General features: G+C 40.8%; 3 protein-coding genes across 13 annotated transcripts; 1 reads left to right on the forward strand and 2 right to left on the reverse strand.

Annotated features, from left to right (window-relative positions):
- The first annotated feature begins 22,140 nt into the window (after positions 1-22,140).
- On the forward strand, positions 22,141-31,203 carry LOC128686869 (aminopeptidase O). 2 transcript variants are annotated; one of them, XM_053774054.2, is made up of 3 exons: positions 22,141-22,224; positions 24,806-26,388; positions 27,130-31,203. In XM_053774054.2, the coding sequence occupies exons 2-3, from the start codon at positions 24,971-24,973 to the stop codon at positions 28,559-28,561; spliced, it is 2,850 nt and encodes a 949-aa protein (XP_053630029.1). In that variant the 5' UTR covers positions 22,141-22,224; positions 24,806-24,970; the 3' UTR covers positions 28,562-31,203. The 2 variants fall into 2 exon arrangements, with proteins under 2 accessions (XP_053630029.1, XP_053630030.1); XM_053774055.2 differs by lacking the exon at positions 22,141-22,224 and adding an exon at positions 22,247-22,357.
- Positions 31,204-51,119: 19,916 nt separating this feature from the next.
- LOC128686870 (aurora kinase) lies at positions 51,120-75,021 on the reverse strand. 6 transcript variants are annotated; one of them, XM_053774056.2, is made up of 7 exons: positions 74,893-75,021; positions 70,042-70,223; positions 69,678-69,878; positions 67,649-67,822; positions 65,224-65,343; positions 58,711-58,942; positions 51,120-54,061 (listed from the first exon to the last, which is right to left on the reverse strand). In XM_053774056.2, exons 2-7 carry the CDS (start codon positions 70,170-70,172, stop codon positions 53,951-53,953), a joined length of 969 nt encoding a protein of 322 aa, XP_053630031.1. In that variant the 5' UTR covers positions 70,173-70,223; positions 74,893-75,021; the 3' UTR covers positions 51,120-53,950. The 6 variants fall into 6 exon arrangements, with proteins under 6 accessions (XP_053630031.1, XP_053630037.1, XP_053630032.1 ...); XM_053774062.2 differs by having other exon boundaries at positions 70,042-70,192; positions 74,893-74,910; XM_053774057.2 differs by lacking the exon at positions 74,893-75,021 and adding an exon at positions 74,757-74,892.
- Positions 75,022-86,080: 11,059 nt separating this feature from the next.
- Positions 86,081-121,037, reverse strand: LOC128686871 (dCTP pyrophosphatase 1). 5 transcript variants are annotated; one of them, XM_070082521.1, is made up of 4 exons: positions 120,922-121,037; positions 115,577-115,668; positions 97,076-97,232; positions 86,081-91,782 (listed from the first exon to the last, which is right to left on the reverse strand). In XM_070082521.1, the coding sequence occupies exons 2-4, from the start codon at positions 115,627-115,629 to the stop codon at positions 91,504-91,506; spliced, it is 489 nt and encodes a 162-aa protein (XP_069938622.1). In that variant the 5' UTR covers positions 115,630-115,668; positions 120,922-121,037; the 3' UTR covers positions 86,081-91,503. The 5 variants fall into 5 exon arrangements, with proteins under 5 accessions (XP_069938622.1, XP_053630039.1, XP_053630038.1 ...); XM_053774064.2 differs by lacking the exon at positions 120,922-121,037 and adding an exon at positions 118,842-118,897; XM_053774063.2 differs by lacking the exon at positions 120,922-121,037 and adding an exon at positions 118,663-118,782.
- Positions 121,038-144,179: the final 23,142 nt, after the last annotated feature.

The following is a 144,179-nucleotide window of genomic DNA, read 5'->3' on the forward strand; positions in this document are numbered from 1 at the left end:
CCATTCATTACCAACACCTCTTCTTGGCAAAATGCCACATATAACAGGGCGCCCCCCCTTCTTCCTAATCATGTCTATAGCTGTCCTGAACTTTCTAACTAAATCCTCACTTCTACGCTTGCCTACATCATTGCCTCCAGCACTGAGGCAAATAATAGGATTGATCCCATTACCGTTCATGATGTTGTCAAGCCGGCTAACAATGTCCTCCATCCCAGCCCCAGGAAAGCATACCCTTTGTCTCCTACTCCTGTCCTTCAAGCAGAATGCCCTATCCATGTATCTAACCTGGCTATCCCCAACAACAACAATATTCTTACCTTCCTTGTTGTCGTTCGTCGTGACGATCCCAGTAGTAGACTCACATTCGTCGGGTAGCACCGAGAATGCGTTGGAGGTTTCCACGGGAGTTTCCACAGCAGTCTCTTTCTTCTTCATCGTTTCTGGCTTTCCATTCGTCTTCTTGATCGTCAACTTCGTCGTCCCCTGCTGTCCAGCCACTGACCACGATCCCTTCTTGACCTGAGGACTCGAAACAGGAGGACTACTACGAATCCTCTTGTTTTCCTCGGTCAATCGCCGTATCTCCATCTTCGCTGCCCTCAATTCTTCCTTAAGTTGCTGGTAAAGTTGCTCGATGGAGGGCATCTTGGTTCAGTCCACGGGAGCAAACAAGACACTTCTTCACAGAGTTAAGTATAGGTCAGCACTCAAAGTACAGGTCACCACTCAAGAGCACACAAACAGGTCTTCACAGAGCTAAGTACACGTCACCGCAATTGCAACTTGTATATCTATTACCGATTCAGAGCCATGCACCTATATATCGTTATATCTATGTGACTCTGATGGGTAAGTGTTATACCCCTTCCAATAATTTTCTGTAATTACACACACACTTTTTATATTGCACCAAAGTGGTTGGGTCACTTCCCTTTTATATCCTACCTCATTCCCCCTCCCATCCTTTTTTCCATATTTCTATCCTTACCCATCCTTCTTCCTTACCCTTCTTACCAAAGCTCCGATCGTAAGTTAAGTCATCCCCTCTTTCTTTGAATAACTTGTCTTGACTTAAATATTTCTGGTTAGCATTAGTTTAGAGGTAAATGACCAGACCATGAGGTCATAGGTGACCAGGGTGCACATGCATGTGTACTCACCTATTTGTGGTTGCAGGGGTTGATCACAGCTCTTAGCCCTGCCTTTTCACTGATTGCTACAAGGTTCTCTCTCTCCCTGCTCCATGAGCTTTATCAAACCTCGTCTTAAAACTATGTATGGTTCCTGCCTCCACTACGTCACTTTCTAGGCTATTCCACTTCCTGACAACTCAGTGACTGAAGAAATACTTCCTAACATTCCTTTGACTCATAAGAGTCTTCAGCTTCCAATTGTGACCCCTTGTTTCTGTGTCCCATCTCTGGAACATCCTGTCTTTGTCCACCTAGTCAATTCCTCGCAGTATTTATATGTCGTTATCATGTCTCTCCTGACCCTCCTGTCCTAGTGTTGTCAGGCCGATTTCTCTTAGTCTTTCTTCATAGGACAATCCCCTTAGCTCTGGGACTAGTCTTCTTGCAAACCTTTGCACTTTCTCTAATTTCTGGACGTGCTTTTCAATCTGGTGCTGGATTTCAGTCTGGTACTGCATACTCCAGTATGGGCCTGACGTATATAAGAACATATGAACATAAGAACGAAGGAACACTGCAGAAGGCCTACTGGCCCATGCGAGGCAGGTCCAAGTCTCCTACCGGCTTAAGCCAATGCACCCAACCTAGTCAGGTCAGGTCACATTGACTTAAGGGAGGAACACGGCAACCGACCTGGTAGCACAAGCTATCAGGTCCAACTCACACCCACCCACATCCACTCATGTATTTATCCAACCTATTTTTAAAGCTACACAACGTTCTGGCCTCTATAACTGTACTCGGGAGTTTGTTCCACTCATCCACAACTCTATTACCAAACCAGTACTTTCCTATATCCTTCCTGAATCTCAATTTTTCCAACTTAAAACCATTGCTGCGAGTCCTGTCTAGGCTATATATTTTCAGCACACTATTTACATCCCCTTTATTTATTCCTGTCTTCCATTTATACACCTCAATCATATCCCCCCTAATTCTACGTCTTTCTAGAGAGTGCAGATTCAGGGCCCTTAGTCTATCCTCATAGGGAAGGTTTCTGATACATGGGATCAACTTTGTCATCCTCCTTTGTACATTTTCCAGAGAATTTATATCCATTCTGTAATACAGTGACCAAAACTGTGCAGCATAATCTAAATGAGGCCTAACCAAGGATGTATAGAGTTGAAGAACAACCTGAGGACTCCTATTATTTATGCTTCTTGATATGAAGCCAAGGATTCTATTAGCTTTATTGCGAACACTTATGCACTGTTGTCTTGGTTTCAGATTACTGCTAACCAGAACTCCTAAATCTTTTTCGCAATCCGTAATATTAAGATCTACATTATTTAGTTTATATGTGGCATGGTTATTGTCCTGTCCAACATTTAGAACTTTGCATTTGTCTATATTAAACTGCATCTGCCACTTCTCCGACCACTGCATCAGTCTATTCAAATCTTCCTGGAGTGCTCGAATGTCCTCGTCAGAATGAATTCGACGGCCTATTTTGGTGTCATCGGCAAACTTGCCGATGTCGCTCTTTATGCCCTCATCTATGTCGTTTATGTAGATTGTGAACAGCAGGGGGCCCAACACTGACCCCTGTGGAACACCGCTCGTGACGCTTCCCCACTCTGATTTCTCCCCATTTATGCAAACTCTCTGCTGCCTATTTGTCAACCATGCCTCTATCCAGGAAAAAATTTCTCCTCCTATTCCATGTGCCTTAATTTTCCTCAATAGTCTCTGATGTGGGACCCTGTCAAAAGCCTTACTGAAGTCCATATACACAATATCATATTCATTACCATGATCTACCTCCTCAAATACCTTAGTGAAAAAAGTTAATAAATTCGTAAGGCAGGAACGCCCCTTTGCAAACCATGCTGAGATTCGTTGATTAATTTATGCTTTTCAAGGTGGCTACGAACTGCCTCGGCAATTATTGATTCCATAAATTTTCCCACTATGGAGGTTAGGCTTATTGGTCTATAGTTCGAAGCTAAGGACCTGTCACCTGCGTTGAAAATAGGTATCACATTTGCCATTTTCCACTTATCTGGCACCATGCCAGTTTGTAGTGATATGTTGAAAAGATTAGCCAAAGGTGTGCTAAGCTCCTCTTTACATTCCTTTAGAACCCTTGCATACAGTTCATCAGGGCCTGGGGATTTGTTAGGTTTTAATTTATCTATTTGCCTAAGGACCATGTCACTTGTGACCCTAATCGTGCACAGTTTATTATCGTCCTGTTCTACATAATTTATCATTACTGGAATATCGCTGGTATCCTCCTGTGTAAAAACTGAGAGGAAGTATGTGTTAAAAATTCTACACATTTCCTTATCACTGTCAGTGAGCTGACCCGAGGAACTTTTGAGTGGGCCCATCTTGTCCCTGATCTTACTTCTGTATACCTGAAAGAATCCTTTTGGGTTAGTCTTCGATTCTCTTGCAACTTTGACCTCATAATCTCTTTTTGCTTTTCTAATTCCCTTTTTTATTTCTCTCTTTAACTGAATATATCGATTTCTTAATTGCCCCTCTCCTCTTTTGATTTGCCTATATATGCCTCTCTTTTGACCAATCAGATATTTTAATCTATTGTTCATCCATTTAGGATCATTTTTGTTTGATCTGATTTCCCTATTTGGAACATAATTTGACTGAGCAGCTAGAACTATGCCCTGGAAAGCATCATATCGGCAAGCCCTGGAAAGCATCATATCAGCAACCATCACCACCTACCTGACCCTTAGTCAGGTCATTCCAGTTCAGCCCACCTAAGTAATTTTTCAGTCCTATGAAATCAGCCAAGCGAAAGTCAGGGATGGAGACTTGATTGCCATTATTAGGGGAATTCAATGATATATTAAAACTGAGTGATTTGTGATCACTTTCCCCAAGCCCATCATTAACCTCAAGATTATTAATTAGTGTTTCCCTACTGGCAAGAACCAAGTCAAGGAGGTTATTTCCTCTAGTTGGCTCAGTCACAAACTGTTTTAAAAAACAATCCTGGATCGTATCAAGAAAGTCACCTGGCTCTAAATTTCCTGTCAAATTGATCCAGTCAGTCTGTCTATAGTTGAAATCTCCCATTACCACAACATTTTCGTATGTAGATGCCTTACGAATTTCGTCCCATAGAAGTTTACTGCACTCCCTTTCAAGATTTGGGGCCCTGTAAATCACACCCAAAATTAGTTTTTCTCGGCCCTCGAGAAGCTGTAACCAAACAGATTCAGTGGCTGACGCTTCTACTTTTATATCTTGTCTAACACAACAATTTAAATTGTCTCTGACATACATCGCTACTCCACCACCCTTCCTGTTGACCCTGTCAGTGTGGAACAATTTATAGCCTTGTATGTGACATTCAGAGGGCATCTCTCTATCTTTCAGATTGAGCCAGGTCTCTGTTATAGCAATAATATCTATGTTTCCTGCACTTGCAATTAATCTTAGCTCATCTATCTTATTTCTTACACTCCTGCTATTAGTATAGTAAACCTTAAGGGAGCTAGTCCCTTGCTGTCCTCTGCTGTCCCCCTTTGTTTGCTGACCTGATCTATTGTCTTTATTTATAACTTCATGCTGAATGCCTTTTATACATTTACTGATTCCTACCCTAGTGTTGCAACCTGATTGTTTCCCACACACACCCATACCTCTATCTTCTATCAGTTTAAAATCATAGGCATTTCACCAATGGCCTTCTCAATTGAGTTTGCAAGTGCTACCACCCCAGCCCCAGAGAGATGTACCCCATCCCTTGCATACATATCATGTTTGCCATAAAAGTTGTTCCAGTTGTCAATGAATGGGATTGCAAGTTCCTTGCAGTATCTGTCTAGCCAGCAATTTACACCAATTGCCCTAGACAACCATTCATTTCCTACTCTCCTTCTAGGCAAGATGCTACATATGATTGGGACCCCTCCCTTAGACTAAATGAAATCTATAGCTGACCTGTACTTACCTAGCAGCTCTTCTCTCCTACCCTTCCCAACATCATTTCCACCAGCACTGAGACAAATAATGGGCTCGTTCCCATTACCTGACATGATATTATCCAGCCTGTCAACTATGTCCCCAACACCAGCTCCAGGGAAGCACACTCTATCTCTCATCTTCTTATTCCTATTACAAAAAGCACAGTCAATATATCTTACCTGAGAGTCACCAACCACAAGAATGCACTTACCTCTGTTAGCAGGGGCAGTAGTACCCTTACCTTCACTGGCCACTGAAGTACATTCATCCTGAAGAACAGAGAAGCGATTTCCTACCTTCAGATCTTCACTCTTAACTTTCCTTATTCTGATTCTCCTCCCATTACTTGTAGCAGGTGCTGGACTGCACCTCACTGCTGGTAGCCGTTGCTACCTCCCCACCTACAGCCTCCTCACAGCGAGAGACAGACTGCACATCACTGCTAGAAGCCTCATTCCCCACAACTCCAGCCACCTCACACTCTCTCCCAGACCCACTGAGGTGGACCTTCAGCCTCCTAATCTCCTCCTGGAGAAGCAAGACCTCCTCCTTCAATTCTCCAACCTCAATTTTTAAAACACTGCAGAAGCAAGCCATGCTTTGTAACCGTCCACGCTAATCCCCAAAGCAGCTCAGGGTCTGTGACCTCACATGACGACTGACCACTGAACACTGGTGTACAGAGTCTTGAACGATTCCTTACTGAGGTATCAGAATGCTATTCTTAGGTTTGCCAGATGCCCGTATGCTGCAGCAGTTATCTGATTGATGTGTGCCTCAGGAGATGTGCTCGGTATTATACTCACCCCAAGATCTTTTTCCTTGAGTGAGTTTTGCAGTCTTTGGCCACCTCTGTACTCACCTAGTCGTACTCACCTAGTTGAGGTTGCATGGGTCGAGTCCAATCTCCTGGCCCCGCCTCTTCACTGGTCGCTACTAGGTCACTCTCCCTGAACCGTGAGCTTTATCATACCTCTGCTTAAAGCTATGTATGGATCCTGCCTCCACTACATCGCTTCCCAAACCATTCCACTTCCTGACTACTCTGTGGCTGAAGAAATACTTCCTAACATCCCTGTGATTCATCTGTGTCTTCAACTTCCAACTGTGTCCCATCTCTGGAACATCCTGTTTTGTGTGTTAGTTACCATTTCCTAGGCACATGTCGATTAGACACTAGGCCTGTTGTTTTTGCGTGTGTGTGTGTGTGTGTGTGTGTGTGTGTGTGGTTGGTTACCATTTTGTCCTAGGCACATGTCGATTAGACACTAGGCCTGTTGTTTTTGCGTGTGTGTGTGTGTGTGTGTGTGTGTGTGTGTGTGTGTGTGTGTGTGTGTGTGTGTGTGTGTGTGTGTGTGTGTGTGTGTGTGTGTGTATGTGTGTTTGTGAGTGTTTGTGTGTGTGTGGTGTGTGTGTGTGTGTGTGTGTGTGTGTGTGTGTGTGTGTGTGTGTGTGTGTGTGTACGTGTGTGTGTGTGTGTGTGTGTGTGTGTGTGTGTTTGTGTGTTTGTGAGTGTTTGTGTGGGTGGGGTGTGTGTGTGTGTGTGTGTGTGTCTTTCCGTGTGTGTGTTTGTCTGTGTGTGTGTGTGTGTTTGTGTGTGTGTGTGTGTGTGTGTGTGTGTGTGTGTGTGTGTGTGTGTGTGTGTGTGTGTGTGTGTGTGTGTGTTTGTGTGTGTGTGTATGTGTATGTGTGTGTATCTGTATGTGTGTGTATGTGTGTGTGTGTGTGTGTGTGTGTGTGTGTGTGTGTGTGTGTGTGTGTGTGTGTGTGCTCACCTAATTGTAGTTGCAGGGGTCGAGACTCAGCTCCTGGCCCCGCCTCTCAACTGAACTCTACTAGGTCCTCTCTCTCCCTGCTCCATGAGCTTTATCATACCTCGTCTTAAAGCTATGTATGGTTCCTGCCTCCACTACATCGCTCGCCAGACTGTTCCACTTCCTGATCACTCTATGACTGAAGAAATGCTTCCTAACATCCCTGTGGCTCATCTGATTCATCAACTTCCAATTGTGACCCCTTGTTTCTGTGTCCCCTCTCTGGAACATCTTGTCTCTGTCCACCTTGTCTATTCCATGCAGTATTTTGTATGTCGTTATCATGTCTCCCCTATCCCTCCTGTCCTCCAGTGTCGTCAGGCCGATTTCCCTCAACCTTTCTTCATAGGACATTCCCCTAAGCTCTGGAACTAAACTTGTCGCAAACCTTTGCACTTTCTCTAATTTCTTAACGTGCTTGTCCCGGTGCGGGTTCCAAACTGGTGCTGCATACTCCAGTATGGGCCTGACATACACGGTGTACAGTGTCTTGAAAGATTCCTTACTTAGGTATCGGAATGCTAATCTCAGGTTTGCCAGGCGCCCATATGCTGCAGCAGTTATCTGGTTGATGTGTGCTTCGGGAGACGTGTTCGGTGTTATACTCACGCCAAGATCTTTCTCCTTGAACGAGGATTGCAGTCGTTGGCCACCTAGCCTATACTCTGCGGTCTTCTTTGCCCTTCTCCGATCTTCATGGCTTTGCATTTGGCAGGGTTGAATTCGAGAAGCCAGTTGCTGGACCAGGTGTCCAGCCTGTCCAGGTCTCTTTGAAGGCCTGCCTGATTCTTATCTGATTTAATTCTGTGTGTGTATTTGTGTACTCACCTATATGTGGTTGCAGGGGTCGATCAATAGCTCATGTCCCCGCCTCTTCACTGGTCGACACTAAATCACTCTCTCCCTCCTCCATGAGCTTTATCATATCTCTTCTTAAAGTTATGTATGGAATTTGCTTCCACTACTTCACTCTCCGGATTATTCCACTTCCTGACAATTCTAAGGGTAAAGAAATATTTCCTAACATCCCTATGACTCATCTGGGTTTTCAGGTTCCAATTGTGGCCCCTTGTTCCTGAATCCCATCTCTGAAACATTCGAGCCCTGTCCACCTTGTCAATTCTTCTTAGTATTTTATACGTCGTTATCATGTTCCCCCTATCCCTCCTATCCTCTAGTGTCATCAGGTTGAGTTCCCTTAACCTCTCCTCATAAGACATACCCCTCAGTTCCCGGACTAATCTTGTTGCAAATTTTTGCACTTTGTCCAATTTCGTGACGTGTTTCACTAGGTGAAGGTTCCACACTGGTGCTGCATTCTCCAGTATAGGCCTGACGTACTTGGTGTACAATGTCGTGAATGCCTCCTTATTTAGATGTCTAAATGCTAATCTCAGGTTTGTCAAGCGTCCATATGCTGCAGCAGTTATTTGACTGATGTGTGCCTCATGAGACATGTTCGTTATAATGCTTACCCCAAGATCCTTTTCTTAAAATGACGCTTGCTGCCTTTGATCCCCTAACCTGTACTCCGTCTGCGGTCTTCTATGTCCTTCCCCAATATTCATGACTTTACACTTACTGGTATTAAACTCCAGGAGCTATTTGTAGGACCAGACTTGTTGCCTGTCCAGATCCCCTTGTAATCTTAACTGATCCTCGCTCGCTTGTATTCTCCTCATTAGTTTCACATCACTACTTTTTGTGATAAATGGTTTAAAAAACCGACAAGTTGACGACTGAGACATACAACATATGGGAATCTTTATTGAGGAAACGCCTCTCCACACAGTGGCCCCACCAGCCCAACACAAATCAGAAGGGCGCAAGGAGAGGAGGAGCCCGAGGCAACCAGTCCCTCAGCCCGGAGTCGATGTGTTCAGTCCATCAATCTTGTAGGACTAAACACATCGACTCCAGGCTGAGGGACCGATCACCCCAAACTCCTCCCCTCCGATCTGCATCGCACTGATAAAGCCAAGGTGCGGCGAAATGTTTCCTCACTAAAGATTCCCATATACTACTTTTTGTGTTGTGTGTGTTAGGAAGCCGAAAACCCATCTGCCGACCTTCCTCGTAATGCCCATGGCCTTCATTTTGTGCGCTATCACTCCATGATCGCATTTGTCAAACACCTTTGTAAAATCTGTGTAAATCACATCTGCGTTTTCGTCGTCTTCCAGTGCCTCCGTAATTCTGTCATAATGGTTCAGCAGCTGTGACAGACATGATCGTCCTCCTCTAAAACCATACTGGTTCGGGTTATGTTGGTATTATGGTAGTATCACACCTCACTCTAAGCCTATATATACCCTCTGTGTCCATGTATTATTTGTAACGGCTTGCCAAAGCTCCTGGAGAGCGAAACGTTGCCACAATAAAATGTCACATTGTGTCCTTTTACTTAACATTATATTCTTATGTTCTACTCCTAGGCCCATCTGGTACTTGCCTGGTCAACCAGGCTGTTGCTAGCGACCAGCAGCTTAACATAACACAACCCGGTTGACCAGGCACTTGCAGCACGAAGTTTTGCACCTTCTAATGTAGCTTTACCTTTGATGAGTTTCAAGAGACTCTCGGAGCCCTGCCAGGGGCCAGGCTCGTCTGATGCTACCCTGATCAACCAGGCTGTTGCTGCAGGCCCGTGTATATGTGTGTGTGTGTGTATGTGTGTGTGTGTATGTGTGTGTGTATGTGTGTGTGTGTGTGTGTGTGTGTGTGTGTGTGTGTGTGTGTGTGTGTGTGTGTGTGTGTGTGTACTCACCTATTTGTGGTTGCAGGGGTCGAGTCTTAGCTCCTGGCCCCGCCTCTTCACCGGTTGCTAGTGAGCCCTCTCTCTCCCCGCTCCATGAGCTTTATCAAACCTCGTCTTAAAACTGTGTATGGTTCCTGCCTCCACTACGTCATTTTCTAGGCTATTCCACTGCCTGACAACTCTATGACTGAAGAAATACTTCCTAATATCTCTCTGACTCATTTGTGTCTTCAACTTCCAATTGTGGCCTCTTGTTTCTGTGTCCCCTCCCTGGAACATCCTGTCCTTGTCCACCTTGTCTATTCCACGCAGTATTTTATATGTCGTTATCATGTCTCCCCTGACCCTCCTGTCCTCCAGTGTCGTCAGGCCGATTTCCCTTAATCTTTCTTCATAGGACATTCCCCTTAGCTCTGGAACTAACCTTGTCGCAAACCTTTGTACTTTCTCTTTCTCTAGTTTCTTGACGTGCTTTATCAAGTGCGGGTTTAAAAACAGGTGCTGCATACTCCAGTATGGGCCTGACATACACGGTGTACAGTGTCTTGAACGATTCCTTACTAAGGTATCGGAATGCTGTTCTCAGGTTTGCCAGGCGCCCATATGCTGCAGCAGTTATCTGATTGATGTGTGCTTCCGGAGACATGCTCTGTGTGTGTGTACTCACCTATTTGTACTCACCTATTTGTGGTTGCAGGGGTCGAGTCTTAGCTCCTGGCCCCGCCTCTTCACCGGTTGCTACTGGGCTCTCTCTCTCCCTGCTCCATGAGCTTTATCAAACCTCGTCTTAAAACTGTGTATGGTTCCTGCCTCCACTACATCACTTTCTAGGCTATTCCACTGCCTGACAACCCTATGACTGAAGAAATACTTCCTAATATCTCTCTGACTCATCTGTGTCTTCAGCTTCAAATTGTGACCTCTTGTTTCTGTGTCCCCTCCCTGGACACCTTGTCTATTCCGCGCAGTATTTTATATGTCGTTATCATGTCTCCCCTGACCCTCCTGTCCTCTAGTGTCGTCAGGCCGATTTCCCTTAACCTTTCTTCGTAGTACATTCCCCTTAGCTCTTGAACTAACCTTGTCGCAAACCTTTCCACTTTCTCTAGTTCCTTGACGTGCTTTATCAAGTGCGGGTTCCAAACAGGTGCTGCATACTCCAGTATGGGCCTGACATACACGGTGTACAGTGTCTTGAACGATTCCTTATTAAGGTATCGGAACGCTGTTCTCAGGTTTGCCAGGCGCCCATATGCTGCAGCAGTTACCTGGTTGATGTTTGCTTCCGGACACATGCTCGGTGTTATACTCACTCCAAGATCTTTCTCCTTGAGCGAGGTTTGCAGTCTTTGTCCACCTAGCCTATACTCTGTCTGTGGTCTTCTGTGCCCTTCCCCTATCTTCATGACTTTGCATTTGGCGGGATTAAATTCGAGAAGCCAGTTGCTGGACCAGGTGTCCCGTCTGTCCAGGTCTTTTTGACGTCCTGCCCGGTCCTCATCTGATTTAATTCTCCTCATTAACTTCACATCATCTGTGAACAGGGACACTTCTGAGTCTAACCCTTCCATCATGTCATTCACATATACCAAAAATAGCACTGGTCCTAGGACCGACCCCTGTGGGACCCCGCTCGTCACAGGTGCCCACTGTGATACATCATTACGTACCATGACTCGTTGTTGCCTCCCTGTCAGGTATTCTCTGATCCATTGCAGTGCCCTTCCTGTTATATGAGCCTGATCCTCTAGCTTCTGCACTAATCTCTTGTGAGGAACTGTGTCAAAGGCCTTCTTGCAGTCCAAGAAGATGCAATCAACCCACCCCTCTCTCTCGTGTCTTACTTCTGTTACTTTATCATAAAACTCCAGAAGGTTTGTGACACAGGATTTTCCTTCCATGAGTGCATGCTGGTTGGCGTTTATAATCTTGTTCCGTTCCAGGTTGAAGATTGAGACACTTATGCAGCATATGGGAATCTTTATTCAGGAAACGTTTCGCCACACAGTGGCTTCATCAGTCCAATACAAAGAGGAAGGCGTAAGGAGAGGAGGAGTATGAGGTAATCAGACCCTCAACCTGGAGTCGATGTGTTCAGTCCATCAATCTACAAGATTGATGGATTGATAATCTTCTCCAAAACTTTGCATACTATACACGTGTGAGTGTGTGAGTGTGTGTGAGTGTGTGTGTACTCACCTATTTGTACTCACCTATTTGTGGTTGCAGGGGTCGAGTCCTAGCTCCTGGCCCCGCCTCTTCACCGGTTGCTACTAGGCCCTCTCTCTCCCCGCTCCATGAGCTTTATCAAACCTCGTCTTAAAACTGTGTATGGTTCCTGCCTCCACTACGTCATTTTCTAGGCTATTCCACTGCCTTACAACTCTATGACTGAAGAAATACTTCCTACTATCTCTCTGACTCATTTGTGTCTTCAACTTCCAATTGTGGCCTCTTGTTTCTGTGTCCCCTCCCTGGAACATCCTGTCCTTGTCCACCTTGTCTATTCCACGCAGTATTTTATATGTCGTTATCATGTCTCCCCTGACCCTCCTGTCCTCCAGTGTCGTCAGGCCGATTTCCCTTAATCTTTCTTCATAGGACATTCCCCTTAGCTCTGGAACTAACCTTGTTGCAAACCTTTGTACTTTCTCTAGTTTCTTGACGTGCTTTATCAAGTGCGGGTTCCAAACAGGTGCTGCATACTCCAGTATGGGCCTGACATACACGGTGTACAGTGTCTTGAATGATTCCTTACTAAGGTATCGGAATGCTGTTCTCAGGTTTGCCAGGCGCCCATATGCTGCAGCAGTTATCTGATTGATGTGTGCTTCCGGAGACATGCTCGGTGTTATACTCACCCCAAGATCTTTCTCCTTGAGTGAGGTTTGCAGTCTTTGGCCACCTAGCCTATACTCTGTCTGTGGTCTTCTGTGCCCTTCCCCTATCTTCATGACTTTGCATTTGGCAGGATTAAATTCGAGAAGCCATTTGCTGGACCAGGTGTCCAGTCTGTTCAGGTCTCTTTGAAGTCCTGCCTGGTCCTCATCAGATTTAATTCTCCTCATTAACTTCACATCATCTGCAAACAGGGACACTTCTGAGTCTAACCCTTCCGTCATGTCGTTCACATATACCAAAAATAGCACTGGTCCTAGGACCGACCCCTGTGGGACCCCGCTCGTCACAGGTGCCCACTGTGATACATCATTACGTACCATGACTCGTTGTTGCCTCCCTGTCAGGTATTCTCTGATCCATTGCAGTGCCCTTCCTGTTATATGCGCCTGATGCTCTAGCTTCTGCACTAATCTCTTGTGAGGAACTGTGTCAAAGGCCTTCTTGCAGTCCAAGAAGATGCAATCAACCCACCCCTCTCTCTCTTGTCTTACTTCTGTTATTTTATCATAAAACTCCAGAAGGTTTGTGACACAGGATTTGCCTTCCGTGAATCCGTGCTGGTTGGCATTTATACTCCTGTTCTGTTCCAGGTGCTGTGTGTGTGTATGTGTGTGTGTGTGTGTGTGTGTGTGTGTGTGTGTGTGTGTGTGTGTGTGTGTGTGTGTATGTGTGTGTGTGTGTGTATGTGTGTGTGTGTGTGTGTGTGTGTGTGTGTGTGTGTGTGTGTGTGTGTGTGTGTGTGTGTGTGTGTGTGTGTGTGTGTGTGTGTGTGTGTGTGTTCATGTGTGTGTGTGTGTGTGTCTGTGTGTGTGTGTGTGTGTGTGTGTGCGTGTGTATGCGTGTGCATGTGTGTGTGTGTGTTTGTATGTGTATGTATGTGTATGTGTGTGCATGTGTGTGCATGTACTCACCTAGTTGTACTCACCTAGTTGAGGTTGCAGGGGTCGAGTCCAAGCTCCTGGCCCCGCCTCTTCACTGGTCGCTACTAGGTCACTCTCCCTGAACCATGAGCTTTATCGTACCTCTGCTTAAAGCTATGTATGGATCCTGCCTCCACTACATCGCTTCCCAAACTATTCCACTTCCTGACTACTCTGTGGCTGAAGAAATACTTCCTAACATCCCTTTGATTCATCTGTGTCTTCAGCTTCCAACTGTGTCCCGTTGTTGCTGTGTCCAGTCTCTGGAACATCCTGTCTTTGTCCACCTTGTCAATTCCTCTCAGTATTTTGTAAGTCGTTATCATGTCCCCCCTATCTCTCCTGTCCTCCAGTGTCGTCAGGTTGATTTCCCTTAACCTCTCCTCATAGGACATACCTCTTAACTCTGGGACTAGTCTTGTTGCAAACCTTTGCACTTTCTCTAGTTTCTTTACATGCTTGGCTAGGTGTGGGTTCCAAACTGGTGCCGCATACTCTAATATGGGCCTAACGTACACGGTGTACAGGGTCCTGAACGATTCCTTATTAAGATGTCGGAATGCTGTTCTGAGGTTTGCCAGGCGTCCATATGCTGCGGCAGTTATTTGGTTGATGTGCGCTTCAGGAGATGTGCCTGGTGTTATACTCACCCCAAGACCTTTTTCCTTGAGTGATGTTTGTAGTCTCTGGCCCCCTAGACTGTACTCCGTCTGCGGTCTTCTTTGCCCTTCCCCAATCCTCATGACTTTGCACTTGGTGGGATTGAATTCCAGGAGCCAGTTGCTGGACCAGGTCTGCAGCCTGTCCAGATCCCTTTGTAGTTCTGCCTGGTCTTCGATCGAATGAACACTTCTCATCAACTTCACGTCATCTGCAAACAGGGACACCTCGGAGTTTATTCCTTCCGTCATGTCGTTCACAAATTCCAGAAACAGCACTGGTCCTAGGACTGACCCCTGTGGGACCCCGCTGGTCACAGGTGCCCACTCTGACACCTCGCCACGTACCATTACTCGCTGCTGTCTTCCTGACAAGTATTCCCTGATCCATTGCAGTGCCTTCCCTGTTATCCCTGCTTGGTCCTCCAGTTTTTGCACTAATCTCTTGTGTGTTACTGTGTCAAACGCCTTCTTGTAGTCCAAGAAAATGCAATCCACCCACCCCTCTCTCTCTTGTCTTACTGCTGTCACCATGTCATAGAACTCCAGCAGGTTTGTGACACAGGATTTCCCGTCTCTGAAACCATGTTGGCTGCTGGTGATGAGATCATTCCTTTCTAGATGTTCCACCACTCTTCTCCTGACAATCTTTTCTATGATTTTGCATGCTATACATGTCAGCGACACTGGTCTGTAGTTTAGTGCTTCATGTCTGTCTCCTTTTTTAAAGATTGGGACCACATTTGCTGTCTTCCATGCCTCAGGCAATCTCCCTGTTTCGATAGATGTATTGAATATTGTTGTTAGGGGTACACATAGCGCCTCTGCTTCCTCTCTCAGGACCCATGGAGAGGTGTTATCTGGCTCCATTGCCTTTGAGGTATCTAGCTCACTCAGAAGCCTCTTCACTTCTTCCTCGGTTGTGTGTACTGTGTCCAGCACATGGTGGTGTACCCCACCTCTCCGTCTTTCTGGAGCCCCTTCTGTCTCCTCTGTGAATACTTCTTTGAATCTCTTGTTGAGTTCCTCACATACTTCACTGTCATTTCTTGTTGTCTCTCCTCCTTCCTTCCTTAGCCTGATTACCTGGTCCTTGACAGTTGTTTTCTTCCTGATGTGGCTGTATAACAGCTTCGGGTCAGATTTGGCTTTTGCTGTTATGTCATTTTCATATTGACGTTGGGCCTCCCTTCTTCTCTGTGCATATTCGTTTCTGGCTCTACGACTGCTCTCCTTATTCTCCTGGGTCCTTTGCCTTCTATATTTCTTCCATTCCCTAGCACACTTGGTTTTTGCCTCCTTGCATCTTTGGGTGAACCATGGGCTCATCCTGTATGTGCACATGTGTGTCTGTGTCTGTGTGTGCGAGATAGCTATTGTGTGTATGGCTTTGACTGGCTATATCGACCTCAGAAGGGCTATTTCTTGTTAGTGTCAGTGTAGAGGTCAATGACCAGTGAGTCACTTGGTGGCCTGGGGCTATATATGTGTCTGTGTGTGTTTGTCAACTGCTTTTAATGCTAGGCAATGGTGTGGGGCAGTGGTATCCATGTTTTAGATCTGTGTGCTGCTCACAAAGGTTTGCGATATATCATCGTTTTGCAGTTACATCTTACACACACATTCACATCCACACATCCACACACACACACACACACACACACACACACACACACACACACACACACACACACACACACACACACACACATGCACACACACACATGCACACACACACACACACACACACACACACACACACACACACACACACACACACACACACACAAAGGCAATGGGGCCAGATAACATCTCTCCATGGGTCCTGAGAGAGGGAGCAGAGGCACTATGTGTACCCCTAACAACAATATTCAATACATCTATCGAAATAGGGAGATTGCCTGAGGAATGGAAGACAGCAAATGTAGTCCCAGTCTTTAAAAAAGGAGACAGACATGAAGCACTAAACTACAGACCAGTGTCACTGACATGTATAGTATGCAAAGTCATGGAGAAGATTATCAGGAGAAGAGTGGTGGAACACCTAGAAAGGAATGATCTTATCAACAGCAGCCAACATGGTTTCAAGGTAGGGAAATCCTGAGTCACAAACCTGGAGTTTACCTGGAGTTCCGGGGGTCAACGCCCCCGCGGCCCGGTCTGTGACCAGGCCTCCTGGTGGATCAGAGCCTGATCAACCAGGCTGTTGCTACTGGCTGCACACAAACCAACGTACGAGCCGACTTTAAGTGCTTGTCCAGTGCCAGCTTGAAGACTGCCAGGGGTCTGTTGGTAATCCCCCTTATGTATGCTGGGAGGCAGTTGAACAGTCTCGGGCCGCTGACACTTATTGTATGATCTCTTAACGTGCTAGTGACACCCCTGCTTTTCATTGGGGGGATGTTACATCGTCTGCCAAGTCTTTTGCTTTCGTAGTGAGTGATTTTCGTGTGCAAGTTCGGTACTAGTTCCTCTAGGATTTTCCAGGTGTATATAATCATGTATCTCTCCCGCCTGCGTTCCAGGGAATACAGTTTTAGGAACCTTAAGCGCTCCCAGTAATTGAGATGTTTTATCTCCATTATGCGCGCCGTGAAGGTTCGCTGTACATTTTCTAGGTCAGCATTTTCACCTGCCTTGAAAGGGGCTGTTAGTGTGCAGCAATATTCCAGCCTAGATAGAACAAGTGATCTAAATAGTGTCATCATGGGCTTGGCCTCCCTAGTTTTGAAGGTTCTCATTATCCATCCTGTCATTTTTCTAGCAGATGCGATTGATACAATGTTATGGTCCTTGAAGGTGAGATCCTCCGACATGATCACTCCCAGGTCTTTGACGTTGGTGTTTCGCTCTATTTTGTGGCCAGAATTTGTTTTGTACTCTGATGAAAATTTAATTTCCTCGTGTTTACCATATCTCCATATCTGAGTAATTGAAATTTCTCATCGTTGAACTTCATATTGTTTTCTGCAGCCCACTGAAAGATTTGGTTGATGTCCGCCTGGAGCCTTGCAGTGTCTGCAATGGAAGACACTGTCATGCAGATTCGGGTGTCATCTGCAAAGGAAGACACGGTGCTGTGGTTGACATCCTTGTCTATGTCGGATATGAGGATGAGGAACAAGATGGGAGCGAGTACTGTGCCTTGTGGAACAGAGCTTTTCACCGTAGCTGCCTCGGACTTTACTCTGTTGACGACTACTCTCTGTGTTCTGTTAGTGAGGAAATTATAGATCCATCGACCGACTTTTCCTGTTATTCCTTTAGCACGCATTTTGTGTGTTATTACGCCATGGTCACACTTGTCGAAGGCTTTTGCAAAGTCTGTATATATTACATCTGCATTCTTTTTGTCTTCTAGTGCATTTAGGACCTTGTCGTAGGACCTGCTGGAGTTCTATGACATGGTGACAGCAGTAAGACAAGAGAGAGAGGGGTGAGTGGACTGCATTTTCCTGGACTGCAAGAAGGCGTTTGACACAGTTTCACACAAGAGATTAGTGCAAAAACTTGAGGACCAAGCAGGGATAACAGGGAAGGCACTACAATGGATCAGTGAATACTTGTCAGGAAGACAGCAGCGAGTCATGGTACGTGGCGAGGTGTCAGAGTGGGCGCCTGTGACCAGTGGGGTCCCACAGGGGTCAGTCCTAGGACCAGTGTTGTTTCTGGTATTTGTGAACGACATGACGGAAGGAATAGTCTCCGAAGTGTCTCTGTTTGCAGATGACGTGAAGTTGATGAGAAGAATTCATTGGATCGAAGACCAGGCAGAACTACAAAGGGATCTGGACAGGCTGCAGACCTGGTCCAGCAATTGGCTCCTGGAGTTCAACCCCACCAAGTGCAAAGTCATGAAGATTGGGGAAGGGCAAAGAAGACTGCAGATCGAGTACAGTCTAGGGGGCCAGAGACTACAAACCTCGCTCAAGGAAAAAGATCTTGGAGTGAGTATAACACCAGGCACATCTCCTGAAGCGCACATCAACCAAATAGCGGCTGCAGCATATGGGCGCCTAGCAAACCTCAGAACAGCATTCCGACATCTTAATAAGGAAGCGTTCAGGACCCTGTACACTGTGTACGTTAGGCCCATATTGGAGTATGCGGCACCAGTTTGAAACCCACACCTAGCCAAGCATGTAAAGAAACTAGAGAACGTGCAAAGGTTTGCAACAAGACTAGTCCCAGAGCTAAGGGGTATGTCCTACGAGGAGAAGTTAAGGGAAATCGACCTGACGACACTGAAGGACAGGAGAGAAGGGGGGACATGATAACGACATACAAAATACTGAGAGGAATTGACAAGGTGGACAAAGACAGAATGTTCCAGAGATGGGACACAGCAACAAGGGGACACAGTTGGAAGTTGAAGACACAGATGAATCACAGGGATGTTAGGAAGTATTTCTTCAGCCACAGAGTAGTCAGGAAGTGGAATAGTTTGGGAAGCGATGCAGTGGAGGCAGGATCCATACATAACTTTAAGCAGAGGTATGATAAAGCTCACGGTTCAGGGAGAGTGACCTAGTAGCGACCAGTGAAGAGGCGGGGCCAGGAGTTAAGACTCGACCCCTGCAGCCTCAACTAGGTGAGCACACACACTCACACACACACACACACACACAGGGCCAGGAGCTGAGTCTCGACCCCTGCAACCACAATTAGGTGAGTACACACACACACACACACTGTGGATGTGTGTGTGTGTGTTTCTGTGTGTACTCACCTAATTGTGTTTGCAGGGGTCGAGACTGAGCTCCTGGCCCCTTCTCTTCACTGACCGCTACTGGGTCCTCTCTCTCCCTGCTCCATGAGCTTTATCGTACTTCGTCTTAAAACTATATATGGTTCCTGCCTCCACTACATCACTTGCCAGATTATTCCACTTCCTAACAACTCTGTGGCTGAAGAAATACTTCCTAACATCCCTTTGGCTCATCTGAGTCTTCAACTTCCAATTGTGACCCCTTGTTTCTGTGTCCCATCTCTGGAACATCCCGTCTCTGTCCACCTTATCTATTCCACGCAGTATTTTGTATGTCATTATCATATCACCCCTGACCCTCCTGTCCTCCAGTGTCGTCAGACCAATTTCCCTTAACCTTTCTTCGTAGGACATTACCCTCAGCTCTGGAACCAGCCTTGTTGCAAGCCTTTGCACTTCTCTAATTTCTTGACGTACATGACCAGGTGTTAGTTCCAAACTGGTTCTGTGTGTGTGTGTGTGTGTGTGTGTGTGTGTGTGTGTGTGTGTGTGTGTGTGTGTGTGTGTGTGTGTGTGTGTGTGTGTCACTAACTACATTGTCATTTAATGTCAAAAAATCGGAATATTTTTTTTCAGAAGACCCAGTATGCCACGGAAAATTCAGTTGTCAGGAGCTCAGAAAAAAAAAAGATTTCCAAAGAATCGAGTGAAAGAAATGCTACAGTCTTGGCAAAGACAAAACGCATTAGAGAATTTTTCTCTGCTTCCATAGTGGAAAACATAGAAGCTACTAATGAAGAACCAGTACCACTACCAGATGATGTTTCTTCTGAGGACTCACCCACATTCTCAAGTACATCTGCAGTAAATAAAAGGAACATCCCAAATCAGGATAGTAAAGGTGATGAATCACCACAACCACATTCTACAGATACTTGTGTTGACATGGACAGTGAAGCACCACTATGTGATTCAGACCCAGCCATGTGGTTTCCTGTCAGAGAAAACCATGTGTAGACATGGACAGTGAAGCACCACTATGTGATTCAGACCCAGCCATGTGGTTTCCTGTCAGAGAAAACCATGTGTAGACATGGACAGTGAAGCACCACTATGTGATTCAGACCCAGCCATGTGGTTTCCTGTCAGAGAAAACCATGTGTAGACATGGACAGTGAAGCACCACTATGTGATTCAGACCCAACCATGTGGTTTCCTGTCAGAGACAAGTTTGTGTCCTTTTGGTCAACTGCCACCATATAGATAGACACAAAGTGTGACACCAAAGATATAAATAAATACACATCGGTAATTATTATATATTGTAGATGGAATATATTACAAACTGAAAATTATAGTCAGTTATTTTTAAAGTCAATAAAATTGAGAAAAATATAATCAGACGTCTTCTTCGAAACGTATTTTTTATTTGAAAACTGCTGTTTAGCATTCATTTTAGTTCATTTCTTATTTGTAATTCAATTTATTTTCCATGTTGAGGGCCCTCCAATCCTAAAGTGTCCCCCCCCCCATGGTCTAAATCCGGTCCTGCTTCTACCCGGCGATCACTTTCTCAAACTGCCTGGCAGATATTCTTATTACGGCCGGTCACTTCCCAATGTGCCTCGCAGGATATAAATAACTTTATATAAGACTTGCGCACTTTGTACCTCCTTATTTAAATATATATTTGCTTTTTGTTAGATCTTACTAATACTAATGGAGTCTATGTACTTCTACTCGTGTTAAAGAGAGTTACATTACACCCTTGTTTTAAATATATATATATATATATATATATATATATATATATATATATATATATATATATATATATATATATATATATATATATATATATATATATATATATATATATATATATATATATTTAAAATAAAGATGTAATGTAACTCTCTTTAACACGAGTAGAAGTAAGTACATAGACTCCACGGGGAGTAGAATGATAGTTATAGGCCTTTCGTGTTACAGTTAACATAGCATCAGGAGCTTGCAGTTGCAGAAAAGAGGAGGATATCCAAACGTATACAATCCCAAAGGACGTCTTCACTTTGGCAAGGTATTTTATCCACAGTGGTATAATACAAACCATTCTGCAAAAATACCCTGACTTTGCTCACTGTAAAATCAAGCATTACCACTGTGTTAGTTACTAGCTGTCAAAGGCACTTGTCAATAAACACTTGGCCTCTTTTGTGTGTATTACTAGTCGTCGAAGGCACTTGCCGATAGACACTTAGCCATGTATATATATGTATGTGTGTGAGTGCGTGGCCAAGTTAATGTTTGCACAAATAACTCAATATGATTGTGACAGGATATAAACACGTAAATAAGTCACTCTGTCTGACTTTTTTGGGTTATCCTAGGTTCTCTACACACATGCTGCTATGTATGATAATTCTATGTAACTGTATTTGTGTATACCTGAATAAACTTACTTATTCTTTACCAGTGTAACTTGTCCAGCTATCAAACTTTGAGACCCGGTTCCTTGATTCATTTTATACCTCTGTAATTCTTTAATTACCACCCACAGGATGGGTATAAGGTGTATTATAAAGATGTTAAACTTAATTTGAGACTCTCTGACCGCGGGATCAAACCCCACCCGTGGTATGGTTTATGTCAAACTTAATTTGGGCAGGTTTGCGATAACAGAACTTCCTGCCCTTCCACTGTCAGGATTAAGGAACCCATTGTGACTTGTTACCCTGTTTCTTTGTGCTACCACTCACAGGATGAGCAGGAGATACACAATGAACTAGCTACTCAACCACCACAATGGAAATAAGTCATTTTGACTCGTACTTACTTAGCCTGATCGCTAAAGCTCTCGCTTCACACGGCGAGGGTCTGCGTTCGATTACCAGCGAGGGTAGAAACATTGGGAGTGTTTCTGTACACCTGTTATCTATGTTCACCCATCAGTAAAATACGTACCTGGGCGTTAGTTGACTGGTGTGGGTCGCATCCTGGGACAAAACTGACCTAATTTGGGCGAAATGTTCTACATAACAAGCGACTTTCTATATAATAGTGTCATTGCTGTCAGCTAGACCTGTATACCTTGTACATGTACTTGTAGTAAATAAAGATATTATTATTATTATTGTTATTATTGTTGTTATTATTATTATTATTATTATTATTATTATTATTATTATTATTATTATTATTATTATTATTATTATTATTATTATTATTATTATTATTATATCCATGTACGTGTAGCTAAATAAAGTTCGCAGAGGCAGACAACATAAGGTGTCAGTGGACCTTACAACCCCAACATGTATAATAAGGTTTGTGTTGTGTTGCCATCAGCAACATTATTATTATTTTTACATTAATGCAAGCTTTAATTTAGGCCCCATACACAATTTTAAACTTTTACAGTGGTTTTTATATAGAACTTCAAAGAAAATTTAACCTAGGGTAACTTAATAAAGTCAAGCAGAGCCCAAAATGCTGTACATAACCAGGGCTTTTCTGGATGTATTATTTGCTGTATAGCCCTTGTGGTTTAGCGCTTCTTTTTGATTATAATAATCTGAAGGTATTCGTTACTCATTCTTTTAAACAATGTATCATGTGGAAATAAACGTGAATTTGAACTTTGAATATGGGGAAGCACTACATTTGTAGAATTTATGCTGTATAGCCCTTGTGGCTTAGCGCTTCTTTTTGATCATAATAATAATAATGTAGAATTTATACCCCTCAAGGAAGGTTCCTTGATGTTGGTGGGGGGCTCTTGATTTAGGGAATTGGATCTGTGCTCCAGTTCCCCGGTGGTCTGGTGGCTAAAACTCCCGCTTCACACACGGAGGGCCCGGGTTCGATTCCCGGCGGGTGGAAATTCCGACACGTTTCCTTACACCTATTGTCCTGTTCACCTAGCAGCAAATAGGTACCTGGGTGTTAGTCGACTGGTGTGGGTCGCATCCTGGGGGACAAGATTAAGGACCCCAATGGAAATAAGTTAGACAGTCCTCGATGACGCACTGACTTTCTTGGGTTATCCTGGGTGGCTAACCCTCCGGGGTTAAAAATCCGAACGAAATCTTATCTTATCTCTTATCCCCCCAGGCGCTGTATAATCCTACGGGTTTAGCACTTTCCCTTGATTATAATAATAATAATGTAGAATTTATGCCTGGGGAGTGAGAGGCAGATTTGATATGGCGAGAGATGCAGCAGTTCCTTGAATCAAGAGCCCTTCACTATCATCAAGGAACCTACCCTGAAGAGAAAAATTAGTTATTATTCTTGTTTAGTAGTTAATGCAAGAATTCATCAATATTCATTCATGTGATGAATAGAGGTTCATTGTGAAGATTGGACAAATTCTAGAGAATTACTTCCATGTATTTCTAAAGTTAAGCAAAATATTGTGGAATCATCACTTATTATGCATGAAGTACATTATTATTATTATAATCATGGGGAAGCGCTAAACCCTTAGGATTATACAGCGCCTGTGGGGAGGGGGATGGAAGGTATTCAGACTCAATTCAGGGAACTGAAGCACATCCAATTCCCTAGTTTAAGAGCCCCTCACCAGCATCAAGGAACCTTCCTTGAGGGGCCATGATGTACAACATATTTCTAATTTGTGTTCTGGCATTTATAACTTAACAATTTATAGCCCAGAATATTGTTCATATTCTTGAAAGTGAAAATAATTTTCACAAAACTACAATTATGTTCTTTGTCAAGAGAACCATTTTTCTTAACTTTAAATTTTTTTAACTATTTTTTTTTATATATATATTTTAACACGTTGGTCATTTCTCCACCAAGGTAGTGTGTCTTGAAAAAGAAATGCTTTCATCATCACTCACTCCATCACTGTCTTGCCAGAGGTGTGTAGATAATATAGTTCAAAAACTGCAAGAGTATCAGCACCCCTCTTGCAGGACAGTGATGAAGTGAATAATGGTGAAAGTGTTTCTTCTTTTTCGGGTCGCCCTACCTCAGTGGGAAATGGCCAATGTGTTAAATAAAAATGTTTAAAGTTAAGAAAAATGGTAAGTATATATGTTTGCATATAGTACGTATACACCCTCTTGGTCAGCCATCTTTGGCTTTAGTTACTGTGATTCCCTCCAGCTCACTAAGTAAGTTTATTCAGGTACAGGTACACACAAATACAATTACATAAATTATCATACATAGCAGCACATGTGTAGATTACCTAGGATAACCCCCCAAAAAAGTCAGACTTATTTTCATTGGGGTCCTCATAATTTGTTAGTGCATAGCCACAGCTTTTTAGATTTCAGTGTGGTTTTTTATAACCACTGGGGCTTCTGCCAGGGCATAAACTGAACTTGTAAATACTGTAATTCTTTTAGCATAGACCAGTTTATGCCTGTTTAATGTGAAATATGCTAGAATTGGTAATCTTTTTTTTATGAGTTCTAATATTAATTGTTTTACTGTGTCTGTCAGTGCAAATAGTGTTTAATTATTGGATATTTTTAATGTGTGCTCGTGGTAATGCATGTTGGGGTAGCATGAACTTTTCATTGTATTGAATGCTGAAAGACCATTGATACCAACACTTTATAAATTTTACTGGCTTCACATTTTTAGACTTTAGGGAGGAAATGAGTGTAATAAGATAGAATATGTATATTTTTTGAATGACCATGGCTCTTCTTGTACGTCTCTACTTTTATTTTTCATAATTATGTATTTTCATAGAGAAACGTCCAGTTGTAGATATGTATTTTGTATCAGTAAATGTGATTTCCTCAGTGCCTTTCCCAAGGTAATACTGTATTGTATATGCTAATTTAGCACAGCAGTTAAATAATATTTTAATACTGTATACAATATATTTCTTTACACTGATATCAATGATTTATCTCATTTCAGGATTCAGGCAGCATAAAATAGCACAAGAAAATGTTTGATGTTGAAACTTTTGAAAAATTATTAATGAGAAAGAGTCTTATAGCATAAACTTCAAATTTAAATTCACTTGTAATAAATGTATACCAGTGTATTTGTATATAAGTACACCAATATTTCAGTAAGAGCATGTGTGATCAGGATTTGCCACTTTTGTCAAATATTTATGAGGTTAGAGCTAGACACTATCTCATTCATTTAGAGCCCAATTTTAACACAGAGAAAATTCAAGGAAGAGTTTATATATTTTTCGAGGCAACTACATCCTGTGAGAAAAAAGGACAGTGTTGTACGCGGAAATGTTTCTGTTCAGACACTGAAGTACAGGACGTAGAAAATGCTTCTGTGCATATCAACCAACATTTAAACTATCATGGCAAGGATAATGAGAGCATTGTATTGGAGGAAAAAACAAAAAATGCTGCTAAGTTCCATTGTGATAACAGTGACGATAACCGTGTGAAAAATAAAAAAAATACTGAAAACATAGAAAGTCAAGATTTTGAAATTATTCTGGACTGTTGTGATATCAGAGTGAAGTGTGTAACTGAAGTGGAATGTAATGGAGTGAACCTTATTCAGTATTTAGATCCTACATATCGCAAAGCATGTGGAATTGCAATTAATTTTTGGACTAGAAGAAATCACATACCTTTACAGTATGCAGTTAATGCTTGGTGTATCAGAATCTGGAAGGAAGGTATAAAGAATGTTAAACAGTTTCCTCAAGCTGTGTGCATTGAGTATGAAACAACCCCTCAAGGAAAATCTCTTCTGTGGAGAAATGACCAAGATGGCAACCCTTGTGTATTTACACCAGCGGCAGCAATAAATAACCGTTCACTTCTCCCTTGTCAGGATCCTCCATCAGCCATGGCTACTTGGCAAGCATGGATTACAATTCCTAAAGAATATTATGTTTCCATGACAGGAGATAATGTGCCAACCAAGTTTGTGGGCCCCATAAATGATTATGTGGAAGACACAAGAACTTTACAGCATATAAGTAAGTGCTGTACTCTTGGCCAGAGTAACCAGGCTGTTACTTTTTGTAGGGAAGGCACTATTGAAGAGGATATTTCTACTGTTTGCATTTATTATTACACAACAATGGTTCTTCCTATTGCTACCATAGCCATTGCAATTGGAAGATGGGAAACAAAAGTACTTCCAACAGTGTATTTTAAAAATTTACAGAAAGTTAAAAATGAAGCAGAGGAAAAAACTGCCAATACGAAATATTCATGTTGTCACTATGAATACCCTTGCCACATGAAAAGTATGCTTTGGAATTATAAGACACCATTAACCATAGTTTATCCACCATCTAGTTTTCTGTTAATAAAGCCCTTGAGCTCCTTTCTTCCTTATGCATTGGAAGCTGCAGTACATCTACTAGGCACATATCCATGCTGCAGATTGGAGCTGGTTGTTCTTCCACCATGTTTTGGAAGTCTGGGTTTGGCATCACCTAATCTTATCTTCTTGTCACCAACTGTTGTTGGAGATGATCCTGCAGCATATATCCGTTTAGCACATGAAATAAGGTAAGTTGCATTGTACTTCTTGTAAAATATAAAATTGCATGTAATTTCACATACTGGCAATTAGTTGTTAGGTGATAGTGATGATAAGCAATTAGTTACTTTTAAAGGCATTCATTGTTGGTAATATACATACTGTACTGTATATTTAACACAAAGTTTACCTTAGAAACAAAAAATTAAAATTTAAATTTCATGAGACTTGTAAATACTGCTGTGGGTAGAGATAATAAAGCACCTTTTACAAAATTTATGGTTATCTTTTTAATTGATTTTTTAAAAAATCTTGATTTACATACTAATCAGTACATGTGTTGTAAAAATAATCATTTATTACTGACAGTGGAATAACATTACATAATGACACCTTGGCATGCTCATTTTAAGGAGCCTTAAATGTTTTAGTAAATCAGACTGCAAATGGGTTACATAAGCAATTCAGATATCAACAGTGACATAATTACACCACTGCTAGCAATGGCTAATCGAGTGTTTACTGCATTTTCATATTGTAAAGGCTAAAATTACCTGAGAAATTACTGTATGTATAAATTTTATTATGCAGTGCTATACCATAGAATTCATTTTAAGGGGTATTGAGGCTGCGCCACCAAAATTTTTTCATTTCTCGTCCAATTTCATTTATTTTTTTTTTTTGTAGAATTTAAATGTTCACTGTTGAGGATATTTAAACGTGATATATTATATATTATACTCATTAACAAAGCTTATTGTCTGTGACAGCCACGCTTGGTTTGGCATCAACATTGGTGCACAGGACTGGACAGAGGAATGGTTGAGCGAGGGATTTGCTACTTACATGGAGGACTCCATCTATGCAGAAGCAGTGCTACTTCATGAAAAGGCTAGACACACTGTTTTAGAGGAAACTTTGTGTCAAAACTCCGAGAGTGAGCCATGTCAGAAAGGATGGGAAGTAGGAGGTGGTAGAGTTAAATCTGTTTCATCTCAAGTCACTAGTAATAATTCGAGTGATGGTGTATTAACAGAGACTGACAACCAGTTAGAAATAAGTTGGAAACATGATGAAAAGTTTAATGATACTGGTAAAGAATGTAATATTGAGAGTTTAAGGTTTCATGATACATTGAGAAATGATATTAATCAAGAATTAACTGTTAAGGACAAATTTATCAAATTATACAAGAAGAGTTGTCCTAGAAACTCGGTTTGCGATAAGAGAAAGAAAAATGATGGTCAAAGTTTGAGAACAAACATGACTTTAATGAACTACACGCAGAAATTTAACAAAGAGGTGTTGGAAGAACTGTCAGATCTTCGAGCACATATACGGTACAGGACACTTGTGTGTGAATTAGAAAATTCCACTGAAGACCTTCAGACTTTAAGGCCTATGCAAGGAGAAAATCTTGTTGATAAAGATGGCATTAATTATGTAAAGAATGGATTGAACCCAGGAAAAACCTTCTTACAAGTACATTATTTAAAAGGTTACTTTCTTTTAAAGTATTTAAGCAAGTTAGTAAGTAGAGCCAAGTTTGATATGATGTTGAAAGAATATGTATCAATTTATCATGGACAGCTTATCTTGTCAAAGCATGCATTGGATCATTTTATTAACTCGTTTCCTGAAGTTTTAGCAAACAATATTACCCAAGAAACTTTATGTAGCATTTGGTTACACCAACCAGGGTTAAATGCTGAAATCAAGGAAATGTATGGAAATATATCCAATAGCTTAGTTTCAGAGGTGACACAACATTTCCATTTTTGGCTAGGTGTTGACAAGTCTAATAGAAGAACAAGCCAAATCATAAAGAAGACTAAGGTACATATTGAAGAATTTATTTTCCCAGACCAATTGGTATTACTCTTTGAGTATTTATTGCAACTACCAAAGATGAGTCATAAGACTTTGGGTGAAATAAATGAGCATTACAACATTGGATCTCAGTGTGGAGATGTTCGTCACAGATGGTGTGAGTTGGTCATCAAGAACAATTATAAAGACTTAAATGAAGTTGAAAGATTCTTATTGGAGGACCAATCGATGGGTGTGTACTTGTATGGAGAACTAATTATTTATAAAAAAGCAAAGCATAAACATCTAGCAGAAAAAGTGTTTCATAAGATCAAAAAAGATATGGATGACAATGCTCGTTTGACTGTATTTTCAATGTTATATGGAGATTAAAATTGGAATTTTCACTTTTACTATATGATATACAAACAAAATTTTACATTTATCCTGCTGTTTTGAATGTACAGTATTTTTTGGTTTAGAAAGACACGTAAGCAAACACTATGATATATTTATTAGAAAACGTTTCGGTCCTGGGACCTTGATCACTTCTAACATACAGAGGTAGAAAGACATTATATATATAGGCGGAGAGTGAGGTGTGAGTGATGCACGTGACCTGAGGAATGTCATAAGAACATAAGAATGGAGGAACACTGCAGAAGGCCTACTGGCCCATGCGAGGCAGGTCCTTATCAAAAACAACCTCTACCTATGATGAGGACGGGTAGACGATGAAATCGTGTGACTCCTGTGTTGCTGGGTTGGTGGTGCTTAAGTATCATGTATGCCAATGTTTTTGAAATTTTGTAGTTTCCAGTGTTGCGTTCTATAGTGTCGGTGACGGCGATCAGTGAGGCTTCTAGGCACCATCGGCATCTGAGGTCTGGTTCGGTGAGAACGAGTTGTGCCTCATTCCAGTTCATCAAATGCCCCATGGAGTCTCTGTGGAGGACACAGGCGTACCTTACATCGTCTCTGTTAGAGGCATTTCGATGCTCATTCAGGCGGACTGCAAGATCTCTGCCTGTCTCACCTACATATTTCTTGGGACAGAACCCACAGGGGATAGTGTAGACGCCTGCTGTAGAAGTTAGAGGTGTGGGGCTGCGTTTCGTAGTGAGGTCTTTGATAGATGATGTGTTTATGGTGGAAACGTTGATGTTACTCATAGCAATATCCAGGCCCTTCTCAACAAGATCAATGCAGTTGAACCATCAATAAAGTTTACACTTGAACTCGAAAATGATGGCAAACTTCCTTTCCTCGACGTTCTACTGTGCAGATCTCCCGACAGTGACAAACTTCTCTTCAAAATGTATTGAACACCTACCAACAAGGATGATCTTATACACTTTTATTCACACCAAGACACCCGCACTAAGAGAGGAGTCCTCATTGGCTTCTTCTTGAGAGCTCTTCGCATCTCCAGCCCTTGTTTTCTAGACGAAGAATGCACTTACATAACACAAGCCTTTACACGTCTTCAGTTCCCATCTTTCTTCATCCGAGACTGCAGACTCAAGGCACAAGCTATCCTCAACAAACCGCCCATGGAACAGCCCGCTAAGCAGTTCATAGTACTCCCATGTGGTGATGTTGCCACGAATACTCGCCGGGCACTTGCTGAGTAACATCAACGTTTCCACCATAAACACATCATCTATCAAAGACGATGTAAGGTACGCCTGTGTCCTCCACAGAGACTCCATGGGGCATTTGATGAACTGGAATGAGGCACAACTTGTTCTCACCGAACCAGACCTCAGATGCCGACGGTGCCTAGAAGCCTCACTGATCGCCGTCACCGACACTAGAGAACGCAACACTGGGAACTACAAAATTTCAAAAACATTGGCATACATGATACTTAAGCACCACCAACCCAACAACACAGGAGTCACATGATTTCATCGTCTACCCATCCTCATCATAGGTAGAGGTTGTTTTTTATAAGGACCTGCCTCGCATGGGCCAGTAGGCCTTCTGCAGTGTTCCTCCATTCTGACATTCCTCAGGTCACGTGCGTCACTCACACCTCACTCTCCGCCTATATATACAGTGGTCCCTCGTTTTTCGTAATTAATCCGTTCCTGGAGGAGCTACTATAAACGAAATTTACGATTTGCGAATCAATTTTCCCCATAAGAAATAAGTATTAAAACAAAAAAAATTTTTACATGAAATATACATGTAGTACATAAACAATACAGTGGGAAATGATGAATGAAACATTAACAGCATAACACTTACCTTTATTGGAGATGATTCTTAGTGTATGGGAGACTGGAGGAGGAGAGAGATTGGATTGTTTACAGTTTGGAAGGGGAATCCCCTTCCAGCAACACCTCAGGTACCAATTGCTTCTCTGGGGTTGCTTCTCTTCACTGTTTCTTAATGCCACTAGGACCACCTTGAGAGTCGCTCTAGTCCTGTCTCGCAAAGTAACTGTGGAGAGAGCTCTGTTTCTGGCATCTCTTTAACACTTCCCTAAAATGGCCCAAGACTTTGTCACTGTACATATTTCTCACCTTCTTTACCACAGGCTTGGCACTAGGAGCTTTCTTTGGAGCCATGGTAGCTTATTTAGTACTTGCAAGCACTAAAATGAGTGGAATATTATGAAATATTTCATAGGAGCACTTGAGGGGACCTTCACTCACTGGTAAACGATGCCAGGCTGGCTGGGTAGGGAGGCCGCCTTGGCTCACACCGTGCGTACGCGTCCTGGACGAACTACTATTCGCGAGTCAACCTATGAAAAGCGAGTCCATGTTTATACGAAAATACCCCTATGATTGGCGAAATTTACGATTGCCGAGAACTACGAAATGTGAGGGACCACTGTATAATGTCTTTCTACCTCTGTATGTTAGAAGTGATCAAGGTTCCAGGACCGAAACGTTTTCTAATAAATATGTCATAGTGTTTGCTTACGTGTCTTTCTAAACCAACTTGTCGGTATTTATTACCAAGGTTTATACCACAGTATTTTTTGTACAGTAAGATGTGGAAATAGATCAAAACCAAGCAATTTTATCTGTTTATTTATCCTTTGTCCATTCTTTCCCTATACTGAAACCGTTTGAATATTACGGCAATACCTCAGTTTAACGGATTTTGGATTCAATGGACAAATATATGGCTGGACAGTAGATAAATGTCTGTTAAATCCAGAGTTGTCCATTATTGTTACAGTCTGCTGGGATTATTATAATAATAAAGAAGTGCTAAACCACAAGGGTTATACATCACAGTCTGCTGGGAAAATTGATTTTAGATTTAACAAAACAGAATTGTTATTGTGATCATGAAAAATAATCTAATCACTCGGATTAAATGGACAATTGTCTTCAACGAACATGCCTTCAGCTTAAGAGCTGTTTTTTTATAACAGTATATTAATTCACAGTACCAGGTCATCTCCAAGTCTTATTTTCTCATCTTCTGTCATGTTTGTTACTACTGCTAGGTACTGATTATTATTATTATAATCATGGGGGGAGCGCTAAACCCGTAGGATTATACAGTGCATGTGGGGGCGATGGAAGGTATTCAGGCTCGGTTCAGGGAACCGGAGCACAGATCCAATTCCCTAGATTCAAGAGCCCCTCACCAGCGTCAAGGAACCTCCCTTGAGGGGAGCTAGGTGCTGAATGACCCACATGGGTATAGAACCTTACATGAAAGTACAGTTACTGTTATATTCAATTTTAGGTCAGCTATTATAATCCTTCAGATGGTGCATAACCCACACGTGTTGAATATAGCTGATCTTAATCCTTAATAGACTTAATCTATTGAGTAGTAGTATATAAGCCCCAGCCCCTCTACCTCAATGCATACATTGAGGTACATAAGTTTCTAATGCAGTTAGGTGTCAGCATGTTAGATCTGAAACCAATCAGAAGAAGTATTCACAAGATATTTCATGGAAACTGATATCCCAATTTCAAGAAAAATGGCAAACAACTTCAAGCCTTCCATTAAGTAAGACATACCAACTTTGAAAGTTTGAAGTAAATCTGGCAGTATCTTAATTTACCCTTCTATGTTAACTGCATATCATACTCTTCCCTCCCTCCTTCATAAGTTCAGATGACTCATTTGTTCTTACCCTCTTCCATGCCCAGAGGTCAATGAATCTGCTACAAACTTGGGCTCTCTTTCTTTAATGTACTTTCAACTGTATTCTCATGCTATGCAATGTGCACCAAGGTTACAAAATCCTCAGAGTAGGATAAGCTGGTTGTTTCCAAATAAAGCAGTCCAATAACATTTACTAGTCAGCCAGCATTTCTGCAGCAATTATATGCTGTTTTAACTTATTACCAATCACTAGAACCAGTTGACTGTTCAACACTTAACATATCCACTTACGAACATTATCAAATTTACACTATCGTTACCAACTTTCTACTGTCGTATTATTATTATTTTAATCAAGGGGGAAGCGCTAAACAAGTAAGATTATACACCGCCTGTGGGGAGGGGATGTGGAAGGTATTCAGGCTTAATTCAGGCAACTGGAGCACAGATCCAATTTCCTAGGTCAAGAGCCCTTCACCAGCATCAAGGAACCTTCCTTGAGGGGTCTACTGTCATAACCAATTCACTTACACATACCTAAATCATAATCACAGCTCAAGTAAAAACTACTCAAAATCCACTTTCCACAATCCATTATCCATGTCCATAAATTGTTCCAAGTCATGAGCATGAGCAAGTTCAGAATGGAAGGAAGGGGGGGGGGAGACCCTGCTATTCAAGCCAAGGGATGGAGTAGGGAAGGGGATGCTGGGTTTTCAGCCAGTCAAATCATGCCCTCAAGGTAAGGTGGCCCAGCATCAGCAGGGCAGCAGTTATATGCAGTACTACTCTAATCACACATTGCAATCATGTACACCACCTCATTCATTTCAAACAGTGTGAAAGCTCTCCAGAAATGACAACCGAAATCCTATCAAACTTTGTACAATAAGATGTGGGGGAAGTATTATTATTATTATAATCAAAAAGAAGCACTAATCCTACAAGGAACAAAGGGAACACTATATACAAAACTCAAGAGGGTCACCAAATAGAACGAATGGAACACGTTAAAGACCTAGGAATAATTATGTCAGCTGACCTTTCTTTTAAGGAACATAACAAGACAAAGATCACGACAGCCAGGATGATGACTAGGTGGGTATTGAGAACTTTCAAAACAAGGGAAATAATGCCAATGGTGACACTTCAAATCGCTAGTGCTCCCTCAATTAGAATATTACTCAGTGCTGACGGCCCCATTCAAAGCAGGAGAAATATCAGACCAGGAACAAATACAGTGGACCCCCAGATAACGTAATTAATTCGTACCAGAGAGAGTGTCTTATACCGAATCTGACTTAATCCGAATTAATTTTCCCATAAGAAATAATGGAAATTCAATTAATCCGTTCCAGACACCCAAAAGTATTAAACAAAATAATTTTTTACATGAAATATACATTTCCCTACACAGAAAACAATGAGACATGTAGAGTAAAACATTACTAAAATGACACTTACCTTTATTAAAGACTTATTGACGAGTGATGAGACGGGAGGAGGGGAGAGGATGGAGGTGTACTATTGTTTGGAAGGGGAATCCCCTTCCATAAAGACTTCAGGTACCAAGTCCTTTTCTGGGGTTACTTCCCTTCATTTTTTAATGACACTAGAGTCTTGAGTCACTGCACACCTGTGGCACTAAATATCTGTCCAGAAAGCTCTGTTTTTTCATCTCTAAGATTTCCCTAAAATGAGACACAACATTGTGACTGTAGATGTTGCCAGCATGGCCTGCAACAGCTGTGTCAGGGTGATGTTCATCCATGTTTGCACAGAAGAAAGCAGGAACACTACAGCAGGCCTGTTGGCCCAAACTAGGCAGGTCCTTCACAAACCATCCCACTAACAGAATCGTATTTACCCAACCCAATTTTCAATGCTTCCCGAGCAATAAGCTTTGATGATTCTGTTCACTCATGTGCAAGTCCCACTCAAATCAAATCATGTGTGTGGGGAAGTACCCTGGCTGGTGTACCACCATCACTACCACCCTCTACCACCACCACTTTCATATCTTTCTACAAACTTATTCTTGAATTCTATAGTGTTTCTCACCCTCTTTACCAAACGGCTGGCACTATTATTATTATAATCAAAAAGAAGCGCTAAGCCACAAGTGCTAGGGCTGGCACTAGAAGCTTTCTTTGGGCCCATGGTGGCTTATTTAGCAGTTACAAGTATTAAAAACAATGGAATACAAAATGTATCGCATATACACGTGGAATCATCCTCACTGGCTGGTAAACAATGGCACACTGGCTGTACACGGTGTCTGGGCCGCTTACGGCACGTGGACATGTTCAGGACGAATGACTGAGTTCAGCGTCATTAACCGAGCCAATATTTTGACACAAAAACGTTACTTAATCAGATTATTACTTAATCTGATGAAGTCTTAATCTGGAGGTCCACTGTACAGAGATCATTTACGGCTGGCATCGAGCCAGTAAAGCACCTAAATTACTGGGAATGCCTTCAAGTGTTGAACATGTACTCATTGGAGCGGAGGAGAGATATACATATGTACAGTGGACCCTCCCTTTTTGTCCATCTCCATTTTTATCGACATTTTGGTTCCATTTTCGTTGATGGTATGGAACATCCAGTGCCCAGCGCACAGACAAAGCCGCCTCCCTCATGCATTCTCAGGCAGTGTTGCATGGTTTCTCGGCAAGTGAACATACCCTGCCAGGTCATACGAAACATTTTGTAATAATCCATTGTTTTTGTTCCTTGTTTATTGTGTGCGACTGCTAAATAAGTCACCGTGCCAGTCCTTTGGTAAAGAAAGTGAGGAACATCGTAGAAATGAAAAAAGAAATCTCTTACATACACGATAGTGGCATTTGCAGCTTTATCACCAAAACCAAGCGCTAACCCACTAGGGTCACACAGCGCTCCACTCAACATCTTTAATGCTTGACTGCCCTCCTTGTGAAAAGTAACACCTCTTGACTATTGGTGCCTATTGCATCAATATTAATTTTATGAGTTTATTAACCCTCCAACTTAGACCACCTGTGCTGCATGACTCATACAGGTTTAGCAATTTTTTTATAATAAAAGCCTCTCAAGGAAGGTTCCTTGACATTGGTGAGGGGCTCTTGATCTAGGGAATTGGATGTGCTCCAGTTCCCTGAATTAAGCTTTAATACCTTCCACATCCCCCCCACAGGCACTGTATAATCTTATGGGTTTAACCCCCTGGATTATATTATATAATAAAAGTGTGCTGTACTTTGAGATGTTATTCTTAAGTCAAGGAATTCAAATTTTTCTTGGATTTGGTCTGTGATTTATCATAACCAAGCACTAAACCTGCAAGGGTCATCTTTATATGAAGTTTCATCATTGTTTAAGTTGGAAGTCTTTTCCAGTGTGCCTTATTCCAATACAAATTGTCAGTATGGCCTGCATGTTTTTTTTTGTAGTCACAGGGCTTGATGCTCTATCATTTAAGCTATTCTTATGTTTTCCCTATTCCAGCTCATTTTCCTTGACCATACATGTATTTATTACATTTGGCAAGAAGTGCTTAACCCATAGGGATCATACAGCACCTGGGGAATGGAGGGCATCAGGTTTAATCCAAGGGAACAAGAGCCAATTCATTGGACCATTAGCTCATTAGAATAAAGAAACTGCCCTTTAGGGGTGACCTTTTCAGCTTGCTTAATGTCATGGAAATCCACCATCATGTGGGAAAGCACTAAACCTGTAAGGCCCTTTCAGGATGCCTCTTAAGTACTGCTTCCTTATTATAACTAAACACTAAACCCATAAGGGTCATACAGCACTGCACTGCTTCCTTAACCATGTGTAGATCTGTCACTGATGCCAGTGTTGCTCATGTAGACCTACATTTCAAGCACAGCTCCCTCGTTATTATTATTATTATAATCAAAAAGAAGCGCTAAGCCACAAGGGCTATACAGCGCTGCAGGGTAGGGAAGGAAGCAAGGGAATTGGATGGCAGAAGGGAGGGGGGATGATCAGCAGGTTACAGAAAACAGCGGGGCAGGGGATAGTACGGGGGTAGAGGGTAGCAAGAGATACAAGTAGAAAGGGCTGAAAGTATCAGAATTTGTGAAGTAAGTCAGTCGTTGTCAAAAAGTCAATGAGAGAGTCCGGATGAAAGGTGGGTCCATCAGCGAGAAGGGAAGGTAAAGAGAGAGCAGCGGGGCGAAGACGACGACAGAGGTAAATTCTGCGTGCTCGTTGATAAAGTGGGCAGTCCAACAGAATGTGGCTGACTGATAATGGAGCTTGGCAATTCTCACAGAGAGGAGCAAGACGCCTCTCCATGAGATATCCATGAGTAAGACGAGTATGGCCAATGCGAAGACGGGAGAGAGTAGTCTCCCAACCTCGACACTGGTGATAAGAAGACGGCCAGTAACCTATACTCGGTTTAATAGACTGAAGTTTGTTGCCGAGCATAGTAGACCAACGTTGTTGCCAACGGGTGTGAAGGTGGGAAGATATTACAGCAAAATAGTCCGTACATGGAATACCTCTATAAGAAACTGGTAGGTCATGTACTGCTGACCGCGCAGCAGTGTCTGCCTGTTCATTGCCCTGTACGTCAACATGACCAGGGACCCAACAAAAAACAATATCTTTATGCTTAGTAAAGATGCGGCGTAGCCAAAGTTGGATACGGAGGACTAAGGGGTGAGGTGTATCAAATTTTTGTATAGCCTGTAAAGCACTAAGGGAGTCTGAGACAACCACAAATGATGACACAGGCATAGATGCAATACGGATAAGTGCTGTAAGGATGGCATATAATTCAGCAGTAAAAATACTAGCTGAAGATAGTAAATGCCCTTGTACGACGCTGTCCGGAAACACTGCTGCGAATCCTACGCCGTCAGAAGACTTAGAGCCATCTGTGTACACAGCAATGGCATGAGAATGAGAGTGAAAGTGGTCAAGAAAAAGAGAGCGGGAAGCGACCGTAGACAGTTGGGCTTTCGAGCAAGGGAGGGAGAAAGAACAGACTCGAACAGCTGGAACTTCCCAGGGGGGTAGGGAAAAGTGAGATGCTACATGTACATAGAAAGGTGGTAGTTGAAGAGAAGACAAGAGCGAATGAAGGCGAAGAGAGAAGGGATGGAGTAAGCAGGGGCGGCGAACAAATAAAGAATGTCTACTAATATCAGTGACCATTCTATAAATGGAAGGATTGCGGAGATCATGAGAGCGTACATAGTAGCGCAGGCAATGGGCATCACGGCGATCGGATAAGGATGGAACGTTCGCTTCTGCATAGAGGCTTTCGACAGGGGAAGAGCGAAAAGCACCAAGGCATAAACGTAATCCTTGGTGATGAATGGGGTTAAGGCTAGAGAGAGTAGCAGGAGATGCCGCTGAATAGATCTGGTCACCATAATCAAGTTTCGATAAAATAAGGGTGGAATGTAGGTGAAGGAGGGTTCGACGATCAGCTCCCCACGAAAGATGAGCAAGGGTTTTAAGAAGGTTCAGCCGGCTGTGACAAGTTGCCTTCAGGGAGGTAATGTGAGGTTTCCAGGATAACCTACGATCAAAGAGGAGGCCCAGAAACTTGACTGTATCACGTTCAGGGATACGTGAGCCATAGAGGTACAAAGGATGATCAGAGATGACAGAGCGTCTAGTGAAAGTGATTTGGTGGGTTTTAGTGCTGGAAAATTTAAACCCATGTGTGGTGGCCCAATTGGAAACACGGTCGACTGCATGCTGGAGAGAAACTGTAAGGAGGTGACAGTCAGCGCCTGCACAGGCAATAGCGAAGTCATCAACATAGAGTGATGACCAAATATTTGATGGAAGACTAGAGGCCAAATCATTAATAGCAAGGAGAAAAAGTGTTGTGCTCAGAACACATCCCTGGGGGACACCTTCAGCTTGGACAAAGTCCGGGGAGAGCACATTATTAACCCGAACACGGAAATGCCTGTCAGTTAAAAAGTTCTTAAGGAAGGATGGTAGATTGCCTCGAAGGCCTAAGGAGTGGGCTTGGGCTAAAATATCATACCTCCAAGTTGTGTCATATGCCTTCTCAAGGTCAAAAAATATGGCAATAACCGAGTGGTTATTCGCAAAGGCATTACATACGTATCCAAGCGCAGTAAGGGGTCTATGGTAGAACGTCCCTTACGAAAGCCATATTGACGAGTGGAGAGACTGTTGTGTGTCTCTAAATACCACACTAAACGTCTATTTACTAGACGTTCCATTACTTTGCAAACTGCACTGGTAAGAGCAATGGGACGATAGTGGGAGGTTTCATGTCCCGTAGTGCCTGGTTTGCGGAAAGGGAGAACAATGGCGGATTTCCACAGCTGTGGATTATTATTATAATCAAAAAGAAGCGCTAAGCCACAAGGGCTATACAGCGCTGCAGGGTAGGGAAGGAAGCAAGGGAATTGGATGGCAGAAGGGAGGGGGGATGATCAGCAGGTTACAGAAAACAGCGGGGCGGGGGATAGTACGGGGGTAGAGGGTAGCAAGAGATACAAGTAGAAAGGGCTGAAAGTATCAGAATTTGTGAAGTAAGTCAGTCGTTGTCAAAAAGTCAATGAGAGAGTCCGGATGAAAGGTGGGTCCATCAGCGAGAAGGGAAGGTAAAGAGAGAGCAGCGGGGCGAAGACGACGACAGAGGTAAATTCTGCGTGCTCGTTGATAAAGTGGGCAGTCCAACAGAATGTGGCTGACTGATAATGGAGCTTGGCAATTCTCACAGAGAGGAGCAAGACGCCTCTCCATGAGATATCCATGAGTAAGACGAGTATGGCCAATGCGAAGACGGGAGAGAGTAGTCTCCCAACCTCGACACTGGTGATAAGAAGACGGCCAGTAACCTATACTCGGTTTAATAGACTGAAGTTTGTTGCCGAGCATAGTAGACCAACGTTGTTGCCAACGGGTGTGAAGGTGGGAAGATATTACAGCAAAATAGTCCGTACATGGAATACCTCTATAAGAAACTGGTAGGTCATGTACTGCTGACCGCGCAGCAGTGTCTGCCTGTTCATTGCCCTGTACGTCAACATGACCAGGGACCCAACAAAAAACAATATCTTTATGCTTAGTAAAGATGCGGCGTAGCCAAAGTTGGATACGGAGGACTAAGGGGTGAGGTGTATCAAATTTTTGTATAGCCTGTAAAGCACTAAGGGAGTCTGAGACAACCACAAATGATGACACAGGCATAGATGCAATACGGATAAGTGCTGTAAGGATGGCATATAATTCAGCAGTAAAAATACTAGCTGAAGATAGTAAATGCCCTTGTACGACGCTGTCCGGAAACACTGCTGCGAATCCTACGCCGTCAGAAGACTTAGAGCCATCTGTGTACACAGCAATGGCATGAGAATGAGAGTGAAAGTGGTCAAGAAAAAGAGAGCGGGAAGCGACCGTAGACAGTTGGGCTTTCGAGCAAGGGAGGGAGAAAGAACAGACTCGAACAGCTGGAACTTCCCAGGGGGGTAGGGAAAAGTGAGATGCTACATGTACATAGAAAGGTGGTAGTTGAAGAGAAGACAAGAGCGAATGAAGGCGAAGAGAGAAGGGACGGAGTAAGCAGGGGCGGCGAACAAATAAAGAATGTCTACTAATATCAGTGACCATTCTATAAATGGAAGGATTGCGGAGATCATGAGAGCGTACATAGTAGCGCAGGCAATGGGCATCACGGCGATCGGATAAGGATGGAACGTTCGCTTCTGCATAGAGGCTTTCGACAGGGGAAGAGCGAAAAGCACCAAGGCATAAACGTAATCCTTGGTGATGAATGGGGTTAAGGCTAGAGAGAGTAGCAGGAGATGCCGCTGAATAGATCTGGTCACCATAATCAAGTTTCGATAAAATAAGGGTGGAATGTAGGTGAAGGAGGGTTCGACGATCAGCTCCCCACGAAAGATGAGCAAGGGTTTTAAGAAGGTTCAGCCGGCTGTGACAAGTTGCCTTCAGAGAGGTAATGTGAGGTTTCCAGGATAACCTACGATCAAAGAGGAGGCCCAGAAACTTTACTGTATCACGTTCAGGGATACGTGAGCCATAGAGGTACAAAGGATGATCAGAGATGACAGAGCGTCTAGTGAAAGTGATTTGGTGGGTTTTAGTGCTGGAAAATTTAAACCCATGTGTGGTGGCCCAATTGGAAACACGGTCGACTGCATGCTGGAGAGAAACTGTAAGGAGGTGACAGTCAGCGCCTGCACAGGCAATAGCGAAGTCATCAACATAGAGTGATGACCAAATATTTGATGGAAGACTAGAGGCCAAATCATTAATAGCAAGGAGAAAAAGTGTTGTGCTCAGAACACATCCCTGGGGGACACCTTCAGCTTGGACAAAGTCCGGGGAGAGCACATTATTAACCCGAACACGGAAATGCCTGTCAGTTAAAAAGTTCTTAAGGAAGGATGGTAGATTGCCTCGAAGGCCTAAGGAGTGGGCTTGGGCTAAAATATTATACCTCCAAGTTGTGTCATATGCTTTCTCAAGGTCAAAAAATATGGCAATAACTGAGTGGTTATTCGCAAAGGCATTACGAACATACGTATCCAAGCGCAGTAAGGGGTCTATGGTAGAACGTCCCTTACGAAAGCCATATTGACGAGTGGAGAGACTGTTGTGTGTCTCTAAATACCACACTAAACGTCTATTTACTAGACGTTCCATTACTTTGCAAACTGCACTGGTAAGAGCAATGGGACGATAGTGGGAGGTTTCATGTCCCGTAGTGCCTGGTTTGCGGAAAGGGAGAACAATGGCGGATTTCCACAGCTGTGGAAGAACTCCTTGTGACCAAATAAGATTGTAAAGGCGTAATAGGACTGCAAGGGCTGACTGATGTAAATGTTGTAGCATACGAATATGAATGTCGTCGGGCCCAGCTGCCGATGATCGACAAGCTGAGAGTGTTGCCTCCAGTTCTTGAAGTGTAAAAGGCACATTATACTGTTCTTCTCTGAGAGAAGAAAAGTCCAAAGGTGCTAACTCTCTGGCAGACTTTGAGGAAAGAAATGAGGGGCATAGATGGAGTCCCTGAGAAATACGGACCAGATGATTGCCAATTTCATTGGCAACATCTAGTGGGTTTGCTATATCAACACCGGCAACCCGCAGAACAGGAGCCGGGTCAGGAGAATATTTACCACTCAGTTTTCGTACTTTTTTCCAGACTGCACTCATAGAGGAAGCAGAGGTGATGGTGGAGACATAATCTCGCCAGCAAGTGCGTTTAGCGTCACGGATGACACGGCGAGCGATCGCACGCTTCTGTTTAAAATCAAGGAGTCGCTCTGTGGTTCTATTGTACCGGTACCTGCCCCATGCAGCGCGTTTCAAACGTACTGCACGAGCACAAGCAGGAGACCACCAAGGCACGCATTTCTGAGAATGCCTGCCCGAAGTTTGGGGTATAGAATGAGAAGCTGCGGTGAAAACGGAGGACGAGAAGAGGTGTAAAAGCTCATCGATGGAGGATGAAGAAGGAACCTCTTTAAAAACAGTCAGGTGTGAGTAAAGGTTCCAATTTGCCCGATTAAATTGCCAGCGTGGGGTGCGAAGAGGTGGCGAATATGAAGGGGAAGTAAGAATGATTGGGAAATGATCACTGTCATGTAAGTCCGGGAGAACAGACCAAGTAAAGTCTAATGCGGCGGAGGAAGAGCAAACTGAGAGATCTATGCAAGAGAGAGTATGAGTCCGAGGATCAAAATGGGTGTGAGTACCTGTATTTAAAACATGGAGGGGGTGGGTGGCAAGAAAAGCCTCTAACTGAATTCCACGGGAATCACAGTGAGACCCTCCCCAGAGGAAATGGTGGGCATTAAAATCACCAAGTAACAGAATCGGTGGCGGTAATGACGAAACAAGGAAGGCAAAATCCGGAATAGATAATGCCCGAGAAGGAGAGAGATATAAAGAACAGAGCGTATACCACCTATGTAAGTGGATACGGGCTGCTGTGTAATGCAGCGAAGTATGAATAAATAGCTGATGGTACGGAATATCAGTGCGGAGAAGAAGGGCACTTTCATTAAAGGTCCCATCAGGAAAAGGATCTGAAGAATACAATAAATTATAGCCTGAGATGTGAGAAATAACAGCAGAGTGTAATTTTGGTTCCTGTAAGCAAACACCAACAGGGGCAAACTGGGAGAGTAACATCTGAAGCTCACCCCGATTACCCCTGAGGCCGCGTATATTCCACTGTAAAAAGGCCATGATTGGCAATGATAAAGATACTTGAAATCCGCAGGTAAGGGTTCCTACGGACTAGAAGGGTTAGAAAAGTCCACATGCGGAGGCAGTGGAAAATGTTCAAGCAGCGAAGGAACGGTGCGCTGTGAAGAAAGGAGTTGCGCAGATGGAGCAGAGGAGAGAGAAAGAGCGGAAGGTGGATCAGTGTCCATTGATGGTTTGGTCTCTGCAATATATTCAGAGATTGCTTCAAGTGTTTCGGAATTCAAAGATGTCGTATGGGAGACAATATTGGGAATGGTAGGGGGAGGATGAGTAAAGATTGGAACTGTATTGGACTGTACCAAGGTAGGGGGGGGCGAAAGGGTGGAGGGAACTGGAGAAGCGTGGCAGGGGACAGAAGAGACAGGAACCTGGGAGGTGGCAGAAGAGGAAGAAACTTGGGAGGGAACAGGGGAGGAAGGTACATTACGAGGAGGAGGGTGAACCTCTGCACTTGTAACTGAGCCAGTGAGAGGGGAAGAACTAGGGACAGAGACAGGGAGGGTAAAATGAGGAGGTGGAAGATGGGTAGGAGGTGTTACCGGACCTTTTTTTGACTTTTGAGAAGTAGAGGGACGATTGGGAAGAGGTGTCGTACGAGGTCTCGTCGATACTGAGGCTTGTAAGAGAGAACTCGAAGAAGCGAGATTAGACTGAGGCGTTGAAGTAGGGACGTCTGAGCCGAGGACAGCAAAAGGATTAGATACAGGAGTGATTATGGGAGAGGTAACCACAGAGGTGGGTGTAGAAGATGGGATACCAGAAGTGGGGGGACGTTTTGAAACACGGGAATAAGAAACACGTGGGAGTCTCCCTTGGAGGCGGAGATGAGAAACTGCCATGGCATAAGGGAGACCTTCTGTCTCTTTGAGGTAACGGATTTCCCGCTCGTTTAAATAGACCTGACAACGGCGAGAGTACGAAGGGTGAGCCTCATGACAGTTAAGGCAAGAGGGAGATCGATTGCAAGACGTATTAGAATGGTCATCGGCACCACAGACTGGGCATTCGGCGATAGATCTGCAATATTTCGCTGGATGGCCAAATCGCCAGCAATTTCTACACTGTTGTGGTGTAGGGATCACCTTTCGAACTTGTAACCGATGTCCTGCTATATAAACGGAGGATGGGAGTTCTCGGCTGTCAAAAGTTAAACGAGCCACATTGCTAGGGTATCGTCTCCGCCCACGGGCAGGAAGAACGTAAGTGTCTACCTTGAGGATTGGGAGATCTTGGAGTTCCAGCTGTTCTAGAATGTCGGTGCCACATGTCTGGAAATTTTGTTGAACTATGGTATGGGGCAGAATAACGGTACCACTACAAGAATTGAGGGAATGATGTTTTTCAAGGGTGACAGGAACAGTATCTATATGGGAAAGACGAGAGAGCTCACGAGCCTGGGTAGCATTCTGTACGGTAATGATGCGCGTACCGCTCTTAAGAGCATGAAAAGAAATATCTTTACCAACATGGCGTAGGAGTGCCTTGCCAATACTATGGTCAGAAAGATAGGCAGTAGAGGAAGTTGGTCGTAAAGTGAAGAATTTAGTCCACTGTTCAGTCTGAAACTGAGCGTGGAAAGGTAGTGAAGGACGTGTCGATCGTTTCTGAGAAGAACGAGAAGGTGAAGGTGGAGAAGTATCATCAGCAGGTAATTGTCGTTGACGTTTAGGCGTGGGACCAGAGTTGGTCCGACGTGGAACGGGTCGGCGATTTGAAAATTGCCGCACCGTAGAGGGAGAGGCCGGAAGCATAGTCAGAGGAGAGCGAAGGTCTGATAAATCGAAGGAGTCAGTCGAGGCCTCAGTACCTGAAGCGGGTGAGGAAACAGCACCGGCAATAGGTACAGAGGCATGAGGAATGTCTGAAGAGTGGTCCAAAGACGAGGCGGGGTCTGAACGGGGTGCGGTATCAAGAAGGGGCCCGGGGGTACCAGGTTCATGGACTAGGGCTGCCATGGTTAGGTTACTTCTTTCTTTTTGTTTTTAAGAAAAAAAAAGAAAGAAGAAAAGAAAATAAAAATAAAAAAAAGAAAAAAAAAGGGGGGACCGGGGAGGGATAGTTCCTAGGAGGAATGAAAGGGCCAGAAATCTCCCTCCGCGCCCAAGAGGACTCGACACCGCTAGTAGCGCAGATGCAGCATGGAACCCGTGCCATACCCTACCCTTCATGCCAGTAAACCAGCAATCTGGGATAGCAACCTCACATCTGCCGAGCTACCTCGGTGGACAAAAGAGAGGGCGGCCGGATATCCGCCACAAAGCATACCTCCTTCAGCCACCACCCCCGGAATCCGAAAGGTGGCTTCCAGAGATACACCCGTCGCCCAAAAGACACCCAAAGCTACTCCGGGATACCGGAGAGGGATCGGGACATCCCTAGGCAATCCAGATTCCACGGCAAACTACGCCACCGCCAAGAAACCTCAACGGAATGGGATGGACCCCGGTGTCCTTTCCCCTACCTAGGAACTAGCGCGCCTGTGGGAGAAATCACGAAGGCTAAAAAGAGGAAGGGCAAAAGGGAGGGGTGAGGAGGAGGAGGAGGAATGGAAAAAGGGGAGGATGGGGAGGATGGGATAGGGGAGGGGAGAATGGGGGGTAATTAGGTTCGGTCTGAGGAAGAAGACCGACAGGGCTAATTCCTCAGACCAAGAGCCTCTTCACCACGCCAAGGAGCCCCCCTTGAAGAGGCCACAGCTGTGGAAGAACTCCTTGTGACCAAATAAGATTGTAAAGGCGTAATAGGACTGCAAGGGCTGACTGATGTAAATGTTGTAGCATACGAATATGAATGTCGTCGGGCCCAGCTGCCGATGATCGACAAGCTGAGAGTGTTGCCTCCAGTTCTTGAAGTGTAAAAGGCACATTATACTGTTCTTCTCTGAGAGAAGAAAAGTCCAAGGGTGCTAACTCTCTGGCAGACTTTGAGGAAAGAAATGAGGGGCATAGATGGAGTCCCTGAGAAATACGGACCAGATGATTGCCAATTTCATTGGCAACATCTAGTGGGTTTGCTATATCAACACCGGCAACCCGCAGAACAGGAGCCGGGTCAGGAGAATATTTACCACTCAGTTTTCGTACTTTTTTCCCAGACTGCACTCATAGAGGAAGCAGAGGTGATGGTGGAGACAATCTCGCCAGCAAGTGCGTTTAGCGTCACGGATGACACGGCGAGCGATCGCACGCTTCTGTTTAAAATCAAGGAGTCGCTCTGTGGTTCTATTGTACCGGTACCTGCCCCATGCAGCGCGTTTCAAACGTACTGCACGAGCACAAGCAGGAGACCACCAAGGCACGCATTTCTGAGAATGCCTGCCCGAAGTTTGGGGTATAGAATGAGAAGCTGCGGTGAAAACGGAGGACGAGAAGAGGTGTAAAAGCTCATCGATGGAGGACGAAGAAGGAACCTCTTTAAAAACAGTCAGGTGTGAGTAAAGGTTCCAATTTGCCCGATTAAATTGCCAGCGTGGGGTGCGAAGAGGTGGCGTATATGAAGGGGAAGTAAGAATGATTGGGAAATGATCACTGTCATGTAAGTCCGGGAGAACAGACCAAGTAAAGTCTAATGCGGCGGAGGAAGAGCAAACTGAGAGATCGATGCAAGAGAGAGTATGAGTCCGAGGATCAAAATGGGTGTGAGTACCTGTATTTAAAACATGGAGGGGGTGGGTGGCAAGAAAAGCCTCTAACTGAATTCCACGGGAATCACAGTGAGACCCTCCCCAGAGGAAATGGTGGGCATTAAAATCACCAAGTAACAGAATCGGTGGCGGTAATGACGAAACAAGGAAGGCAAAATCCGGAATAGATAATGCCCGAGAAGGAGAGAGATATAAAGAACAGAGCGTATACCACCTATGTAAGTGGATACGGGCTGCTGTGTAATGCAGCGAAGTATGAATAAATAGCTGATGGTACGGAATATCAGTGCGGAGAAGAAGGGCACTTTCATTAAAGGTCCCATCAGGAAAAGGATCTGAAGAATACAATAAATTATAGCCTGAGATGTGAGAAATAACAGCAGAGTGTAATTTTGGTTCCTGTAAGCAAACACCAACAGGGGCAAACTGGGAGAGTAACATCTGAAGCTCACCCCGATTACCCCTGAGGCCGCGTATATTCCACTGTAAAAAGGCCATGATTGGCAATGATAAAGATACTTGAAATCCGCAGGTAAGGGTTCCTACGGACTAGAAGGGTTAGAAAAGTCCACATGCGGAGGCAGTGGAAAATGTTCAAGCAGCGAAGGAACGGTGCGCTGTGAAGAAAGGAGTTGCGCAGATGGAGCAGAGGAGAGAGAAAGAGCGGAAGGTGGATCAGTGTCCATTGATGGTTTGGTCTCTGCAATATATTCAGAGATTGCTTCAAGTGTTTCGGAATTCAGAGATGTCGTATGGGAGACAATATTGGGAATGGTAGGGGGAGGATGAGTAAAGATTGGAACTGTATTGGACTGTACCAAGGTAGGGGGGGGCGAAAGGGTGGAGGGAACTGGAGAAGCGTGGCAGGGGACAGAAGAGACAGGAACCTGGGAGGTGGCAGAAGAGGAAGGAACTTGGGAGGGAACAGGGGAGGAAGGTACATTACGAGGAGGAGGGTGAACCTCTGCACTTGTAACTGAGCCAGTGAGAGGGGAAGAACTAGGGACAGAGACAGGGAGGGTAAAATGAGGAGGTGGAAGATGGGTAGGAGGTGTTACCGGACCTTTTTTTGACTTTTGAGAAGTAGAGGGACGATTGGGAAGAGGTGTCGTACGAGGTCTCGTCGATACGGAGGCTTGTAAGAGAGAACTCGAAGAAGCGAGATTAGACTGAGGCGTTGAGGTAGGGACGTCTGAGCCGAGGACAGCAAAAGGATTAGATACAGGAGTGATTATGGGAGAGGTAACCACAGAGGTGGGTGTAGAAGATGGGATACCAGAAGTGGGGGGACGTTTTGAAACACGGGAATAAGAAACACGTGGGAGTCTCCCTTGGAGGCGGAGATGAGAAACTGCCATGGCATAAGGGAGACCTTCTGTCTCTTTGAGGTAACGGATTTCCCGCTCGTTTAAATAGACCTGACAGCGGCGAGAGTACGAAGGGTGAGCCTCATGACAGTTAAGGCAAGAGGGAGATCGATTGCAAGACGTATTAGAATGGTCATCGGCACCACAGACTGGGCATTCGGCGATAGATCTGCAATATTTCGCTGGATGGCCAAATCGCCAGCAATTTCTACACTGTTGTGGTGTAGGGATCACCTTTCGAACTTGTAACCGATGTCCTGCTATATAAACGGAGGATGGGAGTTCTCGGCTGTCAAAAGTTAAACGAGCCACATTGCTAGGGTATCGTCTCCGCCCACGGGCAGGAAGAACGTAAGTGTCTACCTTGAGGATTGGGAGATCTTGGAGTTCCAGCTGTTCTAGAATGTCGGTGCCACATGTCTGGAAATTTTGTTGAACTATGGTATGGGGCAGAATAACGGTACCACTACAAGAATTGAGGGAATGATGTTTTTCAAGGGTGACAGGAACAGTATCTATATGGGAAAGACGAGAGAGCTCACGAGCCTGGGTAGCATTCTGTACGGTAATGATGCGCGTACCGCTCTTAAGAGCATGAAAAGAAATATCTTTACCAACATGGCGTAGGAGTGCCTTGCCAATACTATGGTCAGAAAGATAGGCAGTAGAGGAAGTTGGTCGTAAAGTGAAGAATTTAGTCCACTGTTCAGTCTGAAACTGAGCGTGGAAAGGTAGTGAAGGACGTGTCGATCGTTTCTGAGAAGAACGAGAAGGTGAAGGTGGAGAAGTATCATCAGCAGGTAATTGTCGTTGACGTTTAGGCGTGGGACCAGAGTTGGTCCGACGTGGAACGGGTCGGCGATTTGAAAATTGCCGCAAGCATAGTCAGAGGAGAGCGAAGGTCTGATAAATCGAAGGAGTCAGTCGAGGCCTCAGTACCTGAAGCGGGTGAGGAAACAGCACCGGCAATAGGTACAGAGGCATGAGGAATGTCTGAAGAGTGGTCCAAAGACGAGGCGGGGTCAGAACGGGGTGCGGTATCAAGAAGGGGCCCGGGGGTACCAGGTTCATGGACTAGGGCTGCCATGGTTAGGTTACTTCTTTCTTTTTGTTTTTAAGAAAAAAAAAGAAGAAAAGAAAATAAAAATAAAAAAAAGAAAAAAAAAGGGGGGACCAGGGAGGGATAGTTCCTAGGAGGAATGAAAGGGCCAGAAATCTCCCTCCGCGCCCAAGAGGACTCGACACCGCTAGTAGCGCAGATGCAGCATGGAACCCGTGCCATACCCTACCCTTCATGCCAGTAAACCAGCAATCTGGGATAGCAACCTCACATCTGCCGAGCTACCTCGGTGGACAAAAGAGAGGGCGGCCGGATATCCGCCACAAAGCATACCTCCTTCAGCCACCACCCCCGGAATCCGAAAGGTGGCTTCCAGAGATACACCCGTCGCCCAAAAGACACCCAAAGCTACTCCGGGATACCGGAGAGGGATCGGGACATCCCTAGGCAATCCAGATTCCACGGCAAACTACGCCACCGCCAAGAAACCTCAACGGAATGGGATGGACCCCGGTGTCCTTTCCCCTACCTAGGAACTAGCGCGCCTGTGGGAGAAATCACGAAGGCTAAAAAGAGGAAGGGCAAAAGGGAGGGGTGAGGAGGAGGAGGAGGAAAGGAAAAAGGGGAGGATGGGGAGGATGGGATAGGGGAGGGGAGAATGGGGGGTAATTAGGTTCGGTCTGAGGAAGAAGACCGACAGGGCTAATTCCTCAGACCAAGAGCCTCTTCACCACGCCAAGGAGCCCCCCTTGAAGAGGAGCTCCCTCGTTATTATCACAACTAACACTAAATCCATAAATGACTGACAACCCTTAAGTATGCCATGAATGGTAAATTTTGGCCAAGACATGAAAGAAGTGTACGTTATTATAATCAAAGAGCACTAAACCACAAGGGCTAACAAGTATACAGCTATTGTACACAGCATAACCCCCCCCCCAAAGCATTGTATTATGAAATAAAAATTCTAACCTTGTGCTTGGTTTAAAAAAGCAACTTGGAGGAGTTTCCTGTCATGCACTTATTGGCTATTTCTAGGCATCACTTGATAAAACGATGGACATGCTAGTGAAGTAGTGATGATTTTGATAGTTTCAGACAGGAAGTAGCTCAAGACTTCAAATTGGCAGAAATATAATTTTTGGCAATTTTCCCGAGGAAGGGAACCCCCCCCCCCCTCCGTTTTTTTTAACTGTACTAGAACAGCTTAAACCATGACCAATCATTTTTTATGTATCCACGAAATTGAGTAAAACTTGCATATTTTTTTTTTTTTTTTTTTTATGAATTCAAAATGGAGAGCAAGTGTTACACAGGAAAGGCTTGGGGATATTATTAACAGAAAGGATACTTTAGTAGCTGAAATATCTAGTGTTAATTTTGGACCAAATTTGAATTTTAACTTCATAAAACTGGTTAAATTAATTACAGACTTCTGCAAACATTATAGGTATCTTTGATAGCTGATTATAATCATGGGGGAGCAGTAAACCTGTAGGGATTATACATCACCTGTGGGGAAGGGGGAATCAACAGTATTCAGGCTCAGTTCAGGAATTGGAGCACAGATCCAATTCCCTAGATCAAGAGCCCCTCACCAGCATCAAGTAATCTCCCTTGAGGGGCTTTGATGGCTGAATGGGAAGTTTCTTATGCTCAGTTGATAGAATGGAAAGCAAAATACCTATGAATTGGGTCAAACTGAGCACTGGAATCAACTTAAAATAGGACAAGTGGGTGAAATTGATAATGCATAAATTGTGCCTAGTGCCATTTTTTCCACCTATCTAACCTGGAGTTTACCTGGAGAGAGTTTCGGGGGTCAACGCCCCCGCGGCCCGGTCTGTGACCAGGCCTCCTGGTGGATCAGCGCCTGATCAACCAGGCTGTTGCTGCTGGCTGCACGCAAGCCAACGTACGAGCCACAGCCCGGCTGATCAGGAACTGACTTTAGGTGCTTGTCCAGTGCCAGCTTGAAGACTGCCAGGGGTCTGTTGGTAATCCCCCTTATGTGTGCTGGGAGGCAGTTGAACAGTCTCGGGCCCCTGACACTTATTGTATGGTCTCTTAACGTGCTAGTGACACCCCTGCTTTTCATTGGGGGGATGGTGCATCGTCTGCCAAGTCTTTTGCTTTCGTAGCGAGTGATTTTCATGTGCAAGTTCGGTACTAGTCCCACAATTTTCTACCAAATTTGCATTTTTTATGTCCTTACCTTCAAAAAAAAAATATTTTCTACCATTTCAGATTTTTGTTTTTTTGAAAGATCACACCACTGCCAACACTTATTTTCAAGGGTCTCAACAGTGAAAGAGTAAAGGGAAACTGGAGAGGATCAGTGGCTAGGATGTGTTAACCAGTACATAAAATTTAAGGGTTCATTATGGTTTTACTCTTACCCACTTTCCTCATTCAGGGGGAAAATATTTTATACAAGTCTAATGGAATGTACAAAAAAATATAATCCAATAAGTGCTAAACTCATAAGGGGATGTACATTAAAAACAAATGACATGGTAAAAAAAAAAAAAAACAGCAGTTATTCACCGTGTTTATTTTATACATCTTAAGTTCTTTTAAGTAATGCCTTTTAAAGCAAAACTTAATGCCTATTATATTTGCATACAATCACACTATACGTAAATAATAATTAATGAAACACATCGTGGCCTCAGTATTAACATGAGCTAATCAGGACAAATATAATATTCAGAGGAAAATCTAATTAATTCATCCAGGCACCAACCTGAAGCACCAAAAGCATAGTTAAAAAGATACCCAAGTTCACTCTCAGGAACAGCTATAAATAATTTAATATTTGTATAATCTTAGTGGAAAATGCACAAGAAATACTTTCATTTTCACTAGGGACACTGCTATAATATTCAAGGGAAACCATTACTTTATTGAGGTTAATCAGCATCTTGGGAATGGTAGGTAATTAGGTTTGATCAAGTCTTCCTGGTTGCAAACAAGACTATGAAGCACAAACATAGTCTGGTGTATTTTTGGTCTGCACATTATTAGTGCTACAAAAAATCAAAAGGAGACAGTAGTTTTAAAAATAATTATAAAAGTGGTATACAATATTTTAACTCGAAAAACTGAAGCACACAAAAAGCAGGATTATGTATGACTAAGGCTTTGTGTCCAAGAAATTGGAAATGCCCTTTCCTTCCTTTCATCAAACAATTACCTATTCCCAGGCATCGTATAACCCCTATGGGCTTAACACTTCCATGATTATTTAATTGTGGATGGCTAGACAAAAATCAAAGGTATCATCAAAGGGTATCTAGGAAAAATATTCTACAGTGAAAAACAAGCAAGAGCAAATCCCCACAAACTGAACAAATATAAAAAGGGCTTTTGTTCACAAATCCTACACTTGGTTAAAAAAATTATTTTGTTACAAAAGGCACTTGTAGTAGACCCCAAAGTAACATTTGACTGAAAATTCTGTCATTCCATGAAAACAAAATTCTCAGGCCCAATCCACCCAAAAAAATATTATATACAGTGACAATTATACATTTCACTAAAATTCTACACAAGTACACATTACAAGGCTCATACTAAAGATAATGAATATCTTTGTGCCACACTTGCTGCACTATATTTTATATTGCTAAGTACACAAATGTGGACAGGATACACATAGTAAGGTCCTAGTATTCACATGCATAAAAATATTTTTCCTTAATATTCAGGCACTATGACCCCTATGGGATTAGCATATCCCCATGAATAAAATAATATACATAGTAAGGTCATAGTATTCATAAAAATATACACTTTTCCTTATTTTAAGAAGATACAGCATTTAGGTGCTAGATCAGTCAATATCTACTCCCAAATTGCTTTACCATCACAAATTAATGGTAGGAATAATTTAGAAGTTTCAAGTATGTTAAAGTTAACTATAGTTTTGACTTAACTGTCAGCTTCAGCATCAAGTGACTTTCCAGCACCACTACTGTACTTAATGACTACTATCTATAATTAGATGTAAAGTTCACATATTCATCTATACACGTGTTAATTTTAAAACATTTTAAAACCAAGATATAGCAGCTACAAATTAGCAAGCGATTTAATACGAATTTGCATGTTGCCTTGCAAAGTATTTCGTTACATATTTTACCCAATTAAAGTGAACCCTTTAAAAATAAAAGTTTTAGCTGATAATATCCAAGCTTTATTATTCTTCCTTCACAGGGTGTCAAGAGTGGGTTATAGCTAGACTGGGATCTTTTGATAAGTGATAATATTTCAAAGGTTTGTGCTATTTAAAATTTTTGAAGAAAAAGATCACCCCAGTAATGTGCTACTCTCATCAGGCCCACAAAAATATGGTATCTATCAAAAACCAGTTATTACTAAATCCTTGGATTCTAAGGGCAATCACCTCTAGCTAGTAAGGTCACATTCCATTTTTCCAAAAAAGAAACTTGGAATAAACTAGGCAAACACATATTGTACATCTATTTTCTGTATGACTCTCCTAGATTTTATCAGAAACCTTACAAATAAGATTAGCTTGTCAGTGATGCAGAAATGCACAAATAACACGCACATAGCAGAGGAGCTTATGACGACATTTCAGTCCGACTTGAACCATTTATAAAGTCTCACTAACAGAAAGGAGAAGGCGGCAGTATATATAGGCCAGTAGACAGGGAGGGGGACAAGAGAGGTAGTAGGAAAGGAAGTAGAGAGGTAGTAGTAACTTTCACAGTCACTGTCTGGTTGAATCCACTCTTGTACACAACTTTCCTTTTATGAATCATAGTCGTGGCTTTGTCTCCATAGATGCTTTCCTTTCCTATTACATCATAAAATGCTCCAAACTTCAGAACACTCATGACTTAACCTGATTCTTTCTTTCCCCTTCTCCCTCTTTCCCTTTCTGCTTTGGGTTTTATTTCTTTTGCCATTCCTTCCCCATGTTTGTTCCTACTCCCTTTTGGGCCCTTAGCCCTCCTGCAGTGCTCCGTTTTCTTGGCCTTTGACTACATTACTACTACTATCTCTACTTCCTTTCTCTCTCATCCCTTCCCTGTTGCTGGCCTATGTATACTGCCGTGTCTCCTTTCTGTTGGCGGGACTATAAACGTCCAAGTTAAACCGAAACATCGTCATAAGCTCCTTTCTCCTATGTGCGGGTTATTTGTGTCTTGTTAGTCATTATTGTGCCTTTTGTTCTTTATGCAGAAATAGCAACTATAATACACATTTATTTTAATAAAATATTTTATATGCACTTCGGAATAAATGGCAAGTGATAAAAACAAGTAATAAAATCAGATAATTTAATATTAAACACCAATACATACTGGACAAAACTCACATTCTATGAAGACACTTGATTAATGGGCATGGGTTGTTTGAGTGGGAAAATCTTTGGTTAATTCTAAAATCCAAGGATGTTGTAAAACACCATCAAGATTTAAGCGTTCACTTGGGTTGTGCATCAGCAGCTGTTAAGAGAAAAATACAAGACTGATGGAGTTATATGCATCATGCAGTAAACAATACCCCATCCCCCCCTCCAAATTTGGAAATGAATCCTGACAACTCTAGCATCTAATATAACACTATATAATGAAAGTGAAATAAAAAGGTAAGTGGGGAATATACTAGTTTCTAGAGTATGCCCCTAGTGATTGATGCATCCTGGGAATTTTTTTTTACAGTAAATTATGCACAGGCTATTAGACCTAAGTGGAGAATCTTGGGGGCTTTGATGTTTGTGGTAGACATTACACCCAAATCACCTATTACATACATTTAAAATAATTTTTTTTTCCAATAAGTCGGCCGTTTCCCACCGAGGCAGGGTGACCCAAAAAGAAAGAAAATCCCCAAAAAGAAAATACTTTCATCATTCAACACTTTCACCTCAATCATACATAATCACTGTCTTTGCAGAGGCACCCAGATACAACAGTTTAGAAGCATCTATAAAGATATATAACATATCCCTCCAAACTGCCAATATCCCAAACCCTTCCTTTAAAGTGCAGGCACTGTACTTCCCATTTTCAGTACTAAAGTCCAGCTATATAAAAATAACCGGTTTCCCTGAATCCCTTCACTAAATATTACCCTGCTCACACTCCAACAGCTAATCAGGTCCCAAAAACCATTCGTCTCCATTCATTCCTATCTAATACGCTCACATATGCCTGTTGGAAGTACAAGCCCCTCGCCCACAAAACCTCCTTTAACCCCTCCCTACAACCTTTTCGAGGACAACCCATACCCCGCCTTCTTTTCCCTACAGATTTATATGCTCTCCATGTCATTCTACTTTGATCCATTCTCTCTAAATGACCAAACTACCTCAACAACCCCTCTTCAGCCCTCTGACTAATACTTTTAACTCCACACCTTCCTAATTTCCACTCTGAATTTTTTGCATAATATTTACACCACACATTGCATTTTTTTTAAATAAAATAATATTCAATTTAAATGTGTTAGAGTAACTGACAAATGGAAAATTACTGAGAAATCATACTTGGAGGGGCACTAAGGGAGATTATTATGGGAGGAAATTGTAAAGGCTACAAGGGATGATAAAGTAGTAATTCTAGACTAAATTTAGTCGAGCTGATTGAAATTCCTTGACCATAATCTAGAGTCAAATGACTTCCTAGAGATAAATCAAGATTGTTTTTCAAAGCAGTTTATGAAAGAACCAAGGGAAAATAACCTGCCTGATTTGGTTTGGAGATTAGGGATGGGATTACTAGGACTATTATCCAAAGGAATGAGGAGGGGTTACTGAAGTGGTTTGGGTATTGAGAGGATGGAGCAAAATAAGATGACTTGGAGGATGCATAAATCTGTAGAGAAAACAGGTTATGGGTTGTCCTAAGAAAGGCTGGTAGGGAGGGGGGGTGTAGAGGTTTTTCATGTGAAAGTCTTAGACATCCAACATACATGTATATGTATGTATGTATGTATGTATGTATGTATGTACATGTGTGTGGGGGGGGGGGGTTTAGACAGGAGTAGAGGCTATTGGTTTTTATGATGTGCTGTAGGAAGTCAGGAAAACAAGTCAGATAGACTCGAGTCCTGGAGGCTGGACGTACTGCCTGCACTCTGAAGGAGGGGTAGGGATGTTGTAGTTTGAAGTGGTGTTCAAGCTGTAATGTCTGCATGCCTCTGGCAAGATAGTGATAATGAAATTGTTTTTTTCTTTTTTGGGTCACCCTACCTTGGTGAGGGATGGTAGGTATTTAAAAAAAAAAAAAAAATCATCAGGTGGGGATACTTTTTTTTTTTTTTTTCAACAAGTCGGTCGTCTCCCACCGAGGCAGTATGACCCAAAAAAAAAAGAAAGAAAATCCCCAAAAAGAAAATACTTTCATCATCATTCAACACTTTCACCACACACACACATTATCACTGCTTTTGCAGAGGTGCTCAGAATACAACAGTTTAGAAGCATATACGTATAGAGATATACAACATATCCCTCCAAACTGCCAATATCCCAAACCCCTCCTTTAAAGTGCAGGCATTGTACTTCCCATTTCCAGGACTCAAGTCCGACTATATGAAAATAACCGGTTTCCCTGAATCCCTTCACTAAATATTACCCTGCTCACACTCCAACAGATCGTCAGGTCCCAAGTATCATTCGTCTCCATTCACTCCTATCTAACACGCTCATGCACGCTTGCTGGAAGTCCAAGCCCCTCACCCACAAAACCTCCTTTACCCCCTCTTTCCAACCCTTTCGAGGACGACCCCTACCCCTCTTTCCTTCCCCTATAGATTTATATGCTTTCCATGTCATTCTACTTTGATCCATTCTCTCTAAATGACCAAACCACCTCAACATCCCCTCTTCTGCCCTCTGACTAATGCTTTTATTAACTCCACACCTTTTCCTAATTTCCACACTCCGAATTTTCTGCATAATATTTACACCACACATTGCCCTTAGACAGGACATCTCCACTGCCTCCAACCGTCTCCTCGCTGCTGCATTTACCACCCAAGCTTCAAATCCATATAAGAGTGTTGGTACTACTATACTTTCATACATTCCCTTCTTTGCCTCCATAGATAACGTTTTTTGACTCCACATATACCTCAACGCACCACTCACCTTTTTTCCCCTCATCAATTCTATGATTAACCTCATCCTTCATAAATCCATCCGCCGACACGTCAACTCCCAAGTATCTGAAAACATTCACTTCTTCCATACTCCTCCTCCCCAATTTGATATCCAATTTTTCTTTATCTAAATCATTTGATACCCTCATCACCTTACTCTTTTCTATGTTCACTTTCAACTTTCTACCTTTACACACATTCTCAAACTCATCCACTAACCTTTGCAATTTTTCTTTAGAATCTCCCATAAGCACAGTATCATCTGCAAAAAGTAACTGTCAATTCCCATTTTGAATTTGATTCCCCATAATTTAATCCCACCCCTCTCCCGAACACCCTGGCATTTACTTCTTTTACAACCCCATCTATAAATATATTAAACAACCATGGTGACATTACACATCCCTGTCTAAGACCTACTTTTACCGGGAAGTATTCTCCCTCTCTTCTACACACCCTAACCTGAGCCTCACTATCCTCATAAAAGCTCTTTACAGCATTTAGTAACTTACCACCTATTCCATATACTTGCAACATCTGCCACATTGCTCCTCTATCCACTATTTTTTTTTTTTTCCAACAAGTCGGCCGTCTCCCACCGAGGCAGGGTGACCCAAAAAAAAACAAAGAAAATCCCCAAAAAGAAAATACTTTCATCATCATTCAACACTTTCACCACACTCGCACATTATCACTGTTTTTGCAGAGGTGCTCAGAATACAACAGTCTAGAAGCATACACATATAAAGATACACAACATATCCCTCCAAACTGCCAATATCCCAAACCCCTCCTTTATCATATGCCTTTTCTAAATCCATAAATGCAATAAAAACTTCCCTACCTTTATCTAAATACTGTTCACATATATGCTTCAATGTAAACACTTGATCTACACATCCCCTACCCACTCTGAAGCCTCCTTGCTCGTCCGCAATTCTACATTCTGTCTTACCTCTAATTCTTTCAATTATAACCCTACTGTATACTTTTCCTGGTATACTCAGTAAACTTATTCCTCTATAATTTTTACAATCTCTTTTGTCCCCTTTCCCTTTATATAAAGGGACTATACATGCTCTCTGCCAATCCCTAGGTACCTTCCCCTCTTTCATACATTTATTAAACAAAAGTACCAACCACTCCAACACTATATCCCCCCCTGCTTTTAACATTTCTGTCATGATCCCATCAGTTCCAGCTGCTTTACCCCCTTTCATTCTACGTAATGCCTCACGTACCTCCACCACACTTACATTCTGCTCTTCTTCACTCCTAAAAGATGGTATACCTAACTGGCCAGTGCATGAAATTACCGCCTCCCTTTCTTCCTTAACATTTAAAAGTTCCTCAAAATATTCTCGCCATCTACCTAATACCTCCCTCTCCCCATCTACTAACTCCCCTACTCTGTTTTTAACTGACAAATCCATACTTTCCCTAGGCTTTCTTAACTTATTTAACTCACTCCAAAATTTTTTCTTATTTTCATTAAAATTTCTTGACAGTGCCTCTCCCACTCTTTCATCTGCTCTCCTTTTGCACTCTCTCACCACTCTCTTCACCTTTCTTTTACTCTCCATATACTCTGCTCTTCTTAACACTTCTGCTTTGTAAAAACCTCTCGTAAGCTACCTTTTTCTCTTTTATCACACCCTTTACTTCATCATTCCACCAATCACTCCTCTTTCCTCCTGCCCCCACCCTCCTATAACCACAAACTTCTGCCCCACATTCTAATACTGCATTTTTAAAACTATTCCAACCCTCTTCAACCCCCCCCACTACTCATCTTTGCACTAGCCCACCTTTCTGGTTAGAAGATATTCTGAATGACACGAGATATTTCATATTTTTCCATTTAGTAGCTATGGGGCTTCCCTACTACCACACTGGCAAAATATCCACAGCAGGTAGTTGGACTTTCACAAAGTGTAAAGCCCTCCACTAAAGTTGTCAGTTATATTAAACTAATCATGCAAGGTCTTACCTTCACCATTAAATCCATGGCTTTATCAGATACATGCGAAGGAAATTTCAGGTCCACTTTAGATATACGGTTGTACGTCTCTCTGTTTGAATCTGCTTCAAATGGGGGCTTACCACACAAGAATTCATAACACAGGACTCCCAAGGACCAGTGATCCACTTTTTCATCATGAGGCTTCCCTTCAACCATTTCAGGTGGAAGATAGTCCAGCGTGCCACATAATGTTGTGCGCCTGTAATACAAATTTTTGTACTTGCATTAAAAAATATGATTATCCCCTTCACTATTTCCTACCCCCCCCCACCCAAAGCTATTCTCTACCTGGAGCCAGTTTCAGCGGTCAATGCCCCCCGCAGCCCACGGGCAATCATATTTACATATTCTTAGCAATATATTCAGAAAAGTGCTAACCCGAATAGGTCATGCAGTGCTAAGGCATTTGAATGTGCGAGAGTAGGGGTTAGTGAAATTTGAGTTAACATAGGTGAAAAAGTGAAAAAGTTATGTCAAAGTTGGTGCAATAGGTTAGTCTCTGGTAAAAGCTATTCAGCACTGGTGTGACTTTCAGCAAGGTCAGGCAAGGGCAAGTGTGACAAGGTGAAGTTATATTCCAAAACTAGAATCAAACTAGCCCCTTAAGCTATAAGCTATAAGCTTAGGGAGATAGCGAAGGTGTAATATTAACATAACTAGTTCAACAAATTAGTTTCTTTTAAAAGGTCAGAGGAAGCATCAAAAGTGGGGATCCCTGCAGATGGGAAAAGTGAATTCTGCATGCTCTAAAAGGATAGTAATATATGGCAAACTGTTAAAGCCACCTGGCAGTTTTGCAAAGACGTGCCAGGCACCTTTCTCCGAGAATCACGTGGCCAATCGTAATGTGTGAGCTTCGTTTCCAAAGCTTACAATACACAAATCTACATTTACTATACATAAATCTATACTTCCTCCATGGGGAAGTGGAACAGAATTCTTCCTCCGTAAGCCATGCGTGTTGTAAGAGGCGACTAAAATGCCGGGAGCAAGGGGCTAGTAACCCCTTCTGTATACGTATAATACTAAATGTAAAAGGAGAAACTTTCGTTTTTCCTTTTGGGCCACCCCGCCTTGGTGGGATACAGCCGGTGTGTTGAAAGAAGAAATCTATACTTGCAACAGTATATAACTCCATGGGGAAGTGAAACAGAATTCTCTCTGTAAGCCATGTGTGTCGTAAGAGGTGACTAAAATGTTGGGAGCAAGGAGCTAGTAACTCCCTCTCCTGTATACATTACCAAATTTAAAAAAACATTTTTTTTCTCTTTAGGTTACCCTGCCTCAGTGGGATATGGCTGGTTTGTTGGAGAGAGAAAACAAAAAAAAAACTAAAAATATGGACCAAATGTGTAAGAACAAGGATTTCAATCTGGGGGAAAGGGAGAAGGGGTGAAGTAGGCATAAGCCAGGCTTTCAGGTGCCAGGCTGTCATTTTCGTTCCCCTCCTTTATTTTTTTTGCCCGATTTCTTTTATTTTTGGTGTACATTTAGAAGTGCATATGTAAATGAATATGACAGTTTCAATATGATTGGCAAACAAACAACGGAGAAAAAAATATTTACTGATTTTGACATATGGCAGCATGGCATGACAAATTGGCACTAAGAGTGACACTTCTGACAATTCTAACTGTTAGAATACGTCTAAAACGAATATTTAATGGATAAAATTCATCTAATATACCTTATTATTATGGTGAAAAAAAAAAAATACATTCGGTGTGCTTTTTTGACATTCACCAAAATATCTGCCTTTTACCCCCCACAAAATAAAAAATATTTGAGATATTCCAAAAATTTTACTTTAACATATTCAAACACACTTTTATATTGTCTGTGAAAATCATTTCAATCCAATCATTAATAATGGTGCAGTGATAAGCAATAGACCAAAATCCTAGTTTCCAGATATTCGAGTAAACACGCGAACTAGCAAATTACGTCAAGAAATAAAAAATCACGAAAATCGCGCTACTTTGGGTTTATTTATGCGATATAAGTGATTTCTTATTGTTTCCAGTGTTAAAAACACCGTTTTCTGTAGTGCTACCAGATGTAACAGAAAACCCTTCTCTTATAGGGAAGGTCTGATGTAATCATTTCATCAAGGTCAGCCACCACCTCCGGGTATAATATACAAACATTATTTTGGCTAGCTTTCTTATACGTTTATCCAAGTTATATTATGCATACTATCACATCTTGTGAGTGGTGATCAGACTGTTGTCACGGCAACTGGTTGTTGCACCATCATGCAAGCTCCTCCCACATTGTAATGATATTAAGTGGTAAATTTAGTGTATTAAAAAGAAAAATCAGAAAATTGAAAAACAAAAAATATATAAAAAAATCATCTCGCACTTACACATATACAGTGGACCCTCAACCAGCGATGGCATCGATTAACGATAAATCTGACTAGCGATACATTTTAAAGCAAAAATTTTGCCTCCACTAACGCTTAAAAACCCGACCAGCGCTATTCGTTCTGTACGAGACGCGTCCACTTTGGCCTGAGTGCGCCTCACTTGTCCCGTGGGTGCCAGTGTTTACAAGCCAGCCACCGCGGCCGCTTCCAATCATACAACTGGAACATTTCATATTATCACAGCCTTTGTAGTGATTGCACCTGCAAAATAAGTCACCATGGGCCCCAAGAAAGCTTCTAGTGCCAACCCTACAGCAAAAAGGGTGAGAATTACTAAGGAGATGAAGAAAGAGATCATTGCTAAGTATGAAAGTGGAGTGCGTGTCTCTGAGCTGGTCAGGTTGTATAATAAACCCCAATCAACCATCACTACTATTGTGGGCAAGAAAACGGCAATCAAGGAAGCTGTTCTTGCCAAAGGTGCAACTATGTTTTCAAAACTGAGATCGCAAGTGGTAGAAGATGTTGAGAGACTCTTATTGGTGTGGATAAATGAGAAACAGATAGCAGGAGATAGCATCTCTCAAGCGATCATATGTGAAAAGGCTAGGAAGTTGCATGACAATTTAATTAAAAAAATGCCAGCAACTAGTGATGTGAGTGAATTTAAGGCCAGCAAAGGTTGGTTCGAGAGATTTAAGAAGCGTAGTGGCATTCATAGTGTGATAAGGCATGGCGAGGCTGCCAGTTCGGACCACAAAGCGGCTGAAAAATATGTGCAGGAATTCAAGGAGTACATAGACAGTGAAGGACTGAAACCTGAACAAGTGTTTAATTGTGACGAAACAGGCCTGTTTTGGAAGAAAATGCCAAGCAGGATGTACATTACTCAGGAGGAAAAGGCACTCCCAGGACATAAGCCTATGAAAGACAGGCTTACTCTGTTGATGTGTGCCAATGCTAGTGGTGATTGCAAAGTGAAGCCTTTATTGGTGTATCACTCTGAAACTCCCAGTGTGTTCAGGAAAAACAATGTCGTCAAGGCTAACTTGTGTGTGCTGTGAAGGGCAAACAGTAAGGCATGGGTCACTAGGGATTTTTTCTATGACTGGTTACACGATGCATTTGCCCCCAATGTGAAAAATTACCTAATTGAAAAGAAATTAGACCTTAAGTGCCTCCTGGTATTAGACAATGCTCCTGGTCATCCTTCAGACTTGGCAGAGCGACTTTCTAGGGACATGAGCTTCATTAAGGTGAAGTTTTTGCCTCCTAATACCACTCCTCTCCTGCAGCCCATGGATCAGCAGGCCATTTCCAACTTCAAGAAACTGTACACAAAAGTTATGTTTGAAAGGTGCTTTGTAGTGACCTCAGAAACTCAACTGACTAAGAGAGTTTTGGAAAGATCATTTTACCATCTTCAATTGTGTAAACATTATAGGTAAGGCTTGGGAGGAAGTGACTAAGAGGACCTTGAACTCTGCTTGGAAAAAACTGTGGCCAGAATGTGTAGACAAAAGGGATTGTGAAGGGTTTGAGGCTAACCCTGAGAATCCTATGCTAGTTGAGGAATCCATTGTGGCATTGGGGAAGTCCTTGGGGTTGGAGGTTAGTGGGAAGGATGTGGAAGAGCTGGTGGAGGACAATGAAGAACTAACCACTGATGAGCTGCTAGATCATCTTGAACAGCAAGAGGACAGACCTGAGGAAACTGCTTCGGTGGAGGGGATAGAGAAATTGAAGAAGTTGCCTACTTCTAAGATTAAGGAAATGTGTGGAAAGTGGCTTGAAGTGCAAACCTTTTTTGATGAAAATCACCCTGACAGCTACTGCAAGCCGTGTTGGCAACCTGTACACTGACAATGTTGTGAACCACTTTAGGAAAGTCATAAAGAAACGAGAGGTACAGGTATCTATGGACAGATATGTTGTGCGACAGAAGTCCAGTGACTCTGGAGCTGGTCCTAGTGGCATTAACCCTTTGAGGGTCCGTCCCGTAGATCTACGGCTTTACGTTCAGGATCCAAACCGTAGATCTACGTCATGAGCTCGGCTCACTCTGATAAACTGTGAGTGGTACATTTGGGCCTAGATATGAGAGAATACATCTATGTGGTATGTGTGCACCACATAAAACAGATCCTGCAGCACGCTGTGTATAATGAGAGAAAAAACTGAAATCATGATTTTTCAATTAAAACAGCGACTTTGCAGTGTTTTTTCCTATGTTTTTTATAGTTCTATTTGCGATTTCTTGGTCTCATTTGATAGAATGGAAGACATATTACAGAAATAAAGATGATTTTGATTGGCTTTAGCACTGGAAATGGCTTGAAACTGAGCTCAAAGTAGCAGAAATGTTAAATTTTTGCCGATATTCAAGAGTAAACAAACGACCTCACACGTCTAATACACACCAGCTGGTGGGTCTAATATGCACTCACAAATATGGTGATGATATTTATACAATTATTACAGTATTGCATAACAGTAAATCTTCTATTTTTTGGTGTGAATAAAAATTCATTATGTGAATAAAAAATCAAAATGGAATTTATTTGTAAAGCCTCAAAACGTAACTAATGAACAGAGGAAATGTTAGTTTAGTTCCAGGAATACCTACATTGTTTATTCTGGACCCTATCTGGAAATTGGAATATTTTGAACTTTGTGTAAAATTGGCCAAATTAACAATTTCTGATCATTTTAATTTGTAGTTGAAACAGTTGACTTGGCGATTTCTTGTGCTCAATCGATAGAATAGAAGTAATACTAGTGAAATAGCTAAGAATTTGGTTGACTGGAATAATGTAATTGGCCTAAAATGGGAGCCAAAGTTGGCAAAATCGCCGATTCGTAAATATCGCTGACACAATCAAAATTCGCGAGAGCATAATTTCGTCAATTTTCCATCAAATTTCGTACTTTTTGTTTTATTACCTTCACAAAAAGATTCTCTACCATTTCACAAGAAAAAATAAAAATTTTTTTTTTAAATTCTTGGACACTGGAGCACCACTTCAGATTTGGGCCTTGGACCCTGAAGGGATTAAAAGAACAAGGGAAGTAACCCCAGAAAAAGACTTGCTACCTCAAGTGCTAATGGAAGGGGATTCCCCTTCCATTAGCACCAGATCTTCAATAAAGGTAAGTGTCATGTAACTGTGCATGTCTTCTTCAGTTTGTGTATTAAAATTAACATTTCATGTGGTAAATTTTTTTTTTTCAATACTTTGGGGTGTCTTGCACAGATTAATTTGATTTCCATTATTTCTTATGGGGAAAACTAACTTGACTAACGATTATTTCGATTAACGATGAGCTCTCAGGAACGGATTAATATCGCTGGTTGAGGGTCCACTGTATTTACCTGGCAGGTCGTCACCTGACATGTTTCAAGCAGCTATAATTTGCTTTAGAAACATCGTATTACGATGGGGTTTTCACCAAAATGTTCCCAGATACTTGCACTATTTTTCTGTAAACAAAACCCAAAATCATATTTTTTCGCATAATTATCATGACCGCGTCAAACTCTGAGCATAGGCCCCTTCAATCTGGGAGGGTCTTAAAAACCATAAGATGCTGGAAAAAATATAAACATGTTTTACGGTACACATGAGAGATTTCTTGAACTCTCGTGCTGTCATGGCCAGTGGTAAATATAATACTGAAAATTAGCCATTAATTGAGAAAGTATTTGCATTTGTGGGGTGCCTAAGCCTTCCCCATGGCTGTGCCTTTGGTAAGGACTTTAGTGTATTACTACCTTGCAAACCTAGTCCAGTTTACTTGATTGACAGCAAAGCATTCATTCAAGGAAAAAGAAAATATGCAAAAATTGAGGTTAAAATTCCAGACTACCATTAGAAAGAAAAATGAAGGTGTTTTATGTTGTGGTTCCTGCAATTCACTGTCCTCACTGGATGACAGTAAGTTAACATATCAAGACATTAGCTAATGCTTGGTGTACCAACTTCCTGCATGCAGAAAAAAAAGCCATGTTTCTTGGGGGGCAACTGTCAAACAATGGGCAACATACTTTAAAACATTTACATGCACTTAAGTCCACTGGATTGACCACTAAGCCTTTACTTATTTTTCACCTTGAGGATGGAGCATGAACAGACCAGCCGAAGTCAGCTATCTTAAGGTCTCCACGCAGACTGAGGAGCAGGTTCTCTGGTTTAATATCACGATGTATGACCTTCTTTGTGTGACAATACCTGTGTAAAGAGGGCATCATAGTTACAGAGCAGGCAAAAAAATATTAATAAAAACTTTTTATTTTTAACCCACTGGCCATTTCCCACAGAGGTAGGGTGACCCCAAGAAGAAAATATCCAAATACATTCAGCAAATTTTTACCCTTATTAATTGTACACATTTTGAAACTAAAAAAAAAAATATGCTAGACATATCTGTAAAAATTACTGACTGAGCTCATGGCAACCGACAGTGGCTTCAAAGCCACCTTAGCTTTTATGGACAATGTACTGTGTGCGCGCATTACATAACGAGAAGAGCTTCCTTTATTCGTTGGAACCATGGCTAGGGCTAAAAGCAAGCAGGTTATAACAATAAATAGAGAAAAATTATTATTATTATTATAATCAAGGGGGAAGCGCTAAACCCGGAGGATTATACAGCGCCTGGGGGGGGGGGATATGTGGAAGGCATTCAGGCTTAATTCGGGGAACTGGAGCACAGATCCAATTCCCTAAATCAAGAGCCCCTCACCAACATCAAGGAACCTTCCTTGAGGGGAAATAGAGAAAAAGAAATTGGAATGACTTGTGTAGCAAGCACAGGTCTGCCATCAGTAATCTGGTTCCATCAGTAATCCAGCAAGGCTAGCATAATTTCAAATTTTATCATTATACTGACTCAGAAATTGTGCAGATGGTTGTAAATCCACAGCAGCAGACAAGTGGAGGAGAAAGCAGTGATGAAAATGAGGAAGATGTACCAGAAAGTCTCTATTGATAGGTTAATTAACCCTTTGAGGGTCGACAGGCCCTCTCCGAAACTCGTTCTCAGGGTCGGCCAAATTTAAAAAAAAAAAAAATTATTTTCTCTTATGAAAAGATAGGGAATCTTTTCCCGATCATAAAGACACCAAAAGTTTGAAATTTGATAGAAAACTTACGGAATTATGCTCTCGCAAAGTTAGCGGTCTCGGCGATGTTTACGCATCGGCGATATTGCCCACTTTGAGCCCCATTTTCGGCCAATTTCACTGTACTAGTCGACAAAAAACCATGCATATTTCGCTAGAACTCCATTTTTTCTATCGAATGGGTGCAAGAAACCACCCATTTATAAATTCAACTATCCAGTACAGTGGTCAGAATTTAGCAATTTTGCCAATTTCACACAAATTTCAAAAGATGCCAATTTCCGAATAGGGTCCAGAATAAACAAGAAAGACATTCCTGGCACTAAAATGACATTTCCTCTAGTCATTAGTCACGTCTCAAGGCCCCTCTTATATTCTTTCGCTTTCCACTTTGAATTTTTATTCTCACAAAAAATATAAGATTTACTGTTATGCAGACTACTGCATTAGTGTAAAAAATGGTATAAATATTATTGGTGCACTTGTAAAAGAATATTAGACTCACCAGTTGACGTGTATTGCACGCTTTGCACCATTTGTTTACTTTTGAAGTTTGGTAAAAATCGAACATTTCTGCTACTTTGAGCTCAATTTCAAGGCACCTTTCATTGTAAAACCAGTCAAAATCATCTCAATTTCTGTAATATGTCTTCCATTCTATAAAACGAGACCAAGAAAACTAGAATACAACAATAAATACCATACGAAAATACACTGCAAAGTCGCTGATTTATTAAAAAAAAATGGTCAAAGTTTTTTTTTTCTCATTATGCACTGTGTGCTGCAGGATTTTTTTTAGACAGTGCACACTGACCACATAGACCCATTCTTTCATATGAAGGCCTACCAGCTTTCTCCCACTAGATTTGAGGCCGCTAGAATTTATGAGTACTAGTACGTCAAAAACCCCTACGCGTAAAATGTACTAGTACGACCAAAACCCTCAAAGGGTTAAGTGTATTCTAACCTAATCACTCTAATCCGGCAAACTCGCTAATCCGGCACACTGCAGGTCCCAATGATGCCAGATTAGTGATGGGACCTGTAGTGCCACCAAACAGTACCAGCAGGTTGATGTGGTGACCCTGGAAATTTGAAATTATGCTAGCCGAAATTAGTGCCAAATAACTGATGGAACCGGGTAACTGATTGCCGGATTTGTGATGGTGGACCTGCACCAGAACCACTTTGATCACCCTCTGCTTCAGATATAGGGGTTACAATATCGCCAACTATACACCGTTTCATCTTATTTGTGCTGGTCGACGTGTCCTAATTTAAAAAAAAAAAAAAAAAAAAAAAAAAAAAAAAAAAAAAAAAAAAAAAAAAAAAAAAAAAAAAAACTTTTCTCTCTCTTCCTAGAAAGCAGGTGTTCTAAATTATACTGTACTTGTCAGAGAATTTTAGCTTACTTCAGTGCACTTGCAAGTTGCAAAATATACTTGGCTGATCTTTTCTCATCAAAATGGCCATGAGGCTGTGCTTGCATTTCCTTATACAATTCTCCACGAGGTGCAAATTCCAAGATCAGGTACACACGGACATCATCATGGAAGTAACCATAAAGACGCAAAATATTCGGGTGCCTGGAAAATATGGAAAATTTTGCTATGGATGAAAAAAAAAAAAATTGTTGCCAACATTATTACTATATACTGTACCATAGATTAAACGTCAAATTTTAAGAGTATGGCTCAGGTGCCAATTAATTACTGGTGAGCACAAACTTGCCCTTCTGAATGAAGGGACTACATGTACTTATAACTTCAGAACTATCACTTCCTGTGAGCTATACAGAATCAATATTCATTGACAATCAGTATTCAGGGTAAATACTGTAAAGGCATTTATAGCAAAAGGAGACCCTATTAAAAGATATTTCACCTACAAGCATTTATTAAATACAGAATACCAATATACGTAGTGATAGAAAGTAATCGCTTCATGTGTTCCAAAATCTTCATATTTTAGAAAAATGTCAAAGTCTTGTCTTGTGCATTAGTATTTATGATAACATTAGCTGCAGATTTTGATCAGCCATCTCCTCCTCATTCTCCTGGTATAGTAGATGTACTTACCTAAATTTTACATGATGTGCACATGTTTAATTTACCACACATGCATTCTATGTCATCTATTCTGCATGTGTTTATGTTTTTGTAATCACATGTTCAAATCTGACTCTCCTATACAGAAGGCCCTCCACATTCTCAAGGGTTAGGGGATCAAGAATCTAACGTATCTTGAAAATTTGTGAATGTTAGGTGCACAAATATCATGTAGGGAAATACAATACTACTGTACTGTAGCATTCGTGAATGTTTTGATGCGCAAATATATTGTAGGGAAATATAATAATAGTATTTACTTAGCCTAACAATACTGCTTCCTTAACCAATTGAACCACGAACAATCATAAAACACATGAAAACATTGTAAAACATTGTACATACATGTAAAATATTGTATATATGTGAATGTGGCTGGGCATTTGGAAATGTTCAAAGCTCACTAAAGTGGAGGGCTAGCTCTATAAACATAACTGCATTTTTCACATAGGATACTATAGACCTTAAATATGACTGTTCCTAATAGGGTTTTGATTTTGCAGGAGAGGATGATGTGTATGGGGAAATTTCAAGGCAGAAAAAGCTCTTTTTATGTTTATTCATCAAGAAGCTACTTACTGTTACAAAGCTTGATGAACAAGCACACTTAAAGAACTTTTCTGCCTTGATGTTTCCATATACATCCTCTCCTATAAAATCAAAGCCCTTATCTTTTCCAAGATCAGAAATTACACCAACATTTATTGCCAACTGATTCTACCCTCTAGATAGACAATGTCCATCACCCCTTTATTCTGGAATGCATTACGATTCCTACCAGGAAAACTTAATTCACTAGGGCACCCAAACCTATCAAGAACAGTTACAGCAAGAGTTTACAATATCCCTTGTGGGGAATAGGGGTGATCCCACATGTTGTTCACTCGAACACACACACTCAGACTTTAAATAAGCACGTGTACTAGAATACGTGGGAGAATGCTGTCTAGAATCTGCAGTTATTCATCTCACAAATACTGGATGGAATGGAGGGAAGGTATAAAGGAAGGTTTAAGAAGTATGGAACAAGAGCCATTAGCAGGCATGCAAGAGTATTAGACTGAGGTCAGTGAAGACAGTTTTTGTTCTGAGTGTTTAAAAGTAGGATAACATTTATGAAGGGAAATTGCTTAGATGGACATTAAAGTACAAGCACAGTTCTGCTCCCTTAACTACTAATATGAAACCTATACATAAACAGCACAGTATAATAACTCTTAGAATAGCACAAAGTTCAGCATATATCCTGGAACTTAAGTAAATCAAAAGCCTTACATTATTAAAATCCAGGACAATACTAATAATACCAATTTAGCTATCTGTTACAACTCACCTGAGATGAGCTTGGATCTCAATTTCTCTTCTTAATTGATGTTCAACTTGTGCCTTCTGCAACTGTGATTTGAATAAAACTTTGAGCGCTATTATGAATTTGCTAGACTTTTCACGAGCCAAGTAAACATTACCAAACTTGCCCTTACCCAATGGCCTCCCAATCTCAAAATTGTCAAGTGACCATGTTTTATCCTTTTCTCTGAAAAAGAAGTAAACATTTATCAAATTTAAAAAGAAAGTACAGGTATAGTTTAGTACAGTACTGAACCAGCAATACTAACATCCAAGATTAAGAAAAAAATATTAATTTACAGTACTATTCTTGCTAGGGAATACAACTACTGTACATAACTGCCACTCACTCTGTACAGCCGTTACCGTCTCTCCGACCCTTTTCCTCGTCATTTACAACGTTGGACGAGGTAGTTTCTTTCAGTGGTGCTCGTGGTGCACCACTATTTGTCACACCTGGGTTTTGTTTGTTTGTCTGCATTTCCAGTACTAGACACTAGTCTGTAGGCAAGTTTAAATGAATGCAGTTTCTCTGAAAATCAATGAAAAGGATATTATAGTACACATTCCTCAATATAAATCTCCATTTATGCAGCAACCCTATTTCTATCAGAAATTCACTAGTACAGTGGACCCCCCGGTTAACGATATTTTTTCGTTCCAGAAGTATGTTCAGGTGCCAGTACTGACCGAATTTGTTCCCATAAGGAATATTGTGAAGTAGATTAGTCCATTTCAGACCCCCAAACATACACGTACAAATGCACTTACATAAATACACTTACATAATTGGTCGCATTGGGAGGTGATCGTTAAGCGGGGGTCCACTGTATATGCAATACAAATTCATGTGATCACCCAACACCAGCCCTTTTCTTTAACCATTTAAATTTGGGTGTAGGAAATCCAATGAGCATGAGCAATAAGGTGTGGCAGATTTTCAACTTGATAAGTCTTATGCAAAGCCAAGAGAAAATGGGCACTCTGAATGACTAAGTGAGCACATTATCAGTCAGTAAGCACACTTATTTTAAGAAGCATAATGATAGTAAAGAAAAAAAAAGTAATGACATTTCCATTTTTGTAAGCAAGAACTGGAGACCAGAAATCAGGGATGCTGATCAAGGTAGACTCAGAGGCGGGGCTACGAGCCAAGTCTCAACGTCCCACAAACATCACTCAAAGTACAATTTATTAAACTTGGCATTAAGCAATCAACCTTTTACAATAATCTTAGCATTGTTAGGTAAGACACATATGCAACAGTTAGACAACTTTATTCCAAAACGTTTCGCCTACACAGTAGGCTTCTTCAGTCGAATACAGAAAGTAGGCAGGAACAGTAGAGATGTGAAGACGATGTAATCAGTCCATCACCCTTGTAGTCGTAGAATTTGAGGTTGTCAGTCCCTCGGCCTGGAGAAGTTCAGTTCCATAGTCAGGAACTATCTGAAGATCAAGCGACAGTGCAGAGACTTAAATACTGTCGGAAGGGTGGTGGTGGTGGTAGTAGTAGTAATAGTAGTAGTAGTAATAGTAATAGTAGTAATAGTAATAGTAGTAATAGTAATAGTAGTAATAGTAATAGTAGTAATAGTAATAGTAGTAATAGTAATAGTAATAGTAGTAATAGTAATAGTAGTAATAGTAATAGTAGTAATAGTAATAGTAATAGTAATAGTAATAGTAGTAATAGTAGTAATAGTAATAGTAGTAATAGTAATAGTAGTAATAGTAATAGTAGTAATAGTAATAGTAGTAATAGTAGTAATAGTAATAGTAGTAGTAGTAATAGTAGTAATAGTAATAGTAGTAATAGTAATAGTAGTAATAGTAATAGTAGTAATAGTAATAGTAGTAATAGTAATAGTAGTAATAGTAATAGTAGTAATAGTAATAATAGTAATAGTAATAGTAATAGTAATAGTAATAATAATAATAATAATAGTAATAATAGTAATAATAGTAGTAGTAGTAGTAGTAGTAGTAGTAGTAGTAGTAGTAGTAGTAGTAGTAGTAGTAGTAGTAGTAGTAGTAGTAGTAGTAGTAGTAGTAGTAGTAGTAGTAGTAGTAGTAGTAGTAGTAGTAATAGTAGTAGTAGTAGTAGTAGTAGTAGTAGTAGTAGTAGTAGTAGTAGTAGTAGTAGTAGTAGTAGTAGTAGTAGTAGTAGTAGTAGTGGTAGTAGTAGTAGTAGTAGTAGTAGTAGTAGTAGTAGTAGTAGTAGTAGTAGTAGTAGTAGTAGTAGTAGTAGTAGTAGTAGTAGTAGTAGTAGTAGTAGTAGTAGTAGTAGTAGTAGTAGTAGTAGTAGTAGTAGTAGTAGTAGTAGTAGTAGTAGTAGTAGTAGTAGTAGTAGTAGTAGTAGTAGTAGTAGTAGTAGTAGTAGTAGTAGTAGTAGTAGTAGTAGTAGTAGTAGTAGTAGTAGTAGTAGTAGTAGTAGTAGTAGTAGTAGTAGTAGTAGTAGTAGTAGTAGTAGTAGTAGTAGTAGTAGTAGTAGTAGTAGTAGTAGTAGTAGTAGTAGTAGTAGTAGTAGTAGAGAATGTAGCCACTGAGAGGTCATGTCCCTCTCAGATCCAACACTTCTCACTTGAAAAGCTTGTCTAAGGTGTTTTCTGTACCAAGATGCCATGTGTTGCAGTGTCTGCCTACTTTCTGTATTCGACTGAAGAAGCCTACTGTGTAGGCGAAACGTTTTGGAATAAAGTTGTCTAACTGTTGCATATGTGTCTTACCTAACAACCTGTCGGTATTGTATACCATTTTGATGTTCATCTTGTCAGACACTGCAACACATGGCATCTTGGTACAGAAAACACCTTGGACAAGCTTTTCAAGTGAGAAGTGTTGGATCTGAGAGGGACATGACCTCTCAGTGGCTACATTCTCACTACTACTACTACTACTATGCACCTCTCCTTCCGACAGTATTTAAGTCTCTGCACTGTCGCTTGATCTTCAGATAGTTCCTGACTATGGAACTGAACTTCTCCAGGCCGAGGGACTGACAACCTCAAATTCTACGACTACAAGGGTGATGGACTGATTACATCGTCTTCACATCTCTACTGTTCCTGCCTACTTTCTGTATTCGACTGAAGAAGCCTACTGTGTAGGGGAAACGTTTCGGAATAAAGTTGTCTAACTGTTGCATATGTGTCTTACCTAACAACCTGTCGGTATTGTATACCATTTTGATGTTCAATCTTAGCATTGAAGCAATTAAACTTAACTATGTATTGTAAAAGTAGTTTTAAAATCTGGTTATAAGATTTAATTTTAGTATGCATAAAATGCTTAGCATAGGTATAATCATCAGTATAACAAGTATAATCATCATACACAGCAATAATGTAAATTACCTAGGATAACCCAAAAAATTCAAAGTGACTTATTTCCATCAGTACGATCCATAGATTCAAACCCATGCCACCATCTAACCACTGTATACTTTAACAGAAGTTTAATTAAGTACAAATTCTAGATTACAATTCTTTTGCCTAATACGTGCAAATTACTCAGGATAACCCAAAAAGTCTAAGGGACTTATTTCCACTGGGGTTCTTGTAATATGTAACTTTTAGCAGACTTACAGTATAAAATAATCATGGTCATTAACAAAAACAGAAAACTGAGTAAACGAAATGAAAATTAATTACAGGACAATAAGAAATAATAGTAATAAAGATTAAATTAAAAGGTATGACCAAAATCTACACGAGCATTAAAAAAAAAGTAGAAATCAGGTGGATATAAAACACTAATATTAACTATACAAGAAATCACATTCTTTTTTCTTCTGTGGCTTTTATTATGGCCATTTTTTTTTAAGTTCTGCCTCAAATGATTTATACTAAGACTGGCCTGGGTCACGTGTGGCAGTCAGGGTTGATTCTCTTATGTAGGTTGTTCCAATACCTCTAATCAAGAGCCACCCTTCACAATCAAGGTATCTCACTGAAGGAAGTAAAGACATAATAAATAGACCACCTGGAATTTAAATGACATCTTACAACAGGAATTCCTTGCATCATATAATTATAGCTCCTGGTACCTCAACCTACACTAGAGGTCTACTAGTTTTACCTTTAAACTTTCAAGAGCCCTAGGAGCTATAATTATAATAGCAGTAGTAGTAATAGTGATAGAAATAATAGTAATATTAACAGTAGTAGTAATACTAGCAGCAGTAGTAATACTAGCAGCAGTAGTAATACTAGCAGCAGTAGTAATACTAGCAGCAGTAGTAATACTAGCAGCAGTAGTAATATTAACAGCAGTAGTAATACTAGCAGTAGTAATATTAACAGCAGTAGTAATATTAACAGTAGTAGTAATATTAACAGTAGTAGTAATATTAACAGTAGTAGTAATATTAACAGTAGTAGTAATATTAACAGTAGTAGTAATATTAACAGTAGTAGTATTAACAGTAGTAGTAATATTAACAGTAGTAGTAATATTAACAGTAGTAGTAATATTAACAGTAGTAGTAATATTAACAGTAGTAGTAATATTAACAGTAGTAGTAATATTAACAGTAGTAGTAATATTAACAGTAGTAGTAATATTAACAGCAGTAGTAATACTAGCAGTAGTAATATTAACAGCAGTAGTAATATTAACAGCAGTAGTAATATTAACAGCAGTAGTAATACTAGCAGTAGTAATATTAACAGCAGTAGTAATATTAACAGTAGTAGTAATATTAACACTAGTAATATTAACACTAGTAATATTAACACTAGTAATATTAACACTAGTAATATTAACACTAGTAATATTAACACTAGTAATATTAACAGTAGTAATATTAACAGTAGTAATATTAACAGTAGTAATATTAGTAGTGATCAAGGTTTAAATATTAAAAGGACCCCTGCTACTCTATGATAATTTATATAACTATTTGTGTGTACCTGTACCTGAATAAACTTACTATTACTACTAACATCACTATTACACTGGCATCAAGACTAATCAAGAGCCCTTCACAATCATCCAGGCACCTCTTATAAATAGGAGACCTGAAATTTAAATAACACTGGCATCAAGACAACACCACACAAACTCTGGCAGATTCTCCCCTTGTAGTGGTCCCAACGTGCTATAACCCGCAGGAGGTGTGGCAGGGTACAGCAGCGGCAGGGGCAGCTCCCGTGACACCAACAGAGTAAAGGGAAAGGAGATAAAAGACAATATATTACCTGGTAAAGCACAAGCACCGCCACCGTCACTCTGATCTTCACTCTGGAGATTTAAACTTCACAGCTGCGCGCTGATTGGCTCTTCTCATCATCACTAATATTTCCTACGTCAAACTAATATTTATTTGTACATCCTAAATATATATACATAATTTTATGGCAATCAATTTCTTTGATTAATATCTAGAATAAATCAAATTCATCAAGACATATTCATATATATAAAAAGATCATTCATGTTTGCAACATTTCCGGTCCAATATTTTACTTCTAGTAAAATGTATAAAATTAATGAATCAATACTATAAGTAATATAAGAAGGTAAATATAATGTAAATTACTCTGTGTTGGCATTACGTTAAATAAATAGTACATGAATGTCTAATGAAACGAGCGAATAGGCGGAGCCAAGAGCTGTGACTCGACCCCTGCAACCACAAATAGGTGAGTACACGAGGCATCTGTTATTTTGATTTCTTAATAACTGCTGTTCTTATCCTTAACACTATTATTGCTATGTTTAGGGAAAGCGCTAAACCCATAAAGGTTATGCAGTGCCTGAGGATAACGAGGTAATCAGGTTCGATACACAGGGGTTTAGCGCTCCCCCTTGATTATAATAATAATAATCGATACACAGGACAGGTTTAATTCCTTGTATCAAGAGTACCTTCACGAGCATCAAGAGGGCCCCCTCACAAAAGCATCAAGGGTCCCTAAAATCAAGAGCCCCTTTCACAAGCATCAAGATACCCTTGCAAAACCTCATAATCTTCACAAGCATCAAGAGCCCTCACAAAGCAGATCACCCTCAGAATCATCAAGAGTGAACAGGCAAAAGGGGGGGGGGGGTTGGCCTGTACATTGCAGTCACTTGTTTGCACAGAACTGCTAAATGCCTCAAATGATGTAGTGGAAGTTTTAGCAGTAAAGGTCGAGAACCAAAACCGTCATTGTGGTAGTCTACAAGCCTCCGGATGCAACATCCCAGCAATTCCAGGAACAGCTGTTAAAAATTGACCACTGTCTGGAAAATCTTCCAGCTCCTGCACCCAACATCTTGCTCCTGGGGGATTTCAACTTAAGGCACCTAAAATGGAGGAATATAGCAAATAATATTGTTGCAGTAATAACACCAGGAGGCAGCTCTGATGAAAACTCACACTCACACGAGCTTTTAAATCTCTGCACAAATTTCAATTTAAACCAGCAAATAATATAGCCTACTAGACTGCTAGACTGGAGAATACACTAGACCTCATCTTCACTAACAATGATGATCTGATAAGAAATGTCACCATATCAAAAACAATATACTCAGATCACAACATAATTGAGGTTCAGACATGTATGCGTGGAGCCCCAGACGTGTGTGTGTGTGTGTGTGTGTGTGTGTGGTGTGTGTGACTCAACAATCAATATTTGCACCAATAACTCATTACAGTTGTGACCGGGTGTGGAAGTGTGAATTGCTCATTACTCTATAATTTGTTCATGATTGTAGCCAAAGTATAAACGTAAGTAACCATTCTACAGAATTCATTACCTTTGTAACTTGTGAGCTCATTACCTTTGTACCTAGTTCAGCTATCAAAACTTTGGGGGCCCAGTCCCTGGACCCATTACGTACCTCTGTAATCTGTAAATACCTTTGTAACTTGTCATGATTGTGACCAGACTTACCTGGAGTTCATTACCTTTGTAAATTGTGGGTTCATTACCTTTGTAAATTGTGAGTTCATTACCTTTGTAAATTGTGAGTTCATTACCTCTGTAACTTGCTCAGCTATCAGAACTTTGGAGTCCAGTCCCTGGACCAATTATGTACCTCTGTAATCTTTTGACTACCGCCCACAGGATGGGTATGGGGTGCATAATAAACATATTAAACTAACTAACTAACAAAAACATAAAGTGGGACCAAGTAAACCAAGTCCTAACCGATATAAGCTGGGAAGATATACTAAGCAACACAGACCCCAACTTATGCCTAGAACAGATTAACTTGGTGGCACTCGATGTATGCACAAGGCTTATTCCTCTAAGAAAAAGGAGGAGTAGATGTAAAATAGAAAGAGACAGGCGCTCCCTTTACAGGCGACGGAAAAGAATAACAGAGCGGCTAAAAGAGGTCAATATATCTGAAATGCGTTGGAAGACACTGGTCAGAGAAATAGCAAGCATTGAACTTAAGCTAAAGGAATCTTATAGGAGTCAGGAATCGCGGGAAGAACTAAAATCCATAAATGAAATCGAAAGAAACCCAAAGTATTTCTTCTCCTATGCCAAATCAAAGTCGAGAACAACGTCCAGTATTGGGCCCCTACTTAAACAAGATGGGTCCTACACAGATGACAGCAAGGAAATGAGTGAGCTACTCAAGTCCCAATATGACTCAGTTTTTAGCAAGCCGCTAACCAGACTGAGAGTCGAAGATCAAAATGAATTTTTTATGAGAGAGCCACAAAATTTGGTTAACACAAGCCTATCCGATGTTATCCTGACGCCAAATGACTTCGAACAGGCGATAAATGACATGCCCATGCACTTTGCCCCAGGGCCAGACTCATGGAACTCCGTGTTCATCAAGAACTGCAAGAAGCCCCTATCACGAGCCTTTTCCATCCTATGGAGAGGGAGCATGGACACGGGGGTCGTCCCACAGTTACTAAAAACAACAGACATAGCCCCACTCCACAAAGGGGGCAGTAAAGCAACAGCAAAGAACTACAGACCGATAGCACTAACATCCCATATCATAAAAATCTTTGAAAGGGTCCTAAGAAGCAAGATCACCACCCATCTAGAAACCCATCAGTTACACAACCCAGGGCAACATGGGTTTAGAACAGGTCGCTCCTGTCTGTCTCAACTATTGGATCACTACGACAAGGTCCTAAATGCACTAGAAGATAAAAAGAATGCAGATGTAATATATACAGACTTTGCAAAAGCCTTCGACAAGTGTGACCATGGCGTAATAGCGCACAAAATGCGTGCTAAAGGGATAACAGGAAAAGTCGGTCGATGGATCTATAATTTCCTCACTAACAGAACACAGAGAGTAGTCGTTAACAGAGTCAAGTCTGAGGCAGGCACGCTGAAAAGCTCTGTTCCACAAGGCACAGTACTCGCAACCATCTTGTTCCTCATCCTCATATCCGACATAGACAAGGATGTCAGCCACAGCACCGTGTCTTCCTTTGCAGATGACACCCGAATCTGCATGACAGTGTCTTCCATTGCAGACACTGCAAGGCTCCAGGCGGACATCAACCAAATCTTTCAGTGGGCTGCAGAAAACAATATGAAGTTCAACGATGAGAAATTTCAATTACTCAGATATGGTAAACACGAGGAAATTAAATCTTCATCAGAGTACAAAACAAATTCTGGCCACAAAATAGAACGAAACACCAACGTCAAAGACCTGGGAGTGATTATGTCGGAGGATCTCACCTTCAAGGTCCATAACATTGTATCAATCGCATCTGCTAGAAAAATGACAGGATGGATAATGAGAACCTTCAAAACTAGGGAAGCCAAGCCCATGGTGACACTCTTCAGGTCACTTGTTCTATCTAGGCTGGAATATTGCTGCACACTAACAGCACCTTTCAAGGCAGGTGAAATTGCTGACCTAGAAAATGTACAGAGAACCTTCACGGCGCGCATAACGGAGATAAAACACCTCAATTACTGGGAGCGCTTGAGGTTCCTAAACCTGTATTCCCTGGAATACAGGCGGGAGAGATACATGATTATATACACCTGGAAAATCCTAGAGGGACTAGTACCGAACTTGCACACGAAAATCACTCACTACGAAAGCAAAAGACTTGGCAGACGATGCAACATCCCCCCAATGAAAAGCAGGGGTGTCACTAGCACGTTAAGAGACCATACAATAAGTGTCAGGGGCCCGAGACTGTTCAACTGCCTCCCAGCATACATAAGGGGGATTACCAACAGACCCCTGGCAGTCTTCAAGCTGGCACTGGACAAGCACCTAAAGTCGGTTCCTGACCAGCCGGGCTGTGGCTCGTACGTTGGTTTGCGTGCAGCCAGCAGCAACAGCCTGGTTGATCAGACTGATCCACCAGGAGGCCTGATCACAGACCGGGCCGCGGGGGCGTTGACCCCCGGAACTCTCTCCAGGTAAACTCCAGGTCCAGCCCTCTCAAAAGTATCAAGAGTCCTCAAAAATCAAGAGCCCCTCACAAAAGCCTAAGAATCCCTCACAAGCATCAGGTTCCCCCTCACAAGAATCAAGCACACCCTCACAATAATCAAGAGCTCATCACAATCATCAAGAACCCCCTCACAATTATCAAAAACCCTCACAAGCATCAAGAGCACTTCCCAAGCATAAACAGCCCTCGTTGGCAGCATCAAGAGCCCCTTACATTGACTTACCCTATGTTTACCTGGAGTTTACCTGGAGAGAGTTCTGGGGGTCAATGCCCCCGCGGCCCAGTCTGTGACCAGGCCTCCTGGTGGATCAGAGCCTGATCAACCAGGCTGTTACTGCTGGCTGCACGCAAACCAACGTACAAGCCCTTATGACTATTAATAAGTATTAACAAGAATGTCTTGCATGCAAAATATTTAATATCAATGTGAGATGTCAAAGTATCTTGAGTGGTGGTGAAGAGGTTACATGTGGCCTTAATGACCCTTGTTTAGGTGTGGTTGATAGGATTTAAACCCCATTGGCCCCATGGCCTGGTGGCTAAAGCTCTCGCTGTACACGGCGAGTGTCTGGGTTCGATTCCCAGTGAGGGTAGAAACATTGGGTGTGTTTCTTTACACCGGTTGTCTATGTTCACCCATCAGTAAAATGGGTACCTGGGTGTTAGTGAACTGGTGTGGGTCACATCCTGGGACACTGACCTGACTTTAGGACAAGCACCTAAAGTCGGTACCTGACGAGCCGGGCTGTGGCTCGTATGTTGGATTGCGTGCAGCCAGCAGTAACAGCCTGGTTGATTAGCTCTGGTCCACCAGGAGGCCTGGTCACAGACCAGGCCACGGGGGCGTTGACCCCTGGAACTCTCTCCAGGTAAACTCTCCAGGTAATTTGCCCAAATTGCTCTGCATAACAAGCGGCTTTCTATATACATGTAGTAGTATGCAGTGGCAGCTCACAGCTAAAATTAGTGGAGGTGCTGCTTCAGAACATTTTTAGCCATTGTTTTAATATTGTGTAAAACAAAACAAGCATATATATTTTTTGTTGTTGCTTATTCCTGGCTGAGATATTTGAATATCAGGTGTTGAATGACCTCTTTTCTTAACTGTAACTTTCTCATGGAGAGACAACTGTGAAAATTTAAGCTCTTGAAGTTCACTTACAGTCACAGAACTCATTTCATGGAGATGCAAGGAGGCCATGATTAAATTATTTAAAATTTCTGTAAAATACACGAGCCACCACTGGTAGTATGGCATTGATGTCAGCTAGGCCTGTATACCATGTACATGTACGTGTAGTAAATAAAGATATTATTATAATTATTATTATTATTATTAACCAGCCAGTAATGTGACCCATAAGTCGGCTAACACTCCATTTATTGCTAGATATATTGGAGACATGTATCACAAATGGTGTCGGTACTCAAATGCAGTATGGTAACTATACATTATTATTATTATAATCAAAAAGAAGCGCTAAGTCACAAGGGCTATACAGCAGGTAACTATACAAATGGCAATGTTTTGTTTGATTTAAAAGCACTTTTTCAATTTCTAACTTGTAGAAGCTTGTAAACTAAATGAAACACTGTCATTTATACAAAGACTTGCCCATAGTCTTGATTTCCACCAGGATTTGACCTGGGTCCTTCACTTTTGAGTTCAAGGTGCTACCAGTGAGCTACAACTCACCTAATCTATGTGAAATTTTATAATGCTCCACCCAAGACTCAGGGTGGTTTCCCTACCATACTCCATCACCCAGGATAGTTTTCCTGCCACTCTTCAACACCCAGGATGGTTTTACCTTCCTTACTCCACCCAGGATGATTTTACCTTCCTTACTCCATCACCCAGGATGATCTTCCTTCCTTTCTTCATCATGTAAGATAGGGTCACTAAGTATTAAAATCTTCCAAGCTGAAGTAGACCTCATAGGATATCCTCAAGCATTCCACCTTGGCCTCAGTAATTACAGTCAATTGAAAGTTATCATGCAGCAGGGCTAGAATTATAAAATACTTAGAGAATTTATATCTTAGAGGGCATGTTACAGATTTATTAAAAAGCATGATACATCATGTAATAAAAAATACAACTAACAACAATAATAATATAATCAATTTGAGAAATAAACCAGTACAAGTCATTCAGCACTGCAGGTAGAGATGTGCAAAGTTAGGAATGAATGAAGGTTAGGAGGGAGTAAGGGGTAGAGGTGTTTGAGGGTAGGGCTTAGTGGAAGCAGGGGTGCCCTGTGGCCTGGTGGCAAAAGCTCTTGCTCCACACAGTGAGGGTCCAGGTTCAATTCCTGGTGAAGGGGTGGAAACATTGGACGTGTTTACTTACACCAGTTGTCTATGTTCACCCATCAGTAAAATGGGTACCTGGGTGTTAGTCAACTGGTGTGGGTTGCATCCTGGGACAAAACTGACCTAATTTGCCCGAAATGCTCTGCAAAACAAGCGGCTTTCTATACAGCCTCTCCTCACTTAGCGATGTACTCATTTACTGACGACTCAGACTTATGACGGGCTCTTTGACCAGCATGTATACCTAAATAATGTATATTAGAGCTGATTTCCTCTATTCTGTTTATTACATTATAAGTACAGTACACTGCTGTATAAATATTTAAAGATATACCAGAGATGTTATAAATGTTGGAAAGGTGATATTAAAACAATATCAAAGATGGTTGACAAACCCACTTCCATTATAGCATGCTCCTCACTTAGCGACGAATTCATTTACCGACATGGTAAGTATAGTAGTAAGTCACTGATGTCAGCTAGGCCTGTATACCTTGTACATGTACTTGTAGTAAATAAAGATATTATTATAAAATATATGTGAGTGTAAGAGTAAAATTTATATTATAGTTGGTGTAATAAGTTAGTTTCCATTAAAAAATCTATGAGAAAAAATTACTTGCACAAAGAGAAAAACGAAGTCAAAAAGAGTGTTTGTATCTAAGGTAGGACATTCAGAGAAATCAAATAGTGTGTGTATGTTAGGGCGGTGAAAACATCTGAAATAAATCACAACTTATGAAAAATCCATAGAAAAAGATGGACTAACATCAAAGAATATAAGTACGTATAAGATTCTCATGTCATTTTTCAAAAATGACAAATGAAGTCATTAATGGCCTCTTAATTATTGTTACATTCATGGGGAAGTCATACAGCACCAGAGAGAATGGGAGGCATTCAGGTTCAGTTCCCCTCAAGGGTTCCTTGATGCTGGTGAGGGGCTCTTGTTCTAGGGAATTGAATCTGTGCTCCAGTTCCCTAAATTAAACTTGAATACCTTCCACATACCCCCACAGGCACTGTATAATCCTACAGGTTTAATGCTTCCCCCTTGATTATAATAATAATAATCAGGTTCAGTCCAAGGAAAGGGAGGACCATTAGTGATTCTTTCTCATTCCATTAAGATGAATTTCACAAAAGGAAAAATGTCCCCTTTAATGAGACAAAATAGAAGGGAAAAGGAGAGGTCCACTTCCTTGGATTAAGAGCCTCCCAAAAATGGACCCATCCCCACTTATAAAGCTAAAAGGAGATGGAGGATTAGGAAAATAGAGTATGTGTATTCATTTTGAGGAAGGGAAGAAGAGGTGCAGTTCCTCCAACCTGTAACCCCTTCAGCATGGCAAGGGATTAACCCTAGAAAGGAAACAAACTAAAAAAATAAAATAGTTTCTGTTAGTTTCTGACATTAATGGTTATGCTCCATCCACCTCCTTGATTATTATACACACAAAACAAAGACACTAAACCAACATGGGTCATTCAGCACTATTAATTTTCCTTGAACATATTAATTAGATAAGTTTAGATTTAGAAAGGATATAGGAAAGTACAGTGGTACCTTGGGATACAAAATTAATTCGTTCCAGAAGGCTGTTCGAGTGCCAGTACTGAATGAATTTGTTCCCATAAGGAGGAGGCAGTTAGGGTAAGATATAAACAGCTATTGGAGGATAGATGGGCTAATGAAAGCATAGGCAATGGGGTCGAAGAGGTATGGGGTAGGTTTAAAAATGTAGTGTTAGAGTGTTCAGCAGAAGTTTGTGTTACAGGAAAGTGGGCGCGGGAGGGAAGAGGAGCGATTGGTGGAATGATGATGTAAAGAGAGTAGTAAGGGAGAAAAAGTTAGCATATGAGAAGTTTTTACAAAATAGAAGTGATGCAAGGTGGGAAGAGTACAGTATATGGAGAAAAAGAGAGGTTAAGAGAGTGGTGAAGCAATGTAAAAAGAGAGCAAATGAGAGAGTGGGTGAGATGTTATCAACAAATTTTGTAGAAAATAAGAAAAAGTTTTGGAGTGAGATTAACAAGTTAAGGAAGCCTAGAGAACAAATGGATTTGTCAGTTAAAAATAAGAGAGGAGAGTTATTAAATGGAGAGTTTGAGGTATTGGGAAGATGGAGGGAATATTTTGAGGAATTGTTAAATGCTGATGAAGATAGGGAAGCTGTGATTTCGTGTATAGGGCAAGGAGGAATAACATCTTGTAGGAGTGAGGAAGAGCCATTTGTGAGTGTGGGGGAAGTTCATGAGGCAGTAGGTAAAATGAAAGGGGGTAAGGCAGCCGGGACTGATGGGATAAAGATAGAAATGTTAAAAGCAGGTGGGGATATAGTTTTGGAGTGGTTGGTGCAATTATTTAATAAATGTATGGAAGAGGGTAAGGTACCTAGGGATTGGCAGAGAGCATGCATAGTTCCTTTGTATAAAGGCAAAGGGGACAAAAGAGAGTGCAAAAATTATAGGGGGATAAGTCTGTTGAGTATACCTGGTAAAGTGTATGGTAGAGTTATTATTGAAAGAATTAAGAGTAAGACGGAGAATAGGATAGCAGATGAACAAGGAGGCTTTAGGAAAGGTAGGGGGTGTGTGGACCAGGTGTTTACAGTGAAACATATAAGTGAACAGTATTTAGATAAGGCTAAAGAGGTCCTTGTGGCATTTATGGATTTGGAAAAGGCGTATGACAGGATGGATAGGGAGGCAATGTGGCAAATGCTGCAGGTGTATGGTGTAGGAGGTAGGTTACTGAAAGCAGTGAAGAGTTTTTACGAGGATAGTGAGGCTCAAGTTAGAGTCTGTAGGAAAGAGGGAAATTATTTCCCAGTAAAAGTAGGCCTTAGACAAGGATGTGTGATGTCACCGTGGTTGTTTAATATATTTATAGATGGGGTTGTAAGAGAAGTAAATGCGAGGGTCTTGGCAAGAGGCGTGGAGTTAAAAGATAAAAAATCACACATAAAGTGGGAGTTGTCACAGTTGCTCTTTGCTGATGACACTGTGCTCTTGGGAGATTCTGAAGAGAAGTTGCAGAGATTGGTGGATGAATTTGGTAGGTTGTGCAAAAGAAGAAAATTAAAAGTGAATACAGGAAAGAGTAAGGTTATGAGGATAACAAAAAGATTAGGTGATGAAAGATTGGATATCAGATTGGAGGGAGAGAGTATGGAGGAGGTGAATGTATTCAGATATTTGGGAGTGGACGTGTCAGCGGATGGGTCTATGAAAGACGAGGTGAATCATAGAATTGATGAGGGGAAAAGGGTGAGTGGTGCACTTAGGAGTCTGTGGAGACAAAGAACTTTGTCCTTGGAGGCAAAGAGGGGAATGTATGAGAGTATAGTTTTACCAACACTCTTATATGGGTGTAAAGCATGGGTGATGAATGTTGCAGCGAGGAGAAGGCTGGAGGCAGTGGAGATGTCATGTCTGAGGGCAATGTGTGGTGTGAATATAATGCAGAGAATTCGTAGTTTGGAAGTTAGGAGGAGGTGCGGGATTACCAAAACTGTTGTCCAGAGGGCTGAGGAAGGGTTGTTGAGGTGGTTCGGACATGTAGAGAGAATGGAGCGAAACAGAGTGACTTCAAGAGTGTATCAGTCTGTAGTGGAAGGAAGGCGGGGTAGGGGTCGGCCTTGGAAAGGTTGGAGGGAGGGGGTAAAGGAGGTTTTGTGTGAGAGGGGCTTGGACTTCCAGCAGGCATGCGTGAGTGTGTTTGATAGGAGTGAATGGAGACAAATGGTTTTTAATACTTGATGTGCTGTTGGAGTGTGAGCAAAGTAACATTTATGAAGGGGTTCAGGGAAACCAGCAGGCCGGACTTGAATCCTGGAGATGGGAAGTACAGTGCCTGCACTCTGAAGGAGGGGTGTTAATGTTGCAGTTTAAAAACTGTAGTGTAAAGCACCCTTCTGGCAAGACAGTGATGAAGTGAATGATGATGAAAGTTTTTCTTTTTCGGGCCACCCTGCCTTGGTGGGAATCGGCCAGTGTGATAATAAAAAAAAAAAAAGGAATATAAATTAGATTAACACGTTTCAGACCCCAAAAAATACACTCACAAAAGCACTTACATAAATACACTTACGTAATTGTTCGAGTTTTGAGCTGTTCGTATCCCAAGGTACCACTGTGTTGGTTTCGAAATAGAGTAATTGATGAGTGGAGCAGTCTGCCTAGTAGGGTTACTGAAGCTAAAACCTTGGGTAGTTTCAAATTTAGGTTGGATAAATACATGAGTGAGAGGGGTTGGATTTGAGTGGGACTTGCACATGAGTTAGTGGATTTATCAGAGCTATTGTTAGGATAGATTATTATTATAATCAAGGGGGAAGCGCTAAACCCAGAGGATTATACAGCGCCTGGGGGGGGGGAAGGCATTCAGGCTTAATTCGGGAAACTGGAGCACAGATTCAATTTCCTAAATCAAGAGCCCCTCACCAACATCAAGGAACCTTCCTTGAGGGGTGTTAGGATAGAACTAAAGTGGGTTGGGCAAATATTCTGTTAGTGGGTTGGATTTATGAAGGACCTGCTCAGTATGGGCCAACAGGCCTACTGCAGTGTTCCTCCTTTCTTATGTTCTTATTATGTTGTATCATTTGCTTACTACTCACTTATCTGGTCTCTCTTGGCACTCACCAGGTTATTACTGGAAAACCATAAAACCAAAATTAATAATTTTATATTTTTATTCAATCCATCATTATTAAATGGATATGCATAGCTCAAAAGTGACCCCAAATAACACTTCTCAATATTACAGAAGACTAATACAAGCACCAGTTTTATTAATTCTCATTACAAACTCCACAAGAGGAAATTTTCAATCATAATCTCCAACATATTTTATGATTAAAAATCCTTAAAAATAAAAAATAAGAAATGGAATCTCATCTATTATTAAAAACAAATAAGGATACTTATAAATTTATTATTTTTAGTAACTTAAAATTATAATGTAGTAACCCTGAAGCCAGACTTTGCTTCTAAATAATGCAGTTCATAAAAAATAAAATGTCTCTCAAAACATAATTCTCTGTTAAGTCAAATAAAAAGATGCTTTGCCATAAAATATATTTTTTGTACAGTAAAGTCCTTAATTTCTGTAACTGAACTCAAAATAATGTGTGATAATAGCTCGTAATACAGTGTATACAGTACAAAAAAAAATCATCATATAAAATTTTCTTTCGTGTGTATGGAAGTCCATATAATTATACAATATCAGACTATAACATGGTCCTTGCAGTGTTCTGTGAGGATGATTCATTATTATTATATTCACAAAAGAAAGTTACGTGAGGAAGCATTCTAGCAGTCCGTGCCTCAACACTTCAGTGACAGTTATCTCCTGCTTTTCAACAGTTTGCCTTAGGTAATTTATCTTATGAAAAAAAATTACATTAGGAAACAATTCATCTTAATTAATAATTTAAAATATGTTATAGCAGCTCTCCACTACCAACATAAAAACGTAAGAAAATTCCACATTTCCTAACAGATATTTACCAAAAAGAGCAGGAACCCACCATAAATGCTCCATACAACCACATACAAAAAAAAAAAATTGCGTGTTAATAAAGTAAAATAATGAATTCAATCATAAGTACATGCACTAATACGTACTACAATAAAAATAAAATTACACATAATCTTGACCAATTTTTACAAAGAATTATAAGTTTACCATTCAAGCACGTGTGGTGCTTCAAAAATTTGGTTTTACTACGAAGAGCATGCTAGATTTTCTTCCAGAAATACATCTGGTTATAACATGGGAGTCTATGGGAAAGTAGTTTACTTACAATAATTTTACTTCTGAAATGCATCTCTCTCTAAAGCAGGGAATTACTGTTACATTTGCACCACATATCAACGTCTGCATACTAAATTTTCACGTAAACAAATTTTCCAGTTATACATCTGTATTTCTTCCATGAAACAAATATTTTGAAAAGGGAAACTAATATTTAAGTCCTGTAATGTTATGCTTCAAACATTGAATATTTAAAAAATTATTTAAGTTAAATATGAGCAACCAGTAGTGTACTTTCCTCATTGGTCATTGGTATACTATCTCCAATATGAAGAAATTTTTTAATGCTATAGGAAGTGTTTATTTTCTTGACCAGTCCACTTGCAACCCATGTTTTCTGGGCCCATCAGGAAAGCTGTGTTCCCAGGGCTAGCCTGATTGCTAGGGCCAGCCTGGTTGCTTATGTTCCCTGGGCTAGCCTGGTTGCCCATGTGCCCTAGGCTAGCCTGGTTGCCCATGTTCCCTGGACCAGCCTGGTTGCCCCATGCTTCCCATGCCAGCCTGGTAACCCATGCTTCCCAGGCCAGCCTGGTAGCCCATACTTCCCAAGCCAGCCTGGTAGCCATGCTTCCCAGGCCAGTCTGGTAGCCCATGCTTCTTAGGCCAGGCTGGTAGCCCATGCTTCCCAAGCCAGCCTGATAACCCCATGCTTCCCAGGCCAACCTGGTAGCCCCATGCTTCCCAGGCCAGCCTGATATTCCATGCTTCTCATGCCAGCCTGGTAACCCCATGCTTCTTAGGCCAGGCTGGCAGCCCATGCTTCCCAAGCCAGCCTGATAACCCCATGCTTCCCAGGCCAACCTGGTAGCCCCATGCTTCCCAGGCCAGCCTGATATTCCATGCTTTCGACGCCAGTCTGGTAACCCCATGCTTCTTAGGCCAGGCTGGTAGCCCATGCTTCCCAAGCTAGCCTGATAACCCCATGCTTCCCAGGCCAGCCTGATATTCCATGCTTCCCACGCCAGCCTAGTAACCCCATACTTCTTAGGACAGGCTGGTAGCCCATGCTTCTTAGGCCAGCCTTGTAGCCCATGCTTCCCAGGTCAACCTGGTTGCCCACGTACCTCTGAGTAACCTATATTTAATATATCTATTTTCTTACTTTGTAATATTTACTCTGTCACAACACATCTTTAATTACCAATGTAAGATTATCCTTAAAAAATCTTGTGACCAATTTTGTAAACCTGTGAGAAACTGAAATTAGCAGTTATAATATGAGACACAGTGGAATGCATGAACCAGTTTTTGCAACAACTGGAATAAGAAATTATAAAATATTAATATACAATTAAATTTTTTCACTCCACCATAATTGAGAATAAATAAAATAAAATTCAGTATCTTACGAGGTTCAATGTATATGCTTCAATTACATTTAGTTGAGAATACAGCATCTTTTAGACTGAGAGGACACAATTCATAAATTAAGAGATAAAAGTTTATATATTGTTCTGGTCTAGCCTGGAATTTTATAATGTTTATTATTGGACCAAATCATTGTCTAGTTTTATTTCCAATACTATGTGAATTATTTGTAAACTGATCCAGCCATGGGACTGTAACTACCGTAACTCATTTTAAGAGGGCACAATAACTGAATTTCAAACAGTACTACTATGGCTCCATTATCCAGACAAAAGAAAAGCTTTGAGTGATGATGTATGATTTTTACAATGGGATATTCTCCTGCACAACATACAAAAAGTTCTAGTTCTTCACCTTTCACTTTAAGTAGGATAAACAGCTATTACCACATCATGCAAGTGTACAGCTGTCAGAGACCACATAAAAATGCTTTTATCCTGATGGTAAATAAACAATAGAGTTTTCCCTACAAAATTATGTAAAAATATTAGAGAGGATTTGAAGATACTAAAGGTCAAGAGACCTAGAACTTTCCTACTCTACATTAAACACAAAGCACTAAAACCTAAACCATGTGAAGTATTAGCAGGGTTCAAGTCATAAGTATTGGCCCCCTTATTGTGGAATGAGTATGCTATTCATGACTAATTTATATTTCAGATATGAAATAAAATAAAATTTTGTCATGGAAACATTATAAAATGATCAAATTTCTTAAAAAAAAAAAAAAAGTTGACTGGAAAAAATCCAGAATTAATGCTTGTGCTGTGGTAGGATGGAAGGCAAACACAAATCAAATACAGCATTTATATTTTAACTGAGGTATTGGATGAACCTTCTCATGTACTACTCTAGGTACACGATGAACCTTCTCATGTACTATCCTAGGTACATGAACCTTGTAACATACTACCCTGAATACATGATGGACCTTGTCATGTACTACCCTGCTTACATGTTACGTGCAATGCCCTCCCATTACAGGTAAGGCATCCCACAAGAAAACCATTTACAAACATCTGATAATAACAGAGCTTTTTCGGATTTCCTGGCTCCAATTACGGTTTAGAAGCATTGATTTTATCATATACACTATGACATCCATAACGTATGTACACATTCATTCCCTTGTATACACTCATCTACATAAAACATAATAAAAATGTATACTGTTGCCTCTTAGCAATTACTGATCAAAAAAAAATACTCAACTCATCTGTATTTTTCACTCTAGTCAATTCTCCTATATATATATATATTTGGTAGATCTTTTTTTTTTTAGTTTTATATAATGAAACTAGTTACTTAAAATTCAGAATGCATACCTAATGTATCCTATTGTCTATCAGCAAGACCATTTTATCAGTTCTTTCTCTGAAGCATTTGCCTTCACCAGTTTCATTTATTTCTTGTATATTATTAATCTATTACATTCACAAAAAGGTTCTAAAATCATACTGGGCATTCAGCATTCTCATGCTATATGGACCTTCATAACTGTTTACAACAATAACACAATCTTAGCTTCTGGTCACATTTCCTTACATTTGGTCTCCGTATTCTTTTCTACAAATTTCCTGGATTTAAATTTTTATTATATATAATGTTACTCCCACAATATTTATTTAAATCTTCATTATCTTTAACAGGTTTTGAGAAATTTATTTTTGTAGCTCAGACTGGGGCCAGTTATTCTCAATGAGTGTAATTATGAAAATTTGTGTGGGCAAGCTTTATCAATTTTAATAAATACATACTCTAGTGTTCTCCATAAACCCACCATGTTCCCTCTGATATTAAATGTCAATAATGTGTTGTGTGTTTTTGTTTTGTTTTCAAGCGTTATCAATTACAGTAATATTAAACTGACAATGCAGTATATTAAGTCAACTACTATGAAAAATAAAGTCACAATACTGTGGTTGGAACATTCACAAATAATCTGCACTTAGAGGAGGAACTTCACAACACTGGTTCATCCTGAATGATTCTCAAGTCACATCTGTTGTGACTTGACAATGGTTCATGATGGACTGAAACAATGTCTTAAGGTTCCTCTCTCAAATGTGCATTATTTGTGAATTGTGAGTCAACTAATGTATGCATTTCCATTTACTATAACCATGAATTTTGTTCAGATATGTATGTCTTTCTACTGCCTACCACAACCTAAAATTTTATTCAACTCTGTCCTTCCACAAAATATGACCATGAATTTTATTTAAATAAGACTTTCTACTAATCACAACCTTGAATTTTCTGTAAGTCTTTCAACTATTCCCAACCATAAATTTTGTTTAGTATAATTTATAATTCTATCACTACACTCATTACCTAATAACTAATATAAACCAAACAAAGTTCTAAGGATAGACATGTTTACCCTGATTATGAGAAATATGAATAAGTTAAAGCATTCTATTCAAAAGATATACTGTACATTAAATACCATCACTTCTAGGCAGGATAACAGTTCACTTACTTTATGTTATGCTAAAGAGAATATGAGTTTGTGAATGGAGATGAAGCTCTGCTACATGTATGGAAAATTTTAAAGCCGAAATGATTATGCATGTATGATCAGTTAAACTTTACCTTATTTAGGATTCCAACCCAACAACCGAGGACCCACTTTCTTCAACCTCAAGCATGCAGCTCACACAACTTACATAATGTAATGAGGTAATAAATGATGAGGATAATTCTGTAGGTACAGTACAGTACAGTACTATAAAAAGCAGCCTCTTGCCCCTGCGCTGCTGACAGCCAGACTTTCACTTATTCTGACTTGAACATTTTTCTTATTTTACACATTAAGCCTTATGAAAGAAAGTAAAAAAATACACATGTGAAATTATAAACTAATGAGAATCTAGGAAAATAAATGAAAATTTTAAGTCCAAGAATAAATTATTCACTGCCATCCCCTTCTTCCCTCTCTCGTTGCATATCTCCAATGTCACTTGTTTCTTGCTTGTACGCAGAGGGATCATCATTTTTATCACCTCTCCCAGTCGCCCGATGGACTGGGTACTTGACAGCATTTTTCTTCATTTTATCTTTGACAACAGCAGGAAGGTCAATGTGGCACTGTTCTGCAAGGTCCACCAAGTAGATCAGCACATCACTTAACTCTTCCCCCACACGCACCTTCTCCTGTGATGTGAACTCTGGCAGGCCTCGTGTTACCTAAACAACAAAGTAAAGCATAAATACAATTAGAAATTAATGCATTATGTATGGTTCCTGGAGTAGTTAAAATAAGAGGAAATGATTAGTAGCAATGTGGCAGGCAGTGACCAATGAGGCAAGCAGTGGGTGTTAAGTTTGTCTGAAGTTTTTTGATATCATAGAAAAAGAGAAATAAGGGAGAGGGGGCAACATGTTACCAGAAGTTATAATATTAAGATTTTACCTCATCTCCCCCCCTCTCTCTCTCTCTTTCACTCTCTTTCTCACTCACTCTCTCACACCCACACACAGCAAGGAATCATTCAGGACTCTTTACAATGTGTACATTAGGCCCATACTGGAGTATGCAGCACCAGTATGGAACCCACACACGATCAAGCACATTAAGAAATTAGAGAAAGTGTCAAGGTTGCAACAAGACTAGTCCTGGAGCTAAGGGGCATGTCCTATGAGGAGAGGTTAAGGGAAATTGACCTGACGACACTGGAGAGCAGGAAAGACAGGGATGACATGATAATGACATATAAAATACTAAGAGGAACTGAAAAAGTGGATAGGGACAGGATGTTGCAGAGATGGGACACAGCAACAAAGAGTCACAACTGTAAACTGAAGACTCAGATGAGTCACAGGTATGTTAGGAAATACAGTACCTCTTCAGTCATAGAGTTGTCCGGAAGTGGAACAGTCTGGAGAGTGATGTAGTGAGGCAGGAGCCATACATGGCTTTAAGAAGAGGTGAGATATAAGTAACTATTGGCAGAGAGGTGGGCTGGTGCAAGTATGAGTAGTGGGGGGGTTGAAGAGGGTTGGAATAGTTTTAAAAATGCAGTATTAGAATGCGGGGAAGAAGTTTGTGTTTATAGGAGGGTGGGTGCAGGAGGAAAGAGGAGTAATTGGTGGAATGAAGAAGTAAAGGGCGTGATAAAAGAGAAAAAGTTACCTTATGAGAGGGTTTTACAAAGCAGAAGTATTATAAGAAGAGTAGAGTATATGAAGAGTAAAAGAAAGGTGAAGAGTGGTGAGAGAGTGCAAAAAGATAGCAGATGATAGAGTGGGAGAGGCACTGTCAAGAAATTTTAGTGAAAATAAGAAAACGAAACAAAGCTGAAGGGGGTGGGAGAGTTTCAATGGAGAGGAATAAATGGGATTAGGTCAGGGGTTTCAAATAGAGTTAGAGCTAAAGAAGGAGTAGCAATAATGTTGAAGGATAAGCTATGGCAGGAAACGAGGGACTATAAATGTATTAATTCAAGGATTATGTGGAGTAAAATAAAGATTGGATGTGAAAAGTGGGTTATAGCAAGCGTGTATGCACCTGGAGAAGAAAGAAGTGTAGAGGAGAGAGAGAGATTTTGGGAAATGTTGAGTGAATGCGTGGGGAGTTTTGAATCAAGTGTGAGAGTAATGGCGGTTGGGGATTTCAATGCTAAAGTGGGTAAAAATGTTATGGAGGGAGTAGTAGGTAAATTTGGGGTGCCAGGGGTAAATGTAAATGGGGAGCCTTTACTTGAGCTGTGTGTAGAAAGAGATTTGGTAATAAGTAATACATATTTTATGAAAAAGAGGATAAATAAATATACAAGGTATGATGTAGCACGTAATGAAAGTAGTTTGTTAGATTATGTATTGGTGGATAAAAGGTTGATGGGTAGGCTCCAGGATGTACATGTTTATAGAGGGGCAACTGATATATCGGATCATTATTTAGTTGTAGCTACAGTTAGAGTAAGAGGTAGATGGGAAAAGAGGAAGGTGGCAACAACAAGTAAGAGGGAGGTGAAAGTGTATAAACTAAGGGAGGAGGAAGTTCGGGGGAGATATAAGCGACTGTTGGCAGAAAGGTGGGCTAGTGCAAAGATGAGTAGTGGGGGGGTTGAAGAGGGTTGGAATAGTTTTAAAAATGCAGTATTAGAATGTGGGGGCAGAAGTTTGTGGTTATAGGAGGGTGGGGGCAGGAGAAAAGAGGAGTGATTGGTGGAATGAAGTAAAGGGTGTGATAAAAGAGAAAAAGGTAGCTTATGAGAGGTTTTTACAAAGCAGAAGTGTTATAAGAAGAGCAGAGTATATGGAGAGTAAAAGAAAGGTAAAGAGAGTGGTGAGAGAGTGCAAAAGGAGAGCAGATGATAGAGTGGGAGAGGCACTGTCAAGAAATTTTAATGAAAATAAGAAAAAATTTTGGAGTTAAACAAGTTAAGAAAGCCTAGGGAAAGTATGGATTTGTCAGTTAAAAACAGAGTAGGGGAGTTAGTAGATGGGGAGATGGAGATATTAGGTAGATGGCGAGAATATTTTGAGGAACTTTTAAATGTTAAGGAAGAAAGAGAGGCAAATTAGGAAAAGGTGTGGAGTTAATAAAAGTATTAGTCAGAGGGCAGAAGAGGGGTTGTTGAGGTGGTTTGGTCATTTAGAGAGAATGGATCAAAGTAGAATGACATGGAAAGCATATAAATCTATAGGGGAAGGAAGGAGGGGTAGGGGTCGTCCTCGAAAGGGTTGGAGAGAGGGGGTAAAGGAGGTTTTGTGGGCAAGGGGCTTGGACTTCCAGCAAGCGTGCTTGAGCGTGTTAGATAGGAGTGAATGGAGACGAATGGTACTTGGGACCTGACGATCTGTTGGAGTGTGAGCAGGGTAATATTTAGTGAAGGGATTCAGAGAAACCGGTTATTTTCATATAGTCAGACTTGAGTCCTGGAAATGGGAAGTACAATGCCTGCACTTTAAAGGAGGGGTTTGGGATATTGGCAGTTTGGAGGGATATGTTGTGTATCTTTTTATGTGTATGCTTCTAAACTGTTGTATTCTGAGCACCTCTGCAAAAACAGTGATAATGTGTGAGTGTGGTGAAAGTGTTGAATGATGATGAAAGTATTTTCTTTTGGGGGATTTTCTTTCTTTTTTGGGTCACCCTGCCTCGGTGGGAGACAGCCGACTTGTTGAAAAAAAAAAAAAAATTTGGAGTTAAACAAGTTAAGAAAGCCTAGAGAACGAATGGATTTGTCAGTTAAAAACAGAGTAGGGGAGTTAGTAGATGGGGAGATTGAGGTTTTGGGTAGATGGCGAGAATATTTTGAGGAACTTTTAAATGTCGATGAAGAAAGGGAAGCGGTAATTTCATGCACTGGCCAGGGGTTTATACCATCTTTTAGGAGTGAAGAAGAACAGGATGTGAGTGAGGGGGAGGTGCGTGAGGCAATACATAGAATGAAAAGGGGCAAAGCAGCTGGAACTGATGGGATCATGACAGAAATGTTAAAAGCAGGGGGGGATATAGTGTTGGAGTGGTTGGTATTTTTGTTTAATAAATGTATGAAAGAGGGTAAGGTACCTAGGGATTGGCAGAGAGCATGTATAGTCCCTTTACATAAAGAGAAGGGGGACAAAATTGATTGTAAAAATTATAGAGGAGTAAGTTTACTGAGTATACCAGGAAAAGTGTATGGTAGGGTTATAATTGAAAGAATTAGAGGTAAGACAGAATATAGGACTACGGATGAGCACGGAGGTTTCAGAGTGGGTAGGGGATGTGTAGATCAAGTGTTTACATTGAAGCATATATGTGAACAGTATTTAGATAAAGGTAGGGAAGTTTTTATTGCATTTATGGATTTAGAAAAGGCATATGATAGAGTGGATAGGGGAGCAATGTGGCAGATGTTGCAAGTATATGGAATAGGTGGTAAGTTACTAAATGCTGTAAAGAGTTTTTATGAGGATAGTGAGGCTCAGGTTAGGGTGTGTAGAAGAGAGGGAGACTACTTCCCAGTAAAAGTAGGTCTTAGACAGGGATGTGTAATGTCACCATGGTTGTTTAATATATTTATAGATGGGGTTGTAAAAGAAGTAAATGCTAGGGTGTTCAGGAGAGGGGTGGGATTAAACTATTGGGAATTAAATACAAAATGGGAATTGACACAGTTACTTTTGCTGATGATACTGTACTTATGGGAGATTCTAAAGAAAAACTGCAAAGGTTAGTGAATGAGTTTGGGAGTGTGTGTAACAGTAGAAAGTTGAAAGTGAACATAGAAAAGAGTAAGGTGATGAGGGTATCAAATGATTTAAATAAAGAAAAATTGGATATCAAATTGGGGAGGAGGAGTATGGAAGAAGTGAATGTTTTCAGATACTTGGGAGTTGACGTGTCGGCGGATGGATCTATGAAGGATGAGGTTAATCATAGAACTGATGAGGGGAAAAAAGGTGAGTGGTGCGTTGAGGTATATGTGGAGACAAAAAAACATTATCTATGGAGGCAAAGAAGGAAATGTATGAAAGTATAGTAGTACCAACACTCTTATATGGGTGTGAAGCTTGGATTGTGAATGCAGCAGCGAGGAGGCGGTTGGAGGCAGTGGAGATGTCCTGTCTAAGGGCAAGGTGTGGTGTAAATATTATGCAGAAAATTCGGAGTGTGGAAATTAGGAGAAGGTGTAGAGTTAATAAAAGTATTAGTCAGAGGGCTGAAGAGGGGTTGTTGAGGTGGTTTGGTCATTTAGAGAGAATGGATCAAAGTAGAATAACATGGAGAGCGTATAAATCTGTAGGGGAAGGAAGGCGGGGTAGGGGTCGTCCTTGAAAAGGTTGAAAGGAGTAAGGGAGGTTTTGTGGGCAAGGGGCTTGGACTTCCAGCAGGCGTGCATGAGCATGTTCGATAGGAGTGAATGGAGACAAATGGTATTTGGGACCTGACAAGCTGTTGGAGTGTGAGCAGGGTAATATTTAGTGAAGGGATTCAGGGAAACCGGTTATTTTTATATAGCCGGACTTGAGTCTTGGAAATGGGAAGTACAATGCCTGCACTCTAAAGGAGGGGTTCGGGATATTAGCAGTTTGGAGGGATATGTTGTGTATCTTTATACGTATATGCTTCTAAACTGTTGTGTTCTGAGCACCTCTGCAAAAACAGTGATTATGTGTGAGAGAGGTGAAAGTGTTGAATGATGATGACAGTATTTTCTTTTTGGGTCACCCTGCCTCGGTGGGAGATGGCCGACTTGTTATAAAAAAAAAAAAAGATAAAACTCATGGAGCAGAGAGAGTGAACCTAGTAGTGACCAGTGAAGAGGCAGAGCCAGGAGCTATGACTCAACCCCTGCAACCACAATTAGGTGAGTACACACATACATACACACACGCACACACACCACTTTTCATGGCAAAACTTTTACAGCTCATCATGTATGTATGTAACCCTTAGTCCAAATAACAGAAATTGGTACTCTATTTAACGTTCTAATAAAAAATTAATTAATATGAATACACAGATGAAACATCCACAGGGTCATACCTCACCCCGCCATTGGAAGAGCTCAGAGAGTTCACCAACTTCCCCAACCAGAGCCAGTAGAACATTACGTGGTGGATGAAACTGCAACCAATTGCGCTCTTCGCAAAATTTATGCTGGTCAGAGCGAATGTTCTCCAAGCTAAGATCAGAGGAGAACCTGCAAGAAAATATGCTGAATGAGAAAACCAGGAAATATTTTGTACAGTTCAGCAATCAAAACTGAACTGAGCTGAAAGATCATTCAACATTATGTCTGGTTATTAATTACAGGGAAAGGGGTAATTAATGGTCTGCCTCTGGCATTGTAGTGCATGAATGAATGGTAGATAGACAGATTATATACGATATATATATTTATATATTATTTATGATGGTGAAAGTGTTTATTTTTTGGGGGAGTCACCCTGCTTCAATGGGAAACGGCCAGCATGTTAAAATAAATAAATAAATAAATAAATAAATAAATAAATAAATATATATATATATATATATATATATATATATATGTATATATATATATATATATATATATATATATATATATATATATATATATATATATACGTATATATATATATATATATATATATATATATATATATATATATATATATATATATATATATATATATATATATATATATATATATATATATAATATATATATATATATTATAGGTAGTAGGTTGGTAGACAGCAACCACCCAGGGAAGTACTACCGTCCTGCCAGATGACTGTGAAACAAAAACCTGTAACTGTTTTGCATGATGGTAGGATTGCTGGTTTCTTTTTCTGTCTCATAAACACGCTAAGATAACAGGGATATCTTGCTACTCCTACTTACACTTTGGTCACACTTCACAGACACGCACATGCATATATATATATACATACATCTAGGTTTTTCTCCTTTTTCTAAATAGCTCTTGTTCTTTTTTATTTCTTCTATTGTCCATGGGGAAGTGGAAAAGAATCTTTCCTCCGTAAGCCATGCGTGTCGTATGAGGCGACTAAAATGCCGGGAGCAATGGGCTAGTAACCCCTTCTCCTGTATACAATTACTAAAAAAGAGAAGAAGAAAAACTTTATAAAACTGGGATGCTTAAATGTGCGTGGATGTAGTGCGGATGACAAGAAACAGATGATTGCTGATGTTATGAATGAAAAGAAGTTGGATGTCCTGGCCCTAAGCGAAACAAAGCTGAAGGGGGTAGGAGAGTTTCAGTGGGGGGAAATAAATGGGATTAAATCTGGAGTATCTGAGAGAGTTAGAGCAAAGGAAGGGGTAGCAGTAATGTTAAATGATCAGTTATGGAAGGAGAAAAGAGAATATGAATGTGTAAATTCAAGAATTATGTGGATTAAAGTAAAGGTTGGATGTGAGAAGTGGGTCATAATAAGCGTGTATGCACCTGGAGAAGAGAGGAATGCAGAGGAGAGAGAGAGATTTTGGGAGATGTTAAGTGAATGTATAGGAGCCTTTGAACCAAGTGAGAGAGTAATTGTGGTAGGGGACTTGAATGCTAAAGTAGGAGAAACTTTTAGAGAGGGTGTGGTAGGTAAGTTTGGGGTGCCAGGTGTAAATGATAATGGGAGCCCTTTGATTGAACTTTGTATAGAAAGGGGTTTAGTTATAGGTAATACATATTTTAAGAAAAAGAGGATAAATAAGTATACACGATATGATGTAGGGCGAAATGACAGTAGTTTGTTGGATTATGTATTGGTAGATAAAAGACTGTTGAGTAGACTTCAGGATGTACATGTTTATAGAGGGGCCACAGATATATCAGATCACTTTCTAGTTGTAGCTACACTGAGAGTAAAAGGTAGATGGGATACAAGGAGAATAGAAGCATCAGGGAAGAGAGAGGTGAAGGTTTATAAACTAAAAGAGGAGGCAGTTAGGGTAAGATATAAACAGCTATTGGAGGATAGATGGGCTAATGAGAGCATAGGCAATGGGGTCGAAGAGGTATGGGGTAGGTTTAAAAATGTAGTGTTAGAGTGTTCAGCAGAAGTTTGTGGTTACAGGAAAGTGGGTGCAGGAGGGAAGAGGAGCGATTGGTGGAATGATGATGTAAAGAGAGTAGTAAGGAAGAAAAAGTTAGCATATGAGAAGTTTTTACAAAGTAGAAGTGATGCAAGGAGGGAAGAGTATATGGAGAAAAAGAGAGAAGTTAAGAGAGTGGTGAAGCAATGTAAAAAGAGAGCAAATGAGAGAGTGGGTGAGATGTTATCAACAAATTTTGTTGAAAATAAGAAAAAGTTTTGGAGTGAGATTAACAAGTTAAGAAAGCCTAGAGAACAAATGGATTTGTCAGTTAAAAATAGGAGAGGAGAGTTATTAAATGGAGAGTTAGAGGTATTGGGAAGATGGAAGGAATATTTTGAGGAATTGTTAAATGTTGATGAAGATAGGGAAGCTGTGATTTCGTGTATAGGGCAAGGAGGAATAACATCTTGTAGGAGTGAGGAAGAGCCAGTTGTGAGTGTGGGGGAAGTTCGTGAGGCAGTAGGTAAAATGAAAGGGGGTAAGGCAGCCGGGATTGATGGGATAAAGATAGAAATGTTAAAAGCAGGTGGGGATATAGTTTTGGAGTGGTTGGTGCAATTATTTAATAAATGTATGGAAGAGGGTAAGGTACCTAGGGATTGGCAGAGAGCATGCATAGTTCCTTTGTATAAAGGCAAAGGGGATAAAAGAGAGTGCAAAAATTATAGGGGGATAAGTCTGTTGAGTGTACCTGGTAAAGTGTATGGTAGAGTTATAATTGAAAGAATTAAGAGTAAGATGGAGAATAGGATAGCAGATGAACAAGGAGGCTTTAGGAAAGGTAGGGGGTGTGTGGACCAGGTGTTTACAGTGAAACATATAAGTGAACAGTATTTAGATAAGGCTAAAGAGGTCTTTGTGGCATTTATGGATTTGGAAAAGGCGTATGACAGGGTGGATAGGGGGGCAATGTGGCAGATGTTGCAAGTGTATGGTGTAGGAGGTAGGTTACTGAAAGCAGTGAAGAGTTTTTACGAGGATAGTGAGGCTCAAGTTAGAGTATGTAGAAAAGAGGGAAATTTTTTCCCAGTAAAAGTAGGCCTTAGACAAGGATGTGTGATGTCACCGTGGTTGTTTAATATATTTATAGATGGGGTTGTAAGAGAAGTAAATGCGAGGGTCTTGGCAAGAGGCGTGGAGTTAAAAGATAAAGAATCACACACAGGGTGGGAGTTGTCACAGCTGCTCTTTGCTGATGACACTGTGCTCTTGGGAGATTCTGAAGAGAAGCTGCAGAGATTGGTGGATGAATTTGGTAGGGTGTGCAAAAGAAGAAAATTAAAGGTGAATACAGGAAAGAGTAAGGTTATGAGGATAACAAAAAGATTAGGTGATGAAAGATTGAATATCAGATTGGAGGGAGAGAGTATGGAGGAGGTGAACGTATTCAGATATTTGGGAGTGGACGTGTCAGCGGATGGGTCTATGAAAGATGAGGTGAATCATAGAATTGATGAGGGAAAAAGAGTGAGTGGTGCACTTAGGAGTCTGTGGAGACAGAGAACTTTGTCCTTGGAGGCAAAGAGGGGAATGTATGAGAGTATAGTTTTACCAACGCTCTTATATGGGTGTGAAGCATGGGTGATGAATGTTGCAGCGAGGAGAAGGCTGGAGGCAGTGGAGATGTCATGTCTGAGGGCAATGTGTGGTGTGAATATAATGCAGAGAATTCGTAGTTTGGAAGTTAGGAGGAGGTGCGGGATTACCAAAACTGTTGTCCAGAGGGCTGAGGAAGGGTTGTTGAGGTGGTTCGGACATGTAGAGAGAATGGAGCGAAACAGAATAACTTCAAGAGTGTATCAGTCTGTAGTGGAAGGAAGGCGGGGTAGGGGTCGGCCTAGGAAGGGTTGGAGGGAGGGGGTAAAGGAGGTTTTGTGTGCGAGGGGCTTGGACTTCCAGGAGGCATGCGTGAGCGTGTTTGATAGGAGTGAATGGAGACAAATGATTTTTAATACTTGACGTGCTGTTGGAGTGTGAGCAAAGTAACATTTATGAAGGGATTCAGGGAAACCGGCAGGCCGGACTTGAGTCCTGGAGATGGGAAGTACAGTGCCTGCACTCTGAAGGAGGGGTGTTAATGTTGCAGTTTAAAAACTGTAGTGTAAAGCACCCTTCTGGCAAGACAGTGATGGAGTGAATGATGGTGAAAGTTTTTCTTTTTCGGGCCACCCTGCCTTGGTGGGAATCGGCCAGTGTGATAATAAAAATATATATATATATATATATATATATATATATATATATATATATATATATATATATATATATATATATATATATATATTTATATATATATATAGGTAGTAGGTTGGTAGACAGCAACCACCCAGGGAGGTACTACCATCCTGCCAAGTGAGTGTAAAACAAAAGCCTGTAATTGTTTTACATGATGGTAGGATTGCTGGTGTCTTTTGTCTGTCTCATAAATATGCAAGATTACAGGTACGTCTTGCTACTTCTACTTACACTTAGGTCACACTACACATACATGTACACGTTTATTTATACACACTCATCTGAGTTTTCTTTGATTTTATCTTAATAGTTCTTGGTCTTATTACTTTTCCTTTTATATCCATGGGGAAGTGGAATAAGAATCTTTCCTCCGTAACCCATGCGTGTTGTAAAAGTCAACTAAAATGCCGGGAACAATGGGCTAGTAACCCCTTTTCCTGTAATGATTACTAAAAAGAATAAGAAGAAGAAAATTGTCAAAGTGGGAAGTCTGAACGTGCGTGGATGTTGTGCAAATGATAAGAAAGAGATGATTGTGGATGTTATGAATGAGAAGAAACTGGATGTCCTGGCTTTAAGTGAAACAAAGCTGAAGGGGGTGGGAGAGCTTCAATGGAGAGGAATAAATGGGATTAGGTCAGGGGTTTCAAATAGAGTTAGAGCTAAAGAAGGAGTAGCAATAATGTTGAAGGATAAGCTATGGCAGGAAAAGAGGGACTACAAATGCATAAATTCAAGGATTATGTGGAGTAAAATAAAGATTGGATGTGAAAAGTGGGTTATAGTAAGCGTGTATGCACCTGGAGAAGAAAGAAGTGTAGAGGAGAGAGAGAGATTCTGGGAAATGTTGAGTGAATGCGTGGGGAGTTTTGAATCAAGTGTGAGAGTAATGGTGGTAGGGGATTTCAATGCTAAAGTGGGTAAAAATGTTATGGAGGGAGTAGTAGGTAAATTTGGGGTGCCAGGGGTAAATGTAAATGGGGAGCCTTTACTTGAGCTATGTGTAGAAAGAGATTTGGTAATAAGTAATACATATTTTATGAAAAAGAGGATAAATAAATATACAAGGTATGATGTAGCACGTAATGAAAGTAGTTTGTTAGATTATGTATTGGTGGATAAAAGGTTGATGGATAGGCTCCAGGATGTACATGTTTATAGAGGGGCAACTGATATGTCAGATCATTATTTAGTTGTAGCTACAGTTAGAGTAAGAGGTAGATGGGAAAAGAGGAAGGTGGCAACAACAAGTAAGAGGGAGGTGAAAGTGTATAAACTAAGGGAGGAGGAAGTTCAGGCGAGATATAAGCGACTATTGGCAGAAAGGTGGGCTAGTGCAAAGATGAGTAGTGGGGGGGTTGAAGAGGGTTGGAATAGTTTTAAAAATGCAGTATTAGAATGTGGGGCAGAAGTTTGTGGTTATAGGAGGGTGGGGGCAGGAGGAAAGAGGAGTGATTGGTGGAATGATGAAGTAAAGGGTGTGATAAAAGAGAAAAAGGTAGCTTACGAGAGGTTTTTACAAAGCAGAAGTGTTATAAGAAGAGCAGAGTATATGGAGAGTAAAAGAAAGGTGAAGAGTGGTGAGAGAGTGCAAAAGGAGAGCAGATGAAAGAGTGGGAGAGGCACTGTCAAGAAATTTTAATGAAAATAAGAAAAAATTTTGGAGTGAGTTAAACAAGTTAAGAAAGCCTAGGGAAAGTATGGATTTGTCCATTAAAAACAGAGTAGGGGAGTTAGTAGATGGGGAGAGGGAGGTATTAGGTAGATGGCGAGAATATTTTGAGGAACTTTTAAATGTTGAGGAAGAAAGGGAGGCGGTAATTTCATGCACTGGCCAGGGAGGTATACCATCTTTTAGGAGTGAAGAAGAGCGAAATGTAAGTGTGGTGGAGGTACGTGAGGCATTACGTAGAATGAAAGGGGGTAAAGCAGCTGGAACTGATGGGATCATTACAGAAATGTTAAAAGCAGGGGAGGATATAGTGTTGGAGTGGTTGGTACTTTTGTTTAATAAATGTATGAAAGAGGGGAAGGTACCTAGGGATTGGCGGAGAGCATGTATAGTCCCTTTATATAAAGGGAAAGGGGACAAAAGAGATTGTAAAAATTATAGTGGGGGGAAATAAATGGGATTAAATCTGGAGTATCTGAGAGAGTTAGAGCAAAGGAAGGGGTAGCAGTAATGTTAAATGATCAGTTATGGAAGGAGAAAAGAGAATATGAATGTGTAAATTCAAGAATTATGTGGATTAAAGTAAAGGTTGGATGCGAGAAGTGGGTCATAATAAGCGTGTATGCACCTGGAGAAGAGAGGAATGCAGAGGAGAGAGAGAGATTTTGGGAGATGTTAAGCGAATGTATAGGAGCCTTTGAACCAAGTGAGAGAGTACTTGTGGTAGGGGACCTGAATGCTAAAGTAGGAGAAACTTTTAGAGAGGGTGTGGTAGGTATGTTTGGGGTGCCAGGTGTAAATGATAATGGGAGCCCTTTGATTGAACTTTGTATAGAAAGGGGTTTAGTTATAGGTAATACATATTTTAAGAAAAAGAGGATAAATAAGTATACAAGATATGATGTAGGGCGAAATGACAGTAGTTTGTTGGATTATGTATTGGTAGACAAAAGACTGTTGAGTAGACTTCAGGATGTACATGTTTATAGAGGGGCCACAGATATATCAGATCACTTTCTAGTTGTAGCTACACTGAGAGTAAAAGGTAGATGGGATACAAGGAGAATAGAAGCATCAGGGAAGAGAGAGGTGAAGGTTTATAAACTAAAAGAGGAGGCAGTTAGGGTAAGATATAAACAGCTATTGGAGGATAGATGGGCTAATGAGAGCATAGGCAATGGGGTCGAAGAGGTATGGGGTAGGTTTAAAAATGTAGTGTTAGAGTGTTCAGCAGAAGTTTGTGGTTACAGGAAAGTGGGTGCAGGAGGGAAGAGGAGCGATTGGTGGAATGATGATGTAAAGAGAGTAGTAAGGGAGAAAAAGTTAGCATATGAGAAGTTTTTACAAAGTAGAAGTGATGCATGGAGGGAAGAGTATATGGAGAAAAAGAGAGAGGTTAAGAGAGTGGTGAAGCAATGTAAAAAGAGAGCAAATGAGAGAGTGGGTGAGATGTTATCAACAAATTTTGTTGAAAATAAGAAAAAGTTTTGGAGTGAGATTAACAAGTTAAGAAAGCCTAGAGAACAAATGGATCTGTCAGTTAAAAATAGGAGAGGAGAGTTATTAAATGGAAAGTTAGAGGTATTGGGAAGATGGAAGGAATATTTTGAGGAATTGTTAAATGTTGATGAAGATAGGGAAGCTGTGATTTCGTGTATAGGGCAAGGAGGAATAACATCTTGTAGGAGTGAGGAAGAGCCAATTGTGAGTGTGGGGGAAGTTCGTGAGGCAGTAGGTAAAATGAAAGGGGGTAAGGCAGCCAGGATTGATGGGATAAAGATAGAAATGTTAAAAGCAGGTGGGGATATAGTTTTGGAGTGGTTGGTGCAATTATTTAATAAATGTATGGAAGAGGGTAAGGTACCTAGGGATTGGCAGAGAGCATGCATAGTTCCTTTGTATAAAGGCAAAGGGGATAAAAGAGAGTGCAAAAATTATAGGGGGATAAGTCTGCTGAGTATACCTGGTAAAGTGTATGGTAGAGTTAATATTGAAAGAATTAAGAGTAAGACGGAGAATAGGATAGCAGATGAACAAGGAGGCTTTAGGAAAGGTAGGGGGTGTGTGGACCAGGTGTTTACAGTGAAACATATAAGTGAACAGTATTTAGATAAGGCTAAAGAGGTCTTTGTGGCATTTATGGATTTGGAAAAGGCGTATGACAGGGTGGATAGGGGGGCAATGTGGCAGATGTTGCAATTATAACTCTACCGTATACTTTTCCTGGTATACTCAGTAAACTTATTATTTTTATTATCACACTGGCCGATTCCCACCAAGGCAGGGTGGCCCGAAAAAGAAAAACTTTCACCATCATTCACTCCATCACTGTCTTGCCAGAAGGGTGCTTTACACTACAGTTTTTAAACTGCAACATTAACACCCCTCCTTCAGAGTGCAGGCACTGTACTTCCCATCTCCAGGACTCAAGTCCGGCCTGCCGGTTTCCCTGAACCCCTTCATAAACGTTACTTTGCTCACACTCCAACAGCACGTCAAGTATTAAAAACCATTTGTCTCCATTCACTCCTATCAAACACGCTCATGCATACCTGCTGGAAGTCCAAGCCCCTCGCACACAAAACCTCCTTTACCCCCTCTCTCCAACCTTTCCTAGGCCGACCCCTACCCCGCCTTCCTTCCACTACAGACTGATACACTCTTGAAGTCATTCTGTTTCGCTCCATTCTCTCTACATGTCCGAACCACCTCAACAACCCTTCCTCAGCCCTCTGGACAACAGTTTTGGTAATCCCGCACCTCCTCCTAACTTCCAAACTACGAATTCTCTGCGTTATATTCACACCACACATTGCCCTCAGACATGACATCTCCACTGCCTCCAGCCTTCTCCTCGCTGCAACATTCATCACCCATGCTTCACACCCATATAAGAGCGTTGGTAAAACTATACTCTCATACATTCCCCTCTTTGCCTCCAAGGACAAAGTTCTTTGATTCCACAGACTCCTAAGTGCACCACTCACTCTTTTTCCCTCATCAATTCTATGATTCACCTCATCTTTCATAGACCCATCCGCTGACACGTCCACTCCCAAATATCTGAATACATTCACCTCCTCCATACTCTCTCCCTCCAATCTGATATTCAATCTTTCATCACCTAATCTTTTTGTTATCCTCATAACCTTACTCTTTCCTGTATTCACCTTTAAGTTCGTGAGGCAGTAGGTAAAATGAAAGAGGGTAAGGCAGCCAGGATTGATGGGATAAAGATAGAAATGTTAAAAGCAGGTGGGGATATAGTTTTGGAGTGGTTGGTGCAATTATTTAATAAATGTATGGAAGAGGGTAAGATACCTAGGGATTGGCAGAGAGCATGCATAGTTCCTTTGTATAAAGGCAAAGGGGATAAAAGAGAGTGCAAAAATTATAGGGGGATAAGTCTGCTGAGTATACCTGGTAAAGTGTATGGTAGAGTTATTATTGAAAGAATTAAGAGTAAGACGGAGAATAGGTTAGCAGATGAACAAGGAGGCTTTAGGAAAGGTAGGGGGTGTGTGGACCAGGTGTTTACAGTGAAACATATAAGTGAACAGTATTTAGATAAGGCTAAAGAGGTCTTTGTGGCATTTATGGATTTGGAAAAGGCGTATGACAGGGTGGATAGGGGGGCAATGTGGCAGATGTTGCAAGTGTATGGTGTAGGAGGTAGGTTACTGAAAGCAGTGAAGAGTTTTTACGAGGATAGTGAGGCTCAAGTTAGAGTATGTAGGAAAGAGGGAAATTATTTCCCAGTAAAAGTAGGCCTTAGACAAGGATGTGTGATGTCACCGTGGTTGTTTAATATATTTATTGATGGGGTTGTAAGAGAAGTAAATGCGAGGGTCTTGACAAGAGGCGTGGAGTTAAAAGATAAAGAATCACACACAAAGTGGGAGTTGTCACAGCTGCTCTTTGCTGATGACACTGTGCTCTTGGGAGATTCTGAAGAGAAGTTGCAGAGATTGGTGGATGAATTTGGTAGGGTGTGCAAAAGAAGAAAATTAAAGGTGAATACAGGAAAGAGTAAGGTTATGAGGATAACAAAAAGATTAGGTGATGAAAGATTGAATATCAGATTGGAGGGAGAGAGTATGGAGGAGGTGAATGTATTCAGATATTTGGGAGTGGACGTGTCAGCGGATGGGTCTATGAAAGATGAGGTGAATCATAGAATTGATGAGGGAAAAAGAGTGAGTGGTGCACTTAGGAGTCTGTGGAAACAAAGAACTTTGTCCTTGGAGGCAAAGAGGGGAATGTATGAGAGTATAGTTTTACCAACGCTCTTATATGGGTGTGAAGCATGGGTGATGAATGTTGCAGCGAGGAGAAGGCTGGAGGCAGTGGAGATGTCATGTCTGAGGGCAATGTGTGGTGTGAATATAATGCAGAGAATTCGTAGTTTGGAAGTTAGGAGGAGGTGCGGGATTACCAAAACTGTTGTCCAGAGGGTTGAGGAAGGGTTGTTGAGGTGGTTCGGACATGTAGAGAGAATGGAGCGAAACAGAATGACTTCAAGAGTGTATCAGTCTGTAGTGGAAGGAAGGCGGGGTAGGGGTCGGCCTAGGAAAGGTTGGAGAGAGGGGGTAAAGGAGGTTTTGTGTGCGAGGGGCTTGGACTTCCAGCAGGTATGCATGAGCGTGTTTGATAGGAGTGAATGGAGACAAATGGTTTTTAATACTTGACGTGCTGTTGGAGTGTGAGCAAAGTAACGTTTATGAAGGGGTTCAGGGAAACCGGCAGGCCGGACTTGAGTCCTGGAGATGGGAAGTACAGTGCCTGCACTCTGAAGGAGGGGTGTTAATGTTGCAGTTTAAAAACTGTAGTGTAAAGCACCCTTCTGGCAAGACAGTGATGGAGTGAATGATGGTGAAAGTTTTTCTTTTTTGGGCCACCCTGCCTTGGTGGGAATCGGCCAGTGTGATAATAAAAATAATAAGTTTACTGAGTATACCAGGAAAAGTATACGGTAGAGTTATAATTGAAAGAATTAGAGGTAAGACAGAATGTAGAATTGCGGATGAGCAAGGAGGCTTCAGAGTGGGTAGGGGATGTGTAGATCAAGTGTTTACATTGAAGCATATATGTGAACAGTATTTAGATAAAGGTAGGGAAGTTTTTATTGCATTTATGGATTTAGAAAAGGCATATGATAGAGTGGATAGAGGAGCAATGTGGCAGATGTTGCAAGTTTATGGAATAGGTGGTAAGTTACTAAATGCTGTAAAGAGCTTTTATGAGGATAGTGAGGCTCAGGTTAGGGTGTGTAGAAGAGAGGGAGAATACTTCCCGGTAAAAGTAGGTCTTAGACAGGGATGTGTAATGTCACCATGGTTGTTTAATATATTTATAGATGGGGTTGTAAAAGAAGTAAATGCTAGGGTGTTCGGGAGAGGGGTGGGATTAAATTATGGGGAATCAAATTCAAAATGGGAATTGACACAGTTACTTTTTGCAGATGATACTGTGCTTATGGGAGATTCTAAAGAAAAATTGCAAAGGTTAGTGGATGAGTTTGAGAATGTGTGTAAAGGTAGAAAGTTGAAAGTGAACATAGAAAAGAGTAAGGTGATGAGGGTATCAAATGATTTAGATAAAGAAAAATTGGATATCAAATTGGGGAGGAGGAGTATGGAAGAAGTGAATGTTTTCAGATACTTGGGAGTTGACGTATCGGCGGATGGATTTATGAAGGATGAGGTTAATCATAGAATTGATGAGGGAAAAAAGGTGAGTGGTGCGTTGAGGTATATGTGGAGTCAAAAAACGTTATTTATGGAGGCAAAAAAGGGAATGTATGAAAGTATAGTAGTACCAACACTCTTATATGGATGTGAAGCTTGGGTGGTAAATGCAGCAGCGAGGAGACGGTTGGAGGCAGTGGAGATGTCCTGTCTAAGGGCAATGTGTGGTGTAAATATTATGCAGAAAATTCGGAGTGTGGAAATTAGGAGAAGGTGTGGAGTTAATAAAAGCATTAGTCAGAGGGCAGAAGAGGGGTTGTTGAGGTGGTTTGGTCATTTAGAGAGAATGGATCAAAGTAGAATGCCATGGAAAGCATATAAATCTATAGGGGAAGGAAAGAGGGGTAGGGGTCGTCCTCGAAAGGGTTGGAAAGAGGGGATAAAAGAGGTTTTGTGGGCGAGGGGCCTGGACTTCCAGAAAGCGTGCATGAGTGTGTTAGATAGGAGTGAATGGAGACGAATGATACTTGGGACCTGACGATCTGTTGGAGTGTGAGCAGGGTAATATTTAGTGAAGGGATTCAGGGAAACCGGTTATTTTCATATAGTCGGACTTGAGTCCTGGAAATGGGAAGTACAATGCCTGCACTTTAAAGGAGGGGTTTGGGATATTGGCAGTTTGGAGGGATATGTTGTGTATCTTTATACGTATATGCTTCTAAACTGTTGTATTCTGAGCACCTCTGCAAAAGCAGTGATAATGTGTGAGTGTGGTGAAAGTGTTGAATGATGATGAAAGTATTTTCTTTTTGGGGATTTTCTTTCTTTTTTTGGGTCACCCTGCCTCGGTGGGAGACGACCGACTTGTTGAAAAAATATATATATATATATATATATATATATACAGTGGACCCCCGGTTAACGATTTTAATCCGTGCAAGAGGGCTCATCGTTATGCGAAATAATCGTTATGCGAATGAATTTTCCCCATAAGAAATAATGGAAATAAAATTAATCCGTGCAAGACGCCCAAAAGTATGAAAAAAAATTTTTTTTACCACATGAAATGTTAATTTTAATACACACAAACTGAAAAAGGCATGCACAATTAAATGACACTTACTTTTATTGAAGATCTGGTGATGATTGATGGGATGGGAGGAGGGGAGAGAGTGTGTTAGTGTTTAGAAGGGGAATCCCCTTCCATTAGGACTTGACGTAGTAAGTCCTTTTCTGGGGTTACTTCCCTTCTTCTTTTAATGCCACTAGGGCCAGCTTCAGAGTCACTGGACTTCTTTTGCACAAGATATCTGTCCATAGTGGCCTGTACCTCTCGTTCCTTTATGACTTGCCTAAAGTGTTTCACAACATTGTCAGTGTAATAATCACCAGCACGGCTTGCAATAGCTGTGTGAGGGTGATTTTCATCCATGAAGGTTTGCACTTCAAGCCACTTAGCACAGATTTCCTTTATCTTTGTAGTAGGCAACTTCTTCAATTTCTCTCTCCCCTCCTCTGAACCAGTTTCCTCAGGTCTGGCCTCTTGCTCTTGAAGTTGATCTATCAGCTCATCAGTGGTTAGTTCTTCATTGTCCTCCTCCACCAACTCTTCCACATCCTCCCCACTAACCTCCAACCCCAAGGACTTTCCCAATGCCACAATGGATTCCTCAACTGGCACAGGATTCTCAGGGTTAGCCTCAAACCCTTCAAAATCCCTTTTGTCTACACATTCTGGCCACAGTTTCTTCCAAGCAGAGTTCAAGGTCCTCTTTGTCACTTCCTCCCAAGCCTTACCTATAAGGTTTACACAATTGAGGATATTAAAGTGATCTCTCCAAAACTCTCTTAGAGTCAGTTGAGTTTCTGAGGTCATTACAAAGCACCTTTCAAACAGAGCTTTTGTGTACAGTTTCTTGAAGTTGGAAATAACCTGCTGGTCCATGGGCTGCAGGAGAGGAGTGGTATTAGGAGGCAAAAACTTCACCTTAATGAAGCTCATGTCCCCATAAAGTCGCTCTGCCACGTCTGTAGGATGACCAGGGGCATTGTCTAACACCAGGAGGCACTTAAGTTCTAATTTCTTTTCAGTTAGGTAATTTTTCACATTGGGGGCAAATGCATGGTGTAACCAGTTATAGAAAAATTCCCTAGTGACCCATGCCTTACTGTTTGCCCTCCACAGCACACACAAATTATCCTTGAGGACATTCTTTTGCCTGAACGCTCTGGGAGTTTCAGAGTGATACACTAATAAAGGCTTCACTTTGCAATCACCAGTAGCATTGGCACACATCAACAAAGTAAGCCTGTCTTTCATAGGCTTATGTCCTGGGAGTGCCTTTTCCTCCTGAGTAATGTAGGTCCTGCTTGGCATTTTCTTCCAGAACAGGCCTGTTTCATCACAATTAAACACTTGTTCAGGTTTCAGTCCTTCAGTTTCTATGTACTCCTTGAATTCCTGCACATATTTTTCAGCCGCTTTGTGGTCCGAACTGGCAGCCTCACCATGCCTTATCACACTATGGATGCCACTACGCTTCTTAAATCTCTCAAACCAACCTTTGCTGGCCTTAAATTCACTCACATCATCACTAGTTGCAGGCATTTTTTTAATTAAATCCTCATGCAACTTCCTAGCCTTTTCACATATGATCGCTTGAGAGACGCTATCTCCTGCTATCTGTTTTTCATTTATCCACACCAATAAGAGTCTCTCAACATCTTCCATCAATTGCGATCTTTGTTTCGAAAACACAGTTGAACCTTTGGCAAGAACAGCTTCCTTGATTGTCTTTCTGGTGCCCACAATAGTAGCGATGGTTGATTGGGGTTTCTTGTACAGCTTGACTAGGTCGGCTATACGCACTCCACTTTCATACTTATCAATTATCTCTTTCTTCATCTCTATAGTAATTCTTACCCTTTGAGGTGTAGGGTTGGCACTAGAAGCTTTCTTGGGGCCCATGGTCACTTATTTTCCAGAAACAGCACCGAAAATACTGTAATAATACGAAATATTCCGAGTGTATGCTTGGATGTTACCGCGGAGGCTGGCTGGTAAACAATGGGACGGAGCGGCACATGTGAGGCTGGCTGAGGGCACATTGGACGCGTCTCGGACGAAAATCGGTATGCGGGTTTTTAATCGGTATGCGCGGCAAAAATTTTGCGATAAAAGTAATCGTTATGCGGAAAAATCGCTATGTGATGCCATCGTTATGCGGGGGTCCACTGTATATATATATATATATACACACACACAGTGGACCCCCGGTTAACGATATTTTTTCACTCCAGAAGTATGTTCAGGTGCCAGTACTGACCAAATTTGTTCCCATAAGGAATATTGTGAAGTAGATTAGTCCATTTCAGACCCCCAAACATACACGTACAAACGCACTTACATAAATACACTTACATAATTGGTCGCATTCGGAGGTGATCGTTATGCGGGGGTCCACTGTGTATATATATACAGTGGACCCCCGCTTAACGATCACCTCCAAATGCGACCAATTATGTAAGTGTATTTATGTAAGTGCGTTTGTACGTGTATGTTTGGGGGTCTGAAATGGACTAATCTACTTCACAATATTCCTTATGGGAAAAAATTCGGTCAGTACTGGCACCTGAACATACTACTGGAATGAAAAAAGTTCGTTAACCGGGGGTCCACTGTATATATATATATATATATATATATATATATATATATATATATATATATATATATATATATATATATATATATATATATATATATATATATATACGGTGGTCCCTCAATAATCGTCGGGCTCGACAGTCGTCCTTTTCGGAAATTGTCGCGTTATTTTCGTCCAAACATTGGCTCGCAAATGGTCAGTTGACTCGCTAATCGTCATTTGTCCTGGACACGTACTCACAGCTCTGAGCCGCCTTGGCTTCCCTTCCCAGCCAGTGTGCCATTGTTTACCAGTGAGCGATGGTCCCCTCACTTGTTCATACGAAATATTTCATAATATTCCATTCATTTTAATGCTTGCAAGTGCTAAATAAGCTACCATGGCTCCAAAGAAAACTCCTAATGCCAAGCCTTTAGTAAAGATGGTGAGAAATACGATTGAATTTAAGAAAAACATCATTGAACAATATGAAAGTGGCATACGTGTGGCCGAACTGGCCAGGATGTATAACAAACCCCATACAACCATATCTTCCATCGTGGCAAAAAAAAAGGAAATCAAGGAAGCTGTTGTTGCTTGGAGAAAATTGTGGCCAGATTGTGTCCACGAGAGGGATTTTGAAGGGTTTGTGGCTGACCCTGATGAGCCTATGTCAGATGTGAAATCTATTGTGGCATTGGGGAGTTCCATGGGGTTGGATGTGAGTTTGGAGGATGTGGAAGAGTTTGTGGAGGACCACAACAAAGATCTAACCACTGAGGAGCTGCAGGAGCTTCAGCAGGAACAGCAACAGATTGCAGCTCAGAATCTTGCTGCAGAGGAGGAGGAAGAGAGATGGAAGAAGGTGCCTTCTTCAGAAATTAAGGAGATTTTTGAAATGTGGGGTAAGATGGAAAGATTTATGGAGAAACATCACCCTGAGAAGTATGTTGCAAGCCATATCGGCAACTTGTACAGTGACAGAGTCTTGGCCCATTTTAGGGAAGTTTTAAAGAAACGCCAGAAACAGAGCTCTCTGGACACTTTTTTTTTGTGAGACAGGACTCCAGTGACTCTCAAGCTGGTCCTAGTGGCATTAAGAAACAGAGAAGTATGTAACCCCAGAAAAGGACTTGGTACCTGAGGTGTTCATGGAAGGGGATTCCCCTTCCAAACAGTATCCAATCCAATCTCTCTCCTCCTCCAGTCTTCCATACACTAAGAAGAATCGCCAATAAAGGTAAGTGTTATGCTGCTAATGTTTCATTCATCATGTCCCATTGTATAGTTTATACTACATCTATATTTCATGTGAAAAAATTTTTTGTTTTAATACTTCTGGGTGTCAGGAATGCATTAATTGTATTTACATTATTTCTTATGGGGAAAATTAATTCGAAAATCATCTATTTTGATAATCATCACACTTCCAGGAACGGATTAACGACAATAAATGAGGGACCCCTGTATATATATGTATATATCATATCTAAGTAGTAGGTTGGTAGACAGCAACCACGAAACGAAAACCTGTAATTGTTTTACATGATGGTAGGATTGCTGGTGTCTTTTTTCTGTCTCATAAACATGCAAGATTTCAGGTACGTCTTGCTACTTCTTCTTACACATAAGTCACTCACACTACACATACATGTACAAGCATATGTATATATACACACCCCTTTGGGTTTTCTTCTATTTTCTTACTAGTTCTTGTTCTTCTTTATTTCCAGTTATCTCCATGGGGATGTGGAACAGAATTCTTCCTCCGTAAGCCATGCGTGTTGTAAGAGGCAACTAAAATGCTGGGAGCAAGGAGCTAATAACCCCTTCTCATGTATGAATTACTAAATTTAAAGAGAGAAACTTTCGTTTTTCTTTTTGGGCCACCCTGCCTCGGTAGGATAAGGCAGGTTAGCTGAAAGAAAGAAGATATATATTTTATATACATATATATAACTGTGTCCATGGGTTCAGTTTCCATGGTTTCAGTTATCCAGGGGTAACCATGGCTTAAAAATAACCCTTAATAATGACATCAAAGCACAAAAGCAGTGATAGTGGCAGTTCTTCAAAGACTCAGAGAATCCATGAAGTGTCTCATCAGTGAAAAAGTGATAATTCTCCAATTACAGTGGACCCCCACCTTACGATATTAATCCGTTCCTGAGAGCTCATCGTAAGCCGAAATTATCGTTAGCCAAATTAATTTTCCCCATAATAAATAATGGAAATCAAATTAATCCGTTCCTGACACCCCAAAGAATGAAAAAAAAAAATTTTCCACATGAAATATTAATTTTAATACAAACAAACTGAAGAAGACATGCACAATTACTACTCTACTAATTATAGAATACATGACACTTACCTTTATTGAAGATCTGGTGATGACTGATGGGACAGGAGGAGAGAGTGTGGAAGTTATTGTTTAGAAGGGGAATCCCCTTCCATTAGGATTTGAGGTAGCAAGTCCTTTTCTGGGGTTACTTCCCTTCTTCTTTTAATACCACTAGGACCAGCTTGAGAGTCACTGGACCTCTGTCGCACAACAAATCTCTGACCGCGAGTTCAAATCCCACCTGTGGTATGGTCTGTCCATAGAGCTCTGTACCTCCCGTTCCTTTAAGATTTTCCTAAAATGAGCCATAACATTGTCATTGTACAGGTTGCCAACACGGCATGCAGTAGCTGTGTCAGGGTGATTTTCATCCGTAAAGGTTTGCAGTTCAACCCACTTTGCACACATTTCCTTAATCTCTTTTTTCAATTCCATATTAATTCTCGCCCTTTTTACCACAGAGATGGCACTAGTAGCTTTCTTGGGGTCCATGGTGACTTATTTTGCAGTTACAAGCACTAAAAACACTGGGATAATGTGAAATGTACCGAATGTATGCGTAGATGCGACCACACTGGCTGGCTTGTAAACACTGGTGCTGAGGCCACACGTGGGACGCGTCCCGGATGAATCACGTAAGGCAAGTTTTTTATTGTGAGGCGAGGCAAAATTTTTGCGTTCAAATGCTTCGTATGGCAGATTTAACATAACGCAATGCATTCGTAAGGCAGGGGTCCACTGTACTGTGTGTAATTTGGCAATTAAACTTCATTGCAGGTATGTATGTGAATGAAAAATGACTTATATATAGGGTATAAGGACTGCTGAGGGCTATGGTACATTAAGAATCTCATGGGGATAACCTGAACTCATTATCCAGGCTGTTGGATGTTCCATTCACTGCACTGTGTGTCATTCTTGGTAGATGATGGTAACTCCTATGATGAACAGCAATCTGTAATAAAAAATTAACAAATATATGTGATTGCTGTAATGTATAAATAACTAAATACACAACAGTCTGACTTTTTTTTTTGGGTGGGTCGGTTATTATTAATACAATCAAAACTAAGTGCTAAACCCACAAGGGTCATACAACTTTTTGGGGGTTATCCTAGGTAATTTGCACTATGTATGATATTGTACTTATGTGTACCTTTGCCTAACTACATTTACTTATTAACTCACTAAAGGGGCCATGAAAGAGCTGTTGACAAAATTTACTGATGGGCAGATAAAAGAATCAGAAAAGGTGCTTACTGGTTGCTTGAATTCAACCCCAGCAAATAAAATATTATGAAAACTGGGGAAGAGGCAAGAAGACCAGACATGAAGTACAGACACAGGGGATAAAGGCTGCAGCTCTCTTTCAAATAGAAAGACCATTAAATCTGGTATTAATTTATCCAGTGAATGAACAATTCTGGATTTAATGGACTTCGTCCATTAAATCTGATGAGTGGAACAAACTCCTGAGTACTGTTATAAAGGCTAAAACATTGTGTAGTTTTAAAAATAGGTTAGATAAGTACAGTGGACCCTCGACTAACGCTATTAATCCGTTCCTGAGAGCTCATCGTTAGTCAAAATAATCGTTAGTCAAGTTAATTTTCCCCATAAGAAATAATGGAAATCAAATTAATCCGTGCAAGACACCCAAAAGTATTGAAAAAAAAAATTTTAACACATGAAATATTAATTTTAATACACACAAACTGAAGAAGACATGCACAGTTACATGACACTTACCTTTATTGAAGATCTGGTGATGATTGATGGGATGGGAAGAGGGGAGTGTGTTGATGGTCTTAGTGTTTAGAAGGGGAATCCCCTTCCATTAGGACTTGAGGTGGCAAGTCCTTTTTCGGGGTTACTTCCCTTCTTCTTTTAATGCCACTAGGACCAGCTTGAGAGTCACTGGACCTCTGTCGCACAACATATCTGCCCATAGAGGCCTGTACCTCCCGTTCCTTTATGACATTCCTAAAGTGTTTCACAACATTGTCAGTGTCACCATTAAACACTTGTTCAGATTTCAGTCCTTCACTGTCTATGTACTCCTTGAATTCCTGCACATATTTTTCAGCTGCTTTTTGGTCCAAACTGGCAGCCTCACCATGCCTTATCACACTATGTATGCCACTATGATTCTTAAATCTCTCAAACCAACCTTTGCTGGCCTTAAATTCACTCGCATCACCACTAGTTGCTGGCATTTTTCTAATTAAACCGTCATGCAACTTCCTAGCCTTTTCACATATGATCGCTTGAGAGATGCTATCTCCTGCTATCTGTTTTTCGTTTATCCATACCAATAACAGTCTCTCAACATCTTCTATCACTTGCGATCTCAGTTTCGAAAACATAGTTGCACCTTTGGCAAGAACAGCTTCCTTGATTGCCGTTTTCTTGGCCACAATAGTAGCGATGGTTGATTGGGGTTTTGTGTACAGCCTGGCCAGCTCAGAGACATGCACTCCACTTTCATACTTAGCAATGATCTCTTTCTTCATATCCATAGTAATTCTCACCCTTTTTGCTGTAGGGTTGGCACTAGAAGCTTTCTTGGGGCCCATGGTGACTTATTTTGCAGGTGCAATCACTAAGGAGGCCTGGTCACAGACCGGGCCGTGGGGGCGTTGACCCCCAGAACTCTCTCCAGGTAAACTCCAGGTAAACTAAAAAGGCTGTGATAATATGAAATGTTCTGATTGTATGCTTGGAAGCGACCACGGTGGCTGGCTGGCTTGTAAACACTGGCCAGAAGTGGACGCGTCTCAGATGGAACGAATAGTGTTGGTCGAGTTTTTTAGCGCTAATCGAGGCAAAATTTTTGCGATAAAATGTATCGCTAGTCAGATTTATCGTTAATCGATGCCATCGCTGGTCGAAGGTCCACTGTATGTGAGTGGGTGTGGGTGGATGTGAGTTTGACCTGACCAACTTGTGCTACTAGGTCAGATGCCATGCTCCTTCCTTAAGTGAATGTGACCTGACCTGACTAGGTTAAGGCACTGGCTTAAGCCTGTAGGAGAACTGGACCTGCCTCGCATGGGCCAGTAGGCCTACTGCAGTGTTCCTTCTTTCTTATGTTAAATACATTTATTCAGCAGACTGTAATAATATACAAAGACCCTAATAGAAATAAGTCACTTCGTCTGACTTTTAGGGTACTCCAGGTAATATATGATAATTGTACCTAAGCATACCTGTACCTAAATAAACTTACAATTCTGTTTAAAGAGTACCTTCATTAACAAAGTTGGAGGGACCTTTTAAAATTATTTCAGCGACCAAATACATGTACATATTGTACTTTGAGTGAAACTGCCTACCTCTGATAAATATGAAGACAAAGACACATTGGAAAGTAAAATATTACCCAATAAAAATTTCTTCTGCAACTTGTGTTTGTCTCCATACTGTATTTAGTATTTTTTTCCAAAATTACATTTATTCTGGCTTTAATTTTTTTTTCCAAAATTACATTTAGTAGTCTTAAAAATAAGAGAATCACATAACAGCAGAATGCAGACCATACAGACAATGCATCATTTATATATGAACTTTTGACTATTATTATCATCATTATTATTACCGCTGCAATACAATTAATATCACTCAGCAACAAGCACTAAACCCAAATGGGTCAAACAGCATAATCTTCTTTGAACATAAAAACTCTTTTACTTTTTGGGGGGCTATGCTAGGTAATTTACACTATGTATAATTGTATTCATATGTACCTGTGCCTAAATAAACTTACTACTTACTCTCTACTAAACTCAAAATACAAATTTCAAGATACAGCGTAAGACTGCCATAATTCTCCACCACCTTCAACTCACTCCACTTGGAATAATTACACCTCTACACTGTTTCTTGCTGATATATTCAGTGGTAAAAGAGTAACATTTAATATATGTCCTGCAATATCAAGATAATTTACCACAATATTCACTGGCCGGGAACGTCAAAGCTTTTGTTTACTTCATCAGCTGATCACCTGGGTTAAATTATCTTATAGAATTAATGTTAATTTAAGTAGGAGCTTCCCAAGATAAGCTAAAATAATATAAGATATAATTATGTTAGTGGTTATTTAGGTTGGATTAATATATAGGTTACTTGTGGTGTGTTTGCACGTGAGGATACATGACGTCACAGTGTGAGCGTCCGCCATACTGCCGGTCACTTGTGCTAGTTTATTCAGGTGTAGGTACATATAAATACAGTTACATAAAAAAACAGTAATGGTTCTACATGACCATAATTTTTAAAGGGGTGGGTCGGTAAGCCAGTGGAAAGCCTCGGTTAGATGACCAAAAGCTCCAAAGGCGGGTCATCATCTGACTAAGACCCGCGGCAGGAAAAATTTCTCCTGTTTCCTGACGAACCTTACCTAACCTAACCTAGTTACATAAATTATCATACATAACATATGTGTAAATTTTTATTTTTTTCTTCTTCCTCTTTTTTCTTCTTCAACGTAAGCGAAATTTGTTTCATCCTACTTCAAAGTCAATGACCTCCAGTAGAGTAACTTTATTGAGACTTTTCGACTGGAGATAGGCTTTTTCAGTCATTACACAGGAATATACAACAAAGTTACATAAGCACAGCCATGTGAGTGATCAAATTACTGAGGTCACTGAGATGTGTAGCAAGATATGAGTACTGCAGGAGCCGTACTGATTCATCCCATGACCTGTGTAAGCTGAGTTGTGCTACAGATTTGGTTAAATTGAAAGCTCCTGATTCAGTTGGTTATGTTTGGATTAGATCAGCTTCCAGGCATCTGTGTCGTGTTTACCTAGAGTTCACATGGAGAGAGTTCCAGGGGTCAACCCCCCCGCGGCCCGGTCTGTGACCAGGCCTCATGGTGGATCAGAGCCTGGACCAATAGTCTCATTGTGCCTATCCCTAAGCCCCAACAGCCTGATACATTTAGGCCGATCTCCTTAACTAGTTGTCTTTGTAAAATTTTTGAAAGAATGATGCTTAACAGACTGTACTACAGAATCAGACACCAACTTTCCCCCTACTTCTATGGGTTCATGAAAGGTAAAAGTGTGCAGAACTGCATTTCCACCTTTCTCACTGCACACACCTCTACTAGTTTTACCACTTTTCTTGATCTAAAATCTGCATTTGATATTGCGAACAAAACCGTTATACTACATGAACTAGCCAAAATGAATATTGGTGGTAGCTTACTCTGCTGGATAATAGGATACCTGTCAAATAGAGTATCCTCTGTCCTTTACCAAGGCTTCAGAAGTGAGTCTAAAGAAATGTCTTTAGGTACACCATGCTATTTAATATTCTGATTAATGCTCTCCTAAATGCTCTACCTGCCTCACCTAAACATATAGCTATAAGCTATGCTGATGATATCCATACAACAGGGCATAAGAAGATGAGTACCATTCTTAATGAACTTCAAGCAATTTGTAATCGACTAGGCCTCATAATATCTTCCTCTAAAACAAAGATATTAACAAGCAAATGACATCCCCCACCCATCTATTTGCAGGGTGAAATCATTAGCTACGTTAAAACTTACAGATATCTTGGTGTAGATATACCCTTTAACAAATCCACTATACCACAACTAAATAAGAAATGCAAAGCTAGGCTAAATCCTCTCAAAGCTGTTGCTGGCTACAACCCCAACTATGGTGCTAATGTGAGAATCGTGAGAATGATGTACATAGCCTATGTTAGGTCCTTAATTGATTATGCTGCTCCCATGTTGATATTAGCTAGAGAAAGTTCTCTACGACCCTTGGAGTTAATGCAAAATGAAGCTCTCAGGATTATTCTTGGCTGTCCCAGATCTACAAAAGTTTTTAACATGAGGAAGGAGCTTGGTATTTCTAGTATCAGTGATAGGATTGTTGAGATTAACACTGTACTCGGTATTAGAATGTTGAGAAACGAACCAGACACTGTCACAATGAATCTTACCAAGTGTCTAGAGGTAAATACACACAGATCTAAATGGATTGTGAAAACGTGCAATTGCATTAAGTTTTATAACCTGCATGAACTGTATCACTGTAGGCAACAAGAGCATTTCACCCCTCCGTGGAGGTTGTGTTCATTTAATATCGCATACCTGCAAGTCCCTCCCAAGAAGCTCATTGCTAGTAATCCCTTCCTTAAATCACTTGTTAGAGCAACTGCTCAAGAAGAAATTTCTCACCTAGCTGGTAGTAATAAGTTATCACAAGTTATATACACTGATGGATCTAAACAGGAGTCTTCTGGCAGGGCTGCATCTGCTCTTGTTGCCACCTCCCTAGTTAAGAACGATAATAAATTTGTTGAGTTAGGTATACGAATTAACAACTGGGCGTCTACACTGCAAACTGAATTTTTTTTTTATATTTTATTTAAAAGGACACAGTACAAGATATAAATAAATAAAAGAACACAATTATTAACCGTTTGAAAATACAATGACCTACCATCAACCCCATAGCATACCACAAGTGTTACATTCATATTGTATTAAAGAATATACCATCACCGAACAATGAAACGAACAGGATAACACCTGCTCAGAAAAAACATCAACAAATTCTAAACCTACAAATCATGCCTATTATACAGTACAGTAAACCCTCCTTGCACAAAGTACACAGATGATATGATGCAGCATACGAAGGATAAAATTATACATTACAATAATTAAACAAAGGCTAACCTAACCCTACAATAAAATTGCAAAGACATACCACATTAATATTTCCCGCAAATAGCAGGAAACTCTTAACATAATAAAGAGCGAGAGAGCTCCAGCACCGAACAAAAAAAAAAATTAGCAAAAACCAAAAACTCAAAAATTTTATGTCTGTGTCCTCATAAATCCCCCACAACTCTATACAATTAGACCCCTTGCACAAAGTGCACAATAAATATTATTTAACATACAAAAATTAAAATTATACAGAACATTAATTTAAACATTATGCAAACCTAAGCCTACAATAAACATTACATTGATACATCTCACAATGAAACTCCCCACATAAACACTGGGCAGGAAACACCCACAAGTAAAAGACATAACATTATATACGCAAGTACAACCCATACAACTAACAAAATCCTAACATAAGGTATCAAAACTGTCTAGTTACAGGACATAAAAACCTTATCTCCCTATTTGAAACACTAGTACATCATTGCTGATTTTTTTTTTTTTTTTTTTTTTTTTAATTTTTTTTATATATAAACAGTCTAAAAGATAATATATAAACAAATAATTAGCATATAATTATAATTCTCATTGCCTAAAGACTCGCCGCACTTACTTCGTGCCGGCACATACTACCCCCCCCCCCTTTCCCTATTATCAATGTTATTATACTGAGCGTTATCACGGGAATAAAATTCCTCATGCACATACAGTAGTCATAATTAAAAATATTGACATACAAGTTCGTACATGCTCCATCCTTGTTTTTTCCCCAATAACACCATTGAACAAAACCAGTTTGCAATCTCATAGAAACCCCATTAAGGGCATCGCACAATAAAATTGTCCACTCCTAACCTAATACCTCACTATCCATTATAATTCATATATCATTACATAACATGATTAGGTACATAGAAAAAGGTGTCATTATATGTGATTATAAAACTGACTAAACCAAAGATCATGATTTCATATATAAAACATAGCAGAAAATTTTTCCCACAAAGCAACTGTGCAGGGTCACAGCACTTCACAAACATAAGTTATACAACGATCAAGTTAACTTGTGTGCTTATCTTAACATCATTCTGCTCTAAACCCGAGATCCCAAGGTTTAGTCATCATGGTTTTTAAGGTTATCCTGTATGCAGTGACAAACATAGATTCCAAATCCTCATTCATCACCCTTCCACTCTATTCATAACCCTCCCACCATCCACACTACAAAGAAGCCTAAACCAACCCACCCTCATGTATCCCCCGGTAGGAGACCAACCCTTTGCCCGCCCCCTGGGTTCATGAGGAGAAGGCCCCCCACAGTGAGATTCCGGTAACCCTCCGAAAAGCTAACTACCCACCTCCCACCATAGACTTGCCTATTCCTACACATAGTTCTATAAAATCTCGCTGCTAACGCTTTTATCCTCAACTCACCCCTAACCTCCCTCATCCCCCAAGATACATGTAAATAATCCGTCATAACATACATTAAGGCTCTACCCACATCACCCGGCACCCCAGTTACATCCAACATTAAGGCCCGTAGGAATGGCCATTGCCCCCCCCCCAAAAAAAATCTGATAACTCTCACCATCCATAACCTCACCCCCTCCAAAGAGGGACAAAAATATACCGCATGAAAGGCCGTTTCGATGTCCCCACAATGCAAGCATGAGTCCTCTCTCACAAGACCCATTTTATATAACACATCCCTAGAGGCCAATATTCCCATCAGAAAACGATATACTAATTCTCGTACCCTCGCTGGTATTCTAAGCAAACCAAACTTCCTCCATATGCTTATCCAGTCATATGTTGGATATACAGCAAGTCCCTGTAAGACACCCTTGCCTACCACAGCACCCACCATTCGTTTGACCTTTAACGTGGACACCTGTTTAACATGTAATAAAACCCTCAACATATCCTCACAATACCTCAAATCCCTTCCACACCACCATCTTCGTGCATCCTCCATTACCCTACCTACCCTGACTCCTCTATTCCCCCCAGTCCGAATATATCTTTGTTTAATATATAAAGCCATTACTCTATGACCCAATGACATCAGGCCAAGACCCCCACGTCTCCCCTCCGTCATCACCACGTCCTTGCTCAACCATGCCCTCCCAAACCCCCACACATACCTTAGAACCTTCCTCTGGATCTCTGCAATATCCTCTGCTCTTAAAGGGAACACCTCAGCCACTCCCCACACCTTACTATACACCAGAGAGTTGACCACTAAAACTCTCTGCTGTAATGTTACATCCCTAGCCCTTAAGCCTCCTAGCCTACCCAAAACCCTGCTCGTAACTAATTCCGAATTTATCTTCCTACTTTCCTGCACTTCCGCCATGTACCATATTCCACAAACCTTAATTCTGTCCACTACTGACCATCCCAACCCCTCCCCCAAGCCCCCTCCCACCCAATCCCCCACCTCTAATAGTCTCGACTTCATTAAATTAACTCTCATACCCGTGGCATCCCCAAAAATCTGAATGATTCCACCAACTTTCCTTAGATCTTCCTCATGCCTTACCAGCACGGTAGTATCATCTACGTACCCCACAATCCCCCCCCTCCCACCCCCCCTAATCCCATGTTCAATCATCACCTCATCCACCAGCCCATAAAATGGATTCTGTACACAGGCAAACAATAACTGAGAGAGTGGACAGCCCTGCCTCAAACCTCTCTCCATCAGTACTGGGTCCCCCAACTTACCATTAACCTGTACCCTAATAACTGCTCCCTCATACAAGGTTTGCACCCATCTCACCACCTTCTCCCCCAAACCCAGCTGTTCCAAACAAACTTTTAAGAAATCCCTATTCACACAATCATACGCATTAGCCCAATCTAATCCAAGTATTCCCCCTCCGGTGCAGTCCTCAATAAAATCCCTTATGTGACTATGCCCGTCCCTCATACTTCTTCCAGGAATGCCAAACTGTCCCCCATGTACCACTGATCCTAGAACCTTCTTCAGTCTATTGCCCAGAATTTTAGCATAAATTTTATAATCTGCACACATTAAGGATATTGCTCTATAATCATTCAATACTTTCCCATCCTTCTTCTTCGGCACCAACACAACGATCCCTGTTTTCTGGGTCTTCCCCATCCTCCCACTGCTCCACATATGATTCAAGACTTCCACTAACCCATACCTAATGCATTCCCAATAAACTCTATAAAAATCATTCGGTATTCCATCAATGCCCGGCGTCTTACCGTGACTCATCCCGTAAACCGCCTCCCCCACCTCCTCCTCACTAATACTACCCTCCAGCATTTCCTGTTCCTCTTGTCCCAATACAATAGTATTCTGCATAACCCCAAATACCTCCTCACTGACAACTTCCTTGTTCCTCCTCCATTTCTCCCTAAACCAATAATCAGCATAACCACTAATATCATCTGTATCAGTAAGACCTTGACCCACCACATAACCCCCCCCCCCATCAGCGACCACTAGATGCGCTATGGTAGTCACCATCTGCCTTTCCCTAAATTTTCTCAGGACATAACCTGATGGTCGATCACCCTTTAACACCTCCTCTAATCCTGCCCTAACTCTAATCGCGTTAAACCTTTCATTATGTAATCCTTCAATCCTACTCCTTAAGCCATCCACCTCACCTCGCACATCTTCCCTTCCCCCCCCGTCATAAACAGCATTCAGCTGTCCCTCCAGGTAGTTTTGCAAACCATATCTCCACCTTGCCTGTTCCTTTCCACGTATCCTAAAAAACTCTGCTATTGCTGTCTTTGCTCGCATCTCCCACCAGTCAAGCAAATCCATCCCACCATCCCTACCCTCCCAGCAATGTCTCCACCATTCCTCAAAGGATGAGCCTTCATCCTCCTCCTGCAGAAGCCTCACATTCAATTTCCAATACCCAGCATATATGCGAACTATACCATCCACCCTCAGATCAGCTATCACCGCCCTGTGATCCGAAAAACCGACATCAAAAGCCCTCACTCTCTCCACACCAATCCCCTGCATCACATATATCCTATCTAACCTCGCCCCATAATTCCCACGAATAAACGTGTGCTCCACCCCATACTCCCCCCTGCCCACCACATCTACAACACCTACATCCCTCAACACATCCCGTAGTGCACCCAAAACACATCCTGCCCCCCTCGGCGTCACATCCCCATACCTAATCACACAGTTCCAATCACCTCCAATTAGAGTTATGGAAGGTAAACCCCGCAAATAATACATCAAAACATCACGTACAAAATCAACTTTGACTCTAACATTGTTACATGCTGGCATATATACACCAATGAAACATACTCTCCTCACCCCCCAGTGCCCATCTACCCTTACAACCCTCCCCCCTCCCCCCTCCTCCCAACCCATGACACGCAATGGGCTGGTCTCCTTTACAGCTACTGCTACCCCTCCTTTTAATTGCAAAGCATTACTGACAAACATTTTATAACCCCTCAAACTCAATTCACTCCCTAACCTATGGTTATGCTCCTGCAAAAAACATACATCCACATCAAACCTTCGTAAAAACCACTCTAACCAAACCCTTTTTACCTCAGATTTAAGCCCATTGACATTTATTGTGACACACTTGAATTTGCTAGAAGAGGGGGCTTACCCCTATGCCGCTGTATCTTACTCACTTCACCTTTCTCAGTACCTGTACCATTTTTATCCTTTTTTCTAACCTGGCCTCCAGCCCCTCCTTGCCCCCCCCCCACTGATCTTCCCCGGTACACCCCCTCCCCTGCCTACCTTTTCCCCTACAACTACCCATGACTTCTTCCCGGGTCTCTGCCCAGGTGTTAAAACCTCATCGAGGTCAAAAGCACCCGCAGTCCTTTTTCGTGAGCTCTCACTCACACACAAATCTACTTCCTGCACGTCCTCCTGATGGACTTCCACCACCACTTCCATGTCCTCTCTGGCATTCCTCGAACCCTTCACCTGTTCCTGCTGCTCAACCATCAGCTGTATCTCACTTGACTTCTCAGGACCATCCTCCCCGGCCACCGTCTCATCGAAGAACTCCTTCAGCACCGCATCCAGCAACTTCTCCTGGGTAGACTCTTCCACGTCCACCCGTCCCTCAGGCGATGGGGGCCCCTCCCCTGTCACCTCTGGGATGGTAACACAGGTACCGACCGTCGATACTTCCCGTTCTACCTCTTCACTCCATCGACCACTCGTCACTGGTTCCACCTCTCCCAACTCAGGCATCAACTCACATGGTCTCTGCTCCACTGCCAATGTACCAGGAGCCCTGGTAGGCTGCCTTCTAGGACAGTGAGCTGCCATATGATCATATGAGCCACAAAGTCGACAGGTCTTTCTCTGGCCGGCATAGTGTACAAAAACCTGCGTCCTGGACTCCACCAACATGACGTAGGACGGTATAGGCCTAGCCAACGTCATTTTGAGGGTATAAGAGCCCTCAGGTCGTCCCTTATATGGCCCTTCTGTCCATACTCCCATCGTTGCCGAATGAACTTTACCGTAGTTGTTGAATACCTCCTGTATACTATACGCCGTCGCCTCGAAAGGGACATTCCTGACCTTCACCCACGTATAGTACCTGGATACGTCATGCATAACGACGTCCACTGCCGAGTTCACCGTCACCTTCCTCTCCTGATACTCTTCAACAAGTCTGTCGTAGACGCCGGTACGATTCAGTTTTAGGAATACTCTGGTCATCCCATTCAAGGCAACACCATATACTTCCTCGTTGGGGACACCATAGGCGTCCCTGATGATAGCAGGTAGCAATGTATGCATCGTTGCTCCAGTAAGCGTGCCACGTACCAGCTGTATACAAACTGTTAATCCGTTGTCCCACTCGGTACGCCATTTTGTCTTCTAGTTGCTAAAGGTCACCACCAGAGGGCAGGTGTAGCTACTAGGCGTGCGTCCTCTCTCCCCGGAGGTCGAGAGACGAATAGCAAAGCTAGGCTAAATCCTCTCAAAGCTGTTGCTGGCTACAACCCCAACTATGGTGCTAATGTGAGAATCGTGAGAATGATGTACATAGCCTATGTTAGGTCCTTAATTGATTATGCTGCTCCCATGTTGATATTAGCTAGAGAAAGTTCTCTACGACCCTTGGAGTTAATGCAAAATGAAGCTCTCAGGATTATTCTTGGCTGTCCCAGATCTACAAAAGTTTTTAACATGAGGAAGGAGCTTGGTATTTCTAGTATCAGTGATAGGATTGTTGAGATTAACACTGTACTCGGTATTAGAATGTTGAGAAACGAACCAGACACTGTCACAATGAATCTTACCAAGTGTCTAGAGGTAAATACACACAGATCTAAATGGATTGTGAAAACGTGCAATTGCATTAAGTTTTATAACCTGCATGAACTGTATCACTGTAGGCAACAAGAGCATTTCACCCCTCCGTGGAGGTTGTGTTCATTTAATATCGCATACCTGCAAGTCCCTCCCAAGAAGCTCATTGCTAGTAATCCCTTCCTTAAATCACTTGTTAGAGCAACTGCTCAAGAAGAAATTTCTCACCTAGCTGGTAGTAATAAGTTATCACAAGTTATATACACTGATGGATCTAAACAGGAGTCTTCTGGCAGGGCTGCATCTGCTCTTGTTGCCACCTCCCTAGTTAAGAACGATAATAAATTTGTTGAGTTAGGTATACGAATTAACAACTGGGCGTCTACACTGCAAACTGAATTGTTTGCAATCATAATGGCGCTAAAGCTAACCTATGACACTGAGCTTGACTCTATCATCATTACTGATTCTATGTCATCATTGAAGGCTCTTGACTCATATAATGACTCCAACAACATGCTCATTGGAGAAGCCAGGTATAGATAATCAAAACTTAGGGACAAAGGAATTAATGTACAATTGCTATGGATCCCATCACACATTGGATTACTCCTTCATGATAAAGTTGGCATGTTAGCCAAGAAGAGTACCCAGAAGGAAAATGTAGAATATAACTTTGATATAACTGTGTCTAGCATTAGGAATAATATTAGGAGAGAAGTAAATAATGAAAATGATTGTTATAGGAATGCAGTTAGAAGCCTGAGTAGATCTATAACCCACTATGATAACATGAACGTAGATAAGCATGTTTATGGAACAACGTGCAATGTGAACAGACTGACTGATGTTGTAGTGGCCAGGCTTAGGCTTGGTTACAAGTACTTCTGGCAGTTTGGGAGACACACAGATGATGATCAAACTAAATGTAAATTATGTGATCAGGCATATGGTCACTGTCTTGAACCTATGTGACATGTCAAGATATCTTATTAATAAAAATAAGATACCAGATATACTAAGCAAATTTCCTAAATTTGCTTGTAACAGATAAGTGAAATATAGATATGTAGATATAAATCCATATGTATTCCTGATAACCCTTTGGGGCCTTTGCTATTATGTTCGATCCGTATATAGGATAGTCACTGATGTTAGTAGATGTTCTTTATTTGTTCGTCGCCCCTGTTTACTCTGTCCCTTTTCTCTCTGCCTACATTCGCTCGTCTTCTCTTCGGTTACCACCTCTCTATGTTCATGTAGCGTCTCACTTTTCCCTGTCCCTTTGGGAAGTTCCAGATGTTCGTGTCTGTTCTTTCCCACTGCCATGCACAAAAGCCCAACTACCTACAGTGGTTTCCCGCTCTCTTTTTCTTGACCACTTCCACTCTCATTCTCATGCCATCATTGTGTACACCGATGGTTCTAAGTCTTGTGATGGCGTTGGATTCACAGCAGTGTTCCCAGACAGTGTCGTGCGAGGGCATTTATTACCCTTTGCTAGCATTTTTATGGCTGAATTGTATGCCATTCTAGTAGCACTTATCCGTATAGCATCTATGCCTGTGTCACCATTTGTGGTTGTTTCAGACTCCCTTAGTGCATTACAGGCTATAAAAAAAATTTGGTACACATCACCCCCTAGTTCTTCGTATCCAACTTTGGTTATGCTGTATCTCTAGCAAACACAAAGATATTGTTTTTTGCTGGGTCCCTGGTCATGTTGATGTACAGGACAATGAACAGGCAGACACTGCTGTGTGGTCAGCAGTACATGACCTCCCAGTTTCGTATAGAGGTGTTCCATTCATGGACTATTTTGCCGTAATTGCTACCCATCTTTGCACCCATTGGCAACAACGTTGGTCTGATCTGCTCCATAACAAACTTCATTCTGTTAAACCAAATGTAGGTTTCTGGCCATCTTCTTGTCATCAGTGTTGAGGTTGGGAGACTACTCTCTCCCGTCTTTGCATCGGCCACACTAGTCTTACTCGTGGGTATCTCATGGAGAGGCGTCCTGTTCCTCTCTGTGAGAATTGTCAAGTTCCAGTATCTGTTAGCCATATTCTGTTGGATTGTCCACTCTATCAACGAGCACGCAGAATGCAGAATTTACCTCCATCGTTGTCTCCGCTCTGCTGCCCTCTCTTTATCTTCCCTTCTTGCTGATGGACCCTCCTTTAAACCGGACTCTCTCATTGACTTTTTGACAGCAACTGATTTACTACACAAACTCTGATGATGATGTCTCCAGCACTCTCCTCAGTCCTTTCCACCTTAATCTAGCTACCCTCTACCCCTGCACTATTCACTCCCCTGCTGCACTATATATCCTAATAATCATCCCTCTCTCTCTTGTTACCCATTACCCGATGCATCCTTTCCTGCTGCGCTGTATAACGCTTGTGGTTTAGCTCTCCTTTATGATAATGATAATTCCCCAGCTGTGGAAATCTGCCAGTTCTTCCTTTCCATAAACTGGGTACTATGGGACATGATGCCTCCTAATGTCGTCCCATAGCTCTTACCAGTGCAGTTTGCAAGGTGATGGAACGTTTGGTAAATCAACGTTTGATGTGGTATTTAGAGACGTACAACAATCTCTCCTCTAGTCAATATGGCTTTCATAAGGACCGTTCTACCATTGATCCCTTACTACGCTTAGATACACATGTCCATAATGCCTTTGCCAATAACTACTCGGTTATCGCCATCTTTTTTTGATCTTGAGAATGCATATGACACTACTTGGAGGTATAATATCTTTGCCCAGGCCTCCGAGGGAATCTCCCATTTTTCCTTACGAACTGTTTTACTGAAAGACATTTCCGTGTTCAAGTTAATAATATGCTTTCCCCAGACTGTTCAAGCTGAAGGTGTCCCCCAGGGGTGTGTTCTGAGCACAATTTTTCTCCTTGCTATAAATGATCTGGCCTCTCTTCTCCCATCCAATATTTGGTCATCGCTTTGTGTTAATGACTTTACTATAGCTTGTGCAGGCGCTGACTGTCAACTCATTGCAGTTTCTCTACAGCATGTGGCCAACTGTATTTCCAGTTGGGCCACCACTCATGGGTTTAAATTTTCTAGCACTAAAACTCGCCAAATTACTTTCACTAGATGCTCTGTCATCTCTGATCGTCCATTGTTCCTATATGGCTCGCGTATCCCTGAACGTGATTCAGTCAGGTTTCTAGGCCTTCTGTTTGACTATAGGTTATCCTGGAAGCCTCACATTACCTCTCTGAAGGCAACTTGCCATAGCCGGCTGAACCTCCTAAAACCCTCGCTCATCTTTCCTGGGGGCCGATCGTAGAACCCTCCTTCGACTACATTCCGCCTTCATTTTATCAAAACTCGATTATGGCAACCAGATATATTCAGCGGCCTCTCCTGCAACTCTCTCTAGCCTTAATCCCGTCCATCACCAGGGATTACGTTTATATCTCGGTGCTTTTTGATCTTCACCGGTTGAAAGCCTCTATGCTGAGGTGAATATTCCATCCTTGTCCGATCGCCGTGATGCTCATCTATCTATAGGACTATCCATCTATAGGATAGTCAAAGATGTTAGTAGACGTTCTTTATTTGTTCATCGCCCCTGTTTACTCCATCATTTTTTTTCTTCGCCTACATTCGCTCTTGTCTTCTCTTCAGTTACTGCCTTTCTAATAATCATCCCTCTCTCCCTTGCTACCCAGTAGCCCGGCACTTTTCCTTGCCCTGCTGTGTTGTATGACCCTTGTAGGTTTAGCGCTTTTTTATGATTATAATAATTCACAATTTACTATGTGCTCCCATAATATCTCAGTGCCCTCGAAACTAATGTAAAAATGTAAATTCATGTTCGTAAAACTTCAATAAAAACTTTTTCACGACTAACCAACGAATGACTTAAGTTACTGGTGTAATATTAGGTTTTCTCTGACTATTCATTGATTATGTACATTTTCTATGAGGCGCGATCAGATGCGCTTGTGCGAACTTCTAGGCAAGCGCATAGTAGCATTCCTCCACAGTGTCAACAGATTAGTGCCGGAGGGAGTTGGTGTGATTTATTGTTCCTAAAATATTTCTTATTTACGTAATTGTCAAACCTTAACGTCTCTTATTAGGCGCTTATGTGGTATCTAGATGCACCAGGGTTTGCGCCACCTACACTAAGACTGAGGGAACAAGTAGTATGGGGGTGTTAATGTTGTCGAGTGTAGGTCTGTCTCAGGTTGTGTGTGTGTGTCTAAGACCGTGTGTCTCAGTCCATATGTGCGTGTGTTTGTGTGTGTGTATTCTCCCTTTTGTGGTTGCAGGGGTTGAGTCACAGCTCTTGGTGTATTCCCCCTATTTGTGATTGCAGGGGTAGTCACAGCTGGTGTGTACTCTCCTAATTGTGGTTGCATGGGTCGAATCATAGCTCCTGGCCCCGCTTCTTCGCTGGTCGTCCACTCGCTTTCCCTGTTCCATGAGCTTTATCATACCTCTTCAAGCTGTGTATGGATCCTGCCTCCACTACGTTGTGTGTGTGTGTGTGTGTGTGTGTGTGTGTGTGTGTGTGTGTGTGTGTGTGTGTGTGTGTGTGTGTGTGTGTGTGTGTGTGTGTGTGTGCGCGCGCGCATGTCTGTGTATACGTATGTGTTTTTTTAATGTGTGCTTGTGTGTGTGTATATATAATATTAAATTCACCTTCCATCTCTTGTTTTAAATACCGTGTTGGCCGCGTGTATTATGTTCAAAGTTCAGAGCGTATTGTGCCCCATCTGATATGTTTAGCGTCAGACTCCTGTATACTGAAAGCTTATGTATCTGTTACTTCCTAAGGAACTAAGCAGACGGAGGATCGAGCCTCCACCATTCCTCGCGCTAAATGATTCATGTGTGTTTTAATTGCCTCACATGAAATAAAAATTGTTTTCCGTGTTCATTGCTTTGGCGGTTCGTTGTTTAGCGCTCGTCTCATTTGGTTTTGAGCGTATAATGTTCATTGATAACTATGCTGTGGTCAGTATCTCATCCACAGCATTTTGATCAGTGTTCACTGTGTTGTGGCATCTGTTCTGTTCAGTGATCACAGTGATACGTTTACAGTTTTACTCAGCCTTCACTGTGCCGTATTCACAGTTTTGTTCAGTGTTCACATTGGTATGTTTACTAAAGAATAAAAATTCACAATACCGTGACTGGAACAATACACAGTTAACCCGAACATAGGAGAAAGAAACCTATCACGTTGTTTCTGTCCGACTTAGACCGTTAACTAGTCATCAAGTTGGACAGAAACGTCGTCATAAGTTTGTTTCTCCTATATGCGCGTTATGTGATATATTCAGTGTTTACAGTGATATGTTCAGTGTTTTGGTCATGTTTGCAGCATTGTTTACTGTTTATAGTGTGTTCAATGTTCACAGTATTGAGTGATTATTTACAATGCTGTTTTCAGTGTTTACAGCTGTGTTCAGTGCTCAGTGTTTTGTTCAGTGTTGTGCTTGGTGTTCAATATTGTGTTCAGTTCTCGGTGATGTGTTAACATTCAGTGTTGTACGAGTGCTCATTGTTTAGTGCTCAGTGCTGTTCAGTGTTCATATTGTGTTCAGTGCCAGTAGAGGTAAATAAGTTTATAGGATTTGGTTCTTAATGGGAAAAAAACTTTTAAGAAAAAAAAAAACTTATTTCGTTAGTAAGACAGTTTTAACGAAGTCGTTGTCGCGTCGTAAAACTTAGCGGGATTTGGCTCTTGAAATGTTATATTTCCGGTTGCAAATTGCATTTGTTGGCTTGCAGTTCACTTCTAAATGACTTTTTGAAGTTAGTTCCGACTTTGTGGTTTACGTGCAAAATATGCACTTAAAAAGGTTTAATAATGGCCTAATGTATTAGCGGGATTTTTTTTTAACTGAGTTGTGTTTAAGATCATTTTTATTCTTGAACATTAAAATGGTATAAAATACCGACAGGTTGTTTTATTCTTGTTAGGTAAAAGGACACAAGTGCAACTAATGCGACATTTTATTGTGGCAACGTTTCGCTCACCAGGAGCTTTGTCAAGCCTTGATAAAGTTCCCGATGAGCGAAACATTGCCACAATAAAATGTCGCAGTGCTTGCAGTTGTTTCCTTTTGCCTAACATATTATTGGTAATTTTGCCAACAATATTACATTTTTATTCTTACTTGATCAAATTAATAATAACGAAACTTAGGCTCAGACCAGTACGTTTCCATATCTTAAAATAACTAAAATTATGTATACCTAATTCAATTTTTAACTTTTCTAGCTCATTCAAGATTAAAATTAAATTACTAAATAGCCACTTTGAGCATAACAAAACCAAACGTATGCTCGCCTAATCATATTTATTCTAGTTCTCCTGTCGTATCCTAAATACACCTTAAATAATTTTTCCTAGCAGAATCTACCTTAAACATTACTAGACAAATATAACCTTACTAATCAATCCAGATCTATCGAAACCATTTCTAATATAAACATTACTAAACAAACTTAACTAGTGCATCCAGACCTAACCTAACCAATTCTGTCTTTGATAACATAAGAACATAAGAAAGGAGGAACACTGCAGGAGGCCTGTTGGCCCATACTAGGCAGGTCCTTTACAATTCATCCCACTAACAAAACATTTGCCCAACCCAATTTTCAATGCCACCCAAGAAATAAACTCTGATGTGAAAGTCCCACTCAAATCCAACCCGTCCCACTCAAATCCAACCCGTCCCACTCATGTACTTATCCAACCTAAATTTGAAACTACCCAAAGTCCCAGCCTCAATAACCCAACTAGGTAGACTGTTCCACTCATCAACTACCTTATTTCCAAACCAATACTTTCCTATGTCCTTTCTAAATCTAAACTTATCTAATTTAAATCCATTACTGCGGGTTCTCTCTTGGAGAGACATCCTCAAGACCTTATTAATATCCCCTTTATTAATACCCATCTTCCACTTATACACTTCGATCAGGTCTCCCCTCATTCTTCGTCTAACAAGTGAATGTAACTTAAGAGTCTTCAATCTTTCTTCATAAGGAAGATTTCTAATGCTATGTATTAATTTAGTCATCCTACGCTGAATGTTTTCTAACGAATTTATGTCCATTCTGTAATATGGAGACCAGAACTGAGCTGCATAATCTAGGTGAGGCCTTACTAATGTATAAAGCTGCAGTATGACCTCTGGACTTCTGTTGCTTACACTTCTTGATATAAATCCCAGTAATCTATTTGCCTTATTACGTACGCTTAGGCATTGTTGTCTTGAAGACAACAACGGTTTTTCAAACCATTCATCACAATTGTTGTCTTGGTTTAAGGTTGCTGCTCACCATAACCCCCAAGTCCTTTTCGCAATCTGTATGGCTAAGTTCTACATCATTTAACTTATAAGTACTAGGGTTATGGGCACTCCCAAGCTTCAGAACCTTGCATTTACCTACATTGAACTGCATCTGCCACTTTTCTGACCAAGAATAGAGTTTGTTTAAATCCTCCTGAAGTTCCATAACATCTACGTTTGAATCAATTATCCTACCTATCTTTGTGTCATCGGCGAATTTGCTCATATCACTAGTAATTCCCTCATCAAGATCATTGATATATATTATAAACAACAACGGGCCCAAGACTGATCCCTGTGGAACGCCACTTGTTACAGATCCCCACTCGGATTTAACCCCATTTATGGACACTCTGCTTCCTGTCAGTGAGCCATGACTCGATCCACGAGAGCACTTTTCCCCCAATGCCATGAGCTGCCACTTTCTTTAACAGTCTATGGTGCGGAACTCTATCAAATGCCTTACTAAAATCTAAGTAATAATATCAAATTCTTTATCGTGGTCAACAGCCTCAAAAGCTTTACTGAAGAAAGTTAATAAATTAGTTAGACAAGATCGGCCTCTTGTGAATCCATGCTGAGTATCATTAATCAAGCTATGCCTATCGAGATGGCTTCTTATAATCTCAGTTATAATTGACTCTAGTAATTTGCCTACAATTGAGGTCAGGCTTATTGGACGGTAATTTGACGGTAACGACTTGTCCCCTGTTTTAAAAATAGGAATTACATTAGCCATCTTCCACATATCAGACACTACACCTGTTTGAAGAGATAAATTAAAAATATTAGTTAATGGTTCACAGAGTTCCATTTTGCATTCCTTAAGAGCCCTTGAAAAAACCTCATCAGGACCCGGCGACTTATTTTGCTTCAGTCTGTCTATCTGCTTCACAACCATTTCACTAGTGACTGTGATGTTACATAATTTATCTTCTTCTAGCTCACTATAAAAATTAATTACTGGAATATTGTTAGTGTCTTCCTGTGTAAAAACTGAGAGAAAATAATTATTAAAAATCGAGCACATTTCATTCTCTTTGTCAGTAAGGTGCCCATAGTTATTTTTAAGGGGACCTATCTTATCTCTAACTTTTGTTCTATAGACCTGGAAAAAACTTTTTGGGTTAGTTTTAGAATCCCTAGCAACTTTAATTTCATAGTCCCTTTTAGCTTTTCTTATCCCTTTTTTAATGTCCCTCTTAATGTCAATATACTGATTCATAAGATGACCCTCACCTCTTTTGATACGCCTATAAATTCCTTTCTTATGCCCTAGTAGATATTTGAGCCTATTATTCATCCATTTTGGGTCATTTCTATTTGATCTAATTTCTTTATATGGGATAAACGTTCTTTGAGCAGCATGTATAGTGTTCAGAAAACTGTCATATTGATAGCTCACTTCGTTACCCCAGTCAACAGATGATAAATGTTCTCTAAGCCCATCGTAATCTGCTAAGCGAAAATCTGGGACTGTTACTGAGTTATCGCTACTATCGTACTTCCATTCAATGCTAAATGTAATTGATTTGTGGTCGCTAGCACCCAGTTCCTCTGAAATTTCTAAATTATTAACAAGGGATTCATTGTTTGCCATAACTAAGTCAAGCAGGTTATTTCCCCTTGTAGGTTCTGTCACAAACTGCTTCAAAAAACAATCCTGAACTACTTCTAAGAAGTTGTATGATTCTAAATTCCCAGTCAAGAAATTCCAATCAATATGACTAAAGTTGAAGTCTCCTAGAATTACTACATTATCGTGCCTTGTGGCCTTAACAATTTCCTCCCATAGTAGTATCCCTTGGTCCCTATCTAAGTTTGGGGGACGGTATATCACTCCTAAAATCAGTTTTTCATGCCCCTCTGAAAATTCTATCCAAACAGACTCTGTATGTGTTACTTCAGACTTAATACCCGTTTTTATGCAACAGTTCAAGCGATCTCGGACATACAATGCCACCCCACCCCCCTTCCCGATACTTCTATCTACTTGGAACAATTTAAAACCCTGAATATGACATTCCGCAGGCATGTCCCGACTTTTTGAATTAAACCACGTCTCAGTTAAGGCAAATACATCAATGTTACCTGCACTAGCAACTAATCTCAACTCGTCCATCTTATTCTTAGCACTACGGCAATTAGCATAATAAACATTGAAAGACTCTCCTTTCTCTTTACCCTTCCTGCTCATTTCTGTTTTTCTACTAAACCTATTACTGTCCTTATCACCCAAAGTCCCTGGCTTTTCAATATCTACCTCGTTCTGCTTATTACTAGTTCCCTTAGAACTCGTAATATTACTACACTGGGACTTCACTCTTTTCCTGCCAAAACCCATACCACTAACTATTCCTAGTTTAAAGTCCTAACTGCTCCCTCCACTGCAGTTGCCAGTGCTACCACCCCAGACCTAGATAAGTGAACCCCATCCCTGGCATACATGTCATTTCCACCATAGAAGAGGTCCCAGTTGTCAATGAATGTTACCGCATTTTCCTTACAGTATTTGTCCAGCCAGCAATTGACACCAATTGCCCTGGACAACCATTCATTTCCAACTCCCCTCCTTGGCAAAATACCACATATGACAGGGTTCCCACCCTTACTCCTAATTATTTCTATTGCTAACCTATACCTGCTAATCGGGTCTTCACTCCTACGTCTGCCAACATCGTTGCCTCCAGCACTGAGACAGATAATAGGATTGCTCCCATTACCTCTCATGATGTCATCCAGACAGCTAACAATATCCTCCATCCCAGCCCCAGGAAAGCAAACTCTCTGTCTCCTACTCCTGTCCTTCAAACAGAACGCCCTATCCATATACCTAACTTGGCTATCCCCAACAACAACAATATTCTTACCTTCCTTGGTGTCGTTCGTCGTGATGTTCCCAGTAGTCGACTCACATTCGTCGGGTAGCACTGAGAATGTATTAGATGTTTCCACAACAGTTTCCACGGCAGTCTCTTTCTTCTTCATCGTTTCTACCTTTCCATTCGTCTTCTTGATCGTCAACTTCGTTCCCTGCTGTCCAGCCACTGACCAGTTTCCCTTCTTGACCTGAGGACTCAAAACAGGAGGACTACTACGAATCTTGTTTTCCTCGGTCAGTCGCCGAATCTCCAACTTCGCCATCCTCAATTCTTCCTTAAGCTGTTGGTAAAGTTGCTCGATGGAGGGCATCTTGCTTCAATTCGTAGAGAGCGCGCAAACAGGTCTTCACAGAGCTAAGTACACGTCAACACTGCGCAAAAGCCAACTCAATCAGGAGCTACTGCGCAGCACGTCCGCACGGCCCAAGAAAAATACAAGATACAAGAAAAATAATAAAAAAAGATGTTATAGTAATGTTACTTATACTGAGTAACCCTTTACATTTTCTTTATTAAGAGGAACCCATTATATTCTCAAGGTTGAATATTTAGGAAATAACTTGTCACACCAGTGTTAAATAACTTGGTGTTGCCCATACACAGCACTGACAGACGTGTCACTCCCGTTATCTAGTCGTTTTTCGTTCAATATTCGTTTTTATAGATTTATATAACCTAACCTTGTGTAGTTCAAGATAATTAAAAAAGTTTATAACCAAGAAGCGTTCAGAAATTCACGTTGGGTAATGCGTAAGAAAACGACCGGTGCAAAATAATTGAGTTGGTGTTATATAGTGTGTAATTTATTTAGGAAGACATGGAGACATGACGGTTAGAAAATAGGTAGACTTTGCTTTTAACGTTTCTGCCAGACCTCGTTTGTTCTATTGTATTTACAAAGCACTAGAATCTTTGTTATTCAGCGCTTTAAACATATTCCGTTTCTAACAATATATAACAAATTTACACGATTAACACCAACTTGCTACTGCCGTGACCATAATTCATCCCATATTATATAAATCATAAATCACAACGTAAGTAAAACTTATTTTTTTTTTCACATTCAGTAATCCATATCCATAATATGTTCCATGTCATCAGCCAGGATAGTGAACAAATTTAGACCAAATAGAAAATATTCCCACCATTTATGCCAAAAGAGATGAAGGGTTCATATCAAGGCAAACACTTGTGGGCAGCGTTGCCTAATACCTCACCACCGGTTCAGGTGACTGGGGATTCTGGCAGCTGATAAACCTTAATGTAAAATAATTAGAATAAGAACAAGCAAAAATGAATATATAAGTAATGTATGAATAAAAGCCAAGAAATGACTACTTGATACGACTTTTACATGTTTTTTTTTACTAAGAATACTCAATCGCCAACACTTCTTTAAAAGAAGAAATTAATTTTAATATCGTTTGAAATTTTGTTGCCCTTGTGGTTTAGCGCTTCTTTTTTATTATAATAATTTGAAATTTTGTTGCTATATTTTAGTGGGATTTTTTTTTTCAAGATATCGAAAGTAATTGTCATAAATGAATACGACCTTCGATGATTGCAGTGTAGTATTGTGTTATAATAAGTGAAGACAAAATCGATTCTTAGAAACTTTTAATTTAATAAATATTTTAAACTAATGGAGTTATAATAGTCATAAAATATCCATTAGATTTTTTAATAGAAAAAAGATGGCTTGAAAAACCTGTTTTTCTGTGAGTTTATAAACGCCACAGAAGCCAGAAAATCAAACTATTTCCAAACGTAGGTGTTTTCTTCCACTGTTCGTAGTTTGAAGGTGTGAGGTGACCAAGGTCCCACCTCAACACAGTCCAAGACCACACCAACAACACCAGCCACCTGCACCGTCTGCCAGTCATCGCTCTTAGGTAAGTTTAAACTTCGTAACCCTTAAGGATATACACATAGAGATGTGTGCGTGTTTTATATATATATATATATATATATATATATATATATATATATATATATATATATATATATATATATATATATATATACAATTGTTTTAGCATGAAAACGCGCTTTCTAATTGTTCCAGTTTTTCTTTAGCGTCACAGCTATGGAACCCATGAAGTGGAAATGAAAGCTGGACATTTTTCGGTCCGTCATGAACCATTATCAAATCGAAAATGGAAAAAAATGGAGAAAGCAAAAAGGCAGGTAATTAAGAGGTGAGGAAACAACCACGGTCAAGTCAGGTCACGCTAGCTTTCTCTTTTTTTCTCTCTCTTTCTCTAACCAGGACGGATAGAGACATCGTCACACTCGCCTTGACAATGATCCAGTTCAGGATAGAAACTTCCTTAGTCGGGTGCTGGAGTTTCGGACGGCTACTTCGGCGCACTCTCCTCGACAGTGACCCAGGTGTCAAGAACGATATATATGCTATATATATATATATATATATATATATATATATATATATATATATATATATATATATATATATATATATATATATATATATATATATATATATATATATATATATATATATATATATGATCTTCTTGACACCTGGATCACTGTCAAGGAGAATAAAAGACCCGGGCTGCGAGAGTACCAGCGAATCAAGGTGGAGGAGAGTGCCAAAGTGTCTAGCCGTCCGAAATTCCAGCACCCGACTAGGACGTTTCTATCCTAACTGGATCACTGTCAAGGCGAGAGTGACGACGTCACTCTCACTCTCGGTGAAGTACCACAGTAGGCCTTTTGTGTTACAATCAACCCATCAGGAACTGGTAATATTGCAGAAGAGAGGATGAAGTCCAAGCAAATACGTTCAAAGGAAGTGTTTTTGCTCGAACTTCATCCTCTTTCTGCAACATTGCAAGCTCCTGATGATGCGTTGATTGCAAAACGAAGGGCCTAGAGCTATCATTCAACTCCCGCCACCGTGGTTGTTGTGCATCTTGTATCGCTTGTTCACTATTTTTGCATAGTATATATATTCATGAGAAGCGTTAAATCAGTATGGTTCACACAATTCTGGGGAATAGATGGTGAAAAGGTTTAAAACGATGAAGTGGAGGGTAGCTCCAATTTTTTACATCGAGTCCCAAAGCATTTAATTCATCACATGTCACCATGAGAGTAATAACAAACAGTAATAGGCTTGTATTCATCACATTAATGAGCTTTTATCAATATGTAGGTCACGTAATTGCTTCTCAGGCATCATGATGAAGATTGCTATGTAATAACCTTCAGTGTGTTGGACATTATCTGCCTCACAAGGTCGTTATTAATGGCTTAACCGGAAAAATGCTGTTTTGTTATGAGGTTAACTTTGGCTTGGCTTTTCAGAATGCCGGTAGTGTCTCAACTTCCACAGGATACAATACACAGGATACATACACAGGACACAACTTTGGTGGAAGATAAGGAATTAGAGAGGTGGTTTGATGTTATCAGTCTTATCAGCCTTGGAACAAGATGATCAGTCTACTAGACTGTAAACAGAAAGCTCGTAACAGCAAGACTGATATATATTGTTTAGGGTTAGCCGGCTGTTAAGCATCAAAGCCTTCTAGTTACTGTCAGCTAGTGTATATTTTAATCCCTAAAGTAAATTCACATATACAATAATATTGCTAGATAATTATCTTTATTACTGCAACTACTGAAGCTATTATTATTTATTGCATTGCTATTACTACTAATATTAAAGCTACTAGTACCGCTACTACTGCTTTTATGATTGGTACTACTAAAACATGTCTGATGTAGTTTATTATAATGGTGTGATATACTAGCATTTTGAGTTTATTCATACAGTAGAATTTTGTTTTAAATAATTGAATACTTGTAATAGAACATATTATTTATCTTATTACTATAATTATTTTAATGTTGCTATTATAACAACGATAAAAACATGTGCTAACAGCAATATCAAAAAATAACTGTAATGAAATAATTGCTTGACTTTTTTCCATAAAATGAAGCTATTATAAGATAATTAACTATGTTATTGTGTGCTGCTAATTATTCCCCATTTTTTGACTGGTAATTGGTTGAAATGTTTTCGACATTGATCTTGTCCCCTGGGCCTACTGTATATTATGATTCCACTCTCGTTTCAAAAGAGTATTTTTCTACTTTAGAATTTTATTTTAAGCCTGTCGACGACACAACCATTTAAAAAATATTTTAATTCTTAAAACAGGGATTTAAGTAAATGCTTCAAACAGGGAGGATTCTGAAACAGCTTTTGTCCATGTTACCGTCAACGGCACCAACTGTGACCCTGCTGACTCCTCCCCAATGGCCCAATAACTTCCGTAGGCTTTGAAAGTCGTAAAGACAGATTTACTGCGAAAGCTACCGGGCTGTGGAGAGACAGTAGGTCACAGTTGGTGCCGCTGACAGAAATATGGACAAAAGCAGTTTCTGAATCTTCTTTATATTAGCACAGTGATAGAGCGCTGAACCACCACGGTTCAAGTCTCCTGTCCATTTTTCATATATATATATATATATATATATATATATATATATATATATATATATATATATATATATATATATATATATATATATATATATGTGTGTGTGTGTGTGTGTCGTGCTGAATAGGCAGAACTTGCGATCTTGGTTTAAATAGCAACGCTCATCTTGCCATATAGGACAAGTGAAAATTTGTGTATGCAATAATTTCGCCAAAATCGTCAAAATCATTGTGAACCTAACGAAAAAATATATTTCACTGTGTTTGTTTAGTATTAAATTATTGTAAACAAATCTAAAATATATTTAGTGGGGTTAGGCTAAAATAAATTGCGCTTGTTATAATAAGGTTAGGTAAGTTTTCTAAGTTCCTTTTGGTGCAAAATTCTAAATTTTTACATCAACATTAATGAAAAAAATATATCTTTAAACGTATAAGAGAAAATTTTAGAAAGGATTTAATTTTAAATTAGTTCTTGCTAATTGACCAGTTTTACATATTCGGCACGACATATATATATATATATATATATATATATATATATATATATATATATATATATATATATATATATATATATATATATATATATATATATATATATATATATATATATATTGTGTGTGTGTGTGCGTATATGTAATATATATATATATATATATATATATATATATATATATATATATATATATATATATTGTGTGTCGTGCCGAATAAGTAAGAGAGGGTCAATTAGCAAGAATTCGTTTAAAATTAAGTTCTTTCATAAAAAATTTTCTTATACATTTAAAGATATATTTTTGTCATTTATGTTAATATAAAAATTAATGATTTTGTACGTAATGAACCTTAGAAACTTACCTAACCTTATAACCAGCGCAGTTTAATTTAGCCTAATCGAATTAAATATATTTTATGCAAGTTTACATTAATTTAATAATAAACAAGCACAATGAAATATATTTTTTTCCTTAGATTCAGAATGATTTTTGCGAAATTATTGCATACATAAATTTTCGCTTGTCCTATTCGGCAAGAAGTGCGTTGCTATTTAAGCCAAAATCGCGTTTTACTTATTCGGCACGGCATTATATATATAATATATTATTGTAACCACGAACGAGTGGTATTTAATCAACAACAATGAGACTAGCCAAGGACTCGAACCTATGTCGTTTCGGCCCGCCTTATGGTGAGCGAAAATCACGTGACGCTCAAACCCACAGGACCACCAAATCCTAAGATTTGGTGACCCTGTGGATTAGAGCGTCATGCGATTTTCGCTCACCATGAGGCGGGCCAAAATGACATGGGTTCGAGTCCTTGGCTAGTCGCAGTCTTGTTATTGATTATATATATATATATATATATATATATATATATATATATATATATATATATATATATATATATATATATATATATATAGTTTTTAAATGTGGTTTAAAGTTACTGCTGTATCTTATTTTGTACAACGCGCGGAGACGTACGCAAAAAAAAAAAAAATGACGTCAATATCGATCCGAGGCTACTCTTATTTTAAACTAGGCTGGAGAAGTGGGAGAGTCTGGAGCGAGGTCCTTTGAGCCCAGCAACTTTATCATGAACTGGTCGATATGTTCTCCTGCCTGTGGTCTGCCTGCTAGTGACATCTCTATTTATATAGGTTTTTTAATGAATATATTGTCTGCCACATCCCTCCCATTTCTCTCTCCTGTCTTCCGTTACTTTGT

Source organism: Cherax quadricarinatus, chromosome 7 (assembly GCF_038502225.1).
Source record: "Cherax quadricarinatus isolate ZL_2023a chromosome 7, ASM3850222v1, whole genome shotgun sequence".
Classification (NCBI taxonomy): Eukaryota; Metazoa; Arthropoda; class Malacostraca; order Decapoda; family Parastacidae; genus Cherax; species Cherax quadricarinatus.

Coding starts and splice junctions, on each gene's coding strand:
- LOC128686870 (XM_053774056.2), bottom strand. CDS start 70,172: ATGCAGACAAACAAACAAAACCCAGGTGTGACAAATAGTGGTGCACCA. Junction 69,879..70,041: donor GACGGTAACGGCTGTACAGA/GTGAGTGGCAGT, acceptor CTTCTTTTTCAG/AGAAAAGGATAAAACATGGT. Junction 58,943..65,223: donor GTTCATGCTCCATCCTCAAG/GTGAAAAATAAG, acceptor TTTGTATTACAG/GCGCACAACATTATGTGGCA.
- LOC128686871 (XM_070082521.1), bottom strand. CDS start 115,629: ATGACACACAGTGCAGTGAATGGAACATCCAACAGCCTGGATAATGAG. Junction 97,233..115,576: donor AGCCTGGATAATGAGTTCAG/GTTATCCCCATG, acceptor ATTTTCTTGCAG/GTTCTCCTCTGATCTTAGCT. Junction 91,783..97,075: donor TCTTCCAATGGCGGGGTGAG/GTATGACCCTGT, acceptor TTTGTTGTTTAG/GTAACACGAGGCCTGCCAGA.
- LOC128686869 (XM_053774054.2), top strand. CDS start 24,971: ATGTGTGATCAGGATTTGCCACTTTTGTCAAATATTTATGAGGTTAGA. Junction 26,389..27,129: donor CGTTTAGCACATGAAATAAG/GTAAGTTGCATT, acceptor TGTCTGTGACAG/CCACGCTTGGTTTGGCATCA.